The sequence below is a fragment of the Biomphalaria glabrata genome, chromosome 12 (genome assembly GCF_947242115.1).
Source record: "Biomphalaria glabrata chromosome 12, xgBioGlab47.1, whole genome shotgun sequence".
NCBI classification, from domain to species: Eukaryota; Metazoa; Mollusca; class Gastropoda; family Planorbidae; genus Biomphalaria; species Biomphalaria glabrata.
Window position 1 is genome coordinate 33,130,571 of NC_074722.1, and position 115,023 is coordinate 33,245,593.

The 115,023-nt window shown below is 37.2% G+C and overlaps 8 protein-coding genes and 3 long non-coding RNA genes across 30 annotated transcripts; 3 read left to right on the top strand and 8 right to left on the bottom strand.

Annotated features, from left to right (window-relative positions):
* Nucleotides 1–10,004: 10,004 nt before the first annotated feature.
* On the top strand, nt 10,005–18,501 carry LOC106075847 (uncharacterized). 2 transcript variants are annotated; one of them, XM_013236754.2, is made up of 3 exons: nt 10,005–10,202; nt 15,072–15,194; nt 15,699–18,501. In XM_013236754.2, the coding sequence occupies exons 2-3, from the start codon at nt 15,089–15,091 to the stop codon at nt 16,694–16,696; spliced, it is 1,104 nt and encodes a 367-aa protein (XP_013092208.2). In that variant the 5' UTR covers nt 10,005–10,202; nt 15,072–15,088; the 3' UTR covers nt 16,697–18,501. The 2 variants fall into 2 exon arrangements, with proteins under 2 accessions (XP_013092208.2, XP_055862103.1); XM_056006128.1 differs by lacking the exon at nt 10,005–10,202 and adding an exon at nt 10,263–10,592.
* Nucleotides 18,502–20,757: 2,256 nt separating this feature from the next.
* Nucleotides 20,758–25,635, bottom strand: LOC106050989 (uncharacterized). Of its 3 annotated transcripts, XM_013206099.2 has the most exons (3): nt 25,194–25,635; nt 23,405–23,460; nt 20,758–22,128 (listed from the first exon to the last, which is right to left on the bottom strand). In XM_013206099.2, the coding sequence occupies exons 2-3, from the start codon at nt 23,433–23,435 to the stop codon at nt 21,155–21,157; spliced, it is 1,005 nt and encodes a 334-aa protein (XP_013061553.2). In that variant the 5' UTR covers nt 23,436–23,460; nt 25,194–25,635; the 3' UTR covers nt 20,758–21,154. The 3 variants fall into 3 exon arrangements, with proteins under 3 accessions (XP_013061553.2, XP_055862114.1, XP_055862115.1); XM_056006139.1 differs by lacking the exon at nt 23,405–23,460 and having other exon boundaries at nt 25,194–25,634; XM_056006140.1 differs by lacking the exons at nt 23,405–23,460; nt 25,194–25,635 and adding an exon at nt 22,774–22,791.
* A 206-nt stretch (nt 25,636–25,841) lies between these two features.
* On the top strand, nt 25,842–72,708 carry LOC106052846 (uncharacterized). Of its 13 annotated transcripts, none has more exons than XR_008774037.1 (6): nt 25,842–26,031; nt 32,472–32,595; nt 54,206–54,274; nt 56,526–57,061; nt 70,126–70,237; nt 72,445–72,708. It is a non-coding gene; the product is annotated as an uncharacterized LOC106052846 (long non-coding RNA). The 13 variants fall into 13 exon arrangements; XR_008774031.1 differs by having other exon boundaries at nt 25,843–26,031; nt 56,554–57,061; XR_008774030.1 differs by lacking the exon at nt 56,526–57,061 and having other exon boundaries at nt 25,861–26,031.
* On the bottom strand, nt 35,040–41,598 carry LOC129921579 (uncharacterized). Its single transcript, XM_056006142.1, has 3 exons — nt 40,532–41,598; nt 38,443–38,553; nt 35,040–36,591 (listed from the first exon to the last, which is right to left on the bottom strand). The coding sequence occupies exons 2-3, from the start codon at nt 38,453–38,455 to the stop codon at nt 35,621–35,623; spliced, it is 984 nt and encodes a 327-aa protein (XP_055862117.1). The 5' UTR covers nt 38,456–38,553; nt 40,532–41,598; the 3' UTR covers nt 35,040–35,620.
* LOC129922047 (uncharacterized) lies at nt 50,668–52,503 on the bottom strand. Its single transcript, XR_008774043.1, has 2 exons — nt 52,441–52,503; nt 50,668–50,703 (listed from the first exon to the last, which is right to left on the bottom strand). It is a non-coding gene; the product is annotated as an uncharacterized LOC129922047 (long non-coding RNA).
* LOC129922046 (uncharacterized) lies at nt 57,645–63,636 on the bottom strand. The gene is made up of 2 exons (XM_056006143.1): nt 63,541–63,636; nt 57,645–61,383 (listed from the first exon to the last, which is right to left on the bottom strand). The coding sequence occupies exons 1-2, from the start codon at nt 63,566–63,568 to the stop codon at nt 60,488–60,490; spliced, it is 924 nt and encodes a 307-aa protein (XP_055862118.1). The 5' UTR covers nt 63,569–63,636; the 3' UTR covers nt 57,645–60,487.
* A 4,930-nt stretch (nt 72,709–77,638) lies between the features above and the next one.
* LOC106050991 (uncharacterized) lies at nt 77,639–84,957 on the bottom strand. Its single transcript, XM_013206106.2, has 3 exons — nt 84,721–84,957; nt 80,533–80,599; nt 77,639–79,848 (listed from the first exon to the last, which is right to left on the bottom strand). Exons 2-3 carry the CDS (start codon nt 80,533–80,535, stop codon nt 78,973–78,975), a joined length of 879 nt encoding a protein of 292 aa, XP_013061560.2. The 5' UTR covers nt 80,536–80,599; nt 84,721–84,957; the 3' UTR covers nt 77,639–78,972.
* A 2,796-nt stretch (nt 84,958–87,753) lies between these two features.
* LOC106050988 (uncharacterized) lies at nt 87,754–91,980 on the bottom strand. Of its 2 annotated transcripts, none has more exons than XM_056006145.1 (2): nt 91,899–91,980; nt 87,754–89,357 (listed from the first exon to the last, which is right to left on the bottom strand). In XM_056006145.1, the coding sequence occupies exon 2, from the start codon at nt 89,305–89,307 to the stop codon at nt 88,501–88,503; it is 807 nt and encodes a 268-aa protein (XP_055862120.1). In that variant the 5' UTR covers nt 89,308–89,357; nt 91,899–91,980; the 3' UTR covers nt 87,754–88,500. The 2 variants fall into 2 exon arrangements, with proteins under 2 accessions (XP_055862120.1, XP_055862121.1); XM_056006146.1 differs by lacking the exon at nt 91,899–91,980 and adding an exon at nt 90,890–91,028.
* Nucleotides 91,981–92,565: 585 nt separating this feature from the next.
* On the top strand, nt 92,566–100,378 carry LOC106066716 (uncharacterized). 3 transcript variants are annotated; one of them, XM_056006129.1, is made up of 2 exons: nt 92,566–92,861; nt 97,515–100,378. In XM_056006129.1, exons 1-2 carry the CDS (start codon nt 92,807–92,809, stop codon nt 98,555–98,557), a joined length of 1,098 nt encoding a protein of 365 aa, XP_055862104.1. In that variant the 5' UTR covers nt 92,566–92,806; the 3' UTR covers nt 98,558–100,378. The 3 variants fall into 3 exon arrangements, with proteins under 3 accessions (XP_055862104.1, XP_055862105.1, XP_013081246.2); XM_056006130.1 differs by lacking the exon at nt 92,566–92,861 and adding an exon at nt 94,703–94,802 and having other exon boundaries at nt 97,514–100,378; XM_013225792.2 differs by lacking the exon at nt 92,566–92,861 and adding an exon at nt 96,975–97,145.
* Nucleotides 100,379–100,453: 75 nt separating this feature from the next.
* Nucleotides 100,454–107,766, bottom strand: LOC106066717 (uncharacterized). Its single transcript, XM_056006147.1, has 4 exons — nt 107,564–107,766; nt 105,173–105,325; nt 103,452–103,685; nt 100,454–101,534 (listed from the first exon to the last, which is right to left on the bottom strand). The coding sequence occupies exons 1-4, from the start codon at nt 107,703–107,705 to the stop codon at nt 101,308–101,310; spliced, it is 756 nt and encodes a 251-aa protein (XP_055862122.1). The 5' UTR covers nt 107,706–107,766; the 3' UTR covers nt 100,454–101,307.
* Nucleotides 107,767–107,938: 172 nt separating this feature from the next.
* On the bottom strand, nt 107,939–112,877 carry LOC106066715 (uncharacterized). Of its 2 annotated transcripts, none has more exons than XR_008774041.1 (4): nt 112,751–112,877; nt 112,167–112,378; nt 110,464–110,562; nt 107,939–108,798 (listed from the first exon to the last, which is right to left on the bottom strand). It is a non-coding gene; the product is annotated as an uncharacterized LOC106066715 (long non-coding RNA). The 2 variants fall into 2 exon arrangements; XR_008774042.1 differs by having other exon boundaries at nt 112,466–112,838.
* Nucleotides 112,878–115,023: the final 2,146 nt, after the last annotated feature.

The window sequence follows — 115,023 nt, forward strand, 5'->3', positions numbered from 1 at the left end:
AAACCTACAAGTTTCAATGAAAAAAGATCTTTCTAAGCAAAGCAAATTTTCTACACAAAGGGTCATATCTAATGTACACTGATCTAGGCAAACGTGACACGAAGCTCTTAAAAATTTATACTAACAGTGGTAGATTGAAGCACTGGAAAGAAGTCCTGGGGTTGCAGATGGCACACCACAAAAAGAAAGAAGTGTGAAAATGCTACAGCATCTGTGTTGGCCTCTTTAGTCCCAAAGAGAAACTCCAAAGGGCTAGACCATCTCTCGAGACGTCAAATTGTCACATGAACGAGATTTATTTGAAATACTAATTACTTTTTAAAAGTTTTAGTAAAGGAAATTATTCGTCTTGTCGGGCTGCATCTATGGGCCAATAACGTTACCATAATAAAATCAAACAAATTACATATTTAGTTGTTTTATTTTGTCCTTTATATATCAACATAAATACCATATGATACATTTTATGTGTCCTAATACGGACGCAATTATTCGAACTCATTAATATAGGACAATAACGTTATAACGCGCTCTTCTTTTTCTGATGAACCTCCCAGAGGATCTTCAACACCAAATTCCGAAAGAATCAAAAGTTAATAACATCGTCAAATATTAATAAAATTATAACTAAGAGTCTACTTCACAAGGAGACCAGTTTCTAAACGCATATTAAATGGTGATTGACAGATCAACATGTACTTAACAAATGCCACAATATAATGTCTGTTTTTACAGAGAACCTGTATAACTATTAACTATATTAGGCTTTTAAGTCTTGTTTTAAATTCTGTGCATCTTATGTTTAAAAAAAACATATTGGCCGCTAAAACTAAATTACATTGTCATTTTAATCAAGCTATTTACACAACTTTAATGCTTATAATAATTACTGTCTGTCACCAATGTTATTTTGGATGGCCGTTTGGTGACATTCAGTTTCATATACAATGTTATATGTTGTAGGCCAGTGATGCCCAACCATTTTCGGCCGGCGGGCCAATTTAATTTCCGACACTCGTGTCGCGGGCCACATCATCGAATAGATAAAAAAAAAGAAATAGAGAATAAACCATTTTAATTAGCTTTATTAGAAACCCGTAGCACTATTTGGCTTACGTACACACGTATGGCTATAATGTAAGATCGGTTTCATTTGTTTTATTAGTGAAACGTTTGTCTACTCAATGAAGTGCTTGTAATCATGTTTAGGCGGGCCGGATAAAGCCACATCGCGGGCCGGATCTGGCCCGCGGGCCGTAGTTTGGGCATCACTGTTGTAGGCGTTATGTAGGCACGTTTATACCTCTTTCATAAATGAGGAAATAACTCTCGATGTAGTCGTCATAAATATCACGTTTAATATTTATATAATAATAATAACAACACATAGGAAATACACAATCCACGAATATTCAGCGATAATCCTTTACAGAAATACTTGACAATAACTTATTGGCTACTTATATAAATACTGGTACAAGTAACTACTTTGTAATAGCTCAATGACTTTCATAAGTGACTACACAATGACTGCTCTCTACTGACTTCTCTTACTAACTTCTATCCCCTAACAGGTTAGCTCAAGATTTAAAGTTTTCCCCTTCTAGATACATGAGTTGTGAATAATACTCTTAATATTAAAATAGGGTCTACACTGTATGGTACAAACTTGGTGGTGGCACGGTCTTATTGGCGAAGAGTTAGAAAGTACGAATGAACAATACAGAATAGATTTAGACGGGATCATATGAATATACAATTATCATGTGTCTCTGTAGACAAATGGATCGGCCAATTCATTTCCATGTATTTAATAGCCGCACTCAGTACCAGTACAACTGAAGCCCCTTTCTGTTGATCCCCTTGCATGGCAGTGTGGATGACCGAACCAGTAACCGAAGCCACTGATTGGCTGACCACATATGTCATAAGTATAACGACATATAGATTGACCATTACCGACATCTTTAATATGTTCTCTTTGATACGATTCCACGACAGATATTTTCATAGGCCCCCCGTGAGGATATCCAACAATAATCATTAACTTTAAGTCCTTGGCATTTTCATTTTGGCGGTGCCATTGATATAGATTTTTCTGCAAGGCTTCGAACTCTTTTAAATAATTCATTAACTTTAAACAAAGCTCTTGGTCATGTGACGCACCAAAACAAACGCACCAATCGCTTTCCTCGCTAGCAGATGTGTCACATTCAACTTTGAAAATGCTAACTTTTCGCTTGATTTCTTCATAACCTCTGAACTCAATATCAGCAGTTGCGTATTTCTTAGCGTTCGAATCGAAACGGCTGAACACGCAACTTGCAGATGATATCATCAGTTTAAACCAAGTTGTCTCTCTTTGCCCTGCAGACGAATCACTACATTTTTGGCATGGGCAGAGGGACCCACTTTCTTGAATTACTCTCTGGACAAATCCAGAACCTAAACAAAATTTTTGCTTGCCTTTTTCTTGAAAGCTGTAGTGTAAACGTACTGTAAGTTTCGTCATCCGTGTGACTAGATCCCCCAATGGGGATTCCTGAAATGCATCGGGTAGTTTTTCTACTTTAAAGTGCTCCACACTACACTGTTTACTGTGAACTGACCTGTTCTTACAACGCTCTAAATTCTTTTTGTATTTGTAGTCCTCGTTGCTGATTTCTTCCTGAGTATATACTGAAAAATGGATAATGCAAAAAAATGTAAAATTTGTGTAATGTAAATCTGTATTACAATCCAAAATGCCACTTACTCATTAATTCATTTATGCATCAAAAGATCTCAGCAACACAAAAGAGATACAAGACACCGATAGCAAAGACAAACAGACACAAACACTCATTTGTTCCCCTGGCAATTAAATCATTAAATAAGAACAATCTGGTATAAACTTTGTCACATGTAAATTATGAGTGAGTCTGGTGCGAATGTACACTTTGGTTTCTTATAGTTATAATGTTTTTTGTTTGGTGTAATGCACAAATTGTAAGACAAATTTCCATACGGACAATAAAGATTATTGTTATTATTATTATTTTTATTATTATTTGTTGCGAACATAATGATAACAGAGTCTAAGACCATGTCTGCATAGTATGGCTTTAATACACTGAATGACTACACAGCACACATTTCGTGAACACATTCTTACGGACGAGTTACAAGCACATGTAAACATAAGAACGACAACCGATACAGCATATACTTTTTATAACAATACTATTATTACTTTGTTAATATTCATATGTATTCGAAGAACTAATAGTAATAAAGATACGACTGCCTGTCCACTAGAGGTACTACACATCCTAAATACTCCATGATCTGCAGAGCATTGTCAGTGACTTTTCAAGAGCATGTTCAGACTTTGGCCTCACTATAAACACAAAATAAACGGAAGTCTTATATCTGCCTGCTCCAGGTAAAGCTTACTCGGATCCAAGCATCAAGATAAATGGACATGATATAAACGCAGTGGACAGATTCACATATCTTGGCAGCACACTCTCCAGAAACTGTAAGATCGATAATGAAATCAAAATGCGTATCGCCAAGGCCAGTGCATACTATGGCAAACTGTCTAAAAATAGTGCATCCTATGGCAGACTGTCTAAAAATAGTGCATCCTATGGCAGACTGTCTAAAAATAGTGCATCCTATGGCAGACTGTCTAAAAATAGTGCATCCTATGGCAGACTGTCTAAAAATAGTGCATCCTATGGCAGACTGTCTAAAAATAGTGCATCCTATGGCAGACTGTCTAAAAATAGTGCATCCTATGGCAGACTGTCTAAAAATAGTGCATCCTATGGCAGACTGTCTAAAAATGTCTGGAGTAGGCGAGGTATCACCACAGGAATTTTTTTGCAGAGGGGTGCAAGTTGCCACCTATAGCTCAAAGTCGTGACGTCAACTTTTTGATTACAGTGAATATTGAAGAAAAGAATTGGTGCCCCTCCCATACCTATGTGATATTAAGTTCACTGTAAATACTTGTTTCATGAAATAAATAAAAACTAACGTGGAAAAAAAACATTTACCGTTCATCCGTGCGGATTGTGCATCCCTACGGTCGATCAAACAAAAAATTCAAACTCTGCCAAAACAGGCAATAAATTTACTACTAAATTGCTTCTCGTTGCTATAGACAAGCCAGCGATCATTAGGCCAATAATAGAATATGCATCCTCTGTTTGGGGCCCCTGAACTTAAGAAAATATTAAGAAACTGGAACAGACACAAAATAGAGCAGTGAGATTCATTACAAACGAATATTTACATTTGACTAGAGTAACACCTTTTGTAAAATCACTAAATTTAGAAAGCCTTCAGGACAGAAGACCCAAAAGTAGAGTAGCAATTATACATAAAACACTGAACCATAATCTTCAAATACAAAAACAAAATTTAATAAAATACTCAGAAAGACACAAAGATAAAGGCAGAGTCCTCGTCCCATATGATAGGACAAATTTGTACAAATGCTCCTTCTTCCCTAGTGCTATTAGAACATGGAATGGGTTGCCTCAGCTAGCCAGGAAAACTAGTGACTTAGCAGAATTTAAGTCATTGATTAATATGCATGACTAAATGCATGACACGTAGGACGTAATCATCTTCTTTTTTTTTAACTAACGTCTGTATTATATAAAATAAGTTAAGATAAGATGAACGCTTATCTGGCAGTTCTGATATTCTTCGGTACGTTGCAATTTTTAAATCGTTTTAGGATGTAGACAAAACTGAACATTATTACTGCTTGAAAAGCGAGACGTTAATCAAGAAACTAACGAATCGAGATACGGAATGTTAAGTCGTGTTCTGTATTAATCCTAAATGCATCTAAATGTGTATCTGTCGACTGCAAGGTCTCGACAGCACCAACTCATCACCAAGTTTGTCTGCCGTTAGTGTCGCCTATTCAGGATGCCATCCTTGAAGTGTTCCTCGGCATGGTCAAGTTGGTTTTTGATTATGTCATTAATGTGACTGCTGATGTGCTGTTGAGCGGCCGCTTGTGCTAAGATGGACCGACTGCAACTTCACGGAAACTGGTTCAAGAACGGGTGAATAACTGACGACAATTAAAAGATAAATCAGAAACACACGAGAAGCAGACACTGATTACACATATGCAGATTGTCTGGTTTCACTTACAATCGTTATTTTAAAACAGTCAAAGATCTTCTCAAAGTTGTGACTTAAAGCGCGAATTAATTTGTGTCCATCGTGTCTCACACAAAAGAGGTAAAATTAGCACTAACGCTCTCGCTTGGGACAGTGCTGTTTAAAATTGATAATTTTCTCGATGACACCAACAGCATTACATATATTGAAACTTGATTCAGGTCAATGATTACAAGTTTAAGTCTGTGGGACGCGCAACGGACAAGGTCTGCTTTTGGATATTGTTCACGAATCCTAGCCTGAACACAGTTCTGAATGCTACCCGTCACGGGGGCAGCCATCCTAGCCTTGGCCGAGTAATTTGTCCATGTCTAGACTTTACGTAATGTTTTCGCTGACAATGACGTCAGACTCAGACAGTGCGTACCTCTTAACAACAGGGACAAAACCAATGAATTCTTCTCGAGTACAATCGCCATCAACAAATCCAACACTCAAACACATCTGTTCAGTGCCAGAGATATCTGCATTTTCATCACCCGAAATACCAAGAAAACGCAGTTAATTCATGCTGCTGCCAGTGCTCCGTCGATACAAATCAACGTTTTGACTTTCTTATATCTCTTCTATCGTAAACTGGTGGACGTGTTTAACCTGCTATCTTACTGAGTGCTAACAATGACCTCAACTCCACAAGAAGTAAATACATTTACCAAGATAACTCAATTTCCCTTTCTTGTTTAAAGAAACTTTACCATATTTCAAATCGAAAGACAGCTGGCAAGGATTTGTCCTCCAGGATGAAAAAAAAACTTTTATCATATTCTAGGCCTTTACTAAATGTAATGAAAACTATAATAGTGTGCAAGTGAAAACAAGTCGTCACGGCTAACATGCTATAGAATATTGAATTGCAAGCCTATAATAAAGCGCACATGGTCGGGCGTGAATTAGCCTATACTAGTTTATTACAATAATTAATAGCTAATCCTTATTAACTTTATTTTAGTGGAAGTAGCAGAAGTTAATTGATTTGAAGGTGTAAAAAACTGGCTAATATTTGGTTATTAAGATTTCAGAGGTATGCACGTACATGGTCAGCCATCAATTCCTGATAAGCTAGTCTACCACAACCTACTTCAGTCACCAGTGGAAGCATTACTTGTTCAGTTGTAAATTAGATTTTGATTGATCTGATGGTGCAAAAAATGGCTAGAATTTGGCTGCTCAGAATCCAGGGGGGGTGAAGTGCACCCCCTTGCACGCCCCTGCGGGCGCCCATGTAGAGATCTATTAAGCTGTCATCCTCCCTGTATTGCTCTATGCATCAGAAACGTGGACAGTGTATAGAAAACATGCCAAAAACTTAACAACTTCCACATGACATGTCTGAGAAGAATATTAAATGTTAAATGGCAAGAAAAAATAGCAGACTCCTGTATCGCCAATTAAGGGAAGGGAAGCGCTCACAATGTGAACAAAGAAAATGCTTTAGGGACACCCTCAAAGCTTCTCCAAAAAACCTTCAGCATTAAATCCAGCCACCTGGGAGACAGAAGCACATGACAGAGCATCATGATGTCGCGCAGTGAAAACTGGCGCACAAATTTCTGAGGAAAAGAGAACTGCGCTGGCAGAAGAAAAGCGCCTGAGAAGAAAAGCAAGACCAATGACACTAGCTCCAGCTGGAATAACCTGCCCTGTGTGCAGCCGAACATTTCGGGCTCACATAGGTCTCACCAGCCACACGAGGAGGCACAAAACCCCAGTGCAAAGCCCTCAGCCCCCAAAAGTGGTCATCATCGAACTATTAGTTATAAAGATATAGTTCAATGTGAATCTAGCCTAACAGGTTATTGAATGGTTATCCAATAGATGGTTTTCTGAAGGATAATTTTCTCATTCAAGGCCTCATTGCTATATCCTATTTCTGTTTGTTGAATCTTTAAATGGCTATAAGGCTACTATGTCCTGCTTCATCACACATAAACTATGAAAGACTGCTTACTGAATGTTTTAAATTAAATTTGACTTATATTCATAAGAATTAAATACAATTAAACATGATATTTAAAAAGTAAGTAGCTTGTCTAACAGAAAATACTAAATATAGTAATGAAAAAAAAATCATTAAAAAAATAAAAACCGTTGGCATAAATATCTAAACAAACGTAGAGGAAAATGACCTCCCTTTGTTGTGAAGTGCGCATCGTCAAAACAAAATACAGCATTGGGGAATCTTATGTCCCTCAGAAGTCGTCAGCACAACGATTTACAATAGAGCAGCGGTTCTCAACCTCGGCGACCCCTTTTTACAATCCCCCACTCTGCCGCGACCCCCCCCCCACACACACACACATACAGCAATAGAAGAATAGACAACAACAATCAATATTTTTGATGGTCTTAGGCGACCCCTGGCAAATTGTCAATCGACCCCCAAGGGGGTGGAGACCCACAGGCTGATAACCCCTGCAATAGAGAGTTTCGACTTCGACCATTGGACACAAGAAAGCCTAGAAGAATCACATTAGCAGAGACCTTTTGCAATGTCTAAATAGTTTCAAGTGGATTTTTTTTTTAAAGTGAAGCCTTTGGCATTCTTCTTCTTCTTCTAGCCAGCTTTATTGCTGCTGAGCTGTCAGCTCTTTTGCAGAATGTGCCAAGGAAAAAAAAAAGTGTGCTGTTTTAAGCCTTTGGCATAGAAAACGTTGTCCGTCGTAAAATGTCCTTATTTGAAGATTACATGGCGCCTCATAACTAGAATATTTTAATTTCTAAAACATTGATAGTAATATCCTTTAGGCCAGTTGATTAATAATGCTTTTTTTTTCTGTCCTTAACCCTTCAGACGCGTGTGGTAGTTTAGCTTCTAAACACTAGGATAGTAATTCCATTTTGTATGCACTCAATGTAAAAAAGGTCAGCACTTTGAGGGTTAACTGACTTTGACACATCTAAACTCTTTGTTAAGATGTCGTGCCCCCCAACTGCAATACATAATCCAGATTTAAATAGATGTTTATACAGATGGATTTATGCGTGTGTGTGTGTGTGTGTTTTTGTGATGTGACAATGTATGAGCCTATTAAAGAAAAGAAAGTTAACTTACCAGCTTCACGGCTTTCATTGTCCATTTTCTTGACGTGAAGTTTTCATCTGAATGAAAATAGTTAACTTAAAAATTTTCATCTGAAAGTGTAGATTGTGTGTTAAATACATAGATTTATTTTCAACACCTGTGTATGACATTTGACCTACTGACGTTTATCTTGTCTTTTTGTTTGGCTGTTAACCCTAGTAGTGCTCAGCCTTCCAACACATCAGCGAAACAGAGATTAGATTAGATTAGATAGATAGATAGATAGATAGATAGATAGATAGATAGATAGATAGATAGATAGATAGATAGATAGATAGATAGATAGATAGATAGATAGATAGATAGATAGATAGATAGATAGATAGATAGTAGATAGATAGAAGATAGATTGATGGATGATTTTGTCGGGAAACATATGCATGCAAAAAAAAAAACTTGACGTAATAAGCCTACATATAAATACATAAATGTGCTTAACTCAATCTTGATAAAATATTTCTTACTAAATACACTAAATTATTTATTAACTTTTTTTTGCCAATTTTTTCTTTTAATGTTCAACTGATTAGTAAAGAGTAAAGTAGATAAAGACTCGATGCAAGATTTATCACAGGCAAATGATATTATAGACACTACTTACTGTGTAAAAATCGAAACTTGAATAACTGTAACGCGATTGATTGTTTAGTTGTTTGCAAGACACAGTTGTGTCGAGTAAGTTACGAGTCCTTGAGTCATTCTGGAACGAATAAAATCAATAGTCCAGGGAAGCCCGATCAACAGGAGGAAAGTTAGCCGATTTTAATAATAGAATACATTAGTTCAGCTTGGCTGTAACAGGTAAGTCTCGTTTCATTCATGGTTTCGAAGTTTTCTCAAAACTACTCATTTACTGTAAAGTGTTGCGACCTAGAGGTTAAGTTTTTTTTACCTTTTAAAATAGATAAGTTCCTTTAAAGTAGAAGATAATTTAGTTCTGTGTATATATAGTCGTGCTTTATTTTATAAATTACAGTCGTTGTTACAGCGTGAGCCACCGACCTATATGCGAAGAAGGACAATCTGTTAGCTTGTAAAAAGCTTTACCATAGGCGTAGCCAGGGGTGGGGGGTTTGGGGGTTCAAACCCTCTCGAAATGAAATCGGGGTCGGAATTTAGTGACTGATTTTTTGCTTTGATTTTCTTAATTCTAGGTGAGATTTTAATACTAAACCATCACTTGCCCAAGCACAGCAAATGGGGTTTTGAGTTTAAAAGCCCCTACTATGGGGTTTTTGTACTTAAATCTCTAAATTCTAAGAGCACAGCTAAAGAAGATTTTGATTTTAAACTCCCCTCCGAAATTTACACATTAATTACACATTCTAAAATCTATGAACGTAGACAAAGGGGTTTTGAATTTAAACCCATTTCAGCGAGGTTTGAAGCTAAAAAATACCTATTCAATATTTTAAAAAAGCAAATTACACACTAAAAATTCTATGAGTGTAGCTAAAGAGGTTTTGAGTTTAACACCCCCCCCCCCAACCAGTGGGGTTTGAACCTAAAAAAATACTTCACTATAAAAAAAAAGCGATATTACACAATCAAAATGCAATGAGCGTAGCCAAGGGGGTTTTCAGTTGAAACCCCCCTTCAGCGGGGTTTGATGCAATTGAGATCTGTACTTTGTTATATTAATGTATGGTTACGTAAATGTATTTGATTAATTTACTGTATTTAAGTTTCTATACTTTATTGTATTCGAGTATCTATATTTTACTGTAACTATCTATCTATCTATCTATCTAGCTATCTATCTATCTAAGTCACAGGAGCAGGCTAGGTGCTGAATTATTTTATTAAGTTGGATGTGTGGCCGAGAGGCTTAAACCGTTTGAAAGTGGCTTGGCTACCTATTAATGGGCTAGCGGTTCGACTCCAAACTCAAGTAAATTTGTGTTTACTGAGCGGCCAAAACTACCTACAGGTAATAGCAATTCAGGATCAAAGTAATTGGTAAAAACTTTTAAAGTCTGATCCCATACAGAAAACATAGTTAATAGATCGTTAAATGAACTTGTGTGTTACCCGTGCTTGTAATCGTGCTAGTATTTGTAATCGTGTTCGCATTATCGTAGTCTGTGAATCGTGACCAGTCTGTACTGTGTTATTGTGTGTATCAGTCGTGTTTTATTGAAATAAAGCCTTGTTTCTAAGGTTATGAATTGACTTAGTATATTACAATTTATTTCAATACAACCATTCTTAAATGGACAAGTTTTTGCGTCCCAATAGACTGGATGCTGATCCTAGTTCAACTAATGCTTCAGTTACATGGAAACATTGGATTTCTTGTATTGACAGATTTGCAACGAAGGTAGGGGCTAGTGAAAGCGAACAGTTTGACCTGCTATGCAACTTTGTGTCTCCATCCTTATATCAGTATATTTCTACCTGTTCTAAATACTCAGAAGCAAAATCTATTCTTGAGAATTTATTTGTGAAGGCCCCTAATGAAACATTGGCCAGACATTTGCTTGCAACTTGCAAACAAGAAGTCGATCAAAGTCTTGATCAATTTGTACAGAAGCTGAGAGTGATGGCCAGAGATTGTTAGTTCCGAGCTGTCAGTACTGACAAAAATGAAGAGGACGCCATTCGCGATGCCTTTGTTAGCGGCATGCGTTCGAGTGTAATTAGACAGAGGCTACTTGAGAAAAGATCCCTTGACTTGAAAATGGCTTTAGATATTGCCAAGACTCTCGACATGGCCCAAAAAGAATCCAGTTCGTTTAGTACTCCGTCTCAATTGGTAGAGTCATCTCTTTCGTCATCGGCAATCTCAACCGAAGAAATGGTGGACTCAGAAACAATCGCAACAGTGAATACTAAATGTTTCTTTTGCGGAGGTAGTCGGCATCTCAGAGCGAAATGCCCTGCCAAAGACTGCATGTGTCATTCGTGCGGGAAAAATGGACATTTTTCGAAGGTTTGCAGGTCTCGCAACACTCCTATAACCAAAACAAAAGTCAAAACATCTCCTAGCCACGAGATTAAAAGACAATCTTGTAAAGATTGTAGCTGCATTAAGGACTCTACACATCTAACATCACTAATTGCTACTTCGTCTGTACCTGGTTTAACTAAATCAACAGTACACATCTCTGTAAATGGCGTGAACCTAAAAGCCCTAATTGATACAGGTAGCGGGGAAAACTACATTTCTTCAAACATACCAAGAGAGTACGATTGGTCAGTGACACGTTCAAAGCACAAAATTTCTATGGCGTCATCTCAACTGTCAAGCGTCACAAGAGGCCACACGTTTGCATCGCTAAAATACAAAGGGGAAGTTTACAATCAATTCAAACTTTCGTTACTAGATGAACTTTGCACTGATGTAGTGCTTGGGTTAGATTTCCTCACATTACACAAAGAACTGATAATTCCATTCAACGGTGGTCGACCTGCATTTCATGTCTGCTCGCTCAAAGCTGTTAAGGTAGAGGCACCACAATTGTTTGCAAATTTATCCCCTCATTGCAGACCTATTGCTACTAAATCTCGTCGTTACTCCTTCCAAGACACACAATTTATTAAAGCTGAAGTTGAGAAATTGATACGAAACGGTATCATTGAACCTTCCAAATCACCTTGGAGAGCTCAAGTCCTTGTCACGACCAATGAGCGGCACAAAAAGCGAATGGTCGTTGATTATAGCCAAACTATAAATAGATTTACTTACCTGGACGCTTACCCCATGCCTAGAGTGGATGAAATGGTGGAGAAAATTTCCAGGTATGAAATCTTTAGCACATTGGATCTGGAGAGTGCTTATCACCAAATACCTATCCAACAGAGCGAAAAGAAATACACAGCCTTCGAAGCTTGTGGTAAACTCTACCAGTTTTGCAGAATACCCTTTGGGGTCACTAACGGTGTAGCTTGCTTCCAAAAAACCATAGACACTATTATAGAAAAAGAAAAGTTGTCTGACACGTTTGCCTATGTCGACAATGTAACAATATGTGGTACAGATATAGACTCCCATAACAAAAATCTGTTGCATTTTCAGAAGGTAGCTCTGGAATACGGAATAACTTTCAACGAAAGTAAAAGTGTATTTGCTACTAAGAAGGTAAAGCTGCTTGGATATGAAATATCCAAAGGGCATTTGAAGCCTGACCCTGATAGATTTCAAGCTCTGCGAGATTTGCCACCTCCAAAAGATCTGAAGTCTCAGAAAAGGATTGTAGGACTTTTGGCATATTATGCTCACTGGATACCAAATTTCTCCGACAAAATGTATCCTATAATGAAAAATCAAATTTTTCCTGTACCTACAGAAGTAAAAACAGCATTGGAAGACTTGAAAGAAGAATTGCAGAAAGCAGCAATTTTCACCATAAAGTATGACCATCCTCTAATTGTGGAAACTGACGCTTCTGACATCGCAGTAGCTGCCACTTTAAATCAAGAGGGAAGACCTATTGCATTCTTCTCTAGAACTCTTTCACCTACTGAAAGGCATCAATCTGCCATAGAGAAAGAAGCCACTGCAATAATTGAAGCCATACGCAAATGGAAGCATTATTTGTGTGGCAATCATTTTACCCTTATTACGGACCAGCGGTCTATTTCATACATATTTAAAGACACTCATGACAAGAAAATTAAAAACGATAAGATACAAAGGTGGAAATTGGAACTAGCAAGCTTCAAGTTTGATATACAGTATAGACCTGGGAACGCCAACACAGCAGCAGACACTTTGTCTAGAGGGCACTGTGCAACCATGACGAAACAAAGTAGCCTGAAGACGCACCATGACTACCTGTGTCATCCAGGTGTCACTAGACTTCTACATTATGTCAGGTCAAAGAACTTACCCTTCTCGGTTGAAGAGGTCAGACAGACCATTCAACAATGCAGAACCTGCAATAGAATTAAACCGCAATTCTATAAGGAATTTGCAGGTACGCTCATCAAGGCCACACAGCCGTTTGAAAGAATAAGTGTTGACTTTAAAGGTCCTTTGCCATCAGCTACTCGCAACAAGTATTTGTTAACAATGATTGACGAATATTCGCGGTTTCCATTCGCTTTTCCCTGTCCTGATATGACATCTAAGACAGTAATAAAGTGCTTCGACCAGTTATTTTTCCTCTTTGGAACACCCAGTTACATCCACTCTGATCGTGGCACATCATTTATGTCCACAGAAACTACAGAATATCTACATTCTAAGGGCATAGCCACTAGCAGGACAACGCCCTATAATGCCAAAGGAAATGGGCAAATAGAAAAGCTGAATAAAACATTGTGGCAGGCTATTTTATTAGCATTGGACTCAGGGAAGTTGGAACTATCACAGTGGGAATCTGTGTTGCCCCAGGCACTTCACTCAATTCGATCGTTACTGTGTACTTCTACTAATGAAACTCCACACGAACGGATCTTCAAATTCAACAGAAGATCGCCAACGGGAACATCCTTGCCTACTTGGCTACAGAACCCAGGCAAAGTATTACTAAAATCCCCTGCAAGATCTTCAAAATTTGACCCATTGGTACAAGAGGTTGAACTTATTAGCTGCAACCCACAGTACGCCCATATACGATTTCCAAACGGCCGGGAGGAGACAGTGTCGCTTAGGCACCTGGCGCCAAAGGAAAGTTCCACGAACGACTATTTCGAACCAGAGAACGGTATTCTGCCTCAAGAGGTCGGTGACTCTTTGGATCTCTCACCAGGGAGTCGCTACGGGCCTGAAACTATCAGTAATTCACAGAGTCCCACCCCAATGATGTACAACCAGCCAGAAGTCATCAGTGACTCAGAGGGGAGCCACCCAATGCCAGAGGCCATTATTGACTCGAGTCCCGTACAGGACAGTTACGACTTGCAAGGAGAAAAGTCTACGCCAGAGATACCTCCGGATCTTTCCCTTCATACGCATGGTTATAACCTAAGACCCAGAAAGAAATAAAGGAGGGGTGAATGGAGTGATCGTTAAATGAACTTGTGTGTTACCCGTGCTTGTAATCGTGCTAGTATTTGTAATCGTGTTCGCATTATCGTAGTCTGTGAATCGTCACCAGTCTGTACTGTGTTATTGTGTGTATCAGTCGTGTTTTATTGAAATAAAGCCTTGTTTCTAAGGTTATGAATTGACTTAGTATATTACACTTCTTAAATGAAAATAGAAAGTCAATATAATAATGTTCCAATCTATAACCTTAATTTATATAATGAAATGAAATTTTTATGAAATTCTTTTCAAAAAGCTGCTTTTTCAAAAAGCCACATTTACCACCTGTTTTATTTGTACGCGTTTGTTTGTGTTCTTTTCTAAAGAGACACATTTTAAGAATAGAAGAAATGTATTTAATTATATTTAAAATAAAAAACAAATTCCCATTCCAAACTTTTCCTGAAGCAGCTGTAGTCGTTCTATACAATGTCTAGGCCAAGTAGGAAATGGAGAAATCATTTCCTAATTACCCAGAAATCTTTAGGCATTCTATAGAACGCCTAGGCCGAATTTCGCACTATATCGGTAGTGTCTTCCCTTGAACTAATGATCAATTCAAATCTGTCATCAAAGATTTCTACTTTTATCAATTCATTACCCTACAATGGCCATAAACAACCAACAGGTAAAGAGGTTACTAAAAAAACTAATGTTATGCAAGTAGTCCTACACCTTTCTTCTTCTTGAAGAGATTCCTTTTAAAAGTTTTGGAAAAAAAATTGTTACAAATAGACCGGACACTTCGTCTATGAAATCGCCTGCTACATTGAATGTAATGGGATGAAAATTTATGATTCACCTAATTTTTCTTTTTTTTTCTAGATCGATTAAAACCAAAAATGTCAGAAGCTAATGACTCTCAAGCCTCATCAGTTTCGGGAGCCTCTAATATTCAATCCTCATCTATTCCAGAAGTGAAATCTTCAACACAAAAATTATCAGAGAGTAGGTTTATTGTTACGTTATAAAATAAAAAAAATGTATCAATCGTTTTAGATACCTTACTATTTCTATCTAGCTTAATTTTCCTAAACAAAGAAGTGTTCTATCCCTACACAGTGGCGGATCCAGGGAGAAGGGATGGGAGGTAAATTTAATCGATCATCTTCCACTATTTTTTGGTAGAGACTTAGTTTGGAGGGCAAATGTTTGTGAAGATATTACATTTGTGTATAAATATTTTGTTTCTTCTAGGAGTCATGTCATATAAGTATATGCATAGATGGATAGGATGGATAGCTAGCTAGCTAGATAGCTAGCTAACTAGATAGATAGATAGATAGATTACGTGAATAGGTACTAATTCGGCAAATTAGTTTTTAAAGATTTGTTCATATCTAAATTTTCTAAAATGTGTTTTTCCCTCTCGCTTCCTTTTGGACATCGCTAAAAGTAAATAAACACAAAATTTAACCAATACACTATTGCAGTATTTTTTTTTTATTTCAGAAATCCACGATGCAGTAGCCAAATGTCAGAAGAAAGACCAACACAATAAAATGAAATTGTTAAGTGAATTTACTGTTGAGGATTTGGAGTCAGCTATGAAATCTCAAACTATAGATGGACATGATCAGGCATCAGTCTCAGAATATGACGATGATTATCTAGAGGAACTGTTAAATTTTATCCAAATATTAGGCAAATTAACAGCAATAATTGTCACTACTAAAGAAAAAAATGATGACCACCTCGGAACCGGATTTCTGCAGAGAATTCAAATAAAGAACAATTCTGACGGATCACAGACCGCTGTTCTGATGTTTACAACTGCCTATCATGTGTTTAGTGTAAAGGAAACTATTAAGGACGAAGAAAAGTATAAACTTGCGCGAGACTGGAAATCACTTAAAGTAAGAGCCAGGCTTTTTTATGACCAACCAGGTGATATTTGTGATGAAAAAAAGTGTCTCAAATTACAAAACTTTCGCTTGCTTGAGACAGACAAGGAGATAGATGTTGACAATGACTGGTGTGCCATTGAATGTGAAATCAAAGACACAGAACTTTTACCCCGGGTGATGGAATTAAAAACCAATCTCCAAGCCTACCAAAAAAGGCAAAAAAGACTATACGAAATGTCGAAGAGACCTGAATATCAAAAAGTAAATCTTGTTGTCATAGTTGGCCATCCACATGGTCAGCCTAAAATGGTTAGCATTGGTCGGCATTATGAGACATCCAATGCAATCGCCAAAGAAGTCAGAAGTGGACAACGCTGGTGCAGGTACTATTACGACGCACCCACCTGCCACGCAAGCAGTGGTTCCCCAGTGTTTATATTTGGTCAACCCATAACTGGGTTTGGTTACTGGTTCGGACACTCGCACAATCACAAAAAGAAAGTCTCAAAAAATGATGACGTATGGAAGGAAGTCAGTGAAACGAACGACAATCTGAAATACTTATCGCAGAGCACAATAGGGGTAGAACATATAGACAAATAGTCGCAATTATAGACGTGCACCTCATCAATTATTCCGAAGTTTTTATAACGAAACAAGGAAAAAAAATATTTTAAAAAAACTTATATGAAGTGTAATTATATCAATTAGTTTGGGTCAGTCTTGTCATTTGTAACAGTTCTATTACAAATATTTTTACCAATTGTTTTTGTTTAGTGCTATTTCATCTCTCAATACGATGTGATCCTGTCACTTATCGGGCCGATTGGGGAAAATAGTGAAGGGGGGGGAGAAAAGAAAGATGGTATCTGGGTGGATTTTACCGTAATTGGATTTTAAAAGCATTTACAAAAACAGCGGGGAACGATCTGAATTCTAACTCCTCGGGCCGACGTGCTAACCACTCTGCTAGTGAGATACTATGACTAGAGAAGAATTGTATTGTTATATATAGCTTCAATTTTGAGAGGCGACCTATAAAGGGGACTAATCGACATCCTTTGTCTATAATAATTGGTCTCGGACTAATTCAGCGTATGCCTCTACTTCAGCCAAGTACAATTTCTTTCCCCTTGTTCGAGATACCAAACAAAATAATTAATTAAAAATAGTTAATTAACTAACTGGTTAATTTTTATTTTATTCTTGTGTAGTCAGGTAAAAGAAATAATTGTGCAAATTTTCAGCTTGATCCGAGATTGGGTGTCTTATCTTATCTTATATAATACAGACGTTACTTCAAAAAAGAAGATGATTGCGTCCTACGCGTCATGCATTTAGTCATGCATATTAACCAGTCGGAGAAATAACATGTACACAGATTTTACCTGACAGACAAAGTGAGCTGATATAAGCTTTGTAAAAAATGTGCTAAAGATATTTTGAAAGGAAAGGTAAATATTAGCAAATGTATTCGTAGGTCGAATTCATATATTAAATATTTTCACAATTAATAACTTCATGGAATCGTGTGGGTTCAAAAACTCAAAAAACCTGGATATGACTCTAGAAAACACCTCTAACGATTTTCATAGATATTTGTCAGTCGATGTTGGCCACTTTGGGAAAACTCTAGTTTGGCTGTTATAATTTTTCAAAGTAAAAAAAAAAAAACATCAATTTAAATTTGGCTTGCGAATGAAAAAATATTTATTTGGAATTAAACATACGGTCCATTTTTGGTATTTTATAAAGTCTAATAGGTCCGTACATTCCAGGATTCTTTCTCGGTTGAGGTTGAGTCTGGCGGGTTAAAAAAATGTTCCATTATTTTATCTAACATTTGTTAGTGAATAAGAGAAAAATAATCGCTCTATAAGCTGTATAAAGAAGGTGTGGTCTTTAAAGAAAATGTTTTTATTTGTTTTTCTTGTTATTATTCCTCTTATCAGCTTATAAACTTTTCATGGAATGTGGAAATCGCGTAGAACTGGTAGGGTATTTCGAAAACGGCTGTAACGATTTTCCTATAAAATTGTAAAAAAAAATGTTTGTTTTATATGTTTCGAATGTTTCTTCAAAGCTGAAGGTAATGTACTTCCTAGTCCAAACTTCCTGCTGGACGACGGGGGGTGGCAGCGGTAGGGTTTGAACTCGAGAGTCCAGCTCTCATACCGCTAGTCCAGGTTTTTAGAAGATTATAAAATATTGTCAGATGACGTAGCTCTAAACTTATCCTAGACATAGCAGTAGTATAACAAATTAAGAGTCATCCAAAGAATGCCTTCTTGCAGTGGTTCTCAAACTGTGGTACGCGAACCTCCCCCCTCCCTCAGAGGTCCGCGAGAAAACCGTAGCGGATCCGCAGAAAAGTGAAAATTGTACACAATTAAAATAACTTCTTCGCTACATCCTGGAATAATGAGAAGCTCGTCCGTCACTTCTGTTTAAGATGTCTATTACGAACTATTCTATCACGAAATAAGCCAAAGAGTTGAAGACATTCTTCACTTGGATATTGCTGATCGGGTATTTAACCTTTTTGCGCGTTCAGAAAATCATATTCCAATCATAGATGAAACACACTTATACAGGAGCAGCTTATTGAAATATTCTCAAACGTGAAACTTAAACCCCAAAGTTTAAACAAGGATACTACAAAGTCTGTTTACAAAATCAGAATCCATTTTTGTATCCTGCGTTATGTGTCTTTGTATTAATATTCTTTATAGGTCTCCGCCTCTCTTGTTATTTGCTACAACGTGGATACATTGCCCTCATTAAACTCATATCAGCTTTTTAAAAAACGAATAGAAATGTGTGCTCTGAGATTTAATGTTGCTACGTAAATCATTGAGCTGAACATAAAAACACTCATAAAAATCTCATCAACTTCATTAGTTGTTTTTATATATAAATATTATTGTGAACAAAAGTTATAATTTCAATAAAACACTCTTTCAACAAAATGTTCTTTTTTTTTCTTTTTTACATTTGTTATTTATAAAATATACATAAATGTAGCTTTTTCACTTAGGGGGTCAATGGGCACGTTTTGACTTCATACAGGAGTCCTCGTATCAAAAAAGTTTGAGAACCGGTGCCTTGTGGTGACGAAATCTCTTATACCAGTTTTAGAAAAAAAAAATCATTATAATAATTTGACGTCTTCCTAAAATTCGTCTGTCTGTACGTAAACATGAAATAGAGACGTCTGCGCCACGAATACATAATCATAGCGCACCATGGACGTATGATTTTTTTAATGAATTTTTTAAACATAATTTTATATACTTGAAAATATACAGAGATAGTGCTAAAATGTAGAAAGCTTAGGGCTACATTTGTTGAGTTGTCTGTTGCAGACCATCTATTGGTCTGAAATTCTCGGCCAACGTCGTATGAATTTTTTTAAATATAATTTTATTTACTTGAAAATATACAGGGATACTGCAAAAATATAGAAAGCTTAGGGCTACATTTGTTGATTTATTTGTGCATGATCATCTATTTGTCTGAAATTCTAATGAATATTTGTAGTGACACATTGAAAATGAAGTCCTTATTGAAGCACTGGGCGGCCTTATCTTAGACCAGTGTTGCCCGAACTTTTTTCTTAACGAAACACTTCGCACATTCTGAGTTTGTTAGCGCAACACTTTACTTAGTTTTAGAGAGATTAATTGACGCGGTGGTCTGCTAGTTAATTATTGCAAGCCCTTCCGCGGGAAAATTTTTGGGAAACCCTTCAGTGGATACTTAAAGAACATAAAGTTTAGAAATGTAAATATTAGTTTTATTTAAATAAGGCTTTATATTATCATAAAAAATATATTCAAACTCTTTCATACCAAAAATATGTAAGTTTTTATGATTATATAAGAGAAATTTTTATTGTTAGATGGAAGGACAACATATCACCACAGAAAATACGTATAAAGATCAATAGAGTCTTCCAATGTCAACTATAATCACGACTAGCACGTTTATGTCGGTTATAGGAGTGATGTTGGAGATATATTGATTGTATTGATATTATGAATAATCATGATTGTTGAGTTTAAACGTCAAAACTGAACAATTTTTGAAACTACAAAGTGGATCAAACTGTCTGTCTATATACGCCCTGGTATGTGCACGTCAATGAAAGATGTAAACATGTAGCTTGTTTATACATTGGTAGCATAGAAATCTCTATATCTCAACATAAATCTCAAAGTTTAAACATTGAAGTTGAGATAATGAGTGTCTTATATATGAAGTCTTAGAGAAATTTCTATTCATAGATTGGGCTAGTATGCCTACAAACAGGGGAGATAAGCTTATGTCAGGCCAATCACACAATAAGCTTCAAACTTCGTGTTTAATACTTGATGAATTTCTTTTGTGTGCAATTTTTAATTATATGCTGGCAATGTTTGTTCAATATTGTTTTTATTATTTCTACTTTAGAATTCAAGTCTTTTATTTGGTAAAAATAATTGCTAATATTTCTTCACCTAGACAAATATTTCCGACATAAATATGAACTTGAGTCGTCATTATTCTTTGTCTAGTATAAGCCATATCGGCAATACCATCTTATGTTGAATACAAGTATCTTGAGTTCCCTTTGCGATCTATATGGCAGATAATGTAAAGGTGATCTATTTCTGTAACCCAAAGTTAACAAGTGTGTCATCCTTTCCCCCAACTAATGTGAGGCAACTATTAGAGCTGGATAGACTTAGAGACACCTTAAAATTCCGAAATTAAAAATCCCAGTCCTCACCAGGGTTTGAACCCAGGACCCCCAGTTTGAAGGCCAAGCGCTTTACCACTCAGCCACCGCGTCCACATGGGCCGAAAACTTATGACCGGAAGAAGTGAAGCACTTTGGGCTCAAACTGACAGGAACTTTGAACTCAAGGGAATTAAATGAAGATTATGAACTATTCTGAAAATCAAATTTTAGAGTTATCTCCATCTAGTATCACAGTTTTCAAGGTTTGAATGTTTCACAGCTGCCTCGGTTCCTCTTTTATTGCAGATTGTGAAAACTTTTTAGTTACGGCTATGGACTCAGTTGGTCTCCACAAAGTGCTCAACGCCAACAGAACTGCAACCTCCCTTCACCTCCTTCTCGTCAACGGTAAAACATTTCGAGTGGTTGTGTGGGTGTCCAAACCAGTAGCCAAAGCCACACAGGGGTTGGCCCAGTATAAAAATTGGAGAACCGCTGTTGCCGAAGCACGTGATGTTGTCGTACTCGTAGCTGCACCACTGTTGGTAGTTCCTGACTTCTTTGAGAATCTTTTTATTTGTGTGCTCACCAACGCTTATCATCTTGGGACCTCCATGAGGGTGACCTATAATAATGACCAAATCGTTTAGACTTAGTTCTTTAGATTTTCTATAGATCTCTCCTTGTAACTCCATATATTTGTTCAACTTGGCTTCAAGTTCTTGAACTAATTTCATATCATGAGTGACACATTCAACAGAGCACCAGTCACTCTGGATGTTTATCTCCTTGTCTGTCTCCAGCAACTTGTAGCCGTAAATAAATGTTTTGTTCTCCTCATTCTCTTCGTCGTAAAAGAGTCTCACTTTAGTATTTTTGGGCTCCCAGTTCTCGACTATCATGCCAGTTTCTAGAGCCTTTTTCGTTTCCTTATCAAAGACATGAAGTACGGTGGTCACCGTCAATATGGCGAACCCTTTCTCCTGATTCCCATTCTTTGAGCATTCGTGGCAAGGGCAGTCCTTCTGATTTACCCTGCGAATTTTGTGGATGAATCCACTTCCTGTAGTTGTTGTGTGTGATGTTTTATTGACTTCTTCCACAATGATCATGCCAGTCAGCGAAGACATGCATTCTAAAAACTCCGGAAGCTGGTTGAAATCTTTATAACGTGCATTTATATTTGTCCACTTGTTTCCCACAAATGTCTGCATGCTGATAAAATGTTTGTGATGTTCTTTTTTAGGGCAATTGTCCAATCGCGTCTTCAAATCTTCATTCTGTTCCGTGATATACTGAACGTCAGGCAAGTCTGAAAACAAGAAGTAACGAATAATTAGCATTTAAAAAAGGTTACATTTAAATGCATTCTTTCAATATTTTTGAAGCATTTATTAAATTAGACCTCGTAATAACGATAATTATTATAGCTTTTATATAGTGCTACTTTCATGATTATAGCATGCTCAGAGCGCTATGGTCCAGTCTCATTTGTGGCCCAGTGGGAGAGGGGGTATCTAGGAGAAGTTTTTTCCGTGCTACCTTTAGGCGCTCAGTACACAACTCTGCTCGAGGCGGGTGTTGAACCTCTATCCCCCTTCTTAGGTAGCCAAGACAAGCCAAGTTTAAGCGTTCTTAGCCTCTTGACCAATCTTCTCACTTAGTCAGCATCCTAACTTGAGCCAGGCTTACAAAATATGTAAAGGCGGGTTACTTGTAGTCTTGTAAATTAATTTCATGATCATGGAGGGCTGCCTGGTCGTGCGGTTTGGGCACTGGACTGTCGTTCGGATTTATCGATGGTCGAGGGTTCAAATCCTGCCCGCTCCCATCCCCCGTCGTCCTGCGGGAGGTTTGGACTAGGAAGTAAACTATCTTCAACTCTGAAGGAACATCCGAAACATGTAAAACATTTAACAAAACATTTTACAAACATTAAGCTGAAAGACTAACTTACAATACTACATTATTTGTTGCATTTATTTGTTTCTTAGGAAGCTTATAGCAGCTCACTCTGTATGTCTGTCAGTCTGGTAAAAAGTTTGAACATATTTTATCTCCCGCTAGTTTCCTTTCTGCTATATAAAAAAATTAACTAATTAGTACTAAGTGATTAACTAATTGCTTGTTGTTGTTTGTTGTTTTTTTTTTTGGATTAATTCGTGTATTGTGATCGACTATGAATAATTATATAAAATTTAAACTTGATCTGAGAATCGGAAGTGGGGAGGGATACATGTCAAAACGTAATGAGGGGACTAAATGCATATATATATATACATCTCTCATTAAGTAGTATTTAATACCCATATTTCAAAATGAAATAAAATAGCTAATCACCAACAATTAATCAACTAATTGTTTAATTTTTTGATTGATTCATGTTTTGTCAGGTTCAATGAATAAAGCTTAACTTGATCCGAGAATAGGAAGTGGGTGAGGTGAAAAAACATGTTCAAACTTTTACCAGACAGATAGACAGAGTGAGTTGATATAAGCTTTGTAATAAAACTATAACATTAACAACTTATAACTACATTGTAATGTCTGCTGTAAAGCAGTAACGAGTAGATTTCAACTTTACATACATTTCTTTGCTCCTCCTTGTCCAGAGGTCATTGTGCTTCCTACTTGTTCTTGGGATCTATTAAAGTTGAATATATATTATGTGTTATACCCATGTGCGTCTGGTATTATTGTGTGGTTTTTTTTTGTTTTTTTTTTTTTAAATCTAATGATGAATTTATATTAGCTGTTAATATGGTTGAATATATTATTTGTTTCAAACATTATTCTATCTTAATCTGGATTGATACTACTATAGATTTATGTTTGTACAATTATCGACAACAGAACATTATTTTTAGTATAGATTAAGTTAAAACTTTGAACAATTATTCGTTAACATAGACAAGACATGACAAAAAGTCACCAATTAGTCTTATCTTATCTTCCTATCTTTTAAATTACAAAGATAATTACATCTGACGCATTTCATGTATCAATCAAGTCGTGCATATTAATCAATGACTTAAGCTCTGCTAAGTCATTGGTTTTCCTGGCTGACTCAGGCTACCCATAGTTTTTAAGGACTGAGTTCTTTCCCTTTAGATAAGCTTAGTTTTTCCTAAAAAAAGGATTTTTTTTTTTTACAATTCCTTCCAGTAGCTTCAAACTGGACTGGTATTTAAAAAAGAGACCAACTATTTTTTTTTTCAAATTTAACTGTTTATGTAAAAGTAAAACTGTCCTATTGGCCGCAAGGTGAAAAACTCTCATTTGACCGTTACATTTCTACAGAGCTACACAGGTGAAAAACTCTCATTTGACCGTTACATTTCTACAGAGCTACACAGGTGAAAAACTCTCATTTGACCGTTACATTTCTACAGAGCTACACAGGTGAAAAACTCTCATTTGACCGTTACATTTCTACAGAGCTACACAGGTGAAAAACTCTCATTTGACCGTTACATTTCTACAGAGCTACACAGGTGAAAAACTCTCATTTGACCGTTACATTTCTACAGAGCTACACAGGTGAAAAACTCTCATTTGACCGTTACATTTCTACAGAGCTACACAGGTGAAAAACTCTCATTTGACCGTTACATTTCTACAGAGCTTACATCAACTCTGTCTGTCTGGTAAAAAGTTTGCACACGTTGTTCCTCCCACACCCAATCTCAGATCCAGTTGAAACTTTGCAGAATTTTTCATTAGCGTAGACAAGAGATGAATCAAGTACAAATTAAAACTTTCTCAGTATCCACATATTTGGCTTAATTTGTAGGGTTTAGTCCCCTTAAATAATTATTAAAGCTAATTTTCCAAAAAAAAAATTTCTTCTATGAAGATGATATTTTATTTCACTAATCAACAAAAGAGTAACCAAATAGTCAATTAATTAATTATTATAGAAAAATATAGAATATATATGTATATATATAGTTGTATGGGTGGAGTCCCTCCCTCTAGACAAGCTTTATTTTTAGCTTTTTTAAAAAAAGATATTTTAAAACTTTTTTTTATGGTACTTTTTTGTTTAACATTAGTTAGTATTGAAGTTTATGAAGAGCCCTTGGCTTTGTTTACCCTATCATGAAGGTTCCCAATATTACTATGTGTGAATCGAAGTATATTATGAAACTTGTAAACTTTGTTTTGCTTTAATCATGTTAATAAAAATGACTTCTTTACCAAAATTTATATTCCATCCCCCGATGTAAAATAACCACGTCCGGAAATTATCTCAGTAAATAGTTTGACATAACGAATTGAATCTGTTTTAAACTAAAAGAAGATAGATCTACGTCTACGGTTTAATATAATTTAAAAAAATAGCGTGATAAAAAAAATATAAAGAATATGGCTTACCGTCTAGAGATTTGAAAAAATGCAAGTGAAGCCAATGTCTTTCTGTTTCAAACTAAACTCATTTATAAAAAGAAAATGACATATTTTGGGGGATTTACCGATTCCTTTATAAAATTCTTACCTAATACATACTCTTACTTAAAATTAGAAAATATCTCAAATTTCCGAACTTGAGATCGATGTGACATAAATAGAATCCATTTTCTTCAGCACTATTAACTCTTTCTCTCCGTAATTATTTAACACATTCTGGTGGAATCAACGCTGGTATCGTCAGTTAGGAGAGAAAGAGTTTTAAAAAAAACAACAATTCAGCCTACTCCATCCATTATAACATCGATCGACTACAAACGTTTCAAATCAATATGTAAATGAAGCTTCATTATAATCAATCTTAGATTTCAAAGGTATAGCATGTTATACATTTCCTAAAAAAAAAATAAACCGGCAGATTAAGTTCTATCTTTGTAAAGAAAATATTTATACAAAGATTTTGTTGAAAAAAACAACAACAATGTGTTCAAATTTTTCTCCGAATTTTTTTTTTCCAAATTTCTTTGTATAGATAGCTCACGGTGAAAGTAAAAAATAAATCTGACGTAAAGGTCATTGTGATATCAGATCACTTGATAAGGGGAAACAATACGTTTATATACTCGAGTCGTAATCAAAGGGAATGTACTTAGAACAGTATAGGTGTTGTTGTTTTTTTTTATCTTTCTCTTATCTTTCTGTTAATTTTAAGAGCCCAGTGCTTGATATGTCGAACTTTGAGGATTTTAATTTCAATATCCTTGCGGTAGTAACACCTATTGCATAACAGCATTTCAAACATTTGGTAAGCATTCAAGAATTTTACCAATTTTATTGTACCCCCTTCCGAATGAGCCACAGGGCTATTCCATAAACATTGGTGGCAGCAGTCAACGTGAAGAGTGGAACATCAGTGCTGGCCAGATGTAAAAACCTCGTAGTCTAAATTTTGCATTATCCCATTCAAAGGACTAATAGATTTCTTAGTGAATTTTTCTTGAACTTTATAATTTACATAAACATAATTAGAAGTAGAGAATTTTTTTTAAAAACAAATACAATTTTCCACCTTTCAAGAACACAGATATATGTGTCGGTAGCTTTAGACATTTAAGGAAAGGCCGACTGGCCATATGGACATGATGAGTGATGACCCTGTGGGCAGTAACTATGTGTGTTCGTGGGACAGAGGTGGAATGGGTCGCTTTAAAGGGAAACTCCGATGGTTTTTCAAATTTGAGTAATTGACATATTTATATTCTGCGTAAAAAGTTTAAATAGTAAACATTTTACCATTTTTTATTTAAATGTTTAGAAACATTTATATTTCATAAATTTGTCAGTAAATTTGTCAGTAAATTCTTGATATTTCAAAGCAAAAAAAAAACGGGGTTCTTTGAGATTTTGTTTTATGTTAAGCATACGTCACTTCCCTCAACAATACTGAAAGGGAAACTGGACTTGACCAATCGTATCGTTTCATTCTTACAGTAGCTGTTAGGCTGTTAGGCTTAGTGACGGCCTAGTCAAGAGGTATGGCACAGTTATATATAGATAGATAGATTTAAAAGCATTAGGACAACCAACTCGAGAAAAAAAGTAACATTTTTAACTAAGCCCCTCCCTGTCCCAAGAAATAAATAGATAGCAGGTCTGACTGATTTGAACAAACTGGTCAGTGTAAGGATAGTCGAGACTACGTGTAGTCTGTCATGACAAGACAACCAAGCGATAGTGTTTGTTGTGTGTTGAGTGGTCAGGCGAGATGATACACACTACCGTGGTTGGTCAAGCATGTAAATCTCCTTTAACACGTATTTTTTTCCTTTGCTTACAAGATGTAGATCTTACTGCTTAGACGAAGATCTATTTCTTTGATGAGAATGTAAACTTTGCTGTATGGTCGCCCGTTCCACAGTAAGTCAATAGATTAAATTAACAGGCATGTGTGACTTCACATAGAAACCCGGTGAAAGTCTGACCGTTTTGGATGCGCAGGAAAATTACGTCAGAAAAATAGCAATTACTAAGTTATTATTGCAAATAAAAACAAAATAATTATATATTCATTATCTGTAAATCAAAACACATATTGTATCAAAAATTGTCAAAACCATCGGAGTTTCCCTTTAAAAGACAGTAAGTCCCGTAAAACATTTTAGAATATTTTCTTATATAAAGAAGACAATGAAGTGATTAGCCCTTACATTGACTTTTATAAAAGATCCTTTACAGAAATGGGATTTATGGCTGAGTAGCAAAAACCGCTTGTCTACCTATCAAGGGAGACTGAAGTTCAAATCCAGACCCAAGCTGAGTTATATTTGCTGAGTGCCTAAAGACAGCATGGAAGCCTTCTCCCTGACACCCCTTCCTGATCTACAAAAGAGATCGGACCATAGCGCACTGAGCATGCTGTAACCATGAAAGATTCTCTCAATAAAAGAAATTACATAACACTTCCTGACATAATGTGCTAGCACACACCTGTAGACACTATTCTCTGTGACCTACAATTCTTTATATACCTTTGTCGCCCTCCTTCAGTCGTAACGACTACGGTTCATCGCGAGGGACACTTTTTGTCATCTGACTGTGGAGCCCTGTCTTGGAGAGACACCCCCGTCCACACTTAGTGAATAATAAGCGACATAAGGCCTGTAGTTGTTGTAGTCCTATAGAATTCGCAATTACTTGAACGTACTCGGATACATATACAACGTGAGCCTATGTTATAAACTTTCCCCATGATACTGAGTAGTATTACATACAGTAGTCTATAGTTCCAATGTTACTAAATACAACACAAAGATGGCCTGTCCAGTCACAAGCTGCATGTAGGCCAGAGGCGTGGTGAGCGAACCGTGCGACCTGGGCAATGTTCTTTATTGGCGCACCACCCCCCATTTGCCATGAACATAGAAATATAGGCTGCGTGTGGCCCCCCCTAAGGGTGACGCCAGGGGCATAGTGCCCCCTTCCCCCCCCCAACTACGCCTCTGATTTAGGCCTACTAATACTGAACATAGCGTATGCGCATGTTTTCCATGAACATAGATATATAGGCTGCGTGTGGCCCCCCTAAGGGTGACGCCAGGGGCATAGTGCCCCCTTCCCCCCCCAACTACGCCTCTGATTTAGGCCTACTAATACTGAACATAGCGTATGCGCATGTTTTCCATGAACATAGATATATAGGCTGCGTGTGGCCCCCCTAAGGGTGACGCCCGGGGTATAGTGCCCCCTTCCCCCCCCCCCACTACGCCTCTGATTTAGGCCTACTAATACTGAACATAGCGCATGCGCATGTTAGGATTTGATGTTTTATCCAAAGTTAATAATTATGAAGACAAATGCCAACGGATACCCATGAAAAAACAAGCAAATTTGAGGTCGGATAGTTTGCTAAAGCCAGGGAATGACTTTGACGTTCAGTACGCCGCCCCTGAGTTAAAGATTGGCCTTGGAAATTATTAATTTAGTAGGAAACGAACAAAAATCATCTATTCTGGTAATAAAACAATGATAGAAAGTATAAATTCTTAGTATTTCTATTATTTGCTCTGTTATCCATTACTTACTTAAACGACATATAAGGTATGTTAAACATAAAGTTACAGTAAACATCTACTTTACCTCTTCTGGAACGTGCATGAGTGATTAGACCAGTGATACCCAAAGTGGTCTATATAGACCCCCAGGGGTCTACGAAGACTTCCAGGGGGTCTACGAAAGTGAAAAAATAAATTGGGGGTCTATGAGATGTCCACGGGGGTCTACGGTAATAGATTTCATTTAAGCAGATCGTGACTTTAATTTTTACATTCATTTAATGTAATTATTTTGTAGACTAATATATGATGTGTACCTTGGTAAATCCTTTAAATATTTATCCTGCTAATCAAACCAAAGAATTGTAGTATTTAGTCTCAATACGTATTTAAAAAGCTTCATTTTGTCTACATGTAACAAATGTTTAACAAAAAGAAATGTAGACTGTCCAGTGTTGGTTATTTAAAACTGGGATTCATTCCTTCCTTGTCAAACAAGCGGTTGCCTAAGTGACTTTTTTTTAAATAATGATACGAAACTATTACGCTGTAGGATCATCTGAGACAATGTCACCCTGACAAAATAGATAAAGATTTAAAAAAATTTCTAACCCTCAGGGATAAAGTTCTGAATAGACCCACACAATCTCTCTTCAACATCATATAGAGAAGATGTTGGTTTGTGAGTGTCTTACAATATCTCTTAAATTATAGCAAAATACGGAAAACACTATTGGTAAAACATGGATTTTACCAGCCGTTGTAGTTGTGAAAACTGTTTTACACACACCTACATCTGATATTATTAAAATAATTTCTTTAAGCAACAGTTCTATGGCACATCGGTGGCATGAGTTATCAAATTAAAAGCTTCTTATGTGATTCTTTGCAAAGGAAATATATATAGGTTGGGATCAGTGGCGTCACAGGCTGTGACAGGGTGTAGCGCTGTGTGCTGCAAACTGCCTAAGGGTCGCCAGTTCCTTATTTTTCCTCAGGTTAACCCACGTACTGGATTCGCAGACAATAGACCAAGTAGAAAATTTATATACCTTGGGAGTGTAGTCAGTATATGAGGTGGAACAGATAAGACATTAAACGCCGTATAAATCTAGCGCGTCAGACATTTACACAGCTAAAACCAACCTGGAAATCTCCTCACATCTCAAACAAGACTAAACTATGAATCTTTAACTCTAATGTCAAGGCTGTCCTACTGTATGGTTCTGAAACATGGAGAATTGCGGAGGGGACAATAAAAAAGTACAGACATTCATCAACAGATGCCTGAGAAATATCCTAAAAATACACTGGTACGGTACGACAAAGTAGAAAACACCAAACTGTGGGAAATGAGTGGACAGAAAAATATAGAAGTGCAGATCTTAGAGAGGAAGTGGAGATGGATTGGTCACACCCTTAGAAAAGACGCCAGCAACAGAGCTAGGCAGGCCTTAGAGTGGAACCCCCAGGGAACAAGACGCAGAGAAAGACCAAAAAGAACATGGTATTAGTGTATTAGAAGAAGCCGAGAGGACCGGGAAGAGCTGGGAAACCATAAAAAAAACTAGCAAGAGACCGTGGAGGGTGGTGTGTTTTTGTCAAGGCCCTATGTTCCATGAGGAACCCAAAGGAATGATGATGATGATGAAACCACGACAGCTTTCCCATTTTTGGGTATAGTTGCAAGGCAGCAGCGTTTTGAATTCATTTTTCCTTCTGCTATGTGGCTAATGAGCCCTTCCTGCTTGAAGCCTACTGGCTAAGGCGCCAGTTACTCACCTTCACCCTTCTCCTTTAGTGAAAAAGGTTACAGGGACACGTGAAAGATCAAGAAATACACGAGAAACTCTTTGCGAAAACTTTTACACTGATTCTTAATACAAATAAATGAATTAATATTTAATGTTGGAATGTCTTCTTCATAGAATGTATGAAACATGACATCCGTAGGAACAGATGATAAGCCTGGGTAAAGAAACATTTCCAGTGTGTTTGATGACTCCAGCAATACATATTAATTGCTAATTTAATTGGTTTACATTTCATTTGAATTTAATCAATAAAAATTAGTTATTATTTAATACTTAATTTGTAGCTTTAAATTGCATTTTCACTCTTCAACTCACTAAAATTAGAAATTAGTTTTTAAAAAAATTGCAAAAAAAAATGCAATATAAGTTAAGCAGGGGGTCTACCGAAAAGCAGAAAACATGGCAAGGGGTCTACGAGACAAAAAAGTTTGGGAACCACTGGATTAGACTGTCTCTGATCTAGGGTTCACGTCAGTGAAGGAATGTGTTATAGTGAGATGGCTATGTCTAAATAGCATTCTTTTTTTTTTTTTACAAAGCTTATATCAACTCAATCAGTTTGTCTGTTTGTCCGTCTGTCTGGTTAATAGTTTGTAAGCGATACTTCTTCCCCACCCGTTCTCGGATCAAGTTGAAACTTGACAAAATTGTTCATTAGCATAGACAAGACATGAATCAATTTTAAAAAAGTGAATTAACTAGAAATTAATTATTTCGTTCGATACCAACAAGGGAAATTAAACTTTCAATATTCAAAACAACTGCTAAACATGTAGGGTTTCGTCCCCTTAGATCAGTGATGCCCAAAGTACGGCCCGCGGGCCAGAACCGGCCCGCGACGTGGTTCTATCCAGCCCGCCGAAACGTCGGCACAAAAAATAGAAAATCCTCCCCCCTTCAAAAAAGTTGAAAATGTATCTTTACCTTCGTTAGGGCCCTCACTTTTTCTCTGATGGATTGGTACCACGACGTTTAACGAGTGTGCGTTTATGAGTTTATGGAATGGAACTCTGAATGTAGAGTCTACCAGAAAAAGTGAATGGATCTTTTTGTGGAGCATAAGTCAACATAATTGTTTTGTATAGAAAGTCTGACTGTTTGAGAAACAACAACATATACAGCGGCAATATAAAACAAATATGGCGGCCTTCTTGGTTTGAGCTGCGTATAAAAGATTGGTTAAACTACCATGGTTAAACTACGCCAAGAGATTGGAGGGTCGATCGGAATATTTACCAAAAAGAGACAAGAAAATAAGTTGGTGATAAAGTTAACTAAAATGTTGCTCACATTTTAAGTAGAGAAATGAAGGTATTTTTAGATGCGTAAAAAATGCCCCAATAAATATCCCACTAAATTAATGTAAGTACTAGATCCAATAGTTTTAAATCGTTTCAGGTGAATTTTGGTTTCATTTTTGTTTTTTTTTTACCTTTTTGTTGATGTGGCCCGCGAAACGCGTGTCGAAAGTTAAAATGGCCCTCAGGTCGAAATAGGATGAGCATCACTGCCTTAGATAATTGTAAGCTTTATTTTTCCCACACTCATTCTAGGACCAAGTTGAAACTTTGCACAGTTAGTTATTTTATGTAACAAGAAATGAATCAATTGAAACATTTAACCAATTAGTCAATTAACTATTTGGTAATCATTTTTTTTTTGGTTTAAATTAAAAAGGGAAATAACTTCTGCATTATTGAGATATACAGTTTTAAGAGCGGAGTTATTGCCCTTAGATAAGTTTGTTTGTTTGTTTGTTTGTTTTTATAAGTATTTTCAAATTTTGCTTCTCTATCCTTCTCTATCCATTCCTGTAGCCTCCAAAACCTGTGCTTCATCAGTCTCTTTCTTATACAAAACAATTTTGTTTCTTTGTACAGAGTCCATTAAGTGTCGTGCTAGCGCCCATTTATGACCCTTGACCAAAAGGAAGGATTTTACACTGAGGCCTGGATTATAATAAGCTCTTCAAAAGTACTCTGTCAGGAGGTCCCGATCAACTAGGTAATGATTTAATGACTCTTTGTTTCCCACTCAAGGCGAGGCCTGAGGCCGAGTCCTGGAGATATTCCTTCATATTCCCTTATCGGTTCTAGATTATTCTTTGTTAAACATCCTTAACTGTTAACCTCGTCTTACATTTTTCAATCACTAACAAATCACAAAAGTGAACAGAGGAGCATGTCAACTGTCAGGGTTGTGTTTAAAGCCTTAGCTCGCTTGCACGGACCCCTGACATTCAACAGGCACCTTCGTGCTCACAATAAATAATTGACTCGCTGTGAACAATATAATAGTTTAATGATATGAAAGTAAGTTATAATGACAAACTGATGGAGTAATATCATTGAGTTCAAAACATTATAATATTGTGGATATATTAATTAAACAATCATTCTGCACCTTGCTGTCCCACAACGCAACACATTAGTACGCAAAACACTGGCCCACTGCCGACTCTTGTCTCCTATGTAAACTTGATAATCCCAGAACTAGATCCCTGTAGAAACGTAAGACAAATGGAAAGGTCTCTAGGCTTATACTCCATGGCAGCGAAACAACTGCGAAATGCAGTAATGCTTTAGAACCTCACCCTAAACAGTGGTACACAAGACGAAAGACACGTTACACCAGCATAACGACAAAAACCCCCCATAAGCTTAAAAGTAAGGCAACATAGAAGGTGCGTTCAACAAATTGTGCACCTAGCAAACATTGGTGCTAGAATACCATAACCTACGCACCGACACCAACGTCTATATATCGACTCGCTTACAATAAAATTTGGTTGTTTAGCGACTTAATTTGTCTCAGTGCAACTAATATTCATTTTTAAGTTACTACAAAAAAATGTACAAAAGTATATATATATATTTAAACTCTAGCCGGTCACATTTAGGAACCACATACATTAGTAATTTTAGAAAGTATAAATAAAAGAAGAGAATAATACTATTCATGATGCAAGGTATAAATCAAATAAAACACAACACAATAAATATGTATATTAACTCTTTCTCTCCTAACCGACGATAGAGGCGTTGATTCCATCAAAATATTGTAAATAATTACGGAGAGAAAGAGTTAAAAAGCAATACAAAATTAAAACTCTACACACAGTAATATAATACAATTCACTGCAGCAATACTAGATATCCCTACAGATTAAAGCTATTGACCCGTTTAGAAGACACGTTCTGCTTTAACCTAAGTGGAGGGAAACAAACATAAATTGTGTAGAAAAGAAAATACCTAGAACTACATAGATATTTCAGACTGGAAAAAAAACAACAAGCGACAATAGATGTAAACGAATATGGAAATATTAAATAGCGCCACCTCCAAGCAGTGACGGCTCTAAGTCAGGTGTGACAAATATGTAGATCTGGCTGTTAGCTGGTTTCGCGTAACTTGTTGAACATCTCTCAGTTCTGTAATCATAATCCGGGTGTCTTGCACCTCATTCAGTCATTAGATCATTTTATTTCTTGGCTAAGCAAAATCGTAAATAATTTGTAGTATCATTGACGTCATTATTATCGTCACTATTAGCATTATCTTCAAGTTTATCATCATCTTCATGGTTGTCATCGTCATAATCATCTTAATGATCCTCACTATCACCATCATCATCTTCATTGTCATCAGGGGCGGCCTAGATATATGGGCATTCGGGCAAATGCATTGTGGGCCGGTGCCCAAGATACCTGTGTGTAGTCGCTGAATGAACTCTTCATGTTGTCTGTTGTATTGATGTGTATTTTTCTGTTGTGTTGTCTTTATATGAGAAACGAGTCCTTGTAATCACAACAAATTTCCGTAAGGATCAATAAAGCAGTCTTAGTCTTAGCCTTAGTCTTACCCAAAATGGGCCGGTAGTGCCACCAAAAAGGCCACAATGACGTTCTTTTACAAAAAAGGGTTCCTATGAGCGCTTTGTTTAAAAAAAATCATTTACAGACTCGACATTGTAATACAAATTGAATCTTAACACATTTTCTCTGTAATAGCCCACATCCGTAGACAGTGCTACTTGTAGGCTTCATCCATTTAGGGTCTTCGCACTTAGAGATTAAAAAGCATCATAAGGCCTGTATGTTTCTTGTAAAAATTCCACTGTATCCATGCGTACAGTTATTGATACATTATCAAAATTAATAATGATTTTGAGGACAGCTAGGCCTATAATTGGATACCCATCATATGATACAGGCCTATAATTTGGGGCCGGATTATAAGCAAATGCCCAGTCCGATTTTGACACACAGTCCGCCCATGATTCTCATTATCATTTTCATTTTCAATATCATCATTAATCATCATCATATTCTTTATCATCATCATCTTCACTATTATTGACATCTTTATTAGCATCGCTAACCTTGTTACCATGCGTACCGGAGTTTAAGACCGCTTTACCGATCCCCAATGGAAATGTGTTGTGACTCTTTTCTCAAATCAAAACACCAGCAAAAACATTCACATAAATAGAACAGACACCAACACAAAAAGTTCATTTGGTGAAAACACACAGACGTCTTGATTCCTGTCACGTGTCCTAGTCATTGACTAGCGCTGGATACAGTCTGACAGAGTCAGGAGGAAAGAATTTCTTGTACCGTTCGGTTCTGTGTCCTGATCGACAGAAGTCGCCCACTTCGTGAAGGCTTGGCGCAAATATAATGGAGCGTGTGGTTGTTGTCTTCTGAGATTTTACCGATTTTGATGAGACATTTTAAACATAGTAGTGTTGGGCGTGTGGCTTATGAGGCTCTTTTTAAAAGGTTGTCTAAGCGGCGCAATAGTTTAGAATAGTTTAGATGACACGTTGGCTTTCCAACGGGTTATTGCATATGTTAGCAGACTTTGCATTGTCGCACAGTTGACAACTCAGATGTGATGTTTACATCATTGCATCATTAATTTGTGATTAAGATGTTCGAGATGAGCCATAGGCTGAAGGAGGCCAATGATGATGATGATGATGGTGATTATGATGATGGAAGTACTATACGAATCAATTGTAAGATTAATATGATGAGTATACCCACATGGAAACGATTGCAATTCCTACAATTAAAATGTATTTATAATAAGCCGAAAGAGAAAACGCCCAAGGCTCGCTTAAGCTCGTCCTTGACCGATGGTCGCAACCTATTGAACTACGACCTAGCCAAGTATTGTCGTCGTAAGCATAGTGACAATGAGGATGTCCAAACCAGTAACCGTAACCCGCCAAAGGCTGACCAGGTATCAATAAGGTCGCCCCACTGAACCCAGGACACGTTGGAGCATCGTACCTGTACACGCACCACTCCAAGTCCCCTCTTATATTTCCTTCAGGTTCCCTGGAAATAATTTCCCCGAAGCTGACCATCTTCTTGGGGCCGTGGGGGTAGCCTATGATCGAAATGATTTTTTTAGGGTAGTTTTCCCGTTGAAATTCTTCGTACAGTGATCTTTGGCTTTCCTCGAAATCCGTTACAGCCGCAGGGAGTGTGTTTGTGTTGTCTATATCGTGAGTGATAAAAATGAGTTCACACCACTCACTCCTGACTGACTCCTCCTCGCCTTCGCTTTTGATGCCGCTGAAATGATAGTGACAGTTAAAGTCTTCAATAAGTAGTTGAATATGTTGGTCACGTGATCGTGGTTTAATAATAGAACTCACAGACGTCACGGTCAAAATACGTATCTCGTGAGTTCTAGAAACGGAACAATTTGGATCGGGACAGTCACTTCTGTTTGATGTGTTCACTTTAGACTTTCGAACACGTTGCACTAGCCCAGTGCACATTCTGGTTCCGTTCTGTACTCGACACGTCAGTGTTGACATGTGCATGAGACATTTCTTAAGGGACTCTCCAAAAGGTCGTGCGTCTCTTGGCATATCCATCACTTCCAGCTGGCTCGGCTCGATGTAATGTTTGTGATTACATATTTTTTTGCATTCTTGCCAAGCAGTTTCCGCATTTGTAATAGATTCTATCTCTATTGTCCCTGCAAGAAAAATGGAGTTTAAAAATATATATATGTATTATTTCGTTTATTTCATGAAAGAATTCAACTTTTTAATTTCAGAATCATCTTGTACGCTTAATATAACATTGATAACATTACACAAATCGACGGCTGACTGGTCGTGTAGTATGCGCTCTGGACTGTTGTCTAGGTGATCAGGGGTTCTAACCCTGCACACCGCCATGCAAGAGGTTTAGGGCTATTCGTAATGTTCTTCAATTCTGAAGAAACGTTGGTAATTTATCGTCAATTCAAGAGGGATAACTTTTAAAATTTAATGATAGTTAAGTCTTCTGTGCTTCACTCGCCTAAATCAATCAAAACAAAAATAAGCAGAATAACTACTTCATTCATTTTGCGCTTACCTAAATAATAATTGCAATTATTGTTACATATGTTATGTAATTTAATGTCTACTTTGGTTGTATATGGATATTTTCATAAAAAGAGATAAATAACACGAAAACAAATCCTATTGTCTTCTTGGACTGTGCCACTACTGCCCATCTCCTGTTAAAGAGGACCTACGTTAATACTTTCTACTGGTCACTATAAATGTTATTCCTACTTGTAAAAAAAAGTTAACCTTAACTTTCCTTCCTTGGCGTGAATGGGCTCATTACATGTAGTTCATGAATTATAAAAGACAACAGCGGCCATAAAAAAATAGTAGTAGTTTACTAATTGAAAGGAAAATATGCAAGCATTGATTGCCTTAGCACTTTTACTAGTCAGACTTCGTTACGAATCGAGTGTAAGGGCATTATTACTTAATATAGGTTGTAAGATTAGATTAATTTTTGGTCCAGACAAATGGAAATTCAATCGACTACGATTGTCGACCTCAGCATTGACCTCAGGCTGAATTGGTGATATCATCCTAATTATTCCCCTTTATATTTTGACGCTTTAAAGTAAGTATGAAACAAACAACTGTCTTCTATTTCAATAAGCACGTCACTAGCAGAGTGGTTAGTATGTCGGATTGAGGAGGCTTAAGCCATGAGTTCAAATTCAGGTCGTTCCTCCACTTTTTTTAAAATGCTCTTTAAAAAAATCCATTACGGTAAAATTAATCCCTATCTGCACCCCCCACCCCATTTTCCCAACTGGTTTTTAGAAAAGTGATAGGATCATAGCGTATTGAGAAAGCTAAAGCATGAAATTGCGCGATATTTCAAATCGCACAGATTTATTATCTTATCTTATCTTATATAATACAAATGTTACTTCAAAAAAGAAGATGATTACGTCCTACGCGTCATATTAACCAATGACCTAAATTCTGCCAAGTCACTGGTTTTCCTGGCTAGCTCAGGCAACCCATTCCATGCTCTAATAGCACTAGGGAAGAAGGAATATTTGTACACATTTGTCTTAGCATATGGGACGAGGAATGTGCCTTTATCCTTGTGTCTTTCAGAGTATTTTATTACATTTTGTTTTTGTATTTGAAGATTATGGTTCACTGTTTTATGTATAATTGCTACTTTACTTTTGAGTCTTCTGCCCTGAAGTCTTTCTAAATTTAGTGATTTTACTAAGGGTGTTAATCTAGTCAAATGTAAATATTCATTTGTTATGAATCTCACTGCTCTATTTTGTGTATGTTCCAGTTTCTTAATGTTTTCTTGAGTTGAGGGGTCCCAAACGGAGGATGCATATTCTATTATGGTTAGTTGAAATCTATTGCAAAGTTACTTGCATGACTGTTCCAAATTAATTGATACAACTACGTTTAATATAAGCTGGTCTTTTTAATTTTATTTTAATTTTTTTCTTCTTATACTATATACCTAAATATGTGTTTTACAGTCTATTCTAACTTACATTTCTGTGCCATTTTATATCCGTTTTATCCAATACAGCAGTTCCAAAGAAGTAGTCCTAATTGAAATAACCATTGCCCATTCTGTTGTCCATATCCTACTGCCAGTTATTCTAAAACACCACAAAAAGAAAATGTTTTACGAATTGAGTTTTAAAAATGTCACCAGTTAGAACTCATACGTAAATCTATGTTTGGTAGGTAGAACAAACAAGCAAAATAAAAATTAAAAAATCATTTTTTTAAAATAGCAAAGATTATCTAAAGGGGAAGAACTCCGTCCTTAAAGCTATTTGTACCAGTAATGTACAAGTTATTTACCTTATTCGATATCAAACAAAATAATTAATGACCAACAATGATTGAGTAATTTTGTTTATGGATTCAAGTTTTTGTTTGGTACAATAAATAATTGTTTTAAGTTTCAATTTGATCAGACAATGCGCGAGGGAGAAACAGCGTTAACAATTATTTAAGGGGACTAAGCCCAACAAATTTAGCCATTTCTGTGAATACTGAAGGAATAGTTTCCCTTGTTGTCATTAAACAAAATAATTAATTACCAGTAATTAATTGACTAATTGGCTAAATTTTTTTTATTGATTCGTGTCTTGTGTGTGTCAATGAATAATTGTGCGACGTTTCAACGTGATTCGAGAGTGGGTGTGGGAGAAAAAACGTGTAGGCCTACACAGACAGACAGAGTGAATTGATTGATATAAGCTTTGTAAAAAATGTGACATACATGATAAACTTGTAATGCTTAAGAAAGAACAGAAAAAGCTGGACAGGAATTGATTTCGTTTTTTTAACACTTTATAAATATGCTCATAACCGGCGCGGGCCAGGTTAAGTATAATATTTATTAAAATTATTATCAGTCATAATTTAGGTTTAAAACAGATATTCGACCACGCCCATTATTTCCTGCACCGGACTGTATGAATATTCTTGTGTTCTTCTGACGTGCAATTGTAACTTGTTGAAGATTCATGGTTGAAAGTGGAAACCAAAAAAAGGCGGGGTGGGGGGGCTTTCTTTTTGGTGTATCCGGTGTACGAAACACAGGAAGTGCTGATCCGCCATGTTTTTGAGATGCACTTTTTGAACACTGCAGAATTAGCAGTTCCGTTTGTATCAAAAATTAATTTCAGATTGGTGTTAACATACATATGGACTGGAAAAAGGAAGTAACTTCATGTAACTTGAAAACATGTATATCTATTGTTGTCGGATTCCCGAATTCTGAAAAGTTACATGATCTTCAGTCTTAGAGATTATTATTATAGCTTTTATATAGCGCTACTTTCATGCTTATAGCATGCTCAGAGCGCTTTTGGTCCAATCTCATTTGTGGACCGGAGGGGGGGGGGGAGGGGGTATCTAGGATTTGGTTTTCCGTGCTGCCTTTAGGCGCTCAGTAAATAAACACAACTCTGCCCGAGTCGGGTGTCGAACCTCGAGCCCCCTTCTAGGTAGCCAAGCCAAGCCAAGTTCAAGCGCACTTGGCCTCTCGACCACGCTTCCCACAAAACTATACTGCTGTATAGTAAAGTACACAAAATTGCAAGTCACAAATTTTCGTTTCATAAAACTCTTTTATCGGCCAGTCTATATTTATTTATGTCTATGGGTGTTAAGCATTAGACTTTTCATTCTATGACGTCAAAGTTATTTCAAAACAAATGGGCAAGTAACTAGCAGGCACTAAAGGAAATCTAATAGGTAGAACAAATGCCGCGCATTGATATAGAGTTAAAATTAGAAATCATTTCTTTCTTACTTGGCAACAGTGAAATTTAATTTTACGTCCTTGACCTTGTTTAGATTAAGTCTCCAATAGGTAGGTATGGCTTACACCTATAGAAATAGGTTAGATCCATATTTAACTGTTTCTCAAACCTCTTACAAAAGGAATAAAGGACCTTGTATACAATATTTTGGCTCTCAGTAAGTAGTGGAAGTAGGATTTATTCCAAGTGTATATAACATCTTGATTATATTAGATACATTTATTTATGCAAATATTAATAAATATTAAGAATTCTTTATTTCTATTTACTTTTTATATTACATCCACTAATGACTTACCATCGTATGAAATCTTGCTAGCACTTTATCAGCTATCCACCGTTGTGGTAATATAAACCGAAGTGTTTGCAATGGCTAAAGAGAACGCAGAACGTTGTTCCTATTTTGGTTAGACTCTTTCTGAATAAATTTAAATAGAAGTTCATTAAGTCAGACTTCTTGGATTCGACAACAGCAGATACTGGTGTGTTGTTTTTCTGACGTGTCATTATTAAAGTGAAACTAACTCATTGGACTTACCGGTTAGTATCGAAGCGACGATATTAATTGTCGCATAGTCGAATATCGCAATGTTGAAATGCTAGCGTTTATTACTGATGTATTGATATGTATAACTATATCGATTCTCTAAATCAATCGATTGGTTGTGACCCAGTTTTTTATGTGTGCTAAAAAAGTAGTCCCAAGAAACGTAACATGCATGTAGAATTTACGAGGAAATTTAGGTATAAAACGCTACATAAAAGACAACTGTCCCGCAGCTGTCTGTGTCATATATCTGTCTTACACAGTGTCGGATCTAAGTATGAAAAAACCTTGATGCTGTTGACGGTCATCTTAACTCTTAAGACTTTAAAAAACCTGAATAACTTTCTAGTCAACATAAATATACATTTTTAGTATAATATAGACAAAAGTAAGTTGATATGACATAAAATAAATGTACTTGGCTTTAGTAGAAATATTTTTAAACAAAATCCAACTCACTACAATTACACAACCTTTCAGTCTTACGGTCTGGAGTCTTCTGTCCTAACTAAGACCAAGTGACGACAATGCCACCTAGGTTGCATCATTTACAACCAATCACTAACCTCTTCCCACTGTCACCATAGAAACACTCAAACATACATACACACACACTAGGGCAAACACACACAAATGCCTATAAACAGATATCAATGAACTGGGACTCTGTTGGAAGCCAAACCTCTGCTGCCTTACACTACTACACTATTAAGCTTTGTATATATCACAATATCTCAAAACTAAATTTGTAACCAAAGCCCTGAACCCCGTACTATCATCTCATAAGCCTTTCCCTGGGACCTTCCTTGCACCTCTTAAGCATCTCCTTAGCACCTCCTTAGCACCTCCTTAGCACTTCCTTAGCATCTCCTTAACATCTCCTTAGCACCTAATTAGCACCTACTTAGCATCTCCTTAGCACTTCCTTAACATCTCCTTAGTATCTCCTTAGCACCTACTTAGCACCTCCTTAACATCTCCTTAGCACCTCCTTAGCACTTCCTTAGCATCTCCTTAACATCTCCTTAGCACTTACTTAGTATCTCCTTAGCACCTCCTTAGCACTTCCTTAGCATCTTCTCAGCATCTCCTTAGCACCTACTTAGCATCTCCTTAGCACCTACTTAGCATCTCCTTAGCACCTACTTAGCATCTCCTTATCACCTACTTAGCACCTCTTAGCACCTCCTTAGCATCTCCTTAACACCTCCATAGCATCTCCTTAGCACCTCTTTAGCATCTCTTTACCATCACCTTAGCATCTCCAAAGCACCTACTTAGCATCTCCTTAGCACCTATTTAGCACCTCCTTAGCATCACCTTAGCAACTTCTTAGCATCTCCTTAGCACCTACTTAGCATCTCCTTAGCACCTATTTAGCACCTCCTTAGCACTTCCTTAGCATCACCTTAGCACCTCCTTACCATCACCTTAGCAACTTCTTAGCATCTCCTTACCATCTCCTTTGCATCTCCATAGCACCTACTTAGCATCTCCTTGGCACATATTTAGCACCTCCTTAGCACCTACTTAGCACTTATTTAGCACCTCCTTAGCATCTCCTTAGCACCTCCTTAGCATATCCTTAGCACCTCCTTAGCATCTCCTTAGTTCCTCCTTAGCACCTCCTTAGCATATCCTTAGCATCTTCTAAGCCCCTCCCCAGCACCTCCACGCACCTTCTCAGCACTTCTTCAATGTATTCTTAGCCCATCCAAAGCGCCCCCCCCCCCTTTTAGCAGCTTCTTATCACAAGTTCTGAATTACCACACTAGAAAATGAATGTCAATATTTCAGTCATTGAATGATGCGTCGTTCATCTTCAATAGAATCATAACTACCAATTATTAATTTATTAAGAGATCTCTGTAACCGCCAAACGGATTCGCAAGATTTCTTTTTCTAAGTTTTCTTTTACCTCCTCTTAGGTGCTTGCTAAAACAACTTTTTGATACTTTTGATGTTGGAGAGCAACTATTCGCTTAAGATTTTATACTTTCTATAAAACCTTTTTATTTAGTTTTCGGTATTTCCCCTAAATATTATAAAGCTTTAATATACAAGTTCTTTCTTTTTTTACTAAATAGGAAATATAAGCGAGAATGCAAATTTTATCCGAATAGATTTTCGTTCCATTTCTTTCAATCCAACTTTTAATATTCAATTTGAATTTGTCTCCTTTTCCTTATATGTTAATTTACAGACGTTAATTCACTATCGAAATTAACAAAAAAAAATTTAACAAATTTGAATATCTATCAGTCGTCAAAACTATTAGATCCTGAGATGTAAAGTCTGTAGAATTCGATTATGCAAAGTCTGTAGGATTGGAATTTGTAAACCACCAGATTAGATCAAAATGGCTGAGAAAACTTGCGCACAGATTGCAAAGGACATGAGAATAGCGCTGGAAGAAGGAAACATTCATAGCAAAAAAAGCAAGGCCAAAGACACTAGCAGCAGCTGGAAAAACCTGCCTAATTTGCAGCATAACATTCCGGGCTTACATATGTCTCATCCGCCACATGAGGAGGCCAAAATGCCCAAAGCAAAGCCTTAAGCCCCCTGGATGATAAAAATGGTCATCATCGAACCACGATGGCCGAATTATTTGGATCAAGATCAATATATTCTCTAAATTTGTACCACGTTGTCATTTAAATTCGAAAAATTGTCGGAGTAAATATGAAGGTCTATTAAACGTCGTTTATTTGGTGTTGGGGATATTAAATTTAAAAAACAAGCTTAAATGTTTTGTTAAGAGATTATATGCAATTCCCTGTCCAAAAATAACTGTTAATGATGGATAAGAGATTATAATGATAAGATGGGTCATCCAGAAATCAAACATATTTTCCCCTTAGGACGACAACTGTTGGACCAAAGAAGCAAGTGCGCGTGTTCTAAACTGTGAAACGCCTTTCAATACAAGAGCTTCTAGACTTCAAGGGCTTCAACGTTTGTGGTTGGGAAGGGAATATTGTGATGCTGGCCGCTCCACTGAAAAAGACAAATAAAAAGTTCAACATAGTAAAAAGTGTCTCATTTTTTAAAACGTAATGAATTCATTCGACTATGCAACTGGAAAATAGGATACGAGCTTTATAAATATGGGCCTAAAGCCCGACGTTCCATGTGGGTAAAAAGTTATGGTAAAATTTCTGATTGAGAGGGAACCAGGAAAAACGTTGTAATGATGACCGTTTTAGTCAATGATATAATACAAAGCGAAGCATAGATATCAGCTTCTAGGTATCAGATTTTAGGTATTAGCTTCTAGGTATCAGCTTCTAGGTATCAGTTTCTAGGCATCAGCTTCTAGGTATCAGTTTCTAGGTATCATCTTCTAGGTATCATCTTCTAGGTATCAGCTTCTAGGTATCAGCTTCTAGGTATCAGCTTCTAGGTATCAGATTCTAGCTATCATATTCTAGCTAGGTGTCAGCTTCTAGGTATCAGCTTCTATGTATCAGTTTCTGGGTATCAGCTTCCAGGTATCAGCTTCTAGGTGTCAGCTTCTAGGTATCAGCTTCTAGCTTCTAGGTATCAGCTTCTATGTATCAGCTTCTATGTATCAGCTTTTAGGTATCAGCTTCTAGGTATCAGCTTCTAGGTATCAGCTTCTAGATATCAGCTTCTAGGTATCAGCTTCTAGGTATCAGCTTCTAGGTATCAGCTTCTATGTATCAGCTTCTATGTATCAGCTTCTAGGTATCAGATTCTGGCTATCAGCTTCTAGGTATCAGCTTCTAGGTATCATCTTCTAGGTATCAGCTTTTAGGTATCAGCTTCTATGTATCAGCTTCTAGGTATCAGCTTTTAGATATCAGCTTCTATGTATCAGCTTTTAGATATCAGCTTCTAGGTATCAGCTTCTAGGTATCAGCTTCTAGGTATCAGCTTCTATGTATCAGCTTCTAGATATTAGAAGAGCTTCTATGTATTAGCTTCTAGATATTAGCTTCTAGGTATTAGCTTCTAGATATCATCTTCTAGGTATCAGATTCTATGTATCAGCTTCTAAGTATCAGGTTCTATGTATCAGGTTCTAGGTATCAGCTTCTAGGTATCAGCTTCTAGATATCAGCTTCTAGGTATCAGCTTGTAGGTATCAGCTTGTAGGTATCGGCTTCTAGGTATCAGCTTCTAGGTACCAGCTTCTAGGTATCAGCTTCTAGGTATCAGCTTCTAGGTATCGGCTTCTAGATATTAGAAGAGCTTCTATGTATTAGCTTCTAGATATTAGCTTCTAGGTATTAGCTTCTAGATATCATCTTCTAGGTATCAGATTCTATGTATCAGCTTCTAAGTATCAGGTTCTATGTATCAAGTTCTAGGTATCAGCTTCTAGGTATCAGCTTCTAGATATCAGCTTCTAGATATCAGCTTCTAGGTATCAGCTTGTAGGTATCAGCTTGTAGGTATCGGCTTCTAGGTATCAGCTTCTAGGTATCGGCTTCTAGATATCAGCTTCTAGATATCAGCTTCTAGGTATCAGCTTCTAGGTATCAGCTTGTAGGTATCGGCTTCTAGGTATCAGCTTCTAGGTACCAGCTTCTAGGTATCAGCTTCTAGGTATCAGCTTCTAGGTATCGGCTTCTAGATATCAGCTTCTAGATATCAGCTTCTAGGTATCAGCTTCTAGGTATCAGCTTGTAGGTATCAGCTTGTAGGTATCGGCTTCTAGGTATCAGCTTGTAGGTATCGGCTTCTAGGTATCGGCTTCTAGGTATCAGCTTCTAGGTATCGGCTTCTAGGTATCAGCTTCTAGGTATCGGCTTCTAGGTATCAGCTTCTAGGTATCGGCTTCTAGGTATCAGCTTCTAGCTATAGCTAAGAGGCCGAAAAAGTGATAGAAATTGTGTTTAATGTACTAGAGAGTAGGTTAGTTTTGTTAGACAAATATATTGTGTATAGTTTTAGCGACGGTAAAAGTAATGACGTAATAAGACAGACTAATGACGTAGTGGACTTAGGCGAACAAGAGACCAACATGGCGTTATGTTAGAAGTAGGCTGTGTTTTGAATTGTAGTTGAATAGTAGTTAGATTTTAGGAAGACTGGACGGATTTCCCAGTGATTAATGAAGTCTCATTTTATAGAACTGAATGTTGTTATCAAGTATATCTATTTTGTAATGTTCTGTGGCTAATGTTAAGTAATAAACGATTCATAGTCGAAGTCAGATTAGATTAGCCCATAACAGATGAATGCATAAAAATAGGGAGTGGTTTTCTGGCAAAAAAAAAACAACAACACATAAGCCATTCAAAATAGTTATCCTTTTAGACCTTGAGATGTGAAGGGCAGATGATGTTAAGGTCATCTGTTTCTTTTGGATTGTAGATGCTCGTATTTGCGGGCCCATATTCGAATCTTAAAAGAATTGAAACAGAGATATTCTGTAATATTTAAGCAAGAGTGTAGTAAGATATATCTGTGAATAAATCAATGAGTGTAACTGGTGTTTCATAAACAACTAAATAAAAACAAATTTAGATTTTAAGAAAATCAACACTAAGAAATTATTTCTTTATTATAAATAGAATTATTCACACGAGGTCAAAATAATATCCACAAAAAATAAATATCTTGGTATAATAAATAGTATACACTTTAGAGAGGTTCAATATTTATAATGTACATATAAGATCGATATTTCTATGAATTATTCATAAACAATACTAATCATAAAATTTAAGGGAGACTACAATCAATATTGTTTCCATCCACTAGCCCAGCGTTTGACAGTGTCAGAAAATGAATATTATGTCGTTTTTTGTTAACAATAATAATGGTAATAATTATTTATAATAATAATAATAATAATAATAATCCTAAATCTTGATGCATGTTTTCAAGTTACTTACACTTGCATTCAATACATACCCCTCCGTATGTTCTACATTTCAGTGACATACACTAGTGTGTTTACTATTCTCAAAGCTACAAACCATAATATTTACAATTTTTACCTCATTAAAATGTTCTGCTGCCGATTAAACGAAACATAATGAATCATATGCACACTAGTACTCAGTGTTTGCTTTAAAAGATATTTATATTAGTCAATATAAGTATCCGACACTTATGCAGTACAGCCTAAGGACACATCAACACTGGTTTGTTACATATGTTATATAAAGGAATAAAACTGTTCAACATTTTTTTGGTGTGGTCTAATTGTGGTCTAACTGTGGTCTAATTGTGGTCTAACTGTGGTCTTAAGACTAAAATAACGACTACCTTATTGATATGTATTGAAAATGTGTTTCGATTTGAATGACTCTTTTACACAGAAACCAAAAAAGAGAAGGAAATAGACAGAGAGAGAGAGAGACAGAGAGAGAGACAGAGAGAGAGACAGACAGAGAGAGACAGAGAGAGAGACACAGAGAGAGAGACACAGAGAGAGAGAAAGAATAGTCACAACACACAAATAGCTTCATATAGTAATACACACAAACGTCTCGACTTTGTTCACGTTCCCTAGTCCAACGGGTAGAGCTGATACAGGAACAAGGAACATATGAGGTTGTTTTTTTTTTGTAGCCTTGTGCACGATTCGCCCGCTTCGAGCTGGTGAAGTTTGCGTTTTGATTCGATGTCCAGCTAACTCCTCCACCCTACTGAGTAAGGACCTTACATTCCTGCTTGTGACGAATGGAAGGTCTTCTGTCTTGTTCTTGACCTACTGAACTCGAATTCCTTCTCTACGTTACTTTATTTCTTCGTTATGAGCTAAGGTTTCGCTGAGCTAAGGTTTCGCTGAGCTAAGTTTTCGCTGAGCTAAGTTTTCGCTGAGCTAAGGTTTCGCTGCGCTAAGGTTTCGCCTAGCTAAGGTTTTGCTGAGCTAAGGTTTCAGTGAGCTAAGGTTTTGCTGAGCTAAGAGTTTGCTGAGCTAAGGTTTTGCTTAACTAAGGTTTTGCTGAAATAAGGTTTTGCTGAGCTAAGAGTTTGCTGAGCTAAGGTTTTGCTGAGCTAAGGTTTTGCTGAGCTAAGAGTTTGCTGATCTAAGGTTTTGCTGAGCTAAGGTTTTGCTGAGCTAAGGTTTCGCTGAACTAAGGTTTTGCTGAACTAAGAATTCGCTTAGCTAAGGTTGCGCTGAGCTAAGGTTGTGCTGAGCTAAGGTTGCGCTGAGCTAAACTTAGAGTTCATCACCAAGTCTGAAGATATCGTGTGTCATTCATACTGTTAAATTCTTTGATATTCTGATGTATTCTCCACACCAAGTCTAGTCAAGATCACACTAAGTGCAGCCATTTAATATATTAGAATAACAGCAGATCAAATGAAATATTTAGCAAAAATTGAGAATAATAATTTAGTGTAATAAGGTAGCCTGCGGTGAAGTGCCCCAGAAGTACCAAGGGTCTCGATGATCTTAATGTCGTCTCAACATGGTCTCACGTGGTCTAAGCGCTGTCTCATGGTATCGCAATATGGTCACAATGTGATTTCACTGTGGTGTCAACGCTGTCTTAATACGGCCTCGATGTGGTCTCAATGTGGTCCACTCCAATGGAAGTCACTTTCAACCCATCATCTCTCTTTCCGCTGTGGTTGTGTGGATGACCGAACCAATAACCATAACCACAAAGGGGCTGTCCCAAGATAAAAACTGGAGAACCACTGCTACCCGCGCACGTCAGGGCATCGTGGAAATAACAGCACCAATCCTGCTGATCTCTGACCTGCTTCAGAATCTCCTTTCTGGCTCTGGTCCTTCCGAAACTCACTTTTTTCGGGCCTCCGTGTGGGTGGCTAATGACAGCCACAAAGTCAGCTGAGTGAGACGTCTGCTCAGAGGAATCTTTATGTACATCACTTGTTTTTGGCGCCTTCTGTAAAGCTTTATAGAACTCATATGCTTTCTTTTGCTCTTTTTCCAAGCTGGAAATATGTTCGCTTAATGTATCAATCAGCTTCAGGTTGTCTGTAGTGCATTCAAACGAACACCAGTCGTACGTGTTTATGTCTTTGTCTGATTCTAATATCTTGAAACCAGTGGCCCTTTTCACCTCGGCATCAACAGAGTCAAAATTTATTTTGATTGTGGCGTTTTCATAGTCTATAGTTTTGACTTTGGCTGGGCTAAGCACATGATGGACTGTGCTGACAGTTATTACGCCGTATTGCTTTGGTTCTGTTCGCTCTTCCGGTGTCTTTTTATCCCATTGATGTCTGACTCGTTGGATGAATCCAGTTCCAAAGACGCTGTATTTTGACTCGGATGACGTATCAGTCTCTACGTGTATTTTGATGCGAACGGTTAGTTTGCAGATTAGATCTAGTAATGGGGCTAAGTCTATTAATTGTTCTTCTAATTTGGAATGTACATCTTTCACATCAATGTAGCCGTCATGAGGAGTCTTGCATTCCTTTTCGTAATCTTCGCATTTTCCATCACTCTCACGGACCTCAGCCTCTGATTGACCTAAGGAGAAAAATTCATTTATGTTTTGATTGCGCTGGAGTGCAGTGCTACATATGTAGCAGAACATTTTAATTAGGTAAACATCGTAAATATTATAGTTTGTAGTTTTGAGAATAATAAACATATTAGTAAAATTAAACTTAGAGAGGTGAGTATTGATAAAAAGAATATAAGTGTAAGTAACTTTCACTTGTCTGATATCTGATAATATGATGAGTAGGTCATATTAAATGCTAATATAAGGCCATGGATAAGTCAAGTTTAATGTCAATAAAGGCGTGAGTAGATAAAAGGGACCTTAGGTTAAGCTAAATATCAAATAAGGTCTTTATGCATTGTAAATTATCCAATAAGGTTATATGTCTTGTTAAGTGTTGTATAATGTCTTGAGTAGTTCTAGATTTCTAGTTAATGTCTTCTTCATCAAACTCCATTTCAGTGAGGGCGTGTTAGGTTCAAATCAGCTCTTGCAAAAGCCCTGGACAGAAACCCTGCTGTCTTGCGTAGTGCATACATGTCACCATACAAGTCGAGAATTGTTGGTTTCCCAGCAAGTCTGGGGCAGTCGAAAAGAATATGAGACACGGGTTTCTTCTTCTTCCCGCAGCGGGAGAAATGTCAGTCAAAGTTTAGCCTGAGCCGTGTCAAATATGAGCCATATATAATATGGCTATAATAGCTATAATAGCTTGCTCAGGATGGGCAGCCTCCTCACGGGGAGGAAGCGGTGTTCCCAGACTCCTCTGGCTTTTTGGAACTTGTCCCAGCAATTTGATGGATATTGTTAATGTCAAAATACGCAACTCTCATGTTTACAGTCAATAAGATATTCAATTCCTGCGATTCGCTAGTTTACTGGAAAAATGCTTCTACTGAAGAACTGTGGCTTATCTGGACGTCAGTTATCCAGTACGTCATATACCCGCGTTGCCCTTTTTTTTTTTTTCGTTTCTTTTTTTTTTGTTTTGCTTTTGTTTTTTTATTTTTTTACTGTACGGTATCTAAGTACCATGCTGATATGCAGCGATTATATCTCTCAACAATGGTAGACTACTACGTAGGTCCTATAGCGCTTTTTTCCCCAGTATATATATTTTACTTGAATTTTATGTTTACGTACGGCGCGATACCCCCCCCCCCATATGAATTTATATTGTTGGTGAAGTGGACCTTTTATAATATTCCGTATTTATATATACAGACAAAGGAAAGACCCTGTTCGCAATTAATTCATTAATTCAGATAACGGACGTTCTACGGTATCTAGTTATTAAAAAAATGGAAAAGGTATTTTAGTTTCTTATTCCATTTCTTTTTTCTAATTTGTATCTTTCGTATGTGAAATTTAAATCTACTTATAGATTTAAATTGAATTTAAAATTTTTGAAACTACCGTGGTAGCAAAGCATTAGTTTAAACCGTTTCGGAACCTTTCGATTAGTTTACTTACATTTAGTGAATTCTTTCCTTACTTCTGTCATTCTCTCTGAAATGACAAACAAGTAAACAAGCAATAGAAAAAGGAATACTTAAAAAAAAAAAACTTATCTAAGGGACAGAACCACTAATTATTGCCATTTATCTAAAAATTACTGGGCTTGACTCCCTTTCTGCTGTATACAACAAAATTAATAAATTAGTATTAAACGTTTAAATTATGTGTTAATTATTTTGGATTGATTCGTTTATTCTCATTGATTATAAATAAATATGCAAAACTTCAACTTGATCCGAGAATGAGAAGAAATAACATGTCAAAACGTAATAAGCTGATTAAATCCATATATACATCATATCTCTGAATAGAAGTATTTATTTCCCTTATTTAGATAACAAACAAAATACTTAATGGCCAAAAATTAATTAACTATCTGATTAATTTTTGGATTGATTTGTGTCTTGTCAGGTGCAATGGATAACTGTGCAAAGTTTGAATTTGAATCTAGAATGAGAAATGGGAGAAATAACATGTTCAAACTTTTTACTAGACAGACAGAGTGAGTTGATAGAAGCTTTGTGAAAAAAAGTTTGTATATAGTGAATAGTTTTCTAAATATGATGTCTATACATAATAACGTGTTGTAGTTTGTGTCTTAACTCCGTGAACTCTATGTCTTGTCTTTCCAATAATGTTGAGCTCTAGATATCTATTGGGACTAGTTGGCCCAAACTATGTGCTCCATACTCCTTGTAGTACAAAAAAAAAGTCTACAGTGTGGAACCTCTGTAACTTTTACTTTGTAATTTCTAGGTCGTGAAGGCTTTGAATAAGAAGCATCGAAAATACTTTCTAACAAGGCCATGCCTCTACTATACGACCTTTAGAGCGATTTTTTTTTGTCTAAAAATGAAATCATCACCAGTTAATGTTAACTCAGTTTACACTGTATAGAGATTTAAAGATTTATATGCCTGACTAGATTGATATAGGAACATGCGTAGGATTTACCCATCTTCTATTTTTTTTTTAAACTGACGTCTGTAATTCATAAGATAAGAAAACACTTACTATCTTAATGTGGCGTAGAGAATATCTACTGCTTATATGGTGGTCTTGTTTGAACAACAAAGATCAGTTATGTAGTTGTCATTAATTGTACTAGAATTGGGTGATCGTTTTTTGAATGTATTTATATAAAAACTGAATGACCTGAATTTAAACAAGTGGGCTCATGTCTTCTCGGGCTTCTCAAGCCAACATGGTAACCACTCTGCTAGCTAAGAGCGTATGAACAAGAAAGATTGTATAGTTATCTATTGTTTCTATTTCATGCTTGTGTTCACTAAGCATCAGACGACGACCTATAAAGGGGAATAATTCAGCTTATACCACCACCTCAGTCAATTACTATTTCTTTCTTTTGCTCGAGATACCAAACAAAATAATTAATCACCAATAGTTAATTAACTAATTAGTTACTTTTTTTATATTGATTATGTGTTATTGGGTAAAAGAAATAATTGTGCGGCAATTTCAGCTTCATCCGAGATTGGATGTGGGAGAATTAAAGTGTACAAACTTTTTACCAAACAGACAGACTGAGTTAATATAAGCTTTGTAAAAATAAAATTAAATATTAACAACGAAACATTTGACATCACAAAAGGCCTGCTCTCTACGTTATCAAGCTTTTAAATACAACGAGGCTAGATTAAATATAGCGATTATAAGACTTCGGTGTGTACGTCTGATTTGGATTAAGATTTCGAAATTCGATCTTACCATTTTACAATGTACTCCTAGAGCTTCGTGTGCGTCTTGAAAACATGTCACACTATAAATTTTATGATTTTATGATAAAGCGTTCTCTGAACAATCTACTGTTATGTTTCAATAAGTTCCCTGTTGCAGTTGACTTCACTGGTAGACTGAAGCAAAGAAATAGCTCCCTCTTTCGGACTTAAGTAAAGGGAAAAAAGAATTTCTCGGAATTCCTATGTTCGTTCTAGTTTTCAAGAAATGATCGATCTATTTACAATAGAAACACATTAGTAAAACATTAGCCTAATCAATCCCTAATCAGTCATGCGCTCGACCGTTTTGCGAAATCGTATACGGTTTCAAATAACCACCTGACACATTTCTCGTGAGAGTTATATTCTCTGGAAAATTCCTAATCATATGACACTAGCTCATAGATAGTGTCGTCTTGTCAAGCATGACACATAACCAGCAAAATAATTTATAAAAAAAAAAACTCTTTAATAAAACATACCGGTGGAAGCTTTAAAATCCAAAAATACATTTTTTTTTAAATACTACTGTTGTGGTATTCTTTTTTTTTTTAATTTTTAACTTTTGTCGTTGGAAATTTTTTTATACAAATAATAATAATTTCATTTCTAGAGCGCTGTCAACAAACAAAATGAACGGAATAATTTACAGGTCTGCTAAACTCTGCTTAACATTCGTAGAGCTTCGAATGAGAATGTGACGTTATCAATGGCGAGGCAATAGGGTAGGGAATAAAATTTATGGGACAATAAACTGCAAATGTAGGGAAAAGTTTAAGAGTTATTTTATGATCGGAAATTTATTAATAGAAAATGTATAGATTATAGCTACTTGACTTTTCATTTAATCACCAATGAATGTCAGTTTCATTTCTTCTTAAAGAAACAGTGGAAATACAGTGTAATTTTTAATTTTAAGTTGGTCTTGGGCGAGGCTGTCTCCGAAATCCCAATTGCGACACCCCTAACTACGTTTATTAAACATAGATATAGCGCAGTATTTCTTTGTTACCGTTGTTATTACTTATTCACCTGGGTGTAGCAAGACTTTTCCACGTGGGCAAGGAGCGTATAAAAGCGATATGGTTTAATCCAAAGCTATAGTCGATACCTTGTTTACTGCTATATGGTATCATTGCAAATTTGTCGATAGGTAGGTAGTGGATATATTGGATCAGCTATCATATAGCTTGCGGTTTAACAAACATAGCTTTTTTTTTTCTTTTTACAAAGCGTATATCAACTCACTCTCTGTCTGTCTTAGTGTCTGTGTAGTGAAAAGTTTGTATACGTTATTTTTCCCTCACATATTCTTGGATAATGATGACAGTTTGCACAATTATTCATTGGCGTAAACAGTACACGAATCAATACAACAAAATAACCAATTAGTCAATAAATTACTGGTTATTAATTATTTTTGTTCGATACCAAATTAATCCTTCGCTAGTCACAAATATGGCTAAATATGTCCCCTTAAATAATTGTACCCACATTTCTCCCACACCCTTTCTTGATTTAAGTTGAAACTTTACACAATTATTTATTGTACCTAAGAAAGCATGAACCAATAAAAAAATTAAGCAATTAGTCAATTATTTTTTTATTTCATATCGAAAAAGGGAAAAAACTTCTGCATTATTATGTGATATAGTTGTAAGTGAGAAGTTCTTCCCCTTGGATACTCTTTTAAAAAAAAAAAAAAGGATTTTCATATTTTGATTCTTATTAAAATCTACTTCTTTTTTTTACAGATATAGTCTACATTGAGAATAAAAAAGGTTCTGAAAAAATGTCAACAAGAGCAGAACTGTATAAAAATTGTAAGTATTTCAGAGTGAATTATCTTGATTTTACATTCTGTAAGATTACAGGTTGAAAAAAAGAAAAGATTTAGATCAACCTAGGGGATTCATATCAATTTCTGACACGCGTGTTAGGAGAACCAAGCCTGCTTCATAATGCACTGTGGCGCAAGGTTCGAGAGACGATGTAGCTCCTCGTAAGGGGCCGGATGTGATCCGCGGCGTCACTGCTCTCTACATAAAAAGTATCAATGTTATCTTACTGGATGGAGTTACAAATAAGATGAAATTCAAAGATAATAATAAACGTAGCTCCACACTCGCAGGGCCAGAGAAAGAAAATGAGTATAATAATGACAGTAATAAATAATGATAATAGTGACAACTGACTTCGCAGACATAATCGAAGCCCTAAGCATTCCTAAGAGGAACCGTATTACCTGCCAGAGGACAGTACACTGCTGCAGACCTGACAGAAAATATCTCAATGGACACTCTTAAAGGGAGACTAAGGTGAATTTTGTTTCTCTCTAACGAAGCTCGACCCTGGCTGTGCCAGAGATGAATATTAGTTCATTTCAATAATAAAAATATTAATAATAATAATAGTAAAAAGATAATGAAGAAGAAGCAACTTGTTATTGATTTTTCTCTATGTTTTGGACACCCGCATCACGACACACATTATTTACACTTGTATATAGAAATTTAATTCTTAAAGCGCTGGTTGTGAGTGCGTATCTGTTCTGTATTTTTAATGTTGTTCGTATTTACATCTATATTGTTATTGTTACAGTAATTACGCTGAGGTGGTCAATAGTAGTCAAATTGAATTTCCATTTGATAGGACCAATAAAAAGTATCTTATTTTATTTTAACTTGAATATTGTTACGTATTTCTGAATCTTCTGGCTAGATGTATTAGTTGGCACACAAATAAAAACACAGCAAAGAACTTGACGACTAAACTTTCAGTTTTATCTAACTTTATTGAATAATAACTATAACAATTCGTCACTGTAACATGTAGCGTATACGTCTTACATCGACTGTATCGACTGTAACGGCTCAAGTCCACTCTCTTCTACTGTCTCGCACAGTAGACCACAGTAACGACGACTATCCTCACTCTTTTCACATGAACTCTCTGGTTTATATAGAGTCCCTAATCGTTTGTCCAATATTGCAAAAACACTTCTAGTATCCTCTGGAACAACACGGGAGGAAACATTACATCCTGTCGTTGTTTATACATGTCGATTCCAGAGGACACCTGCTGCAGTGTCATCTCGCCGAGGTCACTACGTAACTGTCACTGTTCATTTGTCACAATGCCCCCCTACGTAAATCTGTTCGTCCTCTGGAACAACACGTGAGGCACGTCACATCCTGTCTTTGTTTACACGCATAGATTCCAGATAACACTCGGTGCTGTGTCATCTCGCCGGGGTCAGACATAGTGACCTCTACCTGTCACTTCATTCGTAACAATATGATAGACAAACAAATAATTAAGTAGCAATAACCCTACATGTGGCCCACCCATTATAATGAATTAATGAGACTAACAGCAAACCATTTAGTACAGGAGTTCTCAACCCTTTTGGGGTCGAATTTGTCAGGGGTTGCCTAAGACCATCGGAAATTTGGGTTGGATACAGATGGCACTTTGAGTTAGTGAGTGTAACATCATTGTTTTTTGAAGGTAGATATGTCTTTTTCCATTGATAATTGATTCTTTGCAATGAGTTTGGTGAGTTTAATGTGTTCTGCTATTTCCCAATGCTGTGGCAAGGTGGTGGAGAGGGAAAGTTCTACAAAGTGTTTTTTTAACTCTTCGTGAAGACGTTTGTTGTGTTGTTGTTGTTTTTTATCAGAAAGCTAAAATATAGAAAATAGCCGACCTGATAGACCTCTTTGTCCCCTTAAATAATTACACGTTTCAATGCAAGGATCAAATGAATCACATCTCAATCAAAATACATACGTCATAGATCAGATTTAGGCATTACGATAACAATTTTATGACATTAGCAAATTTACATTTACCTAGGCCTAGGAACGAAAAAAAAAATTACGGTTGGGGGTCGCTGCCTAGTGGGAAATCGTATTAGGGGTCGCGGCACTAAAAAGGTTGAGAACCGCTGATTTAGTTGGTACATTCAGTGTTAATCTATGAGATGATATATTTCAGGAACAATGTTTTCATTACATTATGTTTAAGGTAATCAACAGTTAAAACATTTTTAGCACGCATTCTTCTATCCAGTAACATGTACTTGTATCACTTACTTCAGGCGTCACGGAAGAGGAATTAAGGCCTGTCAATGTCACGTGGCAAGAATCGTATGCCAGATGTGAAAAAATCCATAAAACGCCCAAGGATAACTCAAGCGTTACCCTAAACAAAGATCCATCACCCACTACTAAAAATGGAAAACAACAAAGACATTGACAATAGGTTTATTTCTATAGATCTAGATTTTTTTTAATCACTATAAGATATTCTTAACTCTTCAATGAAGAGCTCTTTTTTAATACTTTTTTTTTCATATCATCTATTGAAATAATATACATTTTATATCATTGAACTTCATTTGTAAAAGCACCCAATCTGTACCCCCACAATAATGTAACTATAACTATTTTATATGTCATATATATATTATGTAATACATATAGTAATCTGATCCCATTGTCTGTTGGAACACTATAAATATTGTTTACCTATATTACGCAATCAGTATAGAAAGAACAGAAGTAAGCCACTTTTATGGCTTAATTTATTCAAATTTTGATGGTCAGGTACACTAGAAATAGAACTTATCAATACTTAAAAGTCTCATTTCGTGACACTTCAAACAATCTAAAATATTTGTTTATGACAAAAAATCTAAGTGTTCATGTTTGTGTTTTCTTTATTAGCGATTATATACTTTTCAGTAATAACGTAAGTATTTGAATATACCAATCAATATACCAATCAAGATACTAATCAATATAGCTATCAAAATATATTCCAAGGCGTGGTGACAAGCTGACATAGCACTGACTAGGTGCTAGGCGTGGGTATCAGTAATACCTTCGAATAACTGCTTAGGAAATTAAAGAATATTTGTTTAAATATCCAGAGATCAAGGTGTGGTTGAAAATGTCTCTCTTAGACACATCTACACAGACATCTCTGCAAAGACACATCTACACAGACACATCTACACAGACATCTCTGCAAAGACACATCTACACAGACACATCTACACAGACACATCTACACAGACACATCTACACAGACATCTCTGCAAAGACACATCTACACAGACACATCTACACAGACATCTCAGCAAAGACGCATCTACATAGACGCATCTACACAGATACATCTACACAGACACGCTAATGTCCAGGATTCCAGGACTGCAATATGGACCAGAACACCAAGAAATAATAATAAGGATTGACGTTTTCGACAAAGAAGGGAGTCATATATATATATTGGATTTAAAAGAAATACAATTCGTAAATTTGAGAGTAAAGAAACACATCTTATTTTTAAGAGGTCAAGGAAATTCACATCTAAAGATCTCTTATATATTTAGACAACGATACATCATAAATATGGTCGCACGACCAAACCACTACCAAGAAAGAGCTGGACAGCTGAAATGGCATCCATACAATACAGTCAATGTACATAAGGCTATAGTAGTACATATACAAGTTTATACAAGAGTACTTTGTGACCAGCAAACCACGCAGTTACATGAGTGATACAAACAGAAGATATATGTGAATGTGATACATATGCACATCTAGTCCGTGTCACACAGTTAAAAGTATTTCAATAAATGTTGCATTAGCGAAGTCAGGTTACCAGTAATCCACCAACCAATGCTTTTGTTAAGATCTATTTATAAAACAATGAAATCATGTTGCTTACTGAAAACAATCACCCGATACAAATATGGCCTCGCGAAGTTGCTAGACATTCAAAAAAAAAAAGGATGGAAGTATTTCGGATTTAGAGGTACAAATGTTAATTATGTAAATACATGATTGAAAATGCTGATAGATATGTCCATTTCTTTAGTATCACAGTCTCTGTGACTACTATAAGAAAGTAGACTATAAGTTAAATTGAATTGCTCTTATTCACAATATGAAATATAAGGGCACAACGTCTCATCCAATAACGAATGTTTGTTCTTTTTCATGACATTGTGACAGATCAGATCCGCCGCCACCCAGAAGTATTTTGGCCCCCGACTTCTCGATACCTGTGGCCCCAGTCCGCACCCCTTCCCCCTCCTTACAAACACACCCTAACAAGCTTCCGATCAGGGCCGGCCTTAGGTATAGGAAAACTAGGCAGAATATATATATCTTATTCTATACTCTTAGATTTCTTGTATGTATGTATGTATGTATGTATGTACGTATGTATGTATGTATGTATGTATGTATGTATGTATGTATGTATTTATGCATTTATGTATGTATGTATGTATGTATGTATGTATGTATGTATGTATGTATGTATGTATGTATGTATATGTATGTTTGTATGCATGTATATAGGTATGTATATATGTCTGTATGTGTATATATTCTCAACTTATTGGCCGCATCTCAAAAAGTCCAGATCGACTGTTATATTGGTTTGAAAGTGTTTCATTAACGAACATTTTATTTTGGCTAGAAAGTTTCAAGAATGAAAATTTTCCAGATGACGTCAAAGGAAAAAAAAAATGTGCACCGATTAGGTCACTAGGCTTACAGCAGTACACTAAAACATTTCTTTACAATCATGAACAAGTTTTAATGAATCAATAGACCTAATTAAACATTTGCGCACCATCTTATTGTAGGTTCTATTAGCCTTGTCAACAAATTAACAGCTATACACGGCTCTACGCAATTAAAGTGTAAACAATTTATAGAGCACTTAAAACACAATATCCAATCATCATCGTCACATTTTTTTCTTCCAAAAAGGCTAAAATTATTTTGACTTGGTCAACTAATAGAAGTCATCTATAAATCTGCCTGGTCGTGCGGTTAGCGCGCTGGACTGTCGTTCAGATTTATCGATGGTCGAGGGTTCAAACCCTGCCCGCTCCCATCCCCCGTCGTCCTGTGGGAGGTTTGGACTAGGAAGTAATTATCGTCAATTCTGAAGGAACATCCGAAACATGTAAAACATTTTATAAACATTTCCAAATGACTAACTATTCCCAGTTTAGGTAGATTAGAATAATTAACACAGTCCTACTATGCAGGGTAATATTTTATAACTACTGGTTAATTACATGTATTAGAATGTACTCAAAGTCTACTGTCCCATACCAAAACAATGGCAATGGTCATAACACAGCTTCTCTACGCCTTTCTTGCTCACAAGTATCATCATCTCCAGCTCTCAGTCAACGAATTTAAGTACGCTGCCGCCTCTTTTAGTTTAATTATGAACCTCGGAAAATCGGAACTCATGTTCCAGAAGTCACCCAGCCCCATCTACTCAGCCCCTAAGATCACCGTGAACAGGCACCCCCTTAACATGGTAGATAACTTCATACATCTGGGAAACATAGTATCAAATGACGGATTGCTTTTAAGGGAGGTTGATAAGCGTCTGACCAGGGCAAGTAGTAAAAGAACATATACCAAAGGCAATCGTTGGCGTAACAGAGATGCCCCATGGAAACGCTTCTTTAGAATACTAACGCTCTTTTAAGTCTCTTAGGAAAAAATGCGGCTTTTTACTATGTTACTAATTGAATGTTTTACCCTAGAACTCAGAGATTTTGCGTCCCTTGATGTTTCGTGCTGAGACCATAATGAATATACTAAATGTCATATTAAATGTTTGAACGTAACCATTTGAAAAGTTACACTGCAAAGCCCAATAGTTTTACGCAAAAGTTGTAAAACGTCACGACGTGTGCTGTGTTTTTTCTAGACAGTTGGGGGACCTAAGAGACTTTATATTCTAATCGCCATGTACAGTTACATTTAGATCTAACAGAACACTAAATCAACTCTTTAGATAAGTATCTTTTACTCGATCGTTCATTTTCGTAGTTACAAAAATATTTCCAAAATGACTTCCTTATGAAATTATTCAACCGAGCGAGGCTCGGTCACCTGGTACTTTATGTAATGGGATTTGTAAATACTGTGCATTACAAGCCTCTAAACCACTATTGCAACATTAGTCTGTATCAGCGATGGATTTCATGTACTTGGCGCCATGCTGTTGGCTCCGATGGAGGTCACTGTTTCGTGTTCTTCTTTGTCCCAAGCACTATGATTATGCGGATGACCAAACCAGTATCCGTATCCACACAATGGCTGCCCTAGAATTAAAACAGGGGAACCGCTGCTGCCAGGACACGAGGGCGTGTCGTGTCTGTACTGGCACCAGTCTTGGGTGCTTCTTATCTCTTTCAAAGTCTGTTTGCGGCTCCAAGTACCGAAGCTGACTTTCTTGGGCCCCCCATGCGGGTGCCCAATCATGACCACGAACTTTTCAGTGTCGCAATTGTATTTTGAGTAGGTAGCTTTTTGAAGTCTCTCCAAGTTTTCTATAGCGTCCGAAAAATCTTTCACCAGTTCTTCGCTGTGGGTGACACACTCAATGGCACACCAGTCGAAGTTATCAGTCTCCTTGTCCGTTTCCAGGAGTTTATAGACCGAAAAAGCCTTGCTATCATCTTTCAGACCCTCCTGATCAAAAAACGGAAGCACTTCCGTTTTCTCTGCCTCGTTTTGAGAAGACACCACGTGATACACTGTCGTGACCGTGATGACGTAGTACACGTGGCCCTCGCCTTTTGTACATGTTTTATCTGGGCAACTCTTCCCATGCTTCCCTCGTTCCTTCCTGACTCTTTGAATAAGTCCGGTTCCGAAACGGATAGACTGTGGGTCTATATTTGTCTGTAACCGTACTGTAAGTTTGGCCATCTCTCGTATCTGTGAAATTAGATCTTCATCAGTGCTATATTTCTTTGGAAGGTTTTTGCTGGACGCTTCGACGCTGTAAAACTTTTCATGTCTATTCTTCTTGCAACCTTGGTCAGCATTTGCCATAGACTCTTTTTTGAGCCATAGAAATTCTTCGCTTTGACCTAAAGAATATATATATATATATATATATATATATATATATATATATATATATATATATATATATATATATATATATATATATATATATATATATATATATATATATATATATATATATATATATATATATATATATATATATATATAAGTGTAAGAAAAAAAAAGTCGACAAACTTTAAAAAAGAAAAATAAGGAACTAAACAATAAAATAATTATGAGAAATCCCATCCCTTTTCGGGATTTTTTAGGACACCCCTGAGTCCACCCAACTCTAATGGCTACCTGACTTTAGTTGTGGAAAGCAAAAGCGGTTGGTCATTGTGCTGGCCACATGACACTCTGCTCATCGTTAACCCTTAGCCAAAGAAACAGATGACCGTTAAAATCAACTGCCCTATAGGTCGCACGGTCTGAAAGGGGAACTTTACTTTTGTCATAGTTTTGTGCGATCCGTAAGAGTGAACTGTCAACTGATACGTTGTTGTTTTTTTTTTGTCTGGCACAGACTTTTTCTATTTTATTATTTCTAAAACAAAAAGTTGCGCACAATTATACCAAGATACTAACAGTGCACAAATTCTCTGACCATGAGATATTGAGTTACGAAAACTGAATTTCTATAATACTTTTTTAAACTCTTATTTGAAAATTGTTTAAAATGATTATCAGATTGAGATTCAAGTATGCTGAATCAAACATGGTTTAACAAAATCTTCCATCACAATTTGTTTGATTACTTTTAGCAATATCGTACGCTTCAATTTAACCTGAGAAGTAACACATTTTTGTTAGATTCCGCTAGCATAATAGTTCCCTATATAGATATTGTGCTGTTTTGTTTTCTTTTGACATAGGTCAATTATCTCTTGTTATTATGTTCAGAAGTAAACTGTCTGTATTTATATATTATAGTCCTCATAGACGGCCATGGTTGCATTGTAAATAATACACAACGGTTGGTATTTAAGATTTATGAAAAATTACTTCCTTGTCCATTCAGGCTTAAAAACCCAATATTCTGAATCAACTCTACGATATTCACTCAACATTTTAGTTTAAATGCTCTACAAACATGCGCAGTGAAATAAAGAAACATTAAACACCAACTAGAAAGCCAATTTGTTACAAAATCATTTAATGTTCCTCGAAACTTTGTTCCCTTCACTCGTGTGCATCCCATATTCAGACTACACAACCAGAAGTGAACTTATTTATAAGCTAAAATTCGTAATAATTTTTTTTTTTTTTAATGTTTCAACTAATAATAAAAACTTGAATTCTACATTATGGGTGAAATTGTTTTATAGACTATTATTTACAAAACATGGGGAGGACCGGATTTAACCATTCGGTGGGCCGGTTTTGGCCCGCAGGTCGTAGTTTGCCCATCACTCGTCTAGACAATCTTTATCCTGGACACACGTCAGCGGGTATTACCGCGTCTTTATTATTGAGTTCAATAAATTATTTGGCGTTCAAGAACAGTTTGTCCTGATCTATAAGCCTATTACCTCACTAGAATCTACGATACTTTATACCAGTGGTTCCCAAAGTGGGGTTAACGTACTCCCAGGTGTACGGGAAGACAGTTGAGGGCGTACACGCCTTGCACCTCATTAACTATGCTAATTTAGTTTAAATAACATTTTAATATTTTCTATTAGTAAATTAAAGTGGGGGGGGGGAGGTTGCGAGGGTTATAATAAAAGGCGTACACATAGGGCAAAACTTTGGGAAACTCTGTTCTATATTATATATCTAGATCCAGTATTGTAGCCTAGACTACTGTCTTTTAAAAAGCCTTTTGTGGATTTGTATCATCAAACTAGAATTTTGTATTCTTATTTATACATGCGCTTAACCAAACAACAAAATTCAGGGTTGGGCTGAGTTGATGGCGTACAAAATATTCCTTTTTTTTTTATTCTGACAGAATGGAGTAATCTCTATTTTTAAAAAGTTATAGGCTTTATAAAGGAGAATTTTGTATTTTTTTTTAAACGTTACTTGTTTTTTTTTTAACGGACGAAAAATATGCAAGGTAATAAGAGGAATTGTAAACAAAGTCTACCTTCAAAGTAAAAGAGCACTAAACAAAGAGCATGTTACACTGTAGTCATATTTAAAAATAAAATATTTAAAATAAGGACACTTACAGTTTTTGTAAAAGTTAAGAGACGACATCTCTTCTAACAGGCACGAAACAAATTATTTATCAGTTGGTTACGTTACGCAGTGTGCTTGAAAAAAAATTTTTTTTTCTTGAGTTGCTTTTTTTTTTTTTTTCAGTTGTTCTCTTCTTTTCTGTCACAGTATGTGTGATACATGAACAAAAGGTCCCAGACATAATCAATATTGCTTTATCGTTGTCAAAATCGTTACCAAAATCGATAAACAAACCAGTGTGAAAAGGGTATTATAAAAGGCAGGTATAAATTAAAATTGCCAAGAGAAGTAACCCAGTCTGAAAGTCTGGCTTGGATTACCGTAAGGAACACATTACACACACAAATAAGCACACAAGAGAATCAATGGGCTAGTGCTATTTTTAGATTTCTAGGTAACTAGAAAAAAAATTCTGAGAAAGAAAAGATTTTACCTGCAATCATGTATTCTGTTTCTTTTAGATCTATTTTGAAAAATAAAGTTTCATACCAAACATAATGACCCCACCACACACACATACACCATTTCATATAGTGTAAAATCGGAAATCTGGTTGTAGTATTCAACTTTATATATAATTTCCTGTAAATTTTAAATATTAATTTTTTTTTTGTCTACTATAGCAAAAAAATGTTTTTTCTAAATCTGTAAATTCCCCCTTTTTAGAGGCCTCCGAAAGGGGAAAAGACGCTATTAGTTTTGTGTGGAATGTCTATCCGTCGGTCCGTCCGTCCCGTTTAGATCTGTTCTGATATTCTTCTTTGTATTGCAGCTTTTAGGATGAAGACAAAAACAAGTTGAACTGACCATTGTCATTGCTCGAAAAGCGAGACGTAATGAAGAAACTTAAGAATCAAGATATGTAATGTAAAGCCGTGTTCTGCAATAACTCCCAAAATCCAAACATGTGGGGGGGTTTTCTCATTGTGTCTGTCGACTGCAAATTCTCGGCAGCAGCTACTCAATATCCGGTATCAGGTTTTTCTGCCAGCAGTCTCTCCTTCCTCAAGATGAATTTCTGACGTGTTCCTCAGGATGGTCAAGTTGGTTTTTGAATATGTCATTAAGGATGTGCTGTTGAGCGGCCACTATGTAAAGTTGAAAAGACTGCCACACCGTGGAAACAGTGGAAACTGGTTCAAGAACAGATGACTAATTAATGACAATTAAAAGGCAAATCAGAAACAAGAGGGGAGGCATTTACTACACATGTCTGCAGTTTGTTTGGTTTCACTTGCAGTCGTTAGTTTAAGATCACCCAAACAGTGATAGCTCTCAAAGTTGAGACTTCAATCTCGAATGGATTCGTATTTTTCAGTTGATTGTGTCTCACACAAAAGAGGTAAATTTAGCACCAACGCTATCACTAGGGACAGTTACGGAAAAAGAATGCTAGCCATCAGGGGCAGCCTTGGCCGAGTATTTTGTCCATGTCTAGACTGTACAATGACGTTAGACACATGCAGTGCGTCTCTCTGAACCACAGGTACTAAACCAATGAAGTCGAATACAATCGCAATCAACAAAACGAACACTCAAAGACATCTGCTCAGTGCCTGAGATATCTACAATTTCTTCACTAAAATACCCAGCAAATGCAGTTAATTCATGATGTATTTTTTTGGTTTCTTGCTGCTGCCAGTGCTCCGTTGATCCAAATCAACGTTTTGACTCGGGCGATGGCATGTGAAGAACTTTCTTGTATCTCTTCTTTTGTAAACTGGTGGACGTGTTTCACCTGCTGTTTTATCGAGAGATGACACCGACCGCAAGGCGTTAATACATTTACACTCTTTACTTTTGTTTAAAGAAACTAGAACATTTATCACATCGAAAGATAATTGGCAAGGATTTCTCCTCCAAGGCAAAAAAAAAATTAAATATTATAGGCTTTAACTAAATGTAATAAAAAATAGAAATTGTGGCATTTTACGATTTTTTTCCTTTTGCAACTTCTTGTGTGACTAAAGAGGCCAATACTTCGTACTTTCACCCTTCTTTCTACAACTATTGTGTATGGCATCTACAATCCAGGACCTTTCCTTTAATGCTCGCTCTTCATGTGGATCTATCCAGTGCCACATTTTCCCCAGCTGTTAGTGTCGATTTTGAAGAGCTTTATGTCGCGTTTGCATACATCAGTATACCTTAGCAGTGGACGACCAGCGGATCTCCTGCCTTCTGTTAAATCAACATACAGAATGTCTTGTGAAAGCCGACCTAGTGACATTCATAATAACTATAGCTATGTGCAAATGAAAACAAATCGTCACGACTAACATGCTATAGATAGAATATTTGACACCTTTTATAGTGCAAAGAGCATTGCAGACAGTTGAAAACAAATTATATGAAGGGATACAACCACCATCAGATATTGTTGTCTTTACAGACTCCCAATCTACTCTGCAAACACTTAACAGCAGCGCCTCAAAAAGCCCAAGAGAGTTGACAACATAAATAGTGATAATACACCAGATGATGACAAAATTAAACATCAACATCACATTACAGTGGATCCCTGGACACATTGACGTCATGGGAAATGAAAGGGCAGATAAGCTTTCAAAGGCAGGATCATCTATGGAACAACCAGATAAACCTGTTAACTACCTCACCCTAAGGTCAATGTTAGTCAACATTCACAAAGAGGAGTGGCTCAACCAAACGAACTATATACTTCAGTGGAAGCACCACTTGTTAAGTTACTACACTTTATAATATTCCAATGACAGGCCTTTAGATTTAGACTTAGAAGACGATGCGCAAAATTTTCTTGAACATTAATTTAGTAAACTTTTGAATAAATAATGCATGGGCGTGCGAAGGTGGGTACATGGTGGTGCACTTGTACCCCCATGGATCCGACTAAATCTACATCTACGTAATAAAAACAAAAAAAAAACAGATCTGGAAGATGTATTTCATTATAAAATATAAAAAAATTGGCTAAAATGTGGCTACTTAGAATTCAGAGGTGTGCACGTACATGGTTGGCCATCTGTTCCTGATACGCCTAGGCTAGTCTATACCTCTACATTAACAGTGGAAACACTACTTGTTCAGTTGCTACTTAGAAGTTAATTGATTTGATGGTGCGAAAAAATGGCTAGACTTTGGCTACTCAGAATCCAGGAGGGTGCAAGTGCAACCCCTTGCACCCCCCTGCGGGCACCCATGAGGCCATGTTCACATCTAACTTCACATTCACTTTCACCTATCCTTTGGTCTGCTGGACCGCTGGGGCACCACACAAGATCTGTTAACCTTTTTTTCTCCATTATTTTCTGTCATGTGTCTTTGATAGAATTTCATTCTGAAAATATTGAAACCTGCCTTTTTACCTGCCTGGGTGGACCACTTCGAGGGCCGATTTTCAGTTTGTGTTTCCACACAAACTGTCTTTGTAACCTTGTATAAAAGTATTTTTCTTTTATTAAAGACTGGTTATATTTCAAAATAATTACACTACGTAGAAGAAGAAAAAACGTTGACGCGTGCGCGCGAGAGAGAGAGGCTTGGTTTACTGAGAATGCGCCATACTTAAACAGCCATTTTGTTTGCTGCGTTTGCTCTAGCAGGTAGGAATCTTTAAAAGCTACGATTAAAAATAGAATTTTAGTTTACTTGTCTGATTCTTGGTCGCAGCGTCAAACGAACACAATCCTTAGCTACAATTGTGTTTAACTCCTGTGTAACATTACACACATCCGCAGGCGTGTATGCTTGAGGGGGGGGGGGGTTTCAACCATCACACTACACACCAGTTATGTTGACTTGTTATCTTAACTGAAGTAATGTGTTACGTAATAATGTAAAATGGCCACTGTGTATCAGCCACAATGTGTTCCACTCTTAAAATGTACCTCCAATGTTATCACTCTTCTCTTGTGTACCCGAGAAAAAAAAATGTTTGGGAATACAAATGTACAAGCATGGTTTAGATATATATATATATATATATATATATATATAAGAGAAACATATAATATTTCTATAATGTATTATAAATATCAAGGATATTACCCGTGGCCTGCGGGTCATAATCACTGATATAGTCACTGATATAGTCACTGATATAGTCACTGATATATTCACTGATATAGTCACTGATATAGTCACTGATATAGTGTATTAGAAACAATTTAACAAAATAATAATGTTAAAAGCAAGGCGAGCGCGTGAATATAAAAATATTATGAATGAAACTAAAAAATAGCTAATCAACCTAATTAAGACTTGTGTAAGTATTCTGTTCGGCCTTGTCTAATGAAAGAATCGCGCTATGGATTTAATATAAAGTACGTCTAGACGTCTAAATTAGCAGATGTAAGGAACGAAATTATGTAATAATGCTTTTGAAACACAAATTTGAAGGTTAATTTTATTAAATAATGAAATCAATAGACTATATTTTGTAATTTCATGTGTCAAAGTAAAAAAAAAAACTACCTTTGCATAGTGTATTTTTTTTAATTAGATCTAGATCCTTTCGGTCTTGTCTGGTGTAAGCATTGCTATATGACCGTTAAGATGTCCACGTATGGTTCGAGATGACCGCATCCCTTTTATGAACCATGTGTCCCGGGAAAGGATTTTATCCCGTGGCCAGGATAAGGAATTGGCTCTTAATCAACCCCTCTGTCTGGAGTCCCCCCTGCGACTAAATAATTATTTAATCACATCCATCTGGTCGTAGGACATGGTCCCTTGAGCCAACGACTTAGGTTCCTCCGTCCCATGCAAGGCCGGATGCCGAGCCCACGTGGGGCCCTCCATATGCCTATAGTGTGCCACCACACCCGTGGGAGGACAATCACCACCCGTATGGCCTCCGTTGGGGAACGAAGCGCTGTATTTCGGACTGGTTAGCAAACCTTTCTCACAACCCCACCACGTGCAAGTACACTCGCTAGAGCATACCGTGGTAGCTCACTGGGAGCCCTGTTTGCTCACATTCTTAGCCTTTCCGCTTTCCCGGGCGGACGTTTCCACGGAGGTGCCACGCTGAGGCGACGAGAGTATTTCCTCCCTTGCTATATGACCTAGATCCATAAAATGTAATACTTTCATAGAGTTGGGTAACTTGTTTTGAGGGTTTTAAGTTTGTTTTAGGGCTTCTTTACATACGTGACTGTTCCATTTAGTACCCAAGGAACATCTATGTCAAGTTTTATCAAAATTGGTCAAATGGTTTTGATTTCTATTCCGGACATACATACATACGTACATACATACATACATACATACATAAATACATACATACATACATACATACATACATACATACATACATACATACATACGTACGTACGTACATACATACATACATACATACATACATACGCCTTACTTTCTGCTTTATATTATAAGAAGATTTAAATATATCTATAATATGAAGCAGAAAGTAAGGCGTATGTATGTGTGTATAGATGTATGTACCTCATAGAAATCAAAACCGGTTGACCAAATCTTGATACGTTGTATAAAATACAGTATTGCTTCCATCCAGCCTGCGGTGATAATTTTTAATGTGATAATTGGCTCGCGAAGAGCAATACCACTCTTTACACTAAATGCAGAAAGATATACATTATGTATTCTAATTATATGGTGACGATACGATTTATTAATAGCAATGAACTAATACTTTTCTTCGTCATTTTACGGCAGTGGTTCCGAAACCTTTTTTTTTTGTCTCGTAGACCCCTTTGGAAGTCTGGGGGTCTATATAGACCACTTTGGGAAACATTGTTGTACGGTAATCTGCATGTTTCTGATGCAAAAGTTCTACTCAAACGTCCATTACCCTTACTAAATAAAAACGCCCATACAAGCAAGACCTTAACGTCACCCATAAAATAGGTACAGTGACAAAAAGAAAAATACCCCTTTCAGACCTTTCAAACCCTAGGTCAGACGATATAAAATCTATTTCTATGGCCAAGGTTAACGAGGGTGTCATTTGGCCAGCACAAACGACCAACCACCTTTATTTTCCCAGCTAATGTCAAGGTACCCATTAGATTTTGGGTTAAACTTAAGGGCGTCCCAAAATCTCGAAATTAAAAAATCTCAGCCTTCACCTAGAAGTGAACCCGAGACATCGATTAGGAAACCAAGCGCTTCACCACTAAGCCCTCTTTACATATGATTACTTTCAGACTAAATATTTGTCTCAGTTTTTACAAAGTGATGGCCTATCTATAGACCCATGAACTTGTTATACAAATGTATAACACTTTTGCTCAAAATAATGTTAGAAAGCTTTACTGAGATATATATATATATATGTCTATAATTTATAATATAGGTCGAAAATAAGTCGGTGTATATTGACAGTTTTGAATCAGTCAATCAATCTAGGAAATTATCTACTGCTAATACAATATTTTTTTTTTAAATATTGCGGGTAATGATGAAAACTGGAGGGGTGACACCATGAGTAAATCGCACCAAGTGAAACGACCCTAGTGACGCCACTGATAAAGAGGATTGTTGAAGGTTTACATTTGCACTGAATTAACGTCTAAAAAAATAAATTTTATAACCATAGCCTGTATATCTCGTTACAGACATTTCAACAATTAAGATCCTGGATCTGTAGTTAACTCAAAATCCTGTAACCGTGGAGAGAGAATAAATAGCCGAATGAGATGTCACTGAAGGCAGACCTTTACAAAAATTGTAAGTAGTTCGTGGAAACAAGCACTTGACCAGTGGTGCCCAAACTGTTTCAACCGCGGGTTATTGATTCGAAACGCGCAACGAGGAACCCAAAAATTCGTTGAGCATATTCCAATTAAAAATGGATAGGAGCCTCCGACGTTTGCGGTAAATTGGCCATCAATCCATTTAACAACACACGGCGCCACAATTGCGCTTTCAGAGCCTTTTTTTTTTTTGCGTTTTAAACTTTAGGTGAATATCCTGTTATCAACTCATTAAAATAAAGACGCATTCATAATAAAAGTAGTAAGTCAATTCAATTGTAAGATGATTTTAATTTGAAAATAAATAACGGTCACTGTATGGCAAATTAGAATTTTTTTGTTTCCCGAAGATATAAATAAACTGTCAAATTTCTCGGAATATCATTTAACACTCATTTCGAAATCACCATTTATCTAGTTAGCCCAGTTTCCACTCAAGTGTCCAACTTTGTACAAAAATGCTATTGTCAAAAGTCTATGTGCGAGAGCTTAAACAAAAAAGAGTGGTGTGTGTTCTGGCCAAAAAAGCAGCACAAAGTGTTTCAGATACTTCAATATTGAAGCGGATAAATAGTCAGAGGGCGTATGTAGTATTTTGGACTATTTTTTTTTGTGTGTAAAAAAAGAGATGAGAGAAAAGAAATACTGGAATTCCATTTTGAATAACAAAACGATGAGTCTGCAAGAGGGGCTTAAAAACGTAACATACAAATGGAATTGACGGTATAAAAGTATATTTGGGAGCAGCGTACAAATTTGAGAGCAGCGTAAAAATTGTGGCCGTTTTATTGGAAGTGTAGAGAGGGAAGATTAAGGAAAAATAAACAATTTATTTATTTATTTGATTCGGGACTTTAGTAATTGCTATGTAGCCACGGGAAATACTGCAATCCTCATTGATCATCGGAAACGAAGACAAGCCTTATTATGTTCTAACATTATATATATATATATATATAATGTAATGTGTGTATGGGTTTTACTATTGTCTTTAAAAAAATCTTAACAATTATAGAGAGGAATCACTGAATTTTTTTTTTTTTGCTCTTGCGAAAACGATTTATTTAATTTATAGTAAAAAGAGAAAGCTATAACTTTAGGGGTGTCGGAGTCATGTCACTATCCGTGTCTTAGGTAGGAATCTGTCCTTTCATAGTTTGCATGCTTTGATATATTTCGAATTCAAGGATAGGGCTTTTTGTCACATGAAAACTTGCAAAGGGAAGTGATCGTCTCACGAGACGTAAAATGCCACGGAGGTATTTTGGAAGGTCTTTCAGGTCCATTGAAGATTATTACGTAATTGCTCTTACCTCGCAAAGGATTTCGGGAAATTGCGAAGGGCAAGGTTGGAATCCGTGAACATCTTGACAACATGTCCCAAGCACATTATATCACGACCAGGCTGTCATCCATAGTTCGCAATACGCTTTCATTGAAATATTCAGACTCGTCAAAACTTTAGGGCGGAGGTGAGCGGAAGGGGTGTTTACTATATATACTATTGTGTGGTAAAGTGAAAGAAAAAAAAGTTTGATTATAAACATCCTTACGTTTTATACATTATTACATTATTACATTATTACATTGAAAGACCGCATCACAAACCAAGAGATTAGAGACAGGGTTACTGCAGCATTGGACCCCATGATGACCTGCTAACTACCTTTAAAAAAAACTCAAGCTAAAACATTATGGTCATATTACAATGTCTTCGGGCTCGCAAAGACCTTCATTCAGGGAACATTACCAGGAAAAAGAAGAAGAAGCAGACAGAGAAAGCGATGGGAAGACAACATAAAAGAATGGACGGGCCTGCCATTGAAAGAGGTTCTAACTAAGGCAAAAGACAGAGAGGAATGGAGAAAATCTTGCACGGTCCAACAGACTAAGGGTTTGGTAAAAAAAAAATTGAATCTCTCTCGCCTAAACGGCTGCGTAAAAACGGTACGTACCCAAATATACATATGTATGTATTGATTGATTGATTGATTGCAACTCGAGTGCAAGGCCCTCAGCCCCCTTGATTGACATAAGTGGTCATTGTCAACCCACGATGGACGAACTATAGATTGATTTATTTAAAAACAAAATTGATCGTTGGACATTTAATAATAAAATTTTGTCCCATTTATTCTTACAATTGTATTGACTACTACATTCTTCACAATGTTATACCAGGTGTAACGGAAGAGGAGGTGCGACCAGCTCATGTTACCTGGCAAGAGGCATATAAAGAGTGTGATCGAAAGTCAAACTTCAAAACAAATTTACGCCAATCCAATGCATCCCAAGAAGATGTGCAGTATACATCCCAACGGTCCAATCAAGCTAACACAAAATGAGCTTAAAAAACAAGAGGCAGCGCTACGATATTGTAAATGTTTATTAATGTTTCAAAGTCTATTTTGAAATTGTTTTAAAATAAAGATTTCTAAATTGAAATTATTGTGGTGTATTTATGATTCTTCTTGAGTGTTGTGAACTGATCTGTTCTGGTGTGTGAAAATGTCGCCGTGTCCAGGTCGGCTTGTAAGTGTATACTACAGTGTTGTCACTACCTGGGTGCAGAAAATACGGTTCGCACTGGGTGACACCCACCAGAGGGTGACACCCAAAAGGGAAAAAAGGAACTTTTCCAAAATGCAACTCATAAAAATAGAAAATACTACCTCGAATGTCTCTCACAGTTTAGTACCAACATGTCCCAAACCTTCTTAACTTAATTCTATTTGACTTGTAATCTTCCTATGATAATAAAAAATAATGCGCACTAGACGCCAAGACAAAGAGTTTCTGAAGCTCAAAAAGGTAGAAAAACGCTTGGGGTCTAGAGCTTCGTCCCGGACAACTCTGAGTGAGCTTAAGGCGCTGCCCCAAAAAAATCTTATCTGACCGGTTGAGTGGCGAAAGTTACATTTTTTATTGTAAAATGTTGCGAAACACATACACGTTAGCCCCTCGCGCGCCATTCGACGCATAGGGCTGCGAGTTCTCTAGACAGAAAGTAGTCGAAGGCGGCTTTCAGCTCTTCTAAAACAAAAAGTGTGACGTCATTCAGACGTGGAATGACGTGTTTTTCGTTTCTATTTTCGACTTCCACGTCACGAAGCGTAGGTTGCCGTTGGGACAATGATTGTATGGAGATAAGTTAGATTTTTAATCTCCTGGTTTATTGATTTGCTTGTTCAGATAGTTCGTACTTTCTGAAAGATGGCTCCTGCTTTCCAAACCGACATGCAACACCATGATATGCATCTCCATCGAGATAACACTGCCTAAATAGGTGAACTTTTCTATTTGTTCCAGATCTACATGACCAATGATGATCGTGTACAGGGTAACCTGCATCCAATATGCATAACTTTGAGGGCGTCTTTATCCGTCTTCTCGTGTTTACATTTAATTGTATTTCGAAGTAAGGCTATGTCGTCTGCAAAACCCAACTCGGTTTCGTTTACGCCATTGGAACCCGGATGCAGCCTGTTTAATGTATTTCTTATGACATCGTCGAAGGCTACAAGAAAGTGAAATGATGATAAGATACACCATAATCTCATATCAATCTCGATGTTGAAGAATTTCAAGCGTCTGTTGTTACACAACAGCTTTATTTGCTTTAGACATGTCTTTGAATCTGAACAAATTGTTGTGAGTTGCCTTATTTTATGCTATTTTCCAGAGTGATTCCGATGCACGCAATCAAAGTTGTTTTTTTTAATCTACCGTACCCGGTGACACCGACCCTAGTGACGCCACTGGTATACCGTGTTAACGTGAACTGTTTTGTCATTCTCGCACAATATCGCTTAGGATCAAGACAAGTCTTCCTGTAGTGTTTTATAAGGTTACTTACTACAACATACAAAATGTAAAAAAAAAAATGTCCCTATTCTTTGTGTTATTTTTTGGGTTACACTTTGTCGATCTCAAGTGATAATTCTCTTGCTATGTTTTCTTTAGTGACATGTAAAATCAATGATGAACAAGGATAAATATATTTAATACATTTTTTTTTTAAAACTTATACGAAGTGTAATTGTATCAATTAGTTTGTATCAGTCATGTAATTAAATTTGTTCTAGATCAAGACTATTCTAGACCAACAATTATAAATCTGTGTGATTATTAAAATGTTTACCAAATGTTTTTGTTTAGCGCTATTTCATGCTTTTAGCTTTCTAGATATGGTTTGATCCCATCACTTATCTGGGCCAGTTGGGAAAATGGGAGGGGGGGGTAGAGAAAGGGAGATCTGGGTGGAATTTACCGAAATTGTTTTTTTAAAAGCATTAAAAAAAAAAGCGCAAAGACCTGAATTCGAACTTGTGGCTCACACCTCCACGGGCAGACGTGTTATAACTCGGGCAGTGAGGTACTAGAGAAGTTATAGTTATATATTGTTTGTTTCAAGTTCGAGCCTCGAGCGGTGACCTATTAAAGCGACTAATTCAGCTTATACCACCACTTCATTCATGTACAGTTTCTTTCATCTGTTCGAGATACCAAACAAAATAATTAATTACCAATAGTTAATTAATTAATTGGTTATTTTCACTATTGATTCTTGTGTTGTCAGGTGAAAGAAATAACTGTGCAAAATTTCAGCTTGATCGGAGATTGGGTGTCGGAGAAATAACGTGTACAAACTTTTTACCATACAGACAGACAGACTTAGTTGATATAAGCTTTGTTATAAGATGCTGTTGTAATATGTCCTGTTTTATACTGTGCAGTTATCTGTGGCTTGATTGTAAGATAGCTCTGGGTACAATGCAAATGACTACAAGTTTGCTTCAGATCAATGACATACACTGTTTCCTTCTATTGTTGGAATGAATAAACGAAACATTTTGTTTTCTTTTGAAATGTAGTATTATACTCACATCATATAACAAACGAATATTCCAATTTGATTAGCGTAACACCACTAGTAAAATCTCTAAACTTAGAGACACTTCAGGACAGAAGAATCAACAGTAAAGTAGCTATAATTTTATAATACATAAAACACTAAACCATAATTTACAAATATAAAAACAAAACCTAATAAAATACTCAGAAAAATAGAGGCACATTTCTTATTCCATACGCTGGAATAAATTCATACAAGTGCTCCTTCTTCTTTAAAAATTATTTTAAGATTTATAAGTTTAGATGTATACGCCTACACCGGTTTAGTTGTCTTCAGCGGTTTAGTTGTCTACCAGCAGTTGGGTGCTACAAGTCAACAACCGTCAACTATCTTCATCCACAATATCAAAAATCAAAGAACTACTTTTTGAGAGGCCTTAAGAGAATCGAACACTTCGTTTTTAGAAGCCCCCAAATCAGTGGCATAGCTAGGGTGGAGGAAGGGGGGATCCAAACTTGAGCCCTCCACTTGATCTTACTAGATGAGTGTTCGAAATGTAAAAAAAAGTTCCCCCTTTCAGACCTTGTGGTCTATAGGGCAGATGATGTAAAGGTCATCTGTTTCTGTGGCCGACGGTTAACAAGGGTGTCATGTGGCCAGCACAACGACCAACCGCCTTTACTTTTCCCTAACTAATGTCAGGTACCCATTAGAGCTGGGTGGACTCGAAGATCCCGAAATTAAAAATCCCAGTCTTCACCAGGATTCGAACCCCGGTCCCCTGTTCGGAAGCCAAGCGCTTTACCGCTCAGCCACCGCACCGCCGAAATGTGTTTTTACATTAAATATTACGCCAATATCTCATGTCATGATGTCGAATGTCTAACTTCAGGGGCCCCCCTAAAGAGGTCAACCCCCTCACCCCCCAGGTTCTCAAATCACTAGCTACACCACTGCCCCAAATACAGATATTGCAGTTATAGAGGGAATCAGACGCGGTGAGTACATTCGACTTTAAAGAAAATAAAACTCCAAGAAAAAAAATGTAGGGAATTTATTGTTCAAACTTTTAAACTCATATTTTGATAAAACTTACCTGTTTTTTTTTTTCTCCTTTGCTTCATAGTCGTTTCACGACTGAAGGGGGCCAATGATGTGGATAATCCGAAATAATTAATCCGGAATCCTTTCCAAGAATTCACTTGTTCGAAAATCTAACCAAATCGAATCAGTTAGCAATGCGTTAGAGACCTTAAGCTGAGTAGTGAGATAATCTCGTCTTGTGTATTTTATGTTGTTTCTAGACAAATTAGATCTCTCACATCTGTTTAGCTTTTTAAAACTTTATTGCTGAACAAAATAACAAGATTCTTCAAGTCAATTTCTAGCAATAAATATTAAGGAAAAAATACAAAAAAAAAAAAAAAAAAAAACCTTAACGCTCATACATGTAGCTATTTATATTTATTTATTCTCGTGGGAATTTTTGATGCCATTTTTAGATTATCAAATCTAAAAGGAAAAAAAAAATTACACCTGCTGCCAAGTTGAAATAAATTCATCTTATACCAATAGGAAATTATTACACATTAGATCTATATCTGTTTTAATAAATAACTAACTAACCTAAGATGAAGTGATGAACACAATAAATAGACCACAAGTTGGTCGAGAATAGTCGAGATCTACTTTTCGACTAAAAAGAAAGCTACGAAGTTTTAAAGACATTGCAATTTTTTTCGGGAAATTCCGATAAATATATATATATATATATATATATTTAAAATTTTCCGATTTTCTTGTAATTAATGAAGAACTAACTTTATAGGTCACCGGGAATTCCTAAAAAAAATTTAATCGAAGTAAAAAGATAAATGTATTTTATGCCATATCTACTTGTTTTTTTTTTTTTTCATTGGCATGTTTCGGTAAAATGATGTTTCGTATTTATTTTTTTTCACAAAAGATTTTGATAAAAAGGGAAGGGGTATTTTTTTTTGCTATTTTAATTGATTTCTTTTGTTTTGATTTTTGTGTTCAAAAGAGATTTGAGTTTCTCTTTTTAATATATACTTGAATCCGCCAGCAACTTTTCGCACTGTTAAGATCACGTATATGACTTTGGGAATAATTGTTTCAGATATGTTCCAATCTTATATTTTTAGTGGTGCTGATAAGTGTCAGTCGACAGAATGTCAGTGACTTGCTCAAGTTTGATTCTTTTTACAGGATTTACGTAGCATATGGGCAACACAAATTATACCTTTGGATAAAGAAAACAAAAGTGCTATAGAGCAGACGATATTAAGGTCATTTGTTTCTTTGGCCAACGGTTAACGAGCAGGGTCTCACTTGGCCAGCAATATTATCTAATCCATAAAATGAATTTAGGAAAGTGATTACCTATCGTGAAAGTGTTTACTAGTCTAATTAAGATCTAGTCTGAAGCTCATTGGGAAACAGATAGACTTAACTATTTACTTTGGTAGTAGCGTAATCGTCAGGGTCGTAGTGGGGGAGAGGGGACAAGGGGGCACGATACATTCGATATTCAACATTCAATAGCAAACCACTCAACGAAAGAGGCTTTGAGATGATCAGGATGTTTAATTCTACAATGACAATAAATGGACGATTACAACAACACACAGTTTTGTTACTGCTCTGCTTTACTTGAGTGATTATGTGTATATTGTTATTATTACTATATTATTATTACAATATTATTATATAGTGGGAAGCGTGGTTGAGTACGCTTGAACTTGGCTTGGCTTGGCTCCCTATGAAGTGGGCTCGAGGTTCGACACCCGACTCGGGCAGAGTTGTGTTTACTGAGCGCCTAAAGGCAGCACGAAAAACCTACTCCCAGATACCCCCCCCCCCCACTGGTCCACAAATGAGATTGGATCATAGCGCTCTGAGCATGCTATTAGCATGAAAGTAGCGCTATATAAAAGCTATGATTATCTTTGTTAATATTAATTGTAGTTTTGACTGCTTTAGTAGCTGTTAGACACTTCGTTTAGTTTAGAGACTAACTGTAGTAGACAAGACTTTGAAAGCGCTATTTTAGTGACGACATAGGCTTTGGGTTAGAAATTACTGATGTAGACTTTTAGGACAGTACTGCTAGGCTCTTGAAGGGATAACATCGCTTTTAGTGACTGACTCGACTGTTTCCCATTCTGTATAAAGTTCGTTATTCTATTTCATCATGAGTGAACTTAATTACTGTGCGTTGATCCTTTGTGACTATGTATGTTTCTTGTTCTCATATATAATACACTATACAGTATACCCAAGCATCTAGGATTATTATCAAGGTACTGTAGAAATAGATTAATCACAACTCGCATATACATCCGTTAAATCCGTTACACTTCGTAGCACTTCTGCTTTGTGGCTAAACAAATAAAATGGTTAAAATTGTTCAATAGTCTGTTCACCGCCTATGTGCACAAGATAGTGCACCCTCTTGATGAAAGTGTAGAGCACAAGGGCATTCACAAACTGGGGAACAAGGCTCAGTTTATCACAGATATAAGAATTGTTAGTAAAATGTGTTACATGTTTCGGATGTTCCTTCAGATTTGAAAATAATTTACTTCCTAATCCAAACCTTCCGCAGGACCACGGGGATGGAAGTGGGCAGAGTTTGAACCTGGGACAATCGAGACAACAGAACAACAGTCCAGTGCTCATACCGCACGACCCGGCAACCATCTTGTAGGCTAATTTAACCTCTCAAATTCTGTATAGCCCTACATGGCAACCAGAAGATCCACTGTATATTAGTACAGAACTCTTTTGTCCTAGACGTTTCTCTCAAAGCGCCATCTAGCTTTTAGTTTTTGTTACTGTAAGTGCTCAGAGCCAATAGAAGTAAACGCTACGCTGTCATCTGGCGCCCTGCCGCTATGATTATGAGGGTGCCCAAACCAGTAACCATATCCACACAGGGGCTGCCCGAGAATGAAAACAGGGGAGCCGCTGCTTCCTGGGCAGGTGGCGGACGTGTGGACATATCGGCACCAGTCCTGATTGCTTCGAATCTCTTTGAGAATGTCTTTCTTGGTCCATTTTCCGAAAGTAACCTTCTTAGGACCCCCGTGAGGATGACCAACAACCACCACAAGACGAGGATCCGCGCCTTTGTACCTTTCGTACGTTGCCCTCTGTAGTTCCTCTAGAGAACTTATGCAGCTTTTGAGTTTCTCCTCAAGGTCGAGTTCATGTGACTCGCACTCCACAGCGCACCAATCGTAATGGTCCGTTTCTTTGTCCGACTCCAGCAGCTTGCAGCCTCTGCACGAGGGAGAAGGTGGCACATCCTGGTCAAAGTTCAAGGTTATTTCAGCCAGCTCGGCATACCCTTGCGTCTCTACAACGTGGTACACGGTCGTTACCGTGACAACGACCCACGCGTGGCTCTTCCCTCTTAAAGAACAGTTTCTGTCAGGACATTTAATCCCTCGTGCTGTTCTTACTCTTTGAATAAAACCAGTTCCGTGCAAAAAACCGGATTCTCCTTTACTTATCTGTATATGGACCGTAAGATCACACATGTGTTTGACCAGATTTAGCAAATCTTCATCAGTTTTATACTCTTCTGGAAATCTGTCTACGACATCTTGGACGCCAATGAAATGCTGATGTTTTTCTTGGCAAGTTTTTATCTGTTTTATTCCGAAGAAACTATACACTCGGTTCATCAATCGTTTGAAAAAATCCTTCAGAAAAAGAAAATAGAACAGGTTAATGTCTGATACTGTGGTTAGTTCGTATTTTAATTATTCTGTACATTTGACAGGTAAAAAATATAAAGAGAAACAAAATACGATTAGAGAGGGAGAAAAGCATATTGAGAGAAGAGAAAAAAAAGGGAGAAAGAAGAGTGAGAGAAAGGGAAAAAAGGGAGAAATATAAAGAAAGAGAGAGAAAAAAAGAAAGTAAGTAAAAAAAGAATAGATAGAATAGAAACAAGCAAATATTTATAAAAAAAAGGGGAAAGAACCGAACATGTAATACCATTTGTTAATTATTTACTACTAATTAATTAATGATATTGGTTCCTTTTTGGATTGATTCATGTTTTTTTTTATGGACAATGAATAATTATGCAAAGTTTCAACTTTCTCCGAGAATGGGAAATGGGAGAAATAACGTGTACAAAATTTGTACCAGACAGACAGAGAGAGTTGATATAAGTTTTGTAAAAAGAGTGAAAGAAAAAAGTAATAGAAATCATAGAGAATTGTTAATAAAGAGAAAAAAAGAGAGAGAAAAAAGAGATCGAAAAGAAGGCCTAATAACATATCGCCTAACAATCTTGCCTATGTAACGTATATAGGTCAATATATTAGTATATACTTATTATTATAAATTTAAGACTAACAGTGGAGTAGTCAACCTACCATAGCTACTGACTTGCTATGCAATATTCCTAGTCTTCTCCCAATAGACTATACACGTTCAATAATTCTGGAAATGTAAATAAATTAATTTCTTTTTAAACGACTTCAATATATTTGTTTTTCATTAATTGCTAAATATTTTCTTGGTTTATCTAGCAACAGACATTAATATTTTTATTCTAGTAAACTTGTAGATCCAGAGCATGTTGTATGTAGCAGTATCGATTTCAGATAGTGGAATTATTGATTTCAGACAGTAGACCTACTGATAAACTGTATAAATACCGGGTTCAGATAGGCCACATTCCCCATAATAGGGTACACAAATGCAGAGCACACTCTTGATCCGCCCCCCCGTCCTATTTCTTTTTTCAACCCTAGGAGTACGAACTGCATACATTTGTTATAAATCGCCCAAACTAGAAAAAATTTGTAAACTTAAGATTTTAGTAGACTAATTAAATTTTGTGGAATTTTAATGAGTAATATTAATCACCAGTGGCTTAGCTAGGCTCTTGGGGGCCCGGGGGCTTGGCCTATTTAGTGGCACCTGCATTTTGACATTCGACATCGTGACATGAGATAATTGCGTAATATTTAGTAAAAAAAAATCGGCATTCATTTGGGGGCCCGGAGGAATTTCAAATTTAGACCCCCTCCCCCACCCTAGCTAAGCCACTGTTAACCATAGTAATCTGCCCTTTGTTTAATTTTTTTTATTCTTACAATTAGTTTAACATGTGCTGTTTCTTCCCAACAGCCATAAGAGCGTGGATCAGGTTGCTTGATCAGCCAATGACTTAAGAAAGCAAATTAATTAATATACTAATTGGTTCCTTTTTGTCTTTTACAATACCTCTTTTCGAGTTAAAACTTCGCAGAACCTGGAACAAGCAACCTGGGATGATGATCTCAAAAACGGCTCTAACGATTTTCCTAGAAATTTAACAGTCGCTGTAAATTCACTGAGAAAAGAATTACTCGCTCGTTGGCCACACGGGGGGAAACTCTGGCTTGAACGTTATCATTTTTCAAAGAAAAAAGAAATAAATTTGAATGTGTCTATAGAACTAGACCTAGATTCAACATCGGTTAAGCCGAAATCCTGGGGCTCAAAGTCACAGTCTGCAAAGTAGCCTACTAGTGTGATACCGATATTTACTTGTGTAGCTGGCAGTGGTTGCACCTTATAGATTCTACCGTTTTTGGCCGTCACCTAAATTAAAACATAACACTAATAGTCCAATATTTTAAACTACATGCTTACAAATTACTTCCTAATGTGTCTTAAAACAAATAGATAATAATTAATAATATCGTTTTATCCCCATGCTTTTAAGAATGTGCGCTTATAATACTGGTATAGCCCTTCCGAGAAACGTCAAGGGACAACTGTAGCTCCTATCGCACACATTGTTCGTAAAAACATCAATTTGGCTTCGGCATGCGGACTGCGCATCGGGAGAGAAGATACAAAATATTATCATTAGTGCAAAGCGACAAGCCATGAAAGTTCCGTGACTAAATCTTTCTATGACCGTCTAATCCACTAGTTGGTTCTTGCTAGCCTCCTGGTTCTCCTCTGTCATTAGTTACTTTCCAGCGTGCATAGCAGAAATCATTCATTTCATGTTGGATGAATCTTCGTGCAAACTATTTCTGAATTATTAGTTACGTCTATTAACCTTAAAAGGCGAAATCTTTCATGCAGGACAATTCCAATACAATATGTAAATAGTGAGAGGCCAATCGTACACTACCTACGTAAGGTACTATGTTTTAAAGTAAAAAATAAGGCCTACAGCGTTAGAGGCGGACGAGCCCGTTAGCGTGATGTGGTACGGTCTATATAGACTCAGGGCCCCGCAAAAGACACTCGCCCAGGGCCCCGCACTCAGCTAAGGCCGCCTCTGGATTTTAGAGTTTAAGTCTTGAAACAAAGAGACAGCAACATAAGCCTGTGTTTCTTTTCATGCTCATGCCGAGGATAGATAAACAAAGATAGACTAGTATAATAAATAGCACTGCCTAGATGTAATCTTATTTTAAGAAGCACAGATAACTGGAAGATTGGGTTATACGCCAAACGTACGTACGACAATATAGCGCTGACAAAATGGTGTTTTTAAAATAGCGCCGACAACAAAAAAAAAAAAGCGACTGTATCTCATCAAATATGCCTGTATTTTAAAATCATATTGTAGTAACTCCAGTGGCGGACCGAAAGGGTCAATGTATGTGCGGCCTATTGACACACACGACTCAGGCCAATCACACAGGTCAACGGCTGTTGAACAAGGGACATTACTGCTAGTAAACGCAAATATGACCAGTATAGTGGTCATGTGTCAGAGAGCCTTCACACAAGTGTGTAACAATAGACAGTAGAGTCCAGGACAGCAAGCAGTAAGGACTGTGTGCTACAAAGTGAGTCCTTGAAATTGTAGCTGTACGAGTCTAGAAGTAGAGAAAGACTTGTAGTGTTTAGTAGGCAGTTCTGTTAAGTACAAGAAAGCATTTGAATTTGATGTGGCCAATTGTGTTGTATTGCCTTTTCATGTAATTGTAAATAAACCGCCGCCTTGTTTATTGAAGCTCTTGTTGTCAAGTTGATGTTTTAGATGTGTTGTGTTGTTGGGCAGTGTTTGCAGAAGGCCTGGTAGAGAAGATCGTAACAATATTTATCTGGAGGCAGCAGAGGTTTAAATTCCGAGTTTTCCTTTTCCCTCGGGCAGTAAGAACTCGTTAGTTTTAGGTGGCAACCTTTTGTCCTACACATTAAACTCCTAAATGTTATCACCGACAGCAACTCGGGAGGTGGAATGTGTCTGGGGGCAGCGAGACAGCGGGTAGATTGGTCATGAGGCCATAAGGTGAAAATCTGCAAAATCACTAACTCAGATTTAACAATATCTGTTTCACAAGAGATTAGAAATAAAATAGATTCTAGAACAAACATTTTAGACAAACGCAGATCTAGGTATTGTAAAAGACTAAAGACTGATTCATTTAATTCAAAATAAAATGCTGCACATATTTGAATGACTGGTTGTTAAGCGTCTCGATAATGACACACAAGTCCTAGGTTCGATCCCAATACTAAACAATTTTTGTCAAGGACAAATGAAATATATTTGTTATATATGTTTTCTTGGAGGTTCAGCGAGTGCCAATTTAAATTATTCCAACAGCAGATTCCGGCGGTGGTTGATTTTGAAACCAATACGATGCCAATGCCCACTCATTCTCATCGTATGACCTCAAAACCATCCATTCCAAGTTTTTAGCGGCCCCCGTAAGGGGAGAAAGCCGCTATTAGGTTTGTGCAAAATGTCCGTCTGTCACAATCAGATCTCGAAAACTAGAAGAGATATGAAAAATATTATTTCACCATTAAATGGGGCTTGAAAAGTTTAGGTGCAACGGCTACTTTTGGTTTTCTAAAAGCAATTCTAAAACAATTACGTAAATTTAAGGGAGGCAATGTGACAATATGCTAACAAGGATTGTCAATCTTTTGTGTATTTCCATTATCCCGAAGTCAAATACATAATGTTATGTATCTTAGAAAGCTAAGGAAATTTAACATCGACAAAACAATATTAAACTTTTGTATACAGCAACCATCAGCAGTCTAATTAACTTTGCCATCACCTGCTGGTACGGTAATACTTCACTGGCACAAAGACTTAGACTAAATAGACTAATTTAAAAAAGCATCGTATACCACTCGCACACAGCTACCATCTCTTGAAGAGCTTTTTCATGAAAGATGCCTTTCCAAAACACTCACGATTCACCCATTAAACCACCGTTACATAAGATCTTAACGAAGTGGTCGTCTCCTTTCCATTAGGACTAGAACAGAAAGATTTAAAAACTCCTTCATCCCACTTTCGGTCAGAGTGTTATAAGATCAGCTGTCGTCATCGAGAAGTACATAGAAGTCAAATTTATTTAGCGCTGGTTGTGAGTGTGTGTGTGTGTTTCATGTGTAAATGTTGTTCGTATTTGCATCTATACAGTAGTTACACTGAGGTTGTGAATTTGTAGTCAAACTGAATTTCCATTTGATTGGATCAATGAAAATTATCGTATCTTATCTTATGTGTTTCTTTAAAAAACAAAAAAGACTTGTGCAATGTATAGTGTCGATAACATACTAGTCTGTTAATTTTCCTGACTTACATATTTTCCTAGAACAGCAGTAGAACAAGTAGACTAAAGTCCTCCAACACAAAGGTATAGATCTATCGAACCAATGATATCACTTTTCTAAGAATGCGTTTACGCTTTCCGTAACAATACCCACGAAGCTGAATTGAATAGGCCAGCAATGAACCAAGGCACAGCGCTGTGGTGAACTCCAGTGGAGATACACTGTTTTTTTACTGCTAGACTGTACTACATTGGTGTGCGAATGATTCAATATATAGTCTAGTTTTAACAACGCTATACATAAGCTTAAGGAATCTGTCACTACAGGTTTAAGTCACGTGATTGGACCAAGGGTTTTGAACACGAGCGTGACGTAGCTATAGGCACCCTTGCCGGTGTGAATAGTCAACAGAGCCGCCTTTCTTTTTTACTAAGCTTACATCAACTCAGTGGCGTAGCTAGGGTGGGGGCAGGGGTGGGAGAATTTACCCCACCCCTGGTCCCCTCTTGAGGGGGGGGGTAAATTAGTGGTTTTTTTTACATTAATTATTACGCTAAATGCAGGGGCACCAAAGAGGTCAAGCCCCACCCCTCGGACTCCAAATGATGGACAACTCCTGACTATATAGTTGTAAGTGCGGAGCCCTGGACAAAGGGATACATTCGTCCTATGGATAATTCCAGGAAAGTTGTTCAGATTTAAACATTAAGGAAATAACTCCTCCATTCTTGATCACAATTTAATTTTTTCCTAAATGAAACCAATGTTCTATAAAGATCCTTTCCCTGTAGTCATATGTCGTCATATTTTGTTGAGTGTCTCAGGGTTTCATGTGTGCGTGTGTGTGTGTGTTTAGGAGAGTGAGTAAGAGAAGTTCATTTAGTTTAATGCGTTAATGGAAATTTTTTTCTCTCGGATCACAATAGTACGAGACGTCGCTAAGAGTTAGTGGTCGACAATAGGGTCAAGGTCAAAATTTGAGTTCGTACTTTTTGAGTCCAGACCATGTCATTAATCTTTTGATGTGTGTTAATATAGACGGACGTGTTTATCAGAGACTTCAACACTGCCAAGTGTTGGCGGTCGTTGACTTGATGGCGTATAAAACTTGAAATAATTGATGAACAGTGATAAATGTAACTTTTATTACGATATAGACCAAATCAACTTAAGATGAAAAGAAATAAAAGTAGCAGACTTTAGTCATAATATAAAATGGTATTTTGAACAAAAATCTAACTCACTATAAAAACACGACTTTTCAGTCCGGCAATATGGAGTCGTCTGTCCTACCTAAGACCGCTGACGACAATGCCATTGATCTTGCATCATTCACAAGCAATCATTAACCTCTTCCCAGCGTCACCATAGAAACACACACACACACACTCCATAACACCAAGTAACTTGTTTTCCGGGCTGTTTCAAGCTCTTATGGTACTTGGGCAGCTGATGCACTTGTAAGAATTTATCATAGCAAGGTAAACCCTTGGTAGACTCACTGTCGTAAATCTGGGGCTGTTTTTACTTATTCCGAGCAGGCTACAAGCGTACACTTCTTTAATTATTCACATTTTTCCCAGCTGTAGTAATGCGAAAAAAAATGTTAGAAAAAAACAACACGTTTCTGATATGTCGAAATTAGGACATGTCTTTTTCTTTTGTGTAGGCCCTTTTTGTGAAGTCCCCGGGGCTGTAGCGAACACCTGCCCTCTGTTAAATCCCGCCCAGCATGGAGGCTAGTCTTTAAATACTTTTTGGGTGGGTCTGGAGTGCGTAAAGTTTAAGTATAATAATAATATAGTAATATTTTTGTGCAACTTCCCACACTGTAGAATCAATTAATGAACCTTTCTTCGCTCATTAATTTGTAGCACAAATTAATTTAAGTCATTAAGTCATTAATGAAAGAGTATATCATACTAAAAGCAACCACATAATTCACGATAAACTTTGAGATTCAGACATCTTTAAGATTTCAAAATCTTAATCAAACCTCTTTAAGATACCAAACATCTTCAAGATTAATCAAGATACAAACATCTTAAAAATATTTACGATATAAACATCTTTAAGATACCAACAAATCATGCATTTTTATTATACAGACATCTTTAAGATTTAAACATCTTAAACAAACCTCTTTAAGATACAAGATTCAAACAATTTAAATATTTTGAATATCAAACAATTGTGTGTACACAGCAGTATTATAGTTCAGAAAAATTAAAAAGATTTGAGCATTATTAACAACATAAAAAATAATCTGAAAATTCAAACATTACAATGTAATCTTCAAGATTTTTTAGAAGAGGAGATTTTTAATAATTTCCAGATCTATCCAACGTTCCCAGCACAAGTCACTTACGCTTGAAACAATGTTAATATTTCACTAACTTTCAGATATAAATAATGTGTCTAAAGCTGCTACATACGCTAAGAAGACATAGACTGCTTTATTGATCCTTATGGAAATTTGTTGTGATTACAAGGACTCTTTTCTCATATAAAGACAACACAACAGAAACATACACATAAATAGAACAGACACAACATATAAAGAGTTCATTTAGCGATTACACACAGGCATCTTGGTCCTTTTCATGTTTCCTGATCGAAGAGTGGCGTTGATATAGTCTGACCGAGTGAGGTAAGAACGAGTTTTTTTTTTGTACCGCGCTGTTCTTGTTTTGATTGACAGAAGTTGCCCACTTCGCGACGACCTGATGTAGTACTGATGGAGCGGTTGGCTGCTGTCTTCCAAGATTTCTGCGATTTTTCTTAGACATTTCTGTTCAAAAAGTTCCTTTAAATATGGTAATGTTGTGCTCGTAATTTTTTTATAATGTTTTCTAGGTAGCGCAACTGTTTAGAAACTTTAGATCAGCGGTTCTCAACCTTTTAGGCTCGGCGACCCCTTTTTACGATCCCCCACTCTGCCGCGACTCTTAGCCTCAGAACTATGACGTCTAGAGTTTGAACCCCTATGAAAAGTGGGGTTTTTGAACTTCGATTGCTTAGGACGCCCCTGAGTCCATCCAACATTGACACAAGTCAAAAAGGTCAAGGTGGTTTCTGGCCACATGACACCCCCGTTAGCCGTTGGCTTCAGAAACAATTTAGCTTTACATCATCTGCCCCATAGATTGCAGGTTCTAAAAAGTGTACCTTTAACTAACTTACCTATACATATACAAATACATGAAATATGAATTATAGTCTTTAAATAACTGTTTATGTTGTTAAGCAGTAGCACAGTGTTTCTCAAACTGTGTTCCGTGGAACCCTAGTGTTCCGCGAGGCCTGAATAGGTGTTCCACAAACTACTGGAATAATTAACTAAGAGGCCTCCACGTGAATTAATCTCTCTAAAAAAAAAATAAGCAAAGTGTTCCGCTTAATACTCAGAATGTGTGCGGTAGTGTGTACAGCTTGTGGTTTGGGACACACTGATATATATTGTAATTGATGAAATGTACAACAATAACTGGGTGGAAGGGTTTCTGAATAAGTCTTAGAGCAGCGGTTCTCAACCTTTTTAGCCCGGCGACCCCTTTTTACAATCCCCCCTCCCTCCCCACACACACACATACAGCAATAAAAGAATAGACAAAAACAATCCATATTTTCGATGGTCTTAGCCGACCCCTGGCAAATCGTCATTCAACCCCCAAGGGGGTCGCGATCCACAGGTTGAGAACCCCTGTCTTAGAGTCTAGATGTTTAAAATTAAAATATCATTTTTCATTTTCAAATAGTTTTTATGGTTATGTCTCTAAGTAAAGTGTCAGTGTTGTTGTTTTTTTTTTTCACTTCTTGTGTTCTGAACCTATAGATGTTACAGCCCAAGCGCCATCCTCGCTTCTGGAACTGTGGTTATGAGGATGGCCAAACCAGTAGCCGAATCCACAGAGAGACTGGCCAAGTATGAAAACTGGAGAACCGCTGCTTCCCGGGCAGGTCGCCGCGTTGTGAGCATAGCGGCACCAATCTTGATTACTTCGTATCTCTTTTAAGGTCGTTCTGACTTCCCAGAATCCGAAGGAGATCTTCTTCGGCCCCCCGTGTGGGTGCCCCACCACGACCACAAGCCGAGGCTCTTTGTCTCTATATCTTTCGAATGTAATGTTCTGAAGTTGTTCTAAGGATTCAATGGTGGATTTGAGAGTATTCTGAATGTCAAGGTCATGGGTCACAGCCTCCACAGCGCACCAATCACGCTCTCCCGTCTCCTTGTCTGAATCCAAAAGTTTGAAACCTCGGAAGACACTTTGTGTGCTCGAGCTGGGTGACAGTGTCATTTCAGCTTTCACGGCGTCCTCCTGCGTCTTCACGACGTGGTACACCGTGGTCACGGTGACAACCATCCAAGCGTGACTCTCTTGTCGTCTGCTGCATTCTTCATCCGGGCAGTGGGAGCCTCTTTCTGAGCGAACTCTTTGAGCAAAACCACTTCCGTTGACGACACTCAGTATTCCGTTATGATCCTTGGTTATTTTGATCTGCACTGTTAAGTCTGATAAATGTCTTACCAAACTTATCAAATCTCTGTCAGATTTAAACTCATCTGGAAATTTTTCCTCTAATTCAGTTGCATCAATAAACTGCTGATGCATATCAGTAAACTTTCGTAATACAAATATTAATTTTCACAAGTCTTCTTAGCCTGAAAAGTAATAAAACTCTAGTTTAGGAGAATGAATAAGAAAATGTCAATAAAAAAGATTTGATTCGTGAATTGAACAGTAGATTTGATTTCAATCTCTAGAAATACAGATATTTAATATTGTAATCTTCGTCCATAATCATACATTTAAACCTTTATATTTCAGAATGCTTGATTTCATCTAAAAAGTTATTGTGTATATGTTTGTGTGTGTTTGAGTATGCGTGTGTGTGTTATCGCGAATAATTTGTTATCGAAAAACTAATGAGGCCAAAGGCATATTGTATCTTGTGTTACGAAACGTTATCATGTGTCAGCGTCATCTCAGTGTCTAAGTGTCATCAAGATGTGTCAGCGTCATCTCAGTGTCTAAGTGTCATCAAGATGTGTCAGCGTCATCTCAGTGTCTGTGTCATCAAGATGTGTCAGCGTCATCTCAGTGTCTAAGTGTCATCAAAATGTGTCAGCGTCATCTCTGTGTCTGTGTCATCAAAATGTGTCAGCGTCATCTCTGTGTCTGTGTCATCAAAATGTGTCAGCGTCATTTTATTTTAGTGTTGCCCCGATGTCATCAAAACGTGTGTCAGAGCATTTCATCAGTGTGATCATAATCTGTCAACACCATCCCAATGTGTCAGTGCCATCATAATGCATCAATGTCAACGCAATGTGCTAATGTAATCCCAATGTGTCAGTGTCATCCTGATATGGCAGTGTCATCTCAATATTTCAGTGTCATCTCAATGTGTCAGTGTCATCATTATGTGTCAGTCTCATCCTGATATGCTAGTGACACTTCACTGTGTCAGTGTCATCATGATCTATTAGTGTCATCAGATTGCATCAGTGTCATTCATATGTGTCAGTTTCATCATAATATGTCAGTGTCATTTTATGTCAGTTTATCACAGTGTGTCAGGGTGTCATTTGTTATATGTCAGTGTCATTATCATGTGTCTCAGTGTTATCGTAATGGCCCAGTACTACCATAATGTATTAGTGTCATAAAATGTTTCAATAACAACCCAATGGGTCTTTGTCACCGTTATGGTGTAGGTACTTTAAAATGCTCAAACTTTACATGCACAGTAAGTTGAATTACCTTGATACTCCTTACTTTGAACTGAAAACTTCAGAATCTTACTGCGTTCTGTTCCCAATTCTCCTGATTGGCATTTTTCAGATGATCACACACAGACGCACACACACACAAACTATACCGAATCAATGACAATGCTAACTTGTACAAAACTCTGCCAATGTAGCATGTCAAAGAACTAAACGTCGTTGCCTTCAGTTTGTTTATATATCTATATATTTGTTGTGTTCATCTTATCGATTGAGTCTTCCTAGAAAATCACTAGGAAGGTGTCAACTACGTAAAGGGAATGTTTAATTGCACAATGTTTAGGAATATGTCGATTTATTTCATGAGTCATAAACCATACAAATATCAAACATTGGTAGGATTTCAGGACATGCACTCACACTTAAATTGTAGCAACTGCACTCCGTAGTATAATACAACTCACTTAAACTCCTCTTACATTCGTAAGTACATTTACATCCGGTTCATACTTCACATGGTAGTAGATCTAAACTTGTATGAATAATTGAAATAGAACATTCAAATTCGATAGTATATATATGTTTTATATATATATATAAAGCACTTGACTATTAGAGAAAGAGAAATGATCGAATTACAAGAAAAAGGAAGGTTTCTGAGTCATTGAATAGGTCAGCAATTTTTTTCACAGCGATAACATATCAATTATTGTTAATAGCATACACAAACTTCTTAATCGATCTGCAGAAATTTCTCACGATACCTCTCCCCTCTCTCTCTCTCTCTCTCTCTCTCTCTCTCTCTCTCTCTCTCTCTGTATCGCTACAATGGATATAATCGATATCACACTCTTTGAACCTTTTTTAGTTTTTGTTTGTTTGTTTGCTATTTTATTATATGTTAAATTATACAATGGAGGTATTGTCATCTTTTTTAATGTATTTTTGTTAGGTTTTTCTTGTTGTTTTTTTTAATCAGAACTAAGTGTTTCGGTCATGATAAAACCTATTTCTAAGAAATAAAGCGGCTGATTGCGTCAACAGGCTTCGATCTAGATAATAGAAGTTGAACCTAACCCTGTGGCTGAGTGCCAGTTGTATGGGCCACTGGTGTCTAGTACTAGGAATTTCTTTCATATGTTGGCGATAGTAAAATTAAGTTTTGATATACAAGTTTCTTATTTTGTTGTTGTTGTTTTTTTAATGCAATTACCTAACATCCAGACAACATTTCTATATATAAACGCAAAATACCTCTGACTGATTGATTAATCAAGAAATCTCTTGCACTGTCTGTCAGGGTTGTTTTCAAGCCCTTAGCTCGCTTGCCCCGGCCACCAGAAATTGTATAAAATAGCATATGATAACTGAATATCAACGAAATGACTAACTCTTTGAGGTACAGATGAAAATTTTAATACCAAGGCTATTTACAGTTTATGTAGAGAGTAGAGGATGATAATAAGTAAGTACCTCAACTGATCCACAACTGGCATCAACTCTCTTCTGTACTGGTAAGGGACACCCCACGCTTTCAATAAACACCAATACTTACACTGACACTCAAAAACTGTATTAGAAACCTCTGGGCGGATAATGTAACGCAGACACTGGTAATGGAATTTTAGTTCAGTAGAACGATGTCAACCAGTGGCGCACATCAAATATTAAATATTACGCAAAATGTAGGGGCCCCCAAACAGGTCAAGCCCCATTCCCAGAGTACTCCTGTTCACAATGTACTCCTGTTCCCAGTGTACTGTTTCAATGTATTCCTGTTCCCACTGTACTCCTGTTCTCAATGTACTCATGTTTCCAGTGTACTCCTGTTCCCACTGTACTCATGTTCTCAATGTACTCATGTTCTCAGTGTACTATTGTTCCCAGTGTACTCATGTTCCCAGTGTAATCCTGTTCCCACTGTTCTCATGTTCCCACTGTACTCATGTTCTCAGTGTACTCCTGTTCCAAATGTACTCCTGTTCCCACTGTACTCATGTTCCCACTGTACTCCTGTTCCCACTGTTCTCATGTTCCCACTGTACTCATGTTCCCAGTGTACTCCTGTTCTTAGTGATCTTAATCCTGTAAGGCTTTAACACATTGTTTTGTCATTGTAGAAACTAAAGGCTCTACCCACAGACCGACATGATCGTGGTTGTACTGTGAGAAAGTTAGTGGTTCCGCTTGATAAGAGTTTCTGGCAAGTCTCAGGTATGTGTAATTGTGTACTATCATTCTCCCTAGCTCTAAAGCAAATCCCTGTCGATGTGTTACAACTGTGTACTACTCTCCTAGTGTATGTTGGTGTGTTTACACACTATGAGGATATTAGCGAGATTGTATTTGATAATATTTAAAGATCTCTACTGAATGTTAAAATGGCGCTTCCTTCATCAAACGCTTTAACATTTAACGCAAAGGAACTATCAGCAGGTAATAGAAAACATTATGACATAAACATTTGTAAGAGTTTAAAGATTAGCCAGATTTCTTCTTAATGTATCTTTGCTTAATGCATTGCTCTCAGATACTGCGCAGGCCAACGACTTTTAAAGTTTGAACAAAATCATTTAACTCTTTCTCTCCGTAATTATTTTTCCACATTTTAAAGGAATTCTTCATTTTGCGCAATACTATTTCACTCCCCTGTTATGATTGGGCTTCAATAGCTTTGTTGTTTGTTATCAGAAACTGTTGTATTTGGTATATAATTAAAGGGAAATGCTGGCTCTTTTTTATATAATTCTAAGTCAAGTTAAAAAATTAAATGTTAATTTAATATAATTAGGTCAAATCAACGATGGTATCGTCGAGAGAGAGCGAGAGAGAGAGAACGAGAGAGAGCGAGAGAGAAAGAGAGAGAGCGAGAGAGAGGAGAGAGAGAGCGAGAGAGAGGAGAGAGAGAACGAGAGAGAGAGAGAGGAGAGCGAGAGAGCGAGAGAGAGAGAGGAGAGAGAGCGAGAGAGAGAGAGAGGAGAGAGAGCGAGAGAGAGCGAGAGAGAGAGAGAGAGCGAAAAAGAGAGAGGAGAGAGAGAGAGAGGAGAGAGATAGAGAGAGAAAGGAGAGAGAGCGAGAGAGAAAGTGAGAGAGAGAGAGCGAGAGAGAGAGAGGAGAGAGAGAGAGGAGAGAGAGGAGAGAGAGAGCGAGAGAGAGAGAGGAGAGAGAGCGAGAGAGAGGAGAGAGAGGAGAGAGAGAGAGAGCGAGAGAGAGAGAGAGCGAGAGAGAGTGAGAGAGAGAGCGAGAGAGAGAGAGGAGAGAGAGAGAGGAGAGAGAGAGGAGAGCGAGAGAGAGAGAGGAGAGAAAGAGTGAGAGAGAGAGAGCGAGAGAGAGAGAGGAGAGAGAGAGAGGAGAGAGAGAGGAGAGAGAGAGCGAGAGAGAGAGAGGAGAGAGAGGAGAGAGAGCGAGAGAGAGTGAGAGAGAGAGAGCGAGAGAGAGAGGAGAGAGAGGAGAGAGAGCGAGAGAGTGAGAGAGAGAGAGCGAGAGAGAGAGAGGAGAGAGAGGAGAGAGAGCGAGAGAGAGGAGAGAGAGGAGAGAGAGAGAGAGCGAGAGAGAGAGAGAGAGAAAGAGAGAGAGAGAGAGATATAGAAAGCGTTGCTGATCTCTCCGACAGCTAAGTTCTAGAAAGCTGTGAACTTATGGACCGGAGGATTTCCAGCTACCCGTCGCCTCAGCGTGGCCCTCCGGTGGAAACATCCAGAGGTGGATCTGGACAGGCTAAGAACGAGTAGCGAACCAGGCCTTCTAGCAGGTCTCCCTGGGTGAGCTTTTGTTTTTTTTATCTCACTCGGGGTGGGGATGGAACAAGTAACCTGCAACCCAGTCCAAAAAGTCCGCCACGCCGTTCCACAAAAGGGGCCGTCATCAGTGACCCGTTGGCTGGAGTGGCGGCCCTTGCACGGAACAGTGGCGGTTACAGTATAGGAATATGAGACAAGCTCCCCGCAGTTAGCGCTGTTTCCGGCCACTTATAGCGAGTGGGCCAGGACCGGTTACGGCGCGCTGTGTACACGGCACGGCCCGGTTTTACCAGTCAGTCAACCAATATGGCCGCCTACCGTTGGGTGCCCTCAGACAGGACAGGGGTGAAGAACCCAATGTCCAGGCCTGGTGGTTGGATAAAAGCCTTTCTAACCATCAACGGGATAATGGCGCCTCCGGCGCCGATTCCCTACTGGACTTCATCGAAAGTGAACTTATGGAATGTTAAACAACCGGGGTCCCAACCTAATTATCTTCAACTCTGAATCTTCTTAAGGAACATACGAAAAATGTAAAACAAATCATTTCAATTAATTTTTTTTCCTAGCAGATAATAAGAATGAGAAAGACAGTGATGGCATTCTGTTGCAACAGATGTTTGATGCAAGCATTTACGATAATTTAGACGTACACCTAGATGGCTAGATCTATTTTATTTTAACAAAGCTTATATCAACTCACTCTGTCCGTCAGTCTGGTAAAAAGTTTGTACACGTTATTTCTCCCACACCTAATCTCGGATCAAGCTGTAATTTTGCACAATTATTTCTTTTACCTGACTACACAAGAATTAAAAAAAAAACATTTAGATAATTAGCTATAGGTAATTAATTATTTTGTATGGTTTCTTGAATAAGGGAAAGAAATCGTACTTGACAGATGTGGTGGTTTAAGTTTAATTAGTGCCCTTAAGGACTCTTATGCCCTGGATGACATTTTTATGCATTTAAAAACGATCATGTAAATATTCACCAAGATACACCCCTTCTTCCCTCCCCCTTTCACAACTGGTCCAGACAAGTGATAGGATCATAGCAGCATTGAGAAAGCATGACAAAAACAATTGGTAAACAATATTTTTAATAGCACAGGTTTATTATGTCTAGGTAAATCATGTCTAATGCTACGATAGCACTGTAGACTATTTTATATAATTACACTTAATATAAGCTTTATTTTTTTGTTTTTTTTTTGGTTTTGTTTGTTTTTTTATATTTTTTTTTTTTTACGTTTTTCTTGTTATTATTATGATTTATAATACAATGCGTCGAATGAAGTTTTATATTGCGTGGTAACTGGTAGGCCAATTTCTAGAGTGGTGACGTCTTTGGGGAAACCGCATCTAATCTAGACCAATCGTTACCTGTTGTCAGTGGAGATCAATAGCTGTTTAACGCGTCACAGGTCTATACCACTTCCTCAATGTTGTTGACCACCCTGGCAGCTCAGCGGTACGTGACGTTTTGGCGCCGCCGTTTTGGCGAGGCCGTTTTGGCCCCGCCGTTTTGGCGACGGGACGTTTTGGCGCGAGCCGTTTTGGCGACGGGACGTTTTGGCGCGAGATATCATTTGACGATAATTTAATAAGCACGTAGTTTTTTTTATGAACCCTTGAATTCCAGCGACTTAGGCAAATAACCATGGTGTCTATGTATACTTAACTTAAAGTATTTTGAGAAACATGGTACATGTATTATTTTTTTTTCTTATTATTAGCAAGTGTTTGGTATGTATAGCTGGAGATACCATACAGTCATTAAATAAACCAATGTTAATGTAAACAAATAATTGCATCAATTTTTTGTCTATCATCGTTTCATTTTGTTTTTAATTTTAAAGTAATATCTTAAAAAACTTTCTTGAAAATAAATATGTGCCTCTTAATAAACACACATACACAAGCCAAAATGTTTATTAAAGGAAATGATGTGAAAATCAAACACACATTTACATTTATTTCGTGAAAAATGTCTTAACACAAACACTCATGCAAAACATAGATATGAATAATTCTTTTAAAAGAAATAATACAATAAACGTACATAATGTATTTCGCGCCAAAACGTCCCGTCGCCAAAACGGCTCGCGCCAAAACGTCCTTCGCGCCAAAACGGCGGGGCCAAAACGTCCTGCTTCGCAGCTCAGTGTCCATCCATGCGTGAAGAGAAATCAACAACGCTCTCGCTAAGGCTTACAGCACTTTTTGGTCGCCTAACACTGAGAGTATGGCGGAATACGTCTCTTCGCCTAGCTACAAAAATCCATGTTTATAAAGCAGTGGTTTACATCACACTTTTGTTTGGCTGGTAGCTCTATCTAAACTAAGGCATCTAAGGCTCCTCAAAAGCTTCCATCCAATGTGCCTTCGGTCCATAAAGGGGATACGTTGGCAAGACATTACATATAACCACGTTCTGTAACTTCTGTTTGTAGGCCGGTGTGGACGGTATAAAAGGCGCTTATTTCCCTTTGACAGCTGCGCTGGGTCGGACACTTAGCCCTCATAGGAGATGAACGCATGCTAAAGGCGGTCTTCTTTGGCGAGCTTAAAGGAGGACGGCGTAACAGGAGACCGCCCTCAAGCGCTACAAAGATCAACTCAGGCGACAATTTGCCCTCACTGTCATAGAGAAAAAGTAGCTGGCAGCAGATGGAGAGCTCTTAGACACACATTTGAGACAACAAGAAAAACCTTGTTGGAGACAAGCGCAGAAGACACAAAAAAAAAAGTTACCCAGTGGATAACGGCTGATGCAGGCATCAGGTGTGGAAAAAAAACAATATGCAGGTCGCAACTGGGTTTGCATTGATATGTGAAACATTGCTCTCATCTTTTATCTTTAGAATCGAAGACCTTGCCATTTTATAAAGTACTAAGGATAGAGCTCCCAGACTCAGAAGACGATGCGCAAAAATGTTCTTGAATCCGATTTCCACCATCGCTCATGTCTTGTGCTGGTGAGTGGTATCTATCGCTTAGCTACATAATGGATACTGCTCGAGTTTGGACATTAACATTTTAAAGCGTAATCTTTGCTAAAAAAAAAAAAGGAGAAAAGTTTTCATTTTGATCGTAACTATTTTTACATCATTTGGACCAAATTTCGTGAGGAACGTAAAGTTTAAGTACCACTAACCCCAAGGGGCTTTTAAAAATTTTGTGTTACGCAAACGCCTTTCATTATTTATTAATATAGATTTTATTCAAATTTTTCATAAAATTATATATTAACCTTGTCTATTTTAATGTTTATTAAATTCATTATTCGAAATGCTTTGATATGCCATGATACGACTTATTGATGCGTGTTCTGTTTATTGAATTAGGTCAACATGAAACTCAAATCTCTGAGGCTGGAGAAATTAATCTTCACAAGCACTTTAAACACTGCACGAAGAATCCAAAGCATGAAAATTTCATCCCTGTGGATACATTCTCTCTTGAACATCTTCCAGACGACTGCAGGGACGAAGAGCTGTATGACTGTGTCAAGATTCTAGCTGATCTGACTGTCAGAATACTTGTTCGCGTGACAAGTCCCAACAGACCGGATGTCTGGCCAGGCACCAACACACCTTACCCACTTCATGACCTTCGCGGAAGCAACGAACTAAAAACCGGAACTGGAAGGTTGTGGATGGTGAGTACTTTTACTCAAGAGCAAGAAGAGAGAAGGGCATCAAGCATTACAAGTTGCCCTTGCAGCAAGTGCAGGCATTCCTCTAACCCTAGCAAAATCTGGGGAGAGTTTTACGTTGTCACGGCCACGCACGTGGTATTCGACGAGACCGAGGCCAAAGAGACTTCCTGCCGGTTGTTTTACAATGGCGAGACTTGCCCACGAGTAATCATCGACGGCTTCGACGCGTATTTCGACAAAGCCTTAGAGTACGACCGCTGTTGGCTGAGATGCGCCACGTGTGACCTGGAGCTGGTGCAGGTGGTCCAGGAAAAGATTAAGAGCTTCGACACACTGTGGGAGAAGCTGCAGGAGAAATTTGAGCCCTCCAGAGACGAGCACAAGCTGGCGATCGTGGTGTCCCATCCTCATGGGTGCTCTAAGCAGATCAGTGTAGGTCAGTGGGTGGACAAATACAACGTGGCCGGGGATTACAAGGAAAGTAAGTTTACCTACACAACTTGCACATGTCCTGGAAGTAGCGGGGCCATGGTGTACTTCCTGGGCTACAGCGGAGGGAAGTACTGGCTCCATCTCCATTTCGGAGGCCTAAACGCAGAGCTCAATCATAGCGGTGTTGGTTTTGATGTGGCTAAAAATTATGATAATGTAGAAGAATATGACCTGGAGAATCTTTCAGACGAAGCAGTTGACGATATAATGAATAAATTGCTTTTCGAATCAGATTAAAGAAAATGCACAGGGTTGGTAGTATACATCAAATTATAAGCCTAAGCACCAACAGATAACGTAATTACTAACCTTTTGTGCATATTTTGATAATTGCCAGAATAGTAAAAAATTATTTAAAATTCTTCGCTGAATTCGGGCATTGTACCAAAGCACATGCAGGCACTTACCTTCCCTTTCTGACAAAACTTATGGCGCACTTTGTGTTAGCGCCAATTCTTTCCAATCTGGAACTGTACTGTCTCTTGCAAGAATTTCAATAAGCAGAAGCACAAAAGAGACAGCGGGTGTCATGGTACTAAATGGTTTACTGCGCAGCTCCGACTCAGGCCACATGCTGGACTTCCATGCTGGACGTCCTTAGCTTTTGACACGCTAGACCTCATCATCATGATGGCCAGATCCTCTGTCATTTTTGGTTTCGCAGGAGTCATTTTAATGTGGCTAGGATCCGCTTGACGGAATGCACCCAAAGAGTTGTGGTTAACGGGACGGTGCCAACAAACCTACTCTTAAAGTACGAAGTCCATCAAGGATCGGTTCTAGACCCATCTCTGCTGACTATGTACACGTACCCACTCAGCGTTGCCATGCAGCCAACCGGTATTTATACCACTTCTTTGGGCGACGACTCACAGTTGTACAATTCCTCAGTGGAACTATTGCCAGGAAGAGCAACAGGATTGTTTGGAAGAAGCTCAAGATGAACGAAGATACGACAGAAGTAACTAGAATTGGCACACGAAACAATACTACAAAAGTAGAATACAGTTTCACTATTCATCAGGAACTGTCAGATTTCTTCTCTCCAGGTAGTTCATAAACTTTGATGAAACTCTGTCTGGTGAAACTGTGTCTGGTGAAACTCTGTGTGGTGAAACTCTGTCTGGTGAAACTCTGATGAAACTCTGTCTGGTGAAACTGTGTCTGGTGAAACTCTGTCAGATGAAACTCCTTTAGTTATTATCACTCTCACACTAAGAATCCTATTATAAATTTTGTTTACCTCCACCCCAGCACACACAAAATAATAGAGTTCTACCTTACTGTTCAATTGTTTATATATATTTGTACACAAAAAAACAAGTATTTAGTCAATGTAGGCTTCTCATGACATTACTTTTATTACATAGTCAGAACTTTGTAGAACAGCTTGTAGACGGATACAAAATAAATATTTGAGATCTACTCTTGTTTTTATTTGCTGTGACTCTCTCTCTCTCTCTCACACACACACACACACACACACACACACAGAAAAAAAAATCTTAAGAAGCTAAATTTCTCCTTACTTCCAAACCGACATCTTCCCTCGTAAACAGCCCAACTCGTAGTCTTATTTTTATTTCGCATATTTACTGTTACATAATCATCCATCTTTAATTTTCGTTAACAAAGATACAAATATATCCCTTGTGATATCGCAAGTTTTCCACGACAAGTAAAATGTCAATAGTATACCATCTTTAACAAAAAATACCCCATTTCAGACCTTGCGATCTATAGGGCAGATGACTTAAAAGGTCATCTGTTTCTATGGCCAAAGGTTAACACGCAGGGTGTCATGTGACTAGCATAACGACCAGCCGCTTTTATTTTCCCCCAGCTATTAGAGTTGTTTGCACTCCGGGGCGTCCTTAAAATCTAGAAATTAAAAATCCCGAGACTTGAACGCGAGACTTCTAAAATTACAATTTAATGTCTTTCTATGTTTTATCAACATTCTAAAAATGTATGACTTGTATTGTTTCATTTCTCTTGGATATTTTCATCAAATGTAGGTTTAATATTCTTAAAATGTAGAATACATTAATAGCAAGTGTGACGATCACACTTTGCCGGGGATTATATTATCAAACTTGACAATTCAATGAAATGAAGAAAGAAACATCTCTCTGTATTTTCTTAAACTTCTTTAATAATACTTCTTCAACTTTCACATCAAATTAACTTCTCAGTTCAATAACAACTTGACTTGATACTTCATAAATAAAACTTAAAGATACATAAGACTTCACTTAGTATAACTTCAACTTCAACTAATAAAACTTTAACTAATGGACCCGCTAATATCACTTATAACTCTACCAAACCATTACTAATCGAGGGCAGAGCAAGGACCATCGCTCTACAAGAACTACTACTATGCGAGGACCCCGTCTAACTGACTTTCCCTTAATTTATACTTTCTTTGATCGTACGTTCCAGAATCATGGAACCTTCTCAGATAATTATTTTAGTAACTTTGACCTTCTAGAAGCTGACGTGTGCTATTTTTTTCCCTTAACCTCTTTCTTTGATCGGATACCTAAAATTAACTTGTTTACGCTGGACAGCACTGGTTTGACCTCGAGCTTCTAGAAACTGGTCGAAATAGGTCACAGACTCGACTCGTGACAAGGTCTTTTGGTGTTTCGGGTGTACAGAATACACAATCTTGTCGACGATTCTAAATTTTGATTTGTCTATTTAAAAAAAAAAGAGAGAATTTCAGTTTTAACTCTTTCTCTCCTAACTGGCGATACCAACGTTGAACCCATTAAATTTAATTAATTTTTGGGTTTTTAAACTTTAATTTGTGTTATATACAAAGGACATGCATTCTCCTATAATTCTATACCAAATATAACATTTCCTGGTTACATATATAAAAGTTATTGAAAAGTTTAATCATAACAGAGTAGTGAAACATAAATGAGCAAAATAAATAATTCCGTCGGAACGTGGAAAATAATTAAGGAGAGAAAGGGTTAATATTTAGTTTCAGATTGATGATTTTTCATCGATAATTTCTCATAGAGGTCTTCTTCAACGTTTTCAGTCTGAGCACTGCTTCTAAATTTGCTTTGGTCACTCCCAGCAGTGGTGAATGTGTCAAGTTTGAGCTGGACATCCCCTGTGTCCCCTCCACCTCCTAGAGCCATGTGTGTGTTGTTGAGCTGAAAGTGTTTCTTCACATTCAGATAGATTGAGCTACCTGGGGACAAAAAGAATATATAGGTCAATTCTTTGCCCAAAACATGACAAAGTTTCGCACTTTTAACCTTGGGTTCGATCTAATTTTAACATATTGTTTATATTAATAAATAGCCGTATATGACCCGCGGCCTGTGGGCCTTAGTTTGAGTATTACTGTTGTAGTATATTGGATTTCACAAGGTTGTCATTGCCGGAAGTGGTAATGGATGTAAGCACTTCACTACCTATTAAATGATTTCTAATGGCAAGCGTCTCAAATTGCCTCTGAAAACCAGTCCAACTCCTGGCCTTCACGTGTGGCTCATACATTGAGTCCGGCGGAACTGTTCTCACTAACAGGAGAAAGGGCAAAGGCGAGTAACTAGCGCCTAAACCAGCAAGCTTCGGGCAGGAGGGGCTCGTTAGACATGACTGGCTACCCACCTAGGAGAAGGAAAACTCTGAATTCAAACCTCTGTTGACTTACAGCTTTACCCAATCATGGGAAAGGCTTCGGGAGTCAACCCTGAGGAAAAATCTGAAGCTGGAGACCCTAATACAGTTTGCAGCATCCAGTAATACATCCTGGCAGAACCTGCGACGCCGACCCCAAACTGTATCGGCACTGCCTTTCCTTTGGATACATCAGCTGCGTGAAGAGGGTGGAACTGGTGCGCGGGCGACATCGTTCCGACCACAGCCAATGCCCAGGCATCGCGACTGAAGGAGGCCATACATAGATTCGGTTAACCCGATTTGTTAAAAAGTTTAAAGTTTCGTTCTTCAATAGGAGATAAATTTAGATTTTTTTTTATTTTAAGGGCCTTCGAGTTGTGAAACATTAAACATACACTACGCTCACCAACACGAAATAAGGAACATTTTTTTTTGCCAAGTTTTATCAAGATAGGTCAAAAGGTTTTGCTGATTTTGTGTTTACATTTAAATATTACACTGAACTATATCGGAATGAAACAAAAAATACGCCGAAATAAAAGTTGAAATGTAAAGTATGGACATTTCAATTGACAAAAAAAGTAAAGTTCCCCTTTCAGACCCTGTGGTCTATAGGGCAGATGATGTAAAGGTCATCTGTTTCTGTGGCCTACGGTTAACAAGGGTGTCATGTGGTCAGCACAACGACCAACCGCCTTTACTTTACCCTAACTAATGTAAGGTACCCATTAGAGCTGGGTGGACTCAGAGGCGCCCGAAGATCCCGAAATTAAAAATCCCAGTCTTCACCAGGATTCGAACCATGGTCCCCGGTTCGGAAGCCAAGCGTTTTACTGCTCAGCCACCGCGCCTTCAATTGACAAGAAGCAGTGAATTATTTTCAAAACGACTAAAACTAAAAAGAATCACAGTTAAATGAAAATAAGCTACATCAATTAACTAAGGTAAGGAGGCATATTAATAAAATCTAGATTTAGATGAAACCAATGTACTGAACAATTTAGTAAAAATGTACCAACACAGCTTTGTCCCTTTTATAAATATGGGGCATTGAACAATGAAGTAATACTGTACCATGTATCTCTGAAGAAAGTGTAAAACTGCCTTGCCTTCAGAGCTTTAAACAAATGTAATTAATTTGATTCAAGATAATCAACAGCTTACATTTAATGTAAGAAAGCATATAGGAGAAAAACAAAGCAGCGAAATAAATACAGTTGTTTCTGTTTCTTCATGTGTTATACAAATGTGTAGTTTTTACTGACAAAGTTTATCCTCGGCTTGATGCCACTCCTCACTTGATGCCTCCTGCGGCCCGCACCACCAGCACATTGCTAGCTACGCCACTGGCTCTCTGACTTTTTTTGCGTCTCCTAGTGAGTACTGTTGTCCCTGGCCTTAATACAACAGCACTCATCAATCAAATAGGCTTACCAAGTCAAAGTTCAGTTCTAAGATCTAGACAGCGACAAAAATTTACCTCTTTTGATACTTCTCTGTTCTTCTTCACTACAAGATGGCGATTGAACTCTTTGTTTCCGCTTTACGACTTTCCTTTCAGTCAAAGAAACTCGGAGCAGCAGACGATATAGTTTGCAAATGAGGCAGACGACAAGAAGAAGGATCAAGATGGTTGCCGACAAGCCGCCAATCAATACGAAGCTTACAAATGATGTCGATTCCAGTAGGTTGTTTTGTTTTTCGAGGACGAATTCTAAATAAATGTAGTTCAGTGACATTTAAGGTCAATCAAGGTATTTATGAAAGCTGGAGACTCTTAAAACAGATACAAATATTTTGGTCTACTTTATAGTTACAAAATGATTAATTGCTTATAGCTCATCTATTTTGTTGCAATAACTTTTGCACTGCACATGCCAACCTATATGGGGGTCGTTCGTAAATGACGTCACGCAAAAAAATGACCTTTTCGTGACCCCCCCTCCCCCCTTGTCACAAACTATCACAAATTCTCAGACCCCCCCCCCCCCACTCCCCCCCCCCCTCTGCGTCACGTCACAAAATATAAAAAAAATTATTTATTTCAAATTATTTATTTTTCATCAATTAATGAAATTAAAGTCTTTTATGCGAGCGATGTCACAGCTGATCTTTCGATAAATAAATTGAATTTAACTTTTTTCTCTATTTCATGTTGTTTTCCGGTTAGAGATTTGAATTTTCAAAAAAAAACGTTGACGTCGTTATTTTTCCCGGAAATTTAAGATTTTAGTATTTGTGAGAAGAACGTGAAATTCTCAGTCGGCAGTGCCAACATGATGTTTTCAGTTGAACTCCTCAAACAAGACTGAAATATCTCTATAGTTTCAATGCTTTTTATTTGAGAATAAAACTACCTGAGAAGTTCATGTTGAAATGAGTACCTAAAAAATGTTATTATTTTTCGAAGATTTTTGAAGATTAAAAAAAATATTTTATTTGTGTTTTTTTTTCTGAATTTTAAATTTGTGACGTCACAAAATCGCTACCTCCCCCCCTTCCCCCTTGTCAAAAAGTGTCACATTTTCTCAAACCCCCCCCCCCCCTAGAGCGTGACGTCATTTACGAACGACCCCCCTATCTGTAGCTTCCACATATGCTTTATAAAGGAGAATTTTTATTTTTTTTAACCTACTCATTTGTTTTGTTAAACGTACGAAGAATTATCTAGCTGATATGGTGAATTGTAACAAAGTCTACCTTCAAAGTAAAAAAAAGTACTAAAAAGAGCATATTACACTGTAGTCATAGGGGGTCGCGGTGGCTGAGCGGTTTGCCTGGCTTCCGATTTTGGGATTTCGAATTTCGGGATTTTTAGTACCTGACTTGCGTTGAGGAAAGTAAAGTCGGTTGGCCTTTGTGCTGGCCACATCACACCCTGATCATTAAAGAAACAGATGACCTTAACATCATCTGCCCTATAGACCCGTAGACCGCAAGGTCTGAAAGGGGAACTTAACTCCTCTTATGCCACCCAGTTGTTAGAAAGACTGAGTGAGTAGGTATAAGGTTTGAAAAAACACAGAGCGAGATTGGGGATCTGCAAGCTATTATCGCCATATTTCAATTTTATTGTCTAGTACTTACTGAAGGAAGAAAGGAAATGGTCGGATTTTTCCCATTCTCTTTTAACGGAAGTTGTTATTAACCTCCTTTTATAAATATTTATTTCAAAGGAAAGCCAAATCTTTAATGTTATACCTTGGCTCCTCAGGAGATCCTCATGCTTAGAAAGGGAATAGCCCAACGACCTGTTGTATCTGGTGTCACAATCAAAAATACAATCGCAACTACTTTTACATACGATGTTGGGCCGCTCATCAGTCTTCTCATTAGTCTCATAACAAATTTTCTCTGGTTGATATAAAAAAAAAACATTTTTTTTGAAAAAAAGAGTTTCCACTTATGAGTGACATAAATAAAATCTAAACTATCTGAATGCTTTATCAAACTAGGAATGGTCTGCGCAATGTTCTTACATCAGAGCCAAAGTAAATGTGTTGACGAGCTGGAGTGGTGGATTTCAACAAATGCGCCCTAAGCTTATACTTATAGGAGAAAACCCCTTGGGTACGATAGCTAAAGAAAGAATTAGTCAATTAATAAGAAATAATAAGAGGGGAGGTGGGGAGAACAAGTGGGTATTCACACGACGCTATGGATGGCTGCGCGCTGGACTATCAAACCCCGCCCGAGCCATCCCCCTTCGTTTTACGGGAGGTTTGGACTAAAAAGTAAACTATCTTCAACTCTGAAGGAACATCCGAAACATGTAAAACATTTTACAAACAAACACTAAATAGGAGGGCCGGACTTAAGCATTGTGGGGCCCTATTCGAAACGGATTTCGGGGGGCCAGGTTAGGGTAGTGAAGCGGACAATAAGTGAAATTTAAGAGTTTGTATTAGAAAATAAATTCGTCTATGCATTTCATTCATTCTTTACTACGTACAAAATTACTTTACGAGCCTTGCGCGTAGCAACGTCATACAGTATATCATGATAATTCTGTTTTCTACATAGATCACGCTCAATAGCAAGAATTACCAAATGTTTCAATCTATCTTTGAGAATTGTTGACCTCAAGTAATTCTTCATTAGTTTGAGGCGCTAGAAGCTTCTTTCACCAGATTACACAATTTCGAGAGATTTCCAGGAGTTCCTGGTAAATCGACAGGAGGGCGCGGGAAATCTGTTTTAAGTTATAAAATGGTTTAATTTAATAATTTATACACCTTGAATTAGCGCGGGTCCTGTGAAAGTGCGGATCCTTTGAAAGTGGCGGCCTACTGTGGTCGCATAGGTTGCGGTGACCAAAGACCGGCCCTGCAAAATAGCGGCATATGCTACGCCGCCGGTCGACTAGAATATATAATTCTCTTCTTCGCTCAAGAGTTTGGACGAGAAGAAGAAGTAAATGAAAGATCACTCTTTTATTTCTGCGGATAGAGTTATCCCACGAACTATACGAGCTTTGCGTGTAGCGAATTCATACAGTATATCATAAAAATTCTATTTCCTACATAGATCACGCTCAATATCAAGAATTACCAAATGCTTCAAACTATCTTCGAGAATTGTTGACCTCAAGTAATTCTTCATTGGTTTGAGGCGCGAGAAGCTTCTTTCACCAGATTTCACATTTACGGGTATTGCATAATGCGTTTTTTGTATCGCGCGTATGATTGGCGTTTTCCATATTGAATGACAATTTTTGTCTATACATTTCATGAGATTTTTATGAGTTTTCAAAAGATTTTAATAATTTTCTGGACATTTTCGTATATTTCGCAATTTCAGAAGATTTCCAGGTAAGTCAGAAGGCCGCGGGAAATCTGTTATAAGTTATAAAATGGTTTAATTTAATAATTTACACATAGAATTATCGCGGGTCCCATGAAAGTGCGGGTCCCACTGCGGTCGAATAGGTTGCAGTGGCCTAAGGCCGGCCCTGCAAAATAGCGGCGTATGCTATGCCGTGGGTCTACTAGAATCTTCTAAACTAGTTATTCATAATTTTTTCCGCCATAAATACAAAATCTCTAATAGAATCACAAAACTCTTTCGCTTTTGATACAAAGCATTAGGCAACAGTAATCTTTCACTACAGCGTCTTTGACCTTGTTTATTTTGTTTATTTATTTCCAAATCTCTTCCGGTCTCATTCTTTCTTTTTTCTTAAGGTTCCCCTATGTCGCCACCACATTTCTCTATATCGCTCTGTCTTCTTTTTCTCTCTTATTGAATATTTGTATTGCTTGGAGAACGTAAATGGATCTTTAGGATGGCTGCCTGATCGTGCGGTTTGAGCGCTGGACTGTTGTTCGGATTTATCGATGGTCGAGGGTTCAAATCCTGCCCGCTCCCAACCCCCGTCGTCCTGCGGGAGGTTTGGACTGGGAAATAAACTATCTTCAACTCTGAAGGAACATCCGAAACATGTAAAACATTTTACAAACAAACATTTTACATTTTTAAAAATTGTCATAGAAGATCAGGTTGCGGTGTTTAACGTTTAGTGTGAACATTCTCAATATACAAAAAAAATAATTTTAATTATGAGATGTAACAAAACTAACAAAACCAATGTACCGTCGTAGAAATGAATGGAGCAAAACTCTCTGGGTTCATGGGTGTATATGATGAGCTGATTTACTGATGCCCTCAATCTGCATCGGATGTCTAGTGTATTATCCCTCAACATTAAGATATTGTGACGATCACATTCAATCATGTGTATCCCATTCCAAAAATAGAATCGGAAATTTTTTATAGAGTCTGCAAAAAATATAAAATCAAGCAATGAGACGGCAAATGTTGGTCACCTTCAGTCATAATAATAATTTAATGTCTATAACGCTACTAACAATAAAAATGTAGGCTCCAGGAGCAATGAGAAGTAGAAGACGTGATCACGAGAGTTCAAAAGACTAATCTAAACAGTTTTGAACAGATAGGTCTTAATGTAGTGAAGCCTGTTGTCTGAGTAATTACATATGACGTTATGTCATTGTGGAATCATGACATTATTTCTAAAAAAATTCGTTTTTAATTAATAATACGCCATAAGCATAAAATGTTGTCAATGCATATCAGATATTTAAACTATGTTTTACATTATAACATTAGCGTAGGCACAATTACTTCTATTTATTTACGAAAATATTTTACGTGTGGAGGTCGCCGTATAGTGAGAAAGTGTAGGATCGCCGAGCTAAAAAGTTTGAGAACCACTGATGTACATGAAGATGTAGATTCAAATGTAGATGAAGTTGAAGTTGTAGATGTAGACAAAAATGTAAATGAAGATGAGAATGTGAGTTCGATGAAAATGTAGATGAAGATGCGGATGAAGATATGAGAAAAAGATGAAAGGCTTAATTTTAAGCGACGTGGCCGCCTAAGTTAAAGGCTTAATGGTTACGCCTTGAGTAAAATATTCTCTGACTTGAAAACATCTACTTCCTCAACGTATCGTTGGGACAACGTTATCTACGAACTACTTTAGGAACACCCGCCCATATCGTATGAGCATTTAATGCTATCATGCAAGTCTTTTACCATCTTTAGAAGTTATTTTGACATTTTTTGCATGTTTACATATTTGCATGTTTACATATTTGCCTGTTTAAATATTTGCCCACTTTGTTACTTGCCATCATGTCTTAGGGTTAATCTTAGCCCTGATAATTGCAAAGGAGTTAAAAACTGCAAATGAAGCATGGTTATGTTCCCTGTACATGTGTCATCGTTGTCATCTAGTACTAGCTCAGGGCTCAGCGAAGGAAATGATGTCACCAACAATTCATTCGTTCTGTCGCTAACTCCTGCACAAACAAAATGCCAAAAAAAAAAAAAAAATACTTTTTTAACAACAAAATTAATATAAAGTTGTATCAATGAGTTTGGATCATTCATGCCGTTAAGTTTGTGATAGATCTAGACTAACAATAATAAATCTGTATGGTTAGACATATTTTTTTTGTTTACTACTTCTTCATGTGTTCAGCTTTCTCAATACTCTATGATCCTATCACTTGTCTGGAAGTCTGGACCAGTTGGAAAGGGGTGGGGGAGAAAGAATGGGGTATTAGGGTGATCGCTTTTAAATTTATTATTTTAAAAAAAGCCTTCTCTGCTATCGAAAAGCGTATGAATAAGGAAGATTGTATACATATCTAATGTTTCTATTTCATGTTTGTGTTCACTAAGTCTCAGACAAAGACCTATAAAGGGGACTTATTCAGCTTATACCACCACTTCAGTCAAATACAATTTCTTTCCTTTGTTCGAGATACCAAACAAAATAATTGATTTACAATAGTTAATTAACTAATTAATTAATTATTTTTTTTATTGATTTTTGTGTTATCAGGTGAAAAAAAAAATTCAGCTTGTTCCGAGATTGGGTGTGGGAGAAATAACGTGTACAGACTTTTTACCAGACAGACAAAGTGAGATAATATCAGCTTTGGAAAATAAGAAATATAGCAATATTTCAAGTGTATCCGGTGTCCAGCACTGTAGGATCTCACTCAGTGCTCAAAAGTCCTCAAGGGCTCTAACTCAGCTCAGTTGGAGAAATGACGTGTAAAACTCTTTTACCAGACAGACAGACAGAATGAGTTGATATAAATTTTTATTAATTACAAGAAAAGAAACCATCTTTTATTGATTTTGCAACACACAAAAAAACGAAAAGAAATTGTCAACAGTATAGATTTGGTTTTCAAACAAAACGACAATTCTGAAATATGATCATCGTAATCATTGACACGAGTCTTTAACGCTTTCTCTCCGTAATTATTTACCACATTCTGGTGGAATCAACGCTGGTATCGTCAGTTAGGAGAGAAAGAGTTAAGAAGTGGTACCAGAGAAGGCTAACCCCATCGTTCAAGCTTGTATATTACTGACCCCCAAAATATTCCACTCAAAATGCAAGCTCTATGGTAAACTCCCTGAAGTGGTTAACTACTGCTCATCTAAGATAAATAACAAATTGATTATTTCACCCTGCACTGTTAGCCTAAGTTTTCTTATAAGATAAATTCATGATTTTTATTTTTTTTTTATTAAAGAATATTAGTCCATGCGGGTAGTGTGTGACTAATGCAAACTGCACACCTGCGTTCTGATTGAAATGTTGAAAATAATAAGAAATGTAAGACAATATTTAATAAAACTCAATTCCTATGTTTAAATTACTCTTATTTAAAGCGAATTTTAATCACCCAAGCCGGATGACTCCTGGCACATACTCAAACCCATTTTAAGAGCCATTTTTAATATCCCACATACATTTTAACAATAATTACACGTCTTTTCACTCTGGCAATCTGGAGTAGTCCGTTCTAGCTAAGACCGCTGACGACAACGCCGCTTATCTTGCATCATTCACAAAGCCACCAACCAATCATTTTCTTCTCACCGTCACCATAGATACATACACAAACACTGACACACACTCCATAACACATAACCGTACTAACCTGAATTGCATTGGTCATCTTCCAAACATCTATTGTGAATACATGTACACTTATGTTCACAGTGGTTCCCAAACCATCCTAGGTCACGGTCCTCAGTTCCTTTACGAAGACAAAAACAACAAAATAAGAAAGAAATTTGTTTTTTTAAAAGTAACAATACTTTTTAGATCTGATGGAGGCCTTTGGATGTAATGATACATCAGGACGTAAAAAGTACACATGTTGGAGTTTACTATGTAGTATTTTGTATGACAGGAATTATTTAACTTAGCGATACATTTGTAAAAAAAAATGTTTGACAAAACATCTAAAATCATTTGCATAAATGTGTTAAAAATATAGTAAATAGTCTTCTCCTTTACTAAATAGCCTCCCGTGTTTTTATTATTAATATTGAATAGTTGTAAAAGTGTGTGTGTGGGGGGGGGGGGGGGGTATGAAAAAACTTGCACACTTGATTTTAAGAATTAGATTTTTCGCTTTAAGAAAAGAAAAAAGTAGCCGTTACATAAGAACTTTGAATGGTCTAAATTAAAATAGACCATTCTTAGCAGATCTCTGCTAGTGTTGATATCGAGTAGACCATTCTAAGCAGATCTCTGCTAGTGTTGATATAGAGTAGACCATTCTAAGCAGATCTCTGCTAGTGTTGATATCGAGTAGACCATTCTAAGCAGATCTCTGCTAGTGTTGATATCGAGTAGACCATACTAAGCAGATCTCTGCTAGTGTTGATATCGAGTAGACCATTCTAAGCAGATCTCTGCTAGTGTTGATATCAAGTAGACCATTCTAAGCAGATCTCTGCTAGTGTAGATATCGAGTAGACCATTCTAAGCAAATCTCTGCCAGTGTTGATATCGAGTAGACCATTCTAAGCAAATCTCTGCCAGTGTTGATATCGAGTAGACCATTCTAAGCAAATCTCTGCCAGTGTTGATATCGAGTAGACCATTCTAAGCAGATCTCTGCCAGTGTTGATATCGAGTAGACCATTCTAAGCAAATCTCTGCTAGTGTTGATATCGAGTAGACCATTCTAAGCAGATCTCTGCTAGTGTTGATATCGAGTAGACCATTCTAAGCAGTTCTCTGCTAGTGTTGATATAGAGTAGACCATTCTAAGCAGATCTCTGCTAGTGTTGATATCGAGTAGACCATTCTAAGCAGATCTCTGCTAGTGTTGATATCGAGTAGACCATTCTAAGCAGATCTCTGCCAGTGTTGATATCGAGTAGACCATTCTAAGCAGATCTCTGCCAGTGTTGATATCGAGTAGACCATTCTAAGCAGATCTCTGCTAGTGTTGATATCGAGTAGACCATTCTAAGCAGATCTCTGCTAGTGTTGATATCGAGTAGACCATTCTAAGCAAATCTCTGCCAGTGTTGATATCGAGTAGACCATTCTAAGCAAATCTCTGCCAGTGTTGATATCGAGTAGACCATTCTAAGCAAATCTCTGCTAGTGTTGATATCGAGTAGACCATTCTAAGCAAATCTCTGCTAGTGTTGATATCGAGTAGACCATTCTAAGCAGATCTCTGCTAGTGTTGATATCGAGTAGACCATTCTAAGCAAATCTCTGCCAGTGTTGATATCGAGAAGACCACCATTTGTTTTGAATCTCATTGATTTCTTTTTTTAAAACGTTTATTCCTTCTAAATACCATTTTTTGTTTCGTATAAAAAAAAAAGAACTTACCTCCCACGCCTATGAAAAAGAGATATAGAAACAAGACTTTATGTTGTATCCCCATTGTATAACAGCTTGCAGTGGCGAAGAATGAAACTTTCGAGACAGGATTGCTGTCATAAAATACACTTTTTTTTCTTTAATAGAGAAGTTTATTCACAAACGAAACCAACTGAAGTAGTGCTAGCGTTTAGGCTTTTTAGAACTTGTATTATCTTAAGCTGTCAAATAAATAAATAAATAAATAAATATATATATATATAATTTGTATCTTTATTTTTTTTTCTATGCGAAAAAAATGCACTGACAAAATTAGATTTAATATTTCAAATCTGGCTAAGATGAAGATTTCCTTGGAGGGCTTGAAAATTTAAAAACCAAAATTCTATTTTAAATCACTGTTAGAAATATTAACTAAATCTTGATGAGAAGCCTATATTTTATAATTCAAGAGTTTTGGCGCAAGCCTAAAAACTAGATACTCAAGCTAAAATTAAAAAAAAAAAAAACATCGTTAATAAATTTTATTTTATAATGAATCTATCTGGTGCTAGATTTTTAAGCCTAAAAGACGCTCTGCTTCTCAATGTAACCTCAAAATGAGATGAAATTTTGTTCCATGAAATTGAGTAACATTATTAGTGAACGAAACTGTAATGACAAGGTGACACATCTTCCTGTCAAAATACTTGTATTAATTTGTGACTAAAATAAAGTGGTTTGGAAACATCTATCTGGCACACAACGATTTTCTTAGCAACAGAAATCCGGCCACTTATGGTGAGATCAAGACAAACTATTAGTAGAATATCTGAGATGGTTACGTTGAAATCATATAAATTGTAGAAAGGGAGATAGATCTAGGTATTGCAGGCCATGTGGTTGTTTAATCATTTTTAATTTTACACTTTTCACCATATGGTTTAAAAGAATTATGTTTAGAATGCATTTGCAATTAAGCGATAAACAAATTCCCTTTAAGAACGTAAAACAATTGTCAAGCTAATAGGCCAAATTTATGTCTTCCGATCTAATTATAAATACAGGGCTATATAGTCAGAGCGAAACAGTTGCTGATGACCAATCCTGCTCTTACAAACATAGTCATTGTTGATTCATTTCTCTTCTGCTGCGTTTCTAAAGGAAAACAAAAACTCTTTGTCCGTGTCTATAGCTTGGAATGGCGTATGAACAGTGTTACTTTTACAAAGCTTATATTAACTTACTCCATCTGTCTTTCTGTCTGTCTGGGTGAATACTTGTACACTTTTTTTTTCCCACTTCCCATTCTCGGATCAGGGTGAAATTTTGCAATATTGTCCATCGTCGATGACAACACACAAATCAATAATAATAAAAAAAAAAGTAGGTCTAATCAATTATTTAATCAATTAGTGATAATTAATTAATTTTTATAAAGAAAAAGGGAGATAAACTTACAATATTGAGTGCACAGTGTTCTCCCTTCAATCAATATAACCTTTGCTTTTTTTTAATATTTTTTTATATTTTGCTTGTATTGGCATAGGATCAACCATAAATTCTACAAACTCAATATTACAGTTGTTGTTTTTGCTGTTTTTACTTTTTACGTTGTTGCTTTATCGGTCATAGATCTAGGTGATCACTGCATTGGTTACATAAGCTGGAGGTTTATAAAATCAAAATTTTTGTCTTCCGAACCGAGGAGTTCCCAGTTCGAATCCCAGTGCAAACAGCGTCTGTTATATTGTATAAGTCTGGCCTTTTGAGCTAGATTACGCGTAATTCTAATAAGTAGGGCCAGCCTGGCATACGTAGTGGAAAGTCATTTAAAGGCGATTACTTACTTACAGCCCGTCACCACCATTGGAGTATGGGCCGCCAACAATAGATCTCCATAGTCCCCTGTCCCGGACCATCCTTTCCATCTTGTTTTAGGCGTAACTAAATTTTAATGTCTGCAACTAGTTCATGTCAATGGGTGCTTCTAGAAAACCCTTTCTATCTTTTGTCTTGTGGGTTCCACTTCAATGCCTGCCTTGTGATGGTAGTTGGCGATTTGGGCAAAGTGTGCCCAATCCAGCCCCTTCTTTTCTCTTTCTGATTTCTTCTTCTACAGGACTTTCCTTGGTTCTTTGAAGAGGTCACTGTTGCTGATGGTGTCTGGCCTACGAATTTGAAGGATTCTCTGTAGGCAGCTGTTAATGAAAGCTTGCACTTTCCTAATGGCAGTTTCAGTTTTTCTCCAGGTCTCGGCTCCATAAAGTTGAATCAGATGAGCTTTAAATCCTCTGCCCCATAGATCACTAGGTCTGAAAGGGGTACCTTTAAAATATAAACAAGAAATACGAAGATATATGAAAGCGATGAGCCCAATCAAATGACTGAATTAGCAGAAAGTTCGGAGGCAAGTTTCTTTTACTTTTGGCAATATCTATTTGATTTGTACGAGGCGAATTCGACCTACTATTTGTGCAGAAACATTTGGTAATTTCGTAATTCTTGCTAATGAGCGTGATCTATGTAGGAAACAGAATTCTTATGACATACTGTATGACTTCGCAACACGCAAGGCTCGTGTAGTAATTCTGTGCGTAGTAAAGAATGAATAGAATGCAAAGACGAATATATTTTCTAATACAAACTCTTAATTTTCACTTATTATCCGTATCCCTATCCAAACTGGGCCCCGCGAAATCCGTTTCGAATAGGGCCCCACAATGCTTAAGTCAGGCCCTGCTATTTAGTGTTTGTTTGTAAAATGTTTTACATGTTTCGGATGTTCCTTCAGAGCTGAAGATAGTTTACTTCTTAGTCCAAACCTCCCACAGAAAGATGGGGGATGGGAGCGGGCAGGGCCGTGACCTCCGTGACCTCTATGTCG

Bases quoted from the DNA above. Each gene is read 5' to 3' on its own strand.
- LOC106075847 (XM_013236754.2), top strand. From the start codon at position 15,089: ATGTCAGAAGCTAATGACTCTCAAGCCTCATCAGTTTCGGGAGCCTCT. The intron at 15,195-15,698 runs GTAGGTTTATTG...TTTTTATTTCAG, and splicing joins AACACAAAAATTATCAGAGA to AAATCCACGATGCAGTAGCC.
- LOC106050989 (XM_013206099.2), bottom strand. From the start codon at position 23,435: ATGACCTCTGGACAAGGAGGAGCAAAGAAAT. The intron at 22,129-23,404 runs GTATGTAAAGTT...TCTTGTTTTCAG, and splicing joins ACAAGGAGGAGCAAAGAAAT to ACTTGCCTGACGTTCAGTAT.
- LOC129922046 (XM_056006143.1), bottom strand. From the start codon at position 63,568: ATGTCGTCTCTTAACTTTTACAAAAACT. The intron at 61,384-63,540 runs GTAAGTGTCCTT...TATATTCTTTAG, and splicing joins TCTTAACTTTTACAAAAACT to GTCAAAGCGAAGAATTTCTA.
- LOC106050988 (XM_056006145.1), bottom strand. From the start codon at position 89,307: ATGCATCAGCAGTTTATTGATGCAACTGAATTAGAGGAAAAATTTCCA.
- LOC106066716 (XM_056006129.1), top strand. From the start codon at position 92,807: ATGGCGCTTCCTTCATCAAACGCTTTAACATTTAACGCAAAGGAACTA. The intron at 92,862-97,514 runs GTAATAGAAAAC...TTATTGAATTAG, and splicing joins CGCAAAGGAACTATCAGCAG to GTCAACATGAAACTCAAATC.
- LOC106066717 (XM_056006147.1), bottom strand. From the start codon at position 107,705: ATGATTGAATGTGATCGTCACAATATCTTAATGTTGAGGGATAATACA. The intron at 103,686-105,172 runs GTATAACATTAA...ACATTTATTTAG, and splicing joins GGATCTCCTGAGGAGCCAAG to AATTCGTCCTCGAAAAACAA. The intron at 101,535-103,451 runs GTAAATTTTTGT...TTTTGTCCCCAG, and splicing joins ACAGAGAAGTATCAAAAGAG to GTAGCTCAATCTATCTGAAT.